This window comes from Puma concolor, chromosome B3, assembly GCF_028749965.1.
Source record: "Puma concolor isolate L17-30 chromosome B3, mPumCon1.1.hap2, whole genome shotgun sequence".
Lineage (NCBI taxonomy): Eukaryota > Metazoa > Chordata > Mammalia > Carnivora > Felidae > Puma > Puma concolor.
Window position 1 is genome coordinate 103946654 of NC_141672.1, and position 144179 is coordinate 104090832.

The following is a 144179-nucleotide window of genomic DNA, read 5'->3' on the forward strand; positions in this document are numbered from 1 at the left end:
GGTGCCCCTTAGTGTCTTCATGCTTCTGACCTACCAGCTATACATTGGAGGTTCCAGTGACCCCCTTCTTGGGTTCAGTTAATCTGCTAGAGCAGCACACAGAACTCAGAGAAGCATTTTATTTACTAGATTATCAGTTATAAAAGGCTATAACTCAGGAACAGCCAGATGGAAGAGATGCATGGGGCAAGGGGCACCTGGATGGCTCAGTTGGCTGAGTGTCTGACTTTGGCTCAGGTCATTAACTCATGGTTCATGGGTTCGAGTCCTGCGTCGAGCTCTGTGCTGACAGCTCAGGGCCTGAAACCTGCTTTGGATTCTGTGTCTCTCTCTCTTCCCCTCCCCTGTTGATTCTCGCACGCGTGCGCTCTCTCTCTCTCTCTCTCTCTCTCTCTCTCTCTCTATCTCTCTCAAAAATAAATAAACATTAAAATAAAAAAGAGAGAAGTTCAGGTGCAGGGCCAAGGCCTGGTGGATGATGGGCGGTGGGAATTCAGAGTACAGCACTGGCACACTGTGCCTGGGTCCAGTGGGGAAGGTGCTGGAAGTAAACAGCAGCAACTACAATAGCAACAGTAACAACCAAACCAAAAAGCTAATTATTTTGGTTAAGCCTAGTTTAACACTGCGGGGCACAAAAGTGAAGGAAGCAATTGTTTTCCCTGGGAGGTATCTTCAAGGTAGTCTCAGGGTGTCAGCAGGACCAGATACGTGGGCGTGTGCCCTTTACCGACACACAAGGGCCTTCACTTGGTTTAATGCTCTCCATTACCATCTTGAAATTCTTAATTTGTTGACAAGGGGCTTTGCATTTTAATGTTGCCCTGGACAAATTATGAAGCCAGTCCTGGGTGTCGATGAGGGATCCTAAGAGAGGGTTCCTGGCACTTGTCGCCACTTCATCTGTCAGCAGGAGCTAACGTGAGCTGTCCTGGTGGAACATGGGAGGCTTTAGCTGATGGTGTCGCCACAGGGTCCCCTGACAGTGCTGGTTCAGCATGGTCTAGCTCAGCACCACTGACTCATCTGTGGCTTTAATAAGCATAAGTAACTTCAGGGAGAGTGGGTGGCAGGGTCTTGACATGGTCAACAATGCCATGAGCAGCAAACACCAGCTACAGTGACAGCTGGAGTTTCTCAGGAAGCTCTTTACTAGCCAGTGGACAGTCCAAAAGAGCAGTTCAGGAAAGGAGAATATGGCATCCTAGTGAGCACAGGAACACTGTGGTGATGTCTTTGTTATTTTTTTAACATTTCATTTTTTTAAGTTTATTTATTTTGAGAGGGGTGGAGAAGGGCGGAGAGAGAAGGAGAGAGAGAGAATCCTAAGCAGGCTCTGTGCTGTCAGCATGGAGCCCAGTGAGGGGCTCAAACTCACAAACCGCAAGATCATGACCTGAGTCGAAATCAAGAGTTGGACACCTAACTGACTGGGCTACCCAGGCTCCCTTAAGATTTTATTTTTGAGTAATCTCTACACCCAACGTGGGGCTCGAACTTACAGCCTCAAGATCAAGAGTCACATGCTTTTCCAAATGAGGCAGCCAGGTGCCCCTCTGGTGATATCTTTAAAGGAGAGAGAGAGAGATGGTCCTGGTGCATAAAGCTCGTAAGGTGTGGAGGCAGAGATAGACTTCTAAAATTTTTACTTTTCCCTCAAGATTGGTGCAGCCTGGGGACACGTGGATTCTACATGAATAGCATAGATGCAATACAGATCTGTTCACCATATTCTGTGACTGAGGTAAAAACCCCAGAAAAAATGAACCCTAAAGCCCAGTTCCTATATTTGTACTGGGGATAAACACAGGTCTAGACTCTGGGCCAGCACTAATGATGAGTAATGACAGTAATGGTACCAATTTATGTTAACCTGCCACTATTGTTTCACATATTTTGACTTAAGTGAGCAAGAGGACAAACCTATGAGATGGGTCAGGGAGGAATTCTCCCTACTTGACAGAAGAAAAAATAGACTGAAGATCTCAACCAACCTGCGTTCTGGAACACTGCAGGTGGATATGTGTTCTGGCCTCTCCAGACCCCTCGCGGAAGTGCTTGCTTTATTCTGGAACCTGGAACCCAGGATAGAAACCTGGAGCACAAAGAACGCATTTAAAATCCTTGCTAATTTTACTGAACCCAACGTGAAATGACATTTAGAATCCGGTATGTAATTTTCTGGTTGAGGCATCACAATACAGAGAACTCTCATGCTTCGTGGTTGTTGGGGAGTGAGATCCTATTAGGGAAAACTATCCAAAACTTCAAAATGAGGCAATGAGAGAGCGACATGTCCTTTTAAAATCCTATCAGACACTTAGAGCATTGTCTAACACCTGCTAAGTCCTCTGATTCAAAGACATGGGATCATAGCCTATTATTTACCGTTGATTAGGGCTCAGACTCCATAAAATTAATGCTATTTGTGGATTTTTGTTCAGAATAGATGCAAATGATTTCTATTAGAAAAGATAACCTGGAAGCTTATATTTTATTTATCTTGTAAAACGTGAGCCAGAAGGTCTATTTCTGTATTCTTTTTATCGACTGATTATATGTTTGCCACATTCTCCTATCCTTGGAGACAGCTCTATCCTGCTGTTAAATACATCTTTAACACAGACTTGCTGTGAAATTATGAGAATGAGAACTGTTTCAAACTCTTGACATGTATAGTTTGATAGTTCAAACCTGTGTCAATAAAATTTCACTTAGAGTAATTTGTATTTTGGATTAAAAAAGCAAGTACCATAAAAATAAAATCTGTTACTAATATATTCTATGGTATATCTGATTGAATACTCCCAAGAAACAGTCTTTGAGGATTGTAATCGTATTAGTATTGCATCAATAACATTGTGTGTCATTTTTTCATAGTAAATGTAAAAGCCTTTTAAAAACCTTCATTATGAAGGATTTTAAGTATACACAAAAGTAGAGCATTAAAATGAACCTCCATGAACCGTTTATACAGCTTCAATAATTGTCAATCCATTTGCCAGTCCTGCTCTGTCCGCACTTCCACTCACTATTAATTTGAAGCGTTTCCAGATAGTCTATCATCTTACTGTAAATATTTTTTTTTAAGTTTTAAAAATGTTTATTTTTGAGAGAGAGTGCAAACAGGGGTATGGCAGAGAGAGAGAGAGAGAGAGGGAGGGAGACACAGAATCCAAAGCAGGCTCCAGGCTCTGAGCTGTTGGCACAGAACCGGATGTGGGGCTTGAACCCACAAACCGTGAGATCATGACCTGAGCTGAAGTCGGATGCTTAACTGACTGAGCCACCCAGGAGCCCTGGGAAGCACATTCTTAAGTTAAGACACATAAGCAAAACACCAAGTTCTTTTTGTAAAAAAAAAAAAAATTTTAATTGAAGTATACTTGAGACACTTACATTCATTTCAGGTGTATAGCATACTGATTTGACAATTCTATGCATTATGCTGTGCTCTCTGCCCGTGTAGTTACAATCTGTTCCCATACAACCCTGTAACATTATCGTTGACTATATTCCCTAGGCTTCACCTTGCAGTCTCACAACTTGTTCTGTAACTGGAAGCCACTCCCCTTCACTCATTTTGTCCATCCCCCCATCTCCCTCCCCTCTGGCAACCATTGGTTTGTTCTCTGTATTTGTGGGTCTGTTTCTGCTTCTTGTTTATTTTTTTTAGGTTCCACATACAAGTGAAATCCTAAGGTATTTGTCTTTTCTGACTTACTTCACGTAGCATAACACCCTGTAAGTCCATCCATGTGGTCACAGTGGCACGATCTCATTGCTTTTTATAGCCTATAATATTCCATTATTATACATACACCATGTCTTCCTTATTCATTCGTCTATCAATGGACGCTTAGGTTGATTCCATATTGTGGCTATTGTAATTAGAGCTGCAATAAACATAGAGATGCACATATTTTTTCAAATTAGTGTTTTTGTGTCCTTTGGGTAAATATCCATTAGTGGAATTACTGGATCATATGATATTTCTGTTTTATTTTTTAAAAATATTTATTTTTGAGAGAGAGAGAGAGAGAGGAAGGGAGGGGGAGGGGCAGAGAGACAGGGAGACAGAGAACCTGAAGCCGGCTCTGAGCCAACAGCAGAGGGCCTGATGTGGGGCTCAAACTCATGAACTGTGAGATCGTGACCTGAGCCAAAGTCAGATCCTTACCTGACTGAGCCACTCAGGCGTCCCTGTTGTAATTTTTTGAGGCCCCTCCATACTGGTTTCCAGAGTGGCTGCACCAAGTTAAATTCCCCCCAGCAGCACACAAAGGTTCCCTTTTCTCCACATTGTTACTAACACTTGTTATTTGACTGTTTTTGATTTTAGCCATTCTGACAAGTGTAAGGTGATATCTCATTGTAGTTTCAGTTTTCATTTCCTTGATGATGATTGATGTTGAGCATCTTTTCATGTGTTCTTTGGCCATCTTTGGCCAAAGAAGACATCTTTGGCAAAAAGTCTATTCAGGTTCTCTGCCCGTTTGTAATGAGATTATTTCGAAGGTGTGTGTGTGTTGAGTTGTAGAAGTATTTTTAAAATATATTTTGGAGGGCTCCCTCAGTGGCTCCGTTGGTTAAGCATCTGATGTGTGGTTTTGGCTCAGGTCATAATCTCATAGTTTTGTGAATTCGAGCCATATATGTATGCATATGTGTGTATACATATACGTATATACATATAAATATGTGTATATATATATATATATATTTTGGATATTAGCCCCTTATCATAGATGTCATCTGCAAATATCTTCTCCCATTTAATAGGTTGCCTTTTCATTTTGTTGATGGTTTCCTTCACTATGCAAAAGTTTTATTTTGGTATAGTCCCACCTGCATGGGGTCAAGTCCTGATTTTACCACTAACTAGCTGTGGAACCCTCCACTTCTCTGTCCTTATCCATAAAACAGGGAAAGTGCTAATCCTCATAACAACCCCTTATGGTAGGTAGTAAGTAACATTTCTAAAGCCCTTAGTACAGAGCTTGGCACATTGTGCACCAAGTAAATATCAGTAACAAAAGGGGATGATGCTCATTTTTTCAGGTCCTCTTTCAGACCTTACCCAGATGCATGCAATTTATATTCTCATAATTATAGTGTGCAAACAATTTTGTAACATTTTTTTTCTACCTATAATCAGTCTTTATTATCTAATTACCCTCATAGATACTTCTCTATGAGTCTAATTACCTCTCATGATGATCGTTTTGAGCTCTTTAATATTTCATGATGATGTAGGCTACTTTATCAACCTCTTCCTCTAATGCAGGCATTTAGATTATTTCCAGCGTTGTGCTACTGTAGAAAGGCTACATCTTACATGGGAATGACCAAAGAAAGGGGAAGTTCCAGGAACGTGTCAGGGAGCCAAAGGGAAGGAAGGGGTATTGCTGGGGAAGATGGTAAAAGCACATGTAAGCTCCCTACACTGCCCCCAATAAAACAGAAAAAGCAGGGGCTCTTTATATGGGAACAGAGGTTGAAAGAGCTAAAGGGACCTTAGAGGTCAAAGCCACTGAATCTGGAATCTGGAAAGATCTCTGAGTGTGGGCACCCAGCCCACCAGGAGTGTGGTATTTCGGCACTCTGCACCTTGGTGCCCTTGCCATAGCCCGTGGGTCCTGGCCTTTTCCATGGAAGTATTGAACTTGGAGAACAGAGAAAACACAGAGCTCTCCGATGTTCTGCTTGCCTAAACACAGGGGAAGTTCTGCTTGCCTAGACTTCCACAGAGATGAGGTTGATAAATCAGCTCACGGAAAATTTCACCTTTCCCGGGAGAAGTGGGTAGACAGGAGAGAGAGTGTTTGTGAAACCCATGGAAGAATCTAGAACTGAAGCAGTGAGGCAAATAGTTGGCTGCTCTGACCCTCAATGCCTAGAAGCCAAGCTCTGTGGCTTTGCCTGAGGCTGGCCAGGACCTGGTGGTCCAACTCCATCTACAAAACTGCCTTCGGCATAAATCCTAGAGATGGCAAATCACTGCTGCAGAAGCTTTCGTTCTAGTCCTCTGCTCTGTGTACTGGCCTCAGTCACGTGTCTTGTGTGCTGTCCTATCAGGGGAGCAAGGTTGGACAACCCTGGGTTTCTGCAGCCCAGGCAAAAGAAGCCCTCGCTGGTGACTCGATTTGTTCCAGCAGTGAAGGGTTTTATAAAAATTCACGCATAGTTCATTTGCACTCCATAATTTGTTTTTCTCTTTCTATATACATTAACCCTGGTATCATCAAGTCACACTCCCGTGTGGCTTCATGTATCCCCTGGCCTGCTACGACACCCCACACCCCCGTGCCTCAGTGAAAGAGACATTGGGGGCGGTGGTGGAAAAGAAGTGGAGGGGCTGTCTCCATTCCGTGTCATTTCCCTCCTGTTTCTCTCTCCTCTGGTCTTTCCTCTTCGTATAATACTTAACTGGATTTTAAAGTCTTTTTCTTTTTTGACAAAAATTACTTTCAGACTGCTTTTATTTATTTATTTATTTTTTAAAAAAGGTACGTTCAGACTAACAGAAAACATAGGGTTGCATATGTCTTTTTCAAACGAGTGTTTTTGTTTTCTTTGTAAATACCCAGAAGTGCAATGAGTAGACCCTGTGGTACTTTTTTTTTTTAGGTTTTTGAGGAAACTCCCTACTGTTTGCCAGAGTGCCTGCACCAATTTACACTCTCACCAACAGTGCAAGACGGTGCCTTTTTCTCTACGTTCTCACAAACACTTGTTATTTATCCTTTTGATTTGAGCCATCTGAAGGGTATAAGGTGAGAATTCATTGTGATTCCGATTTGCATTTCCCTGGCGATTAGTGATGTTGAGCATCTTTTCATGTGTCTGTTGGCCAGCCATGTGTTGTCCTTGGCAAAATGTCTATTCAGTTTCTCTGCCTGTGTTTGGCCCGGATTGTTTGTTTGGCATTGAGCTGTATGTTTTTTTAAATCTATATTTTGGATATTAACCCCTTATCAGATTTATCATTTGCAAATAGCTTCTCCCATTCAGTAGGTTGCCTTTTCTTTTTGTGTATGTTTTCCTTTGCCGTACAAAATCTTTTCGTTTGGTATAGTCCTAATTGTTTCTGCTTTTGTTCCTCTTAACTGAGGAGACCTATTCAGAAAAATGTTGCTAAGGCCCATGTCCACAAGTTTGCTCCCTATGTTTTTTTAGGAGTTTTATAGTTTAAAGTCTTACACTTGGTCTTTAATCCATTTTGAGTTTGTGTATAGGGAAAGAAAGTGTTCCATTCTTTGGCATACAGCTGTCCACTTTCCCCAATACCATACCTTGAAGAGACTTTTTCCTCATTGTATGTTCTTGCCTCCTTTGTCAGAGATTAATTGACCATATAAGTGTGAGTTTATTTCTGGGCTCTCTCTCCTGTTCCATAGATCTCTGTGTCTTTTTTTGTGCCCATTCCATAATGTTTTGATTACTGTAACTTTGTATTATCGTTTGAAACCTGGGATCTTGATTCCTCTAGCTTTGTTCTTCTTTCTCATGATTGCTTTGGCTATTCAGAGTCTCTTGAGGTTCCTTACAAATTTTAGGATTATTTTTCCTAGGTGTGTGAAAAAGAGTATTTGAATAGGGATTACATTAAATCTGTGAATTGCTTTGAGTAGTATGGACATTTTAACAATATTCTTCAAATCCATGAACATAGAGTATCTTTGTGGTTGTTAATGTTGTCTTCACTTTCTTTCATCAATGTCTTACAGTTTTCAGAGTACAGGTTTTCACCTCCTTAATTAAATTTATTCCTAGATATTTTGTTCTTTCTCATGCAATCGTATTAGAATCGCTTTCTACGTTTCTATTTTGTTCTTAGTGTACAGAAATGCAACAGATTTCTATATATTAATTTTGTATCCTGCAACTTTACTGAATTCACTTATTCTGATAGTTTTTTTTTTTTTTTTTTTGGTGGAGTCTTTAGGGTTTTCTATAGATAGTATCATGTCATTTGCAAACTGACAGTTTTACTTACCCCTCAGATGCCTTTTTTTTCTTCTTCTTGTCTGATTGCTGTGGCTAAAACTTCCAGCACTGTGTTGCTTAGCGGTGGTGAGAGTGGACATTCTTGCCTTGTTTCTGATCTTAGAGGAAAAGCTTGCAGGTTTTCACCATTAAGTATGATGTTAGCAGTGTATTTGTCATATATTTCCTGATTATATTGAGGGGTATTCCTTCTATACCCACTTTTTTGAAAGTTTTAATCATGAATGGATGTTGAGTTTTGTCATGCTTTTTCTGCATCTATTGAAATGATCAGATGATTTTTATCCTTCATTTTACTGATGTGGTGTATCATGTATCGTTGGGTAAAGGTTTATTAATTTGGTGTATCTGTTCAAAGAACCAGTTCTCAGCTTCATTGATTTTTGCTAATATTTTTAAGTCGCTCTTACGTGTGATCTTTAGTATTTGCTTCCATCTACCAGTTTTGGGCTTTGTTCTTCTTTTTCTATTCCTTTTAGGTGGAAGGCTAGATTGAGTTTTGTACTGTTTCTTAAGGTGGGCCTGGATCTATAAACATCTCTCTTAGAACTGCTTTTGCTGTATCCCAAAGATTTTGAAATGTAGTGTTTGCATTCTCATTTGTCTCCAGGTATTTATTTCTTCTTTCATTTCTTTTTTGACCCATTTGCTGCTAAGTAGCATCGTCTTTAGTCTCCATGTGTCTTTCCTCCAGTTCCTTTCTTGTAATTGATTTCTAGTTTTGTATTATTGTGGTCAGGAATGATGCTTGATGTGATGTCAGTTTTCTTAAATTTCTTCAAACTTGTTTTGTGGCCTAATGTGATTTATCTTGGAAAATCTTCCATGTGCAGGTGAAAAAAATTTGTATTCTGCTGTTTTGGGGATGAAATGTTCTGAATATATTTGCTAAGCCCATCTGGTCTAATGTGTCAATCAAAGCCACTGTTTCTCTATGGATTTTTCTGTCTAGATGAACTATCCATGGATGTAAATGGGGTGTTAAAGTCCCCTGCTCTTTTTGCATTACTGTCAACTTCTCCATTTATGTCTTAATATTTGCTTTACGTATTTAGGTGCTCCTATGTGGGTGCATATTTACAACTGTTAGGTACTCTTGTTGAATTGATCTCTTTATCATTATGTAATGCTCCTTATTGTTTATACAGCCTTTGTTTTAAAGTCTGTTTTGTCTGATAGAAGTACTGCCTCCTCAGCTTTTGTTTTGTTTTTTTTTTCCTTTGTGTGGAATATCTTTTTCCATCCCTTCGGTTTTCATCTATATGTGTCTAGGTGTGAAGTGAGTCTTTGTAAGTAGCATATAGATGGGTTTTTAAAAAGTTCATTCTGCCACACTATATCTTTTGATTGGAGCATTTAAGCTGTGTTTAAAGTAGTTATTGATATGTATACTGCCATTGTGTTAATTGTTTCCTGGCTGTTCTTGGAGTTCTCCTCTCCTCCTTCTTGTTCTCTTTCCTTGGGATTGGCTTTCTTTAGTGTTCAGCTTGACTCTCTTTCTCTCCATTTTTTGTGCATCTCTTTAACATCCTTTATATATGGCAGTTGATACTAAGGTGATGATCGCTTAAGTTCAAACACATTCTACAATAACTACTTTAAACATTTTTTTTAAATGTTTTTATTTATTTTTGAGACAGAGAGAGACAGAGCATGAGCAGGGGAGGGGCAGAGAGAGAGGGAGACACAGAATCCGAAGCAGGCTCCAGGCTCTGAGCTGTCAGCACAGAGACTGATGCGGGGCTCGAACTCACCGAGTGTGAGATCAGGACCTGAGTTGAAGTCAGACGCCCAACTGACTGAGCCACCCAGGCACCCCTACAATAACTACTTTTTAAACTCTTCCCTCCACATTTTGTGTATATGATGTCATATTTTACATCTCTTTATTTTGTACATCCTTTGACTAATTTTTGTAGATGTAAATGATTATACTACTTTTATGTGTAACCTTCGTACGAGCTTTATAAGTGATCTAAGTGATCTACTAAGTGATTTTCCTGCTGTATGTTTTTCCTTTCATACGCTTCTTCCAGTGATGACCTTTTCTTTCCACTTGAAGAAGTCCCTTTAACATTTCTTGTAGGACTGGTTTAGTGGTGACAAACTCCTTTAACTTTTGTTTGGGAAACTATTTCTTCTTCAGTTCTGGATGATAAACTTGCTGGAGAGAATATTCTTGCTTTATGATTTTTCTTTCAACACTTTGAAAATCTCATGCCATTCCCTTCTGGCCTGACAGTCAGTTTCTGCTGAAAAATCATTCTGTGGCCTTATGACGATTTCCTTGTACATAGGTGTTTGCTTTCTCTTGTTACTTTTAAGATTTTATTTTTGGCCACTTTAATTATTTATGTCTTGTTGTGGGCTGTTTTGAATTTATCTTGTTTGGTACTCTCTATGCTTCCTTGACCTTGATGTCTCTTTCTTTCCCAAATTCGGAATGTTTTTAGCTATTATTCGTTCAAGTAAGTTTTTTGCCCCTTTATTTATCTTTGCCTTCTCCTTCTGGGACCCCTAGTATGCAAATGTCTTGAAGTTGTCACAGAAGTCACCCTATTCTCATGTTTAAAAAATATTTTTTCTTTTTGCTGCTCAGCTTGATTGTTTTCCATTACCTTGTCTTCCAGCTCATTGACTCATTCTCTGCCCCCTCTAATCTTCTATGGATTTCCTCCAGTGTATTTTTCACTTCAGTCATTGTATTCTTCAGAACTGTCATACCAGTTCCAACTGGTAACTTTTTATATTTTCTATCTTTGTTGAAGTTCTCAGTGGATTCACTCTTCTCTTAAGTCCAGTGAGTATCTTTAATTCCATTACTTTGAACTCCTTTTTAACAAAATTTTTAATGTTTATTTATATTTGAGAGAGAGAGGGAGAGAGACAGTGCGTGAGCAGGGGAGGGACAGAGAGAGAGACAGAGACAGAACCTGACATAGGCTACAGGCTCTGAGCTGTCAGCATAAGACCAGCACGGGGCTCACACTCACCACCTGTGAGATCATGACCTGAGCCCAAGTCAGATGCTCAACCGACTGAACCACCCAGACGTCCCTCCGTTACTTTGAACTCTCTATCAGGTAGAGTTTTTCCTTCGGTTTTGTTTAACTCTTTTAATGTAGCTTTATCTTGTTTCACTTAGAAAGTATCCCTCTGTCTCCTCATTTTGTCTGATTCTCTTTGCCTCTGTATATTGGGTTAGGTCATCTATGCCTCTGGGTCTTGAAAGTAGGGGCCTTATGGAGAAGGCACCCTGTGGTGGTTTGTAGTGAAATCTCCCCCGGTCACCAGAATCAGGCACTGTGGGCATGTCCCCTGTGTGGGCTGCGTTTCTGTTGTGCCTTCCTGTTGAGCATTAGCCACAACTGCTGCTGGCACTCTTATGGGCAGGGCTTATCTCCCATGTGGCTGGGCTCAGCCCTACTGCAGTCACTGTGCCTGTGCTTGCGGGTGGGGCCAGCCCTCAACCTGGCTGTGTGCAATGATTGGTCACAACCACTACAGATGCACCGGTGAGGAGGGCCTGCCCCAGGCATGGCTAGGTGAGAGGCCTGGCCGTAGCTACTTTGGGCAACACTGGTGGTCGGGTTAGCTCCCCACCTCCCTAGGGCAGGTGCTGCTTTTGGAGGGGCATCAGTCCTGGCTGGGGCTGCCCACTGTGTCTTGTGGGGCAATAGTCACTTTGGAGAAATTCTGGTCTCAACTGAGGGTGCCTGCCAGGGGTGGCAGGGTGGGAACAAGCTGGGGTGGGGAGATTGTATGAGATGGGTTTGCAGGGGAATGCTGGGGTGGGGCAAACAGTGCTGCCAAGGGAGATGGAGAGTGTCAAAAGTGGCTTCTGCAGGCATCTGGGTATCTAGGTGAAAGGAGGCCATGTGTCAGCACTTCTGTTTCTGGAAAAATCTTCTATAGATCCTTGTCTCTCTGGCACATATCCTAAGATTGCCAATAAATCTCATTCACACGTAACCCTGGTGCTTTTCAAGCTTCTATTCCTGTGCTGGGTCTCCTGCCGTTGCCAGCTCTTTAAAAGCAGGGACTTGGTTTCTCATAGCCCTGTGCCCTCCTGGAGTTAAGCCCCACCGATTTTCAAAGTCAGGCACTGATTTCCAGAATCAGTGTGTGCTGCTTACCCGTCTGGGGTCTGGTCCCCTTGCTCCTCTGTGGTTGTGGTCTCCCTCCTACTTGTTAGCAGCCATACCTGTGGTCTGGTTCCCTTCCTGCCTTTCCCGGTGTGGCCTTGTCTTTACGACTTCAGCTGTGGAGAACTTTTCCTGCCTGCCTTCAGATCATCTTCAGAGCGAGGTACGATACCTGCAGGGGTCGCCTCTGTGTGTGGGAAGCGGTACATCCCGGATCCTTCTACTCTGCCGTCTTTTCTCTCTCCTCAATTTCTTATTCTCCTTTCTTTAGTATAAAGAAGAGTTAGCATGCTTTTTTTCACTTGACTGTATATCCTAGAATGCGTTCCACCTCCGTAGGGAGGTCTTCCTCGGTCCTTTTGACAGCAGCAACGGATCCATTTTGTTGCTGAACCATAGTGCAAACCTCTCCCTTTGGCCATTTACGTAGTTTAAAGTATGTTGCACTCATCAATAATACCGCGCTGACTAAACGTGCACATTTTTTGGAATTGATGGGTACGTACCTCCAGTGCCAATTCCCACGAGAGTTGTTGGATCAGAGCATAAATGTATATGTAGTTTTATTAGATATCTCCTGATTTCCCTCCACAGAGGTTATGCCATTTTGCTGTCCCTCTAGAAGTGTTTGAGAGCACCTGTTTCCCCACACCTCACCAATATATGTATTATCAAGGTTTGGAATTATTAATTAGCATTGTTCTTATTATCAGTGAAGTGAAATACCTTTTCGCCTATTTAAGAGCCTTTTTTATGTCTTTTTATGATTTTTCTATTCATAACTTTTGCATATTTTCTATTCAATTTTGGTCCTTTATTCCTCTATTTTAAAACGATTCGTTTATTCATATTGATCCTTGAGTTGTGACATATGTGGGAAATATTTTCTTTCCATGTCATTTACCCTTTTGCTCTGCTTTTGGTCTGATTTTCCTATGCAATGCATTTTATACTTATGTATTTAAATATATCAGTCTTTTTTTTTTTATGGCATCCAGACTTTGAGTCTTTATTAGAAAGTCTTTTTCTATGCCCAGATTATCTAGGAATTCATCCGTGTTGTCTTCTACCATGGTATAGTTTTCTTTTGTTAAAGTGGATCTCATGTTTAAAAAATATTTCTACTAAGGTATAATTTATATATAACGAACTGCTCAGTTCTTCAGTGTATTATTCTCTCAGCTCTGATGAATGCAATCAAGGCATAGAACATGTCCATCACCCTCCCTTTTCAAAAATGTCAGAATTGCTTTGTGATCTGAAGTCTCTCCCTGCCTATGCCTATTTTTGCCCTCTCCCCTTTCCGGGCATTCCCCCCAATAAAGCTCTTGTATGTTTAATTTTGTTTCTGTGTTTTGGAGGACTAAAATGGACACAGGTGGTAACAGAAGTGGAACGTGGAAACAGGTGCCTGGGGACCCATGGGGGGACATTGCATTTCTCTTCCCTCAGCCATGGGTTCTGCAGGGCTAAAGGTCCTGTTCCCACTGGGGATGTGCTCTTGCCAGGACACAAAGCTGATCACCTGCCTCTGTCACTAGGACACTTTGAGCTGCTCACATCCTAATCCTTCTCCTAGTGAGAAGCGGAGCCCTCATCTTAGCAGGAATATTGACCCCAGTCATCAGAAGATCTCAGAGCTGCTTTCACAAAATAGGGGCAGGGAGGAATATGTGTGGAAACTCTTTTTTTTTTAATGTTTATTTTTGAGAGAGAGGGGAGAGAGAGAGACAGAGAGACAGAGACAAAGGGAGACACAGAATCTGAAGGAGGCTCCAAGCTCTGAGCTGTCATCACACTGCCCGATGTGGGGCTCGACTTCACTAACTCACGAGCCATGAGATCATAACCTGAGCTGAAGTTGGATGCTTAATTGACGACAGACTCACTCTTCGTGCCTACTACGGGATTTGTCTAATAGGCAGCTTTGACTTGGGGACTTGTTACCATGCTGGTCAGAAGTTTGTGGACTGGTGCTCTTCCTACATAACCCTTCCTTCCCTCTTCCTGTTGACAAGTGTTGGACCTAAATGGCTGTCTGAAAGCACCTGCTGACTTCTGGTCACTCTCCCTTTATCCCTCATAGGTGCTTTCCCCAGTCATCACCTTGTATGCTCAACCCTGAGTCTGCAGCTCAGAGGACCTGACCTGGCACTTTGAGGTCACTGGAATTGACCACCTGATTCTCCTCTGTATTTAAAATTGCCCCTCCCATAGGGCCTGGAGGCAATGTCATTTTTTACTCTTTCATTCCTAAGCATAACTGTCCCTGTCTCCAACTTCCATGAGGATAATTAGCCTCCCTCCCCAGGCTCCTCAGTGATTCAGACAGACAGCTGACCAATCCCTAACACCAGATGGGTCAGCACCCCAGAGTAAATACAGTGCGAGCTCATACCGAGGCCCCAAATGAAGAAGCCATGTTGCACCATTCGTGGAGAGCTTTGCCCAGAGGGCTCAGTTACTCAGCAGAAGGCTAATGCTCTCTTACAGAAATTGCAAAAAAGCTCAGAGAAGCTATTTCCTAGAAATCAGGGTTCCTACATTATTCTTTCAGGAATCTGTGCAATTATGCCAAGTTAGGGGCCTACCCCAGGCCGATATACTTTTAATTACAAATATACAAAGGGTTTATATTCTTGAAGAGTATTGTATATATACAATACTATATACATATACACACACACACACTTATATACACACTCATATACCTATAAACACATATATGTAATTGTTACACATGTAATTCATGTATGCATAATTTACATAATTGCATAGAAAATACCCCATATACAATATAGAATGACTGCTTTATAGAAATTTTACAAACATCCCCTTTCTTTTGTTCTCTTCATATCCTAACAGAAGAATATCAGACACTTCACAAGGGCGATAATCCGGTCTGACTACTCAATCTGCAACCAGAAGGATAAAATGTATCTTCTTTCAACACTCCGCCCAGACACATTCTCAGAATATATAGAGAAGGTATCGGACTTAAAACGTAGTCACATTTTTGTGTTACAAATTTGAAAGCTTTGACTTTCAAATTTGCAAGACTCAAGGCTTTACTCTAACCAAATTATGCCCCTTTTGGAAAGCAGCGAACACAGAGAAGGAACTAAAGCTGCTTTGCATAATACAGCTAGCTATTGGCCATATTGTGAGAGGGAGGTAACTTGGAAAGTGTGAGACAATTGGGAGACACATTCTCTTTCTCCTTTGAGATTTACACTATATTGTCTCAGAACTATTATTTCTCTGTGTTCTGTGCTGAACTGTTGACAGAAGAGAGCGGGGTGTCTGAAAATTACAACTGCAGAGTCTATCCCTGAAGGATTGGGGGTGAAAATGGGTTATCCCCCGAATATCCTGCCAAACCACATGCTCCAGCATTTCCACCTCATGCTCTCCGAGGTATGATTCCGGATCAGACTGTGGAAAGTGTGCCCCAAGTACAGGGCAGGGGGTTCTGGAGTCAGATCAATCCCTACTAGTAGAAGGCCTTAGTATTTTGGATGGAAGGCAGAGGGGATAGGAGGTGAATAGGAGATCTAAATTAGGAGTTGGGGGCGGGGGCCTTCATAAGGAGTTTAATTTCCTGGGCACAGAGTTTTAATCATACCCCTTCTACACTGAATTCCTTTGGGTTTCTTCCAAATCCTTCCGTGTAGTCTGATCTACCTGGAGGATATTGTGGGGTGGTTTCTTGGCGGACGACGAGGTCAACCTTCCCCCGGTGCCTGAGGAGAGGGAAGTGGAGCTGTAGGCAGTGGCTGGGGGTGGGGGTGAGGAGGGATGCCCCCCAGGACAGTCAGGGACAGGGCTGAAGATCTCCTCACAGGAGAGTTAGCAGATAGAAACTCTGACTTCCTGGGGCGCCTGGGTGGCGCAGTCGGTTAAGCGTCCGACTTCAGCCAGGTCACGATCTCGCGGTCCGTGAGTTCACGCCCCGCGTCAGGCTCTGGGCTGATGGCTCAGAGCCTGGAGCCTGTTTCCGATTCTGTGTCTCCCTCTCTCTCTGCCCCTCCCCCGTTCATGCTCTGTCTCTCTCTGTCCCAAAAATAAATAAACGTTGAAAAAAAAAAATTTAGAAACTCTGACTTCCTGATATTTATCAGGAAACAAGAGAACCGAGTCTGGAGGCTGTCAGTAGTGGTCTGCACAGGGTGAGGAACACCAGTAGGAGACCGTGAGCCAAAGAACGGAGCTGTTGACTATAGTACTCTGCACGATTGTCCTATGACACTAAGCAGGTCTGCCTGTGCCATGTTTTGCTGTGGGACAAAAAGAGGCCCAGAATGTTACAATATTCTGAGATTGCTTTATAAGAACTGCCTCCCTGGAAGGAAGGAGAGAACACCTCCAACGGTCGGGCGGTCCCACAGACAGAGTGTCTTACCACATCAAAACATAGAACTTCTTTTCTTAATGATTATGACCTTAGATCCCTTCAGAGTGTCCCCTGGTTTCAGCAGAGGAGAAAGATAACACTGAGATAAAGCAAACAGACGCTATGCTACCCCGTAAGGAAAAGGTGGCCCCTGTAATTCTAAGTCAGCAAACTTGAAAGGGCTCTTTGAAAAAGCAATTAACATGTCTTTGAAAAAGCTTACGCTGTTAGCCAAGTAAGTCACTAGGGATCTATTTTATTTCTAGCCGTTTATCTCTTTCTGTAACCACTCACTACTCTTATCTACTCAAACTGCTGCTATATTATTTTAGAGGGGCCAATTTCTTCCTCTCAAGTAGCAATCTCTTTCTATAGCTCCTAGACGAGTGTTAAGTGTGAGTAGCAGGGACACTATGAAGAATTGTCTGTATTAATTTGAGGATATTTATGAAAAAATAATAGAATGCATATGATGTAGTATTAAGCCGCAGATTAAAAGCAGAAACATGTCGCCACCTTTACCTATCTGGAAGCTGTCAACTGTTTGTGGTACTGAATTAGGAAATGGTCAAAATTTTACGTAAAAAGAAGCTGATAGTGTAAAATTTACTTCGGGCAGTGTTAACAATTCTTTATTTTTTATTTGACCAATATGAATGAAATGCACAGCGGAATCAAGGGGCTGGGCCTCTTCTTGTAGGAGTATTTGAAATAGATGGGGGTCAACAGTTCTTTTCACATAAGATGTATTAGCTGTCAGCACAGAGCCCAACAAGGGGCTCGAACTCACAGACCATGAGGTCATGACCTGAGCCAAAGTCACACGCTTAACAACTAAGCCACCCAGGTGCCCCTAATTATTGTAGTTTTAAAAATCCTATTTTATCGGGGAGCCAGGGTGACTCAGTTGGCTAAGCATCCAACTCTTGATTTCAATTTAGGTCATGATCCCAGAGTCATGGAATTGAGTCCCTGGGTGTGGAGCCTGCTTCAGATTCTCTCTCTCCCCCTCTCTCTCTGCCCATCTTACATACTTGTGCTTTCGTGCTCGCCCTCTGGAAAAAAAAAAAAAAAGTCATGGGGAGCTTGGGTGGCTCAGTCAGTTGAGTGCCTAACTTCAGCTCAAGGTCATCATCTCACAGTTGGTGAGTTTCAGCCCTGAACTGGGCTCTGTGCTGATGGCTCAGAGCCTGGAGCCTGCTTCAGATTCTGTGTCTCTTCTCTCTCTCTCTCTCTCTGTTCCTGCCCTGCTTGTGTTCTCTCTCTGTCTCTCTCAAAAATAAATAAATAAACTTAAAACAATGAAAAGAATCCTATTTCATCAATTCTGTTTTTAAGTGGCAGAGCCTGATGTGGGGCTCGAACTCATGGACTGTGAGATCATGACCTCAGCCATCTGAAACCGAGACTCAGATGCTTAACCTACTGAGCCACCCGGCGTTCCCATATATTTCATCAGTTCTAAGATACATGTTTTTTCCCAGTTTAAGACCTCTTTGCATCAACAGTATTCATTGATCCCTGTTGACCTCCTACAACCTGCTGTAGCTAGCATGTACAGGACATGCAGGTAAACCTGGGCATCACTATTCACATTGTCTCTTCAACAGAGTTAGGTACGTTGTTGGAAAGATACATATTGAGTTTAGTAAATTTACCATTGTAACCACTTTTAACTGTACAGTTCAGTGGCATTAGTTGCATTTGTATTGTTGTATAACCCTCACCACCATCCATCTCCAGGACTTTTTCATCATGCCGAACTGAAATGCTCTCCATTAAGCACTAATCCCGTTTTCATCTCCTTCCCATCCTGGTAAGCACTGTCCACCTCCTTTCTGAATTTTGACTCATCTAGGTAACTCATCTAAGTGGCTTCATACAGTATTGGTCCTTTTGTGACTGGCTTATTTCACTTAGCATAATGTCTTAAGATTAATCCATGATAGGGGCGCCTGGGTGGCGCAGTCGGTTAAGCGTCCGACTTCAGCCAGGTCACGATCTCGCGGTCCGTGAGTTCGAGCCCCGCGTCAGGCTCTGGGCTGATGGCTCGGAGCCTGGAGCCTGTTTCCGATTCTGTGTCTCCCTCTCTCTCTGCCCCTCCCCCGTTCATGCTCTGTCTCTCTCTGTCCCAAAAATAAATAAACGTTGAAAAAAAAAAAAAGATTAATCCATGTTACAGCATTTGTCACAAGTTCCTCCCTTTCTAAGGCTGAATGAAATTCCATTATATGTATATATCACATTTTGTTTATCCATTCATCCCCTGGTGATTTACAATGCTTCTTAAAAAGCAGCTTGACTGAGATATGATTGACATACAGTAAACTCAGCACGTTTCAAGTATACTCTTTCTCTTCCTCTGCACACATACGTACATCCATAAAGTCATCACCACTGTATGGCTTTACAAAAAGGTACAAGGGCATAGATCACATATTAGAGAAGCAAATGTTCATCGTTGGAGGAATGACCAAAATCTGATATTTTCTTGCCAGGCACCAACAAAATATTTTATTTTTTTTTTATAGAATCTTTTTTTTTTTTTTTTACTGTTTATTTAATTTTATTTTTTTTAATTTTTTTTCAACGTTTTTATTTATTTTTGGGACAGAGAGAGACAGAGCATGAACGGGGTGGGGGGGGGGGGGCAGAGAGAGAGGGAGACACAGAATCGGAAACAGGCTCCAGGCTCCGAGCCATCAGCCCAGAGCCTGACACGGGGCTCGAACTCACGGACCGCGAGATCGTGACCTGGCTGAAGCCGGACGCTTAACCGACTGCGCCACCCAGGCGCCCCTACTGTTTATTTTTAAGAGTGAGCATGAGTAGGGGAGGGGCAGAGATGGAGGGTACAGACGAGCTGTAGTGGGCTCCATGCTGAGAGCAGCAAGCTCAGTGCGGGGCTCCAACTCATGAACTGTGAGATCATGACCTGAGCCAAAGTCAGATGTTCAACCGACTGAGCCACCCAGGTGCCCCATGTGAGAGATTAGAAAGAGGATTAGCTATAAGGCCATAACAACTTGTTACAGACACTTTCCTAGGCCGAGCACTGTACCCAAAAGCAGGAAGAATTGCCCAATTCTTCAGAACAAGTTTCTTTTTTTTTTTTTTCATTTTTTTTTTTCAACGTTTATTTATTTTTGGGACAGAGAGAGACAGAGCATGAACGGGGGAGGGGCAGAGAGAGAGGGAGACACAGAATCGGAAACAGGCTCCAGACTCTGAGCCATCAGCCCAGAGCCCGACGCGGGGCTCGAACTCACGGACCGCGAGATCGTGACCTGGCTGAAGTCGGACGCTTAACCGACTGCGCCACCCAGGTGCCCCCAGAACAAGTTTCAAAGCAGTGACTTGTGTGACTGATTCATGCATCATTATTGAGCCGTCATTAAGGAGTTGATCAGTCATCTTTTAGGAGCTTCCTATGGATTTTGAACAGAAGTTGCTCAATTTCCAGAGACAAGTGATTGAGTTGGGCCCCAAACTAAAACTACAAATGTAGTCACCTACGAAATGCTACCTAAACCCTGCAGTTCTTCAACAGCCTCAAAAATTATACTGTCAGTGTTAACGGTTCCAGGGAAGGCAAGACGCTGAGCACTGGCATTTGAGCCTAAGTAAGTGTGAAGGAGCTCTTTAAGCAAAAACATTCTAAATGACCAGAAAGCTCTGTCTGGCTTTCATGGCACCCTTTGTTCTTCCTCGGTGGGTCATCAAATAACAAGAGATCCTATGACCAACAGTATCTTCGATTCAAAGAAATGTGGCAATTAGGAAAAGACATGAAAAGTAGCTTCAAGCTTCTAAGTGAGACATTTCTGGTGGTCATCTCCTTCTTGGGATGCATGGGTCTCCTTAGCCCTCAGTCTCCGGAGAACACAGGCAGAGCCAATGCGGGATGATGGGATTGCACCTGGTCTAAAGGTCCACCTGTTCCACCACACCTACATTAGTCCTATTTACATAGTACTACTAGTCCAAGCTGATATATTTAAATACATTTTTTAAAATGTTTACTTTTGAGAGGGGGAGAGAGACAGCGTGTGAGTGGGGGAGGGGCAGAGAGAGAGAGGAAGACACAGAATCTGAAGCAGGCTCCAGGTTCTGAGCTGTCAGCACAGAGCCCAATACGGGGGCTCAAACGCCAACAGCGAGACGACGACCTAAGCAGAAGTCGTCCACTTAACCCGACTGAGCCACCCAGGCGCCCCATACGTTTAAATAAATTTAAATGATCGCTTCAGACTTGACTTGAATTTCCCGTGGTCTTAATCCGTTCCTTTTCACGGGGCTTTTTCGCCTGCCTTGTCTAGGCAGAGGAAAACAGTGGTTCACCAGAAATGATCAGGGCGCTTGTGACAGAAACTTCCATGTTTATTTTGCACAGGTACAAATAAGCATTGCCTGAGAACTGGATTTGGCACATTGTGTGAAGTAAGAGAGTGAAGTTAAACAACCGGCTCTTCATACCTTGCAGCTACTGAATAAAAGAGCTCAGTCTCTCTCACACACCAGTGTATGCTTATTGCCTCCCTTCTCATTACCGGGTTTTATGCATAGCGCTCGAGAAAGGTGGAAGGTGTGTAGTTCTATTGAACCCTTCTCCATTCTGTGACAACTGTGCCATAGAGAGTGCGAAGCAGCAAATTGCCTGCAGAAAAGTGGTCTTGATAAGATCAGTTCAGCGAAGAAAAAGAAAATACGTGATTGAACTTATCAGATTCTACTTTTTGAGAATAATCCACACTGCGTTTCATTGATTGAGCCTCTATGACTGTGAAGACATTGGGCCTTGTTAATATGCAAAACTCTAGGAAATAGTTGGTTTGTTTTTTTATCCTTTCCCACCCTCTCCTCCCCTACACCGCCACTCTGGAGACCAGGAAACTAAGCCTCAGAGGAGTTAAGCAACTTGTCCAGGATCTCACAGCTGTGAAGTGGGGACTGGGTGGTGATTGATGGTTGTTTTATTGCCATAAAGTAGACATATAACATTATATTAGTTTCAGGTGTACAGCATGATGATTGAAACTTGCATATATTGTGAAATTGTCACCAGAATAAGCCTAGCAAACTCCTGCCACCTCACATAGTTACAATTCGTTTCCCCAGTGGTTAGAACTTTTAAGAACTCCCCTCTTAGCAGCTTTCAAATATACAGTACAATATTATTAACTCCAGTCCCCAGGCTGTATATTACATCCCTTTGACTTATAACAGGAAGTTTGTACCTGTGGACCACCCTCACGCCTTTCTCCCACCCCACACCTCTTGCCTGTGGCAACCACCAATCTATTCTTTGTACTCAAGAGTTAGTTGTTTTTTTTTGTTTGTTTATTCAAATTCCACATATAAGTGAGATCATACAGTGTTTTTCTCTGACTTATTTAGCTTAATATAATGCCCTCAGGTTCCATCTGTGTTTTTACAAATAGCAAGATTTCCTTTTTTATGGCTGAATGATCTTACGTTGTAGATAGATAGATAGGTGTTTTTCTTTTTTCTTTTTAAAATTGAAGTATAATTGACATACAATGTTATGTTTCAGGTGTAGGACATAGCGATTTGGCAATTCTATATATTACACAGTGCTCACCCTAAGCGCAGTTACCACCTGTCACTATACAAAGTTACTACAATATTGGGGCGCCTGGGTGGCTCGGTCAGTTAAGCGTCCGACTGCAGCTCAGGTCACGATGTCGCGATCCGTGAGTTCGAGCCCCGCGTCAGGCTCTGGGCTGATGGCTCAGAGCCTGGAGCCTATTTCCGATTCTGTGTCTCCCTCTCTCTCTGCCCCTCCCTCGTTCACATGCTCTGTCTCTCTCTGTCTCAAAAATAAATAAACGTTAAAAAAAGTAAAAAAAAAAAGTTACTACAATATTATTAACTGTATTCCCCATGCTGTACTTTACATCCCTGTGACTGACTTAATTTTATAACTGGACATTTATACCTCTTAATCCCTTTCATCTATTTTGCCATTCCCACAACCCTCTGGAAACCAATAGTTTATTCACTACGCTTAGGAAACTGTTTCTGGCGTGTGTGTGTGTGTGTGTGTGTGTGTGTGTGTGTGTGTGTGTGTGTTATAGGTTCCACATATAAGTGTAATCGTGTGGTATTTGTCTTTTTTGTGTGTCTGATTTATTTCACTTAGCATAATACCTTCTAGTGCATCCATGTTGTCACAAATGGCAAGGTCTCATTTTTTTTACAGTTGAGTAATATTCCATTGTGTGTATAGATACTATATTTTCCTTATTCATTCATCTATTGATGGACGTTTAGGTTGCTTCCATATATCAGCTATTTTAATTAGTGCTGCAGTAAACATAGGGATATATATATATATATATATATATATATATATATATACATACATACATACATACATATACATATATATCTTTTTGAATTAGTGTTTACGTTTTCTTTGGGTAAATTCCCAGCAGTGGAATTATTGGATCATATGGCATTTTCATTTTTGTTTTGTTTTGTTTTTTTTAAGGAACCTCGATACGGTCTCCCAGTGGCTACATCAGTTTACATTCCCACCAACATAACATGAAGATTTCCCTTTCACTGCATCCTTGTTAACTCTTATTTTTTCTGGTCTTTCTTTTTATTATTATTTTAGGGAGAGAGCATGTACATGAGCTGGGGAGAGGCAAAGGGGGAGAGGCAGAATGTGAGGCGTGCTTCACGCTCAGTGCGGAGTCTGACCTGGAGCTTGATTCCATGACCGTGGGATCATGACCTGAGCCAGAGAGTTGGACACTCAACCAGCTGAGCCACCCAGATGTCCCTCCTGTCTTTTTGGTATTAGCCATTCTGACATGTGTGGGGTGATATCTCATTGTGGTTTTGATTAACATTTCCCGTTGATTAAAGATGTTGAACATCTTTTCATGTGTCTGTTGGCCATCTCTATGTCTTCTATAGAAAAACGTCTATTCAGGACCTCAGCCTCTTTTTTAATCAGATTGTTTTTTCGTGTTGAATTATAGTACTTGTTTACATGTTTTGGATATTAACCCTTGTTAGATATATCATTTGCAAATAGCTTCTCCCATTCAGCAGATTGTCTTTTCATTTTGTTGATGGTTTCTTTCATTGTGCAAAAGCTTTTTATCTTGGTATAGTTGTAGTAGTTTCTTTTGCTTTAGTTTCCCTTGCCTGAGGTGACATATCTAGAAAAATGTTGTTAGGCCGATGTCCAAGAGATCACTCCCTATGTTTTTTCCGAGGAGTTTCATGATTTCAAGCCTCACATTTAGGTCTTGATTCCACCTTCTGTTTGTGTGTAGTGTAAGAAAACGGTCCAGTCTTATTCTTTTCTAACTGTCCAATTTTCCCAGCACCATTTTTTGAAGCGACGATCTTTTCCCCAGTGTATATTCTTGCCTCTCTTGTCATAGATTAATTGACCATATAAGTGTGAGTTTATTTCTGGGCACTGTCTTCTGTTCCATTGATCTATGTGTCTGGTTTTGTGCTAGTACTACAGTGTTTTGATGACTATAGCTTTGTAGTATACCTTGAAATCTGGGATTGTGGTGCTTCAAGCTTTGTTTTTCTTTCTCAAGCTTACTTTGGCTTTCATGGTTCTATACAACTTTAGGATTATTTATTCTAGTTCTGTTAAAAATACTACTGGTATTTTGATAGGAATTGCATTAAATATATAGATTGCTTTGGGTAGTATGTACATTATAACAATATCAATTCTTTTTTTTTTTTTTTTTAATTTTTTTTTTCAACATTTATTTATTTTTGGGACAGAGAGAGACAGAGCATGAACGGGGGAGGGGCAGAGAGAGAGGGAGACACAGAATCCGAAACAGGCTCCAGGCTCTGAGCTGTCAGCCCAGAGCCCGACGCGGGGCTCGAACTCACGGACCGTGAGATCGTGACCTGGCTGAAGTCGGACGCTTAACTGACTGTGCCACCCAGGCGCCCCACAATATCAATTCTTTAAGTCCATGAGCATGGTATATCTTTCCATTTATTTGTGTTGTTTTCAATTTCTGTCATCAGTGTCTTAATTTTTTTTAATATTTTTAACGTTTTTTATTTATTAGTGAGAGACAGAGACACAGACTGTGAGCAGGGGAGGGGCAGAGAGAGGGGGACACACAGAATCTGAAGCAGGCTCCACGCTCTGAGCTGTCAGCACAGAGCCTGATGCAGGGCTTGAACTCACCAACTGTGAGATCATGACCTGAGCTGAAGTCGGTCGCTTAACCAACTGAGCCACCCAGGCACCCCAGTGTCTTATAGTTTTAAGAATAGAGTTCTTTCACCTCCCTGGCTAAATTTATTTCTAGGTATTTATTATTTTTCATCCAATTATAAATGGGATTATTTTTTATTTTTTAAAAGTTTGAGAGAGAGAGAGAGTGTATGCGCAAGTTGGGGGGGTGGGGCAGAGAGAATACCAAGCAGGCTTTTAGCTGTCAGCATGGAGCCTAATGCAGGGTTCAGTCTCACAAACCATGAGATCAGGACCTGAGCTGAAACCAGGAGTTGGACGCTTAACCAACTAAGCAACCCAGGCACCTCTATAAATGGGATTATTTTTAAAATTTGTCTCTCTGCTACTTTGTTATTAGTGTGTGGAAATGCAACCAATTTCTATATATTAACCCTGAAAGTTTGCTAAATTCATTTGTTAGTTCTAATAGTTTTTTGGTGGAATCTTTAGGATTTTCTATATATAGTATCATGTCATCTGCAAATAGAGAATACTGCATCCTTACCAATTTAGATGCCTTTCTTGTTTTCTTGCTTAATTGCTCTGGCCAGGACTTTGAATACTACGTTGAACACAAGTGATAAGAGTGTAAATTCTTATCTTGTTCCTGATGTCAGAGGAAAAGCTTTTAGCTTTTCACTATTGACTATGTTGGCTGTGGGTTTGTCATATATGGCTTTAATTATGTTGCAGTATATTCCTCTAAACCCACTTTGTTGGGAATTCTTTTTTTGAATGTATATCTCATTTGGTTTATTCATCTCTTTTGGGGGTGCTCTTTTTTATTTTATTTTTTATTTTTTAAAATGTACATCCAAATTAGTTGGCATACAGTGCAACAATGATTTCAGGAGTGGATTCCCTAGTGCCCCTTATCCATTTAGCCCATTCTCCCTCCCACAACCCCTCCAAGTAGCCCTCAGTTTGTTCTCCATATTTATGAGTCTCTTCTTTTGTCACCCTCCCTGTTTTTATATGATTTTTGTTTCCCTTCCCCTTATGTTCATCTGTTTTGTCGCTTAAAGTCCTCATATGAGTGAAGGCATATGATTTTTGTCTTTCTCTGACTAATTTCACCTAGCATAATACCTTCCAGTTCCATCCACTTAGTTACAAATGGCAAGATTTCATTCTTTTTGATTGCCAAGTAATACTCCATTGTATGTATGTATGTATGTATGTATATATATATACATATATATATATATATACATACCACATCTTCTTTATCCATTCATCCATTGTTGAACATTTGGGCTCTTTCCATATTTTGGCTATTGTTGATAGTGCTACTATAAACATGGGGATGCATGTGTCCCTTCAAAACAGCACACCTGTATCCCGTGGATAAATGCCTGGTAGTGCAATTGCTGAGTCATAGAGTAGTTCTATTGTTAGTTTTTTGAGGAACCTCCATACTGTTTTCCAGAGTGGCTGCACCAGCTTGCATTCCCACCGACAATGCAAAAGAGATCCTCTTTCTCCGCATCCTGGCCAACATCTGTTGTTGCTTGAGTTGTTAATGTTAGCCATTCTGACAGGTGTAAGGTGGTATCTCATTGTGGTTTTGATTTGTATTTCCCTGATGATGAGTGATGTGGAGCATTTTTTCATGTGTCGGTTGGCCATCTGGATGTCTTCTTTGGAGAAGTGTCTATTCATATCTTTTGCCCATTTCTTCACTGGATTATTTGTTTTTTGGGTGTTGAGTTTGATAAGTTCTCTGTAGATTTTGGATATTAACCCTTTATCTGATATGTCATTTGCAAATATCTTCTCCCATTCTGTCGGTTCCCTTTTAGTTTTGCTGATTGTTTCCTTCGCTGTGCAGAAGCTTTTTATTTTGATGAGGTCCCAGTAGTTCATTTTTGCTTTTATTTCCCTTGCCTCCAGAGGTGTTGAGTAAGAAGTTGCTGTGGCCAAGATCAAAGAGGTTTTTGCCTGCTTTCTCCTCGAGGAGTTTGATGGCTTCCTGTCTTACATTGAGGTCTTTCATCCATGTTGGGAATTTTTATCAGAAAAGTTGAATTTTATCAAATACTTTTTTGGTATCTATTGAGATGATCTATGATATTTATCCTTCATTTTGTTATTTGGTGTATCAAAGTGATTGATTTGCAGATACTGAATCATTTTTGTATCCCTGGAACTTGATCGTGTAATGTGATTCTCTTAAAGTATTGTTGAATTTTGTTTGCTAGTATTTTGTTGAGGATTTTTGCATCTGTGTTCATCATGGATATTGGCCTATAACTTCTTCTTGTAATGTCCTTGTCTCATTTTAATGTCACAGTAATGCTGGACTCATAAATGAATTTGGAAGTGTTTCCTGCTCTTCTAACTTTGGGATAGTGTGAGAAAAAAAGGTATTCTTCAAATGCTGAGTAGAATTCATCAGGGAAACCATCTAGTCCTGGACTTTTGTTTCTTGGGAAGCGTTTGATCACTGATTCAGTCTCCTCACTAGTAATTGGTCTGTTCAGATTTTCTATTTCTTCCTAATTCAGTCTTAGTGGGTTTTATTTTTCTTGGAATTTATTCATTCCTTCTGGGTTGTTTAAATTGTTCATGTATAATTGTTCATAGTACTTATCAGATATTAGCTGAATTTGTTTACCAATATTTGCTTGCCAAATAGCTTGCCTCACAACTGCATGAAGATATTCAGTAATTTAAAGTATATATTATTTCCAGTTTGTTCCATTTTATCCATTCTATTCCACCCACATTATTGGCTACAAATACAAGTCACAATCATAGATACTGGAGATACATAATGAGTAAGATACAGTCTTTATTTGCAAGAAGATGGCAGGCCAAACGAGCAAGGTTGCGGGGTATAAGTTCAGAGATTAAATGACTATCTAGACCACATTGTGACAGGTGCTAAAAGAGGTTGAAATTTTACACTTGATCTTAGCCAAAAGGCCGAGAAGCGATGAGAGGTTGAAATTTTAAATTGGACAATCGTGGTTTTAAGCCTTTTCCTTATAAAACAAAAAGAAAAATTAATAGACACAAATATCAGGTCTCAGCCTAGATATTACCTCTTTCAGGGGCCTTCTCTGACCCACATATTTGCAACCAAAGAACCTATCAAAGCACCTTACACAAATCTAATACCTGCTTGTATTCTCCACTTGTCTTAAATTCCTTGAGGTAAAGGCCTACATTCGGTTCACCAAGAATATCCTTGCATCCACCACAGGTTGAATGAACGACAAATGTCAGCTTTGTGAGGATATCATTTTAAAAATATAGCACCTGGGGGCACCTGGGTGGCTCAGTCAGTTGGGCGTCTGACTTCGGCTCAGGTCACGATCTCACGGCCTGTGAGTTCGAGCCCCACGTCGGGCTCTGTGCTGACCGCTCAGAGCCTGGAGCCTGTTTCAGATTCTGTGTCTCCCTCTCTCTCTGCCCCTCCCCTGCTCATGCTCTGTCTCTCTCTGTCTCAAAAACAAATAAATGTTAAAAAAATTTTAAAAAAATGAATTTAAAAATATAGCACCTGTTTCCCTTGAATATCTTTTCCCCCCAAAGAACTTATTACTTTAAATTTAGATTTTTAAATGTTTGGAAGTAGCAAAACTCATTTTTAAAATGAAAAACCGGGGCGCCTGGGTGGCGCAGTCGGTTAAGCGTCCGACTTCAGCCAGGTCACGATCTCGCGGTCCGGGAGTTCGAGCCCCGTGTCGGGCTCTGGGCTGATGGCTCAGAGCCTGGAGCCTGTTTCCGATTCTGTGTCTCCCTCTCTCTCTGCCCCTCCCCTGTTCATGCTCTGTCTCTCTCTGTCCCAAAAATAAATAAATGTTGAAAAAAAAAATTTAAAATGAAAAACCTATTAAAAATGTCACAGGGGTGCCTGGGTGGCTCGCTCAATTAAGTGTCTGACTTCGGCTCAGGTCACAATCTCATGGTTCGTGAGTTCAAGCCCCATAACAGGCTTTCTGCTGTCAGCACAGAGCCCACTTCAGATCCTCAGTTCCCAACCCGCCCCCCCCCCCCCGCCCCCCCGCCCGTCCGTCCTCTGCCCCTCCCCCACTGGTTCTTTTTTTTCCCTCTCCCTCTCTCACAAAGTAAATAATAAAATTAAAAAAAAAAACTTGCAGCTTAAAAAAAAAAAAAAAACATGTTCTGACGACACGCTGTAGATGATCATAATTTGTTTTCTGACATTAGGAATATTTATTTTGGGGCCGGTAAATATTTATCTAGCATGACAGACATAGTGGTTGGGTGCTTTTATGATACCTGCAGATGAGGGAGTTGAAAAAATGAGCTGCCCTCTGTCCTGGGAGTAGTGAATGGTGCTTTCCAAGGCAGTATCTTTGAATCAAGAAAACCTGGGAGTTAAGTCTGAAGGAGCCTGATGGCTGAGTGAAGGTGACTGGATTTTATTCTCTAAGCCCATGCAAAGGGAAGTTCCTGGGGATTTGTTTTTAGCAGGGAGTTACATGGGGCAGAGTTGTGCTTCAGGGAGAGGATCTGAAGGCAGGCGAAGCTGTACCCGGGGCAGAGGAATAAGAGGCTGTGGCTGCAGAGAGCCTGACTCACGGTAAGAAAGGACAAGGACGGAGAGCTAATCAAGGAGGAATCCAAGGGCCTTGGCAATCCGCTGAAAGACAGTTTTGCTCACTGTTGTCTCTGTGCTCAGCGCCCAGCAATAATCAGTAATTGCTCCGGACGTGCTTTACTGAACGCGTCAATTCATGTAGGTGGGAAGGAAAGAGGAAGAGCCTGAGATGTAATTGAAAAGCCTGGCCTGGGTGCCTCAGGGGACAGTGGTGTTGGCAGAGGTTTGGAACTAGAGGGCTGGAGCAGGAACGGGAGGGAAGGTGGTGGATTCGGAGGGGGGCGACTGGTGTGGCCGTCGGCCCTCTCTCCTCCTTGTGCTGTCCTTCCTGTGACCTGTACGTCTGTCACTTCTGTCTGCTTCCCCAAGTTCTATCATAGCATCTTTTTTGTGTTTGGGGGGGAGGGTTTTGTTTAAGAAATGTATGGGTCCTTTCATGCTCCCTGGAAAAATCCTATCATCTTTGGACAGAAACTACCTTGGGAGCTCAAGAAGACCAGATGCTCAGTAAATGGGGAGAGGCGTTCTGTTCAAGTGATTTTTTTTTCTCATGTTCCTCAGGTTAAGGAGAAAACTTTAAAAAAATTCTTGGGTGAAATACTTGTAAAAAGAACTCTACCTTCCTTTGAAAGCAGATGGTTGACGTTACTGGTAATATAAATTACTTAAAACGTGTGAATAAGAAAAAACAATGGGCAACATACTCTCGCGATGATGACAGAGTCCTCTGAGGGCATTCTTTAACAAGACCATCCACGGGTGATTGTCTAGGGCAGAGCTTCTCACCCTTTACACTGTTGATATTTGGGGCAGGATAATTTCTTATTTCGGAGTCTGTCCTGTGCCCTTTAGGGCCTCGACTCGCAAGATGCTAACCACCCCCCCCCCCCCCACCCAGCTCCCAGAGTTGCTGAGTTGTGACCAAAAAAGGTCTCCACATAATACCAAATGTCCCCTGGAAGGCAAAAGCTCTCCTGGTTGAGAACCACTAATTTAGAAAAACAAGTATTTGTTTGGCTTCCCTATTTCCTATTAGTTAAGGTCTCAGACTCCGTGAATTTCCCTGGTATTTCCAGGTCTTTTCTGTAGAGAGGCAAATAATTTCTGTTCACTAAATGATCCTAGGGCTGCCTGGGTGGTTCAGTTGGTTAAGCGTCTGACTTTGGCTCAGGTCATGATCTCAGGGTTCGTGGGTTCAAGCCCCACCTCGGGCTTTGTGCTGACAGCTCAGAGCCTGCAGCCTGCTTCAGATTCTGTGTCTCCCTCTCTCTGTGCCTCCTCCACTCGTGCTCTGTGTGTCTGTCTGTCTCTCTCTCAAAAATAAATAATAAAACATGAAAAAAATTAAAATTAAAATTAAAAAAAAGAGAGATCCCAAATGTTATGATTTTTGTATCACTTTGGAGTGTTGACCAGATTTGTATCTAAACTAGAAACTTTATTCTAACATTGCTTTATAAATGTCTACAAATCGTTTCTCAAGATGCTCTTTGAGCCAGATGTACCTTCTTCCTTCTCCTCTGTCTTAGATTATCTAATTGAGTAAGATTTTGGTGCCTGTTCAGTGTATACTTGTGGAGAGTCATATTTTTAACTTTTATGAAAGTTATTCAAAGTTTTCAAGTTTTGTGAAAGCGATCGACTTTTCCTTTCCTGGCTGGTGTGACCTGGGGTCACCATCGTGAACTTCAGGTCCGAAGGCTGCTAGTTTTCAGATTTGGTTTTCAAGTCTCCTCAGATCTATCTCTGTGATACTTTAAAATTTTTCCTGTCTCTGTCTATTCTGTCTTCTTATCCCCATTGTCACCGACATGGCTAGGCCCTTTTCATTTGCACATGGACTTCTCTTCCCAGAATCCTCCCAGCTGGCCCCTCACTTCTAGTCCTTTCCTCCTTCCTTCCTCCTTTGGGGAGCTCTGCTGTCAGATAAGGATTCTTGAACCATCCGGGCATGCTGCTCCCAAGACAAAGAGGCCAGGGAGCAGGATCAGAGAAGTTCTGTGTTGAAAGAGCTGGTCTTCCAGATTCAGGGGTACGGGTTTAGGGTTCAGGCTTAGGGTTAGAGTTTCAACACAGTGAGGAAACTGAGGCCTAGAGAAGCCAAGTAGCTGTAAAGTCACACAGTGAGGGAGAGGAATATTTTGTTACAGAGGTTGGTAATCAGTTTGAATGCGCCCTGGACAGTCCCTGGAAGTTGACTTGATGCATAAACCCCGGATATCACCCTGTTCCCCATTTGTTTCCATTGGAAAGGACAGAGCAGAAAATGGTTCCATTAATGGGTATGGAGAATGGGGTGCCAATTAATCCAAGCTTTTCTGGCCTCCATCACCATCTTCTATGTATGTGTTTATTTGGGGATTAGTCCCCTGTCTGCTTTAACCCCACAAAGGCCTGCCTTCCTTATTCTGCCACTCATCTAACTGTATAGCAGGTTCTTCCTGATGCTTCCGCACTGGGCTCCGTTTGCCTGTCACTGTGTGTTTCTGCCAGCCCTCTGGACTCGCCAGGTACTTCTGTCTCCCTTCACAAATACCAGCTTCTAACCTCTCCTGCTTTTTGGCTTTTTCACAGAACCAACACGTGAGTAAGTCCCTTAGTTAAAAAAATTTTTCCCACGAGTATAAGTGGATCAGGTTGGTTGTTAGACCCGCTCTATCTCTGCATGATGGCACGGATGACCCGGAGGTATGGCATTGTGGATGGGAGCTTGACCAGAGCGCATGAGAATACACGCTTCCCCCACGGCCTGAAGGTAGGGTGTGCCCATGGACGCTTTCATAAGCCACACGGTAAAGGGGAAGAGTATCCCCTGCTTTCCCAAAGTTTCTGTGAAGCCACTTCGCTTTTTGGAAAGACCTACGTTAGTAGAGTAGCAGCTTTTTATTTTTTTAATTAATTTTTTTAGCAAAAGCGAAACTCCCCTTTGGATTTAACGGATGCTAACGTCAGTCTTTTGTGAAAGTGAAGTGAGTGTAGTCTGAGGGAAGCAGGGGATCCCTGCATCTTACTTAAATAGCACCTGAAGTGTATGGATTCTGCCACTCAGAACATGGCCAAGATAACTGTGCGGTCCTAGCATAATCATTGCCTCCCCTACATCAAAATATATCCCCGATGGCTCCAAAATTTAAATGTAAAAAGCCCCTAAAAATTATTAAACGCAAATGTGAGTGAATATTTGTATGACCCTGGAGTAGAAATGGGCTTTCTATTCCATTCATTACTTGAATCTCCGAAGGCAAAAGGAAAAAATAGAGAAGTTTGACCGTATCAAATAATCGTGAGTTTCTGTGTATCGAGTGTTAAGCCTAGGAAAGAGCCCCATAAAACCTAGTCAAACAACGCACTGGGATGACACAGCCACAGAAACTGAACGAAGAGTACATAACTGATAAATTCAGAGCTATGTTTTTTTAAGTTTATTTACTTTTGGGAGAGAGAGAGAGAGTATGCAAGAGAGCAGGGTAGGTGCAGAGAGAGAATCCCAAGGAGGTTCTGAGCTGCCAGCCCAGGGTCCGATGCAGGGCTTGAACTCACAAACCGAGAGATCATGACCTGAGCCGAAATCACCAGTTGGACGCCTAAACCACCTAAGCCACCCAGGTGCCCCTAAATTCAGAGCTCTTACAAATTAATAATAAGTAGTAAATAGTGTAACATAAAAATGGACAGAAAAACATTAGTGGGAAAGAAATTGAAGAATAAATGCAAGTGGCCACAAATATATGAAAAGGGGCTCAAGTTTACTACTAATAAAAGAAATACAGATGAAAACCATAGTGGGATATCACTTTTCATCTATCAGTTGTGGAAAAGACAAAAACCAAAGATAATGCCAGGTGATGGTAACGGAGAAAAAAGTATTTTTGTGGTAAATGAAGAAAATCCTGTGGGTGGTGCCAATTAAATATTTAATTTATTTTTAAATGTTTATTTTGAGAGAGAGCACATACATGCACAGGAGGAGCAGAGAGAGAGAGAAAATCACAAGCAGGCTCTTCACTGTCAGCTCAGAGCTCAACGTGAGATTCGATCTCATGAACTACGAGATCATGTCCTGAGCTGTAATCAAGAGTTGGACACTTAGCCAACTGAGCCACCCAGGCACCCCAAGAGAGTAGTGTTTGTTTTGTTTCCCAAGATGATTCTAAAATAGCTTTTAAAAATTCTAAAAATCCATAATACATGTGAGTTCTCGATAAATTGGAAAACTGATGAGACGAACAGATAAAGAAGATGTGGTGTGTATACACAATGGAATATTACTCAGCCATAAAAACGAAAGCTTGACATTTGCAATGATGTGGATGGAGCTAGAGAGTATAATGCTAAGTGAAATAAGTCAGAGAAAGGCCCTATGATTTCACTCCTATGTGGAATTTAAGAAACAAAACAGATGAACATGGGAAAAGAAGCAAGCCAAGAAAACAAGGTCATAAGTATAGAGAATAATCTGATGGGTGTGGTGGGTGTTAGAGGTGTTTGGAATTAGGGAGTGCATGCGTTGTGGTAAGCACCAGGTATTGTATGGAATTACTGAATCACTGTATTATATACCTGAAACTAATATTACATGGTGTGTTGACTAACTGGAATTTAGATGAAAACTTCGGGGGAGGGAGGCGGGGAACCAAAACTGACGAAACAAAAAAGAGAAACTGAAAACCGGCAGTGATCACACAACCAAGAATACTGTGGTTAATGTTGGGTGCATTCTTTTCCAGACTTCTCACCTGAACTGTGTTTTTCATGAGAAACAAGAGATGCTGTGATAGTGTGGGGATGAGGGAGGCGGTGGTAGGATGGGATTTAGAGCTCCTGTATACTCTACAGCCTTCAGACTACCTTCTCTTGACTCCCCTGAAACAGGTGACTTTTTCATACCTATGATTTGAAATGTCCCTCAATTAAGAAACAGCTTCTGTGTGGGTTAGGAATTTGTGAATGACGGCTCATATCAGACCTGAAAAAGTAGTGAGTAAAGAAGGTATCTCTCTTGCTTTTATTAATGAAACCTAGAAGTAGGCAGTCAGTCCAGAACTGGTGAAATGGCTCCGTGGTATTACTTTCACCTCATGGCTTCCCCTTGCAATGTTGCCTCAAGATCCTAGATAGCTGCTGAAGCCCCAGCCATTAAATCTGCATTCATGAGTTCCCAAAGAAGGAAAGAAGGTCTTAGCCTCTCCTTTTTAAGGAGCTTTCCCATAAGTCCCATTTCTTACTTCAAATGATAGTTTTGTTTATGGTTTCCATATAGTTAAATCTGTTTTTTTTTTTTTAATAATTTTCTGTTCTTGATATAATACTAAAAAGAAATTCCCAACTTAGGTATCATACATTTCCTGGATCTTTTGGAACTGTTTTTTTCTTTTTAGATATAAATCTGAAATGTATGTTTATAGTGTTGGGGTTGTGATCTCCCTTTCTTTTTCCAAATGGCTGTTCTAAGGAGACATTTCCTTTAACCCATATTTGTTCATCCTATGGCCACTGCCACTAGCCAAGACCCTTCTCTAGACAGTGCAGGAGGCAGCCACACAAATTCTTACTCTTTTTTTTTCTTCTAGATTTCATTAAGACCCACACTTAATTGTTTGTGCCTGTATTTCTGACCATTCCCTTTTTTTGTTTCAACCTCTGGGCCTCTTTTAAAGCCAGCGTATATTCCTGCTTGTATTCCTACGTGGCATTACCATCTGTTTTCACATATTTCTCCCACATGAGACTATGAGCACCTTGAAAGTAGAGACCGTCTTAATCAACTTTGTAACTCTAGCATCTAAAACTTAGCCTCCTCCATCAACAACTGTTACGTGGGGTGAATGGATGAAGCACTGCCATGTCACTTACCATTTATTATTGGTTCCGTTTAGGTTACTTCCTAATGACACAATGGAAGGCATCTTTTTGTTTTTTTAACGTTTGTTTATTTTGAGAGAGTGAGTGAGAGTGAGTGGGGGAGGGGCAGAGAGAGGGAGAGAATCCCAAGCAGGCTCCTCACTGTCAGCACAGAGCCCAACACAGGGCTCTATTCCATGATCCGTGAGATCATGACCTGAGTGGAAATCAAGAGTCAGGCACCCAACTGACCGAGCCACCCAGGCACCCTGGGAGGGCACCTTAATCTCATTATTAAGTTGCTTCCAACTCTCTTTTTTGGTAGGCTATTTCTGAGAAAGTTTCCTAAGCAAAATTAATCCCTTTAAAAAAACAAAAACAAAAACATTGTTTTTTTTTTTTTTAACATTTATTCATTTTCAAGAGACAGAGTGTGAGTGGGGGAGGGGTAGAGAGAAAGGGAGACATAGAATCTGAAGCAGGCTCCAGGCTCTGAGCTGTCAGCCTAGAGCCTGACACGGGACCCAAACTCCTGGACTGCGAGATCATGACCTGAGCTGAAGTTGGACTCTTTTTTTTTTTTTTTTTAATTTTTTTTTTAACGTTTATTCATTTTTTTGGGACAGAGAGAGACAGAGCATGAACGGGGGAGGGGCAGAGAGAGAGGGAGACACAGAATCGGAAACAGGCTCCAGGCTCTGAGCCATCAGCCCAGAGCCCGACGCGGGGCTCGAACTCACGGACCGCGAGATCGTGACCTGGCTGAAGTCGGACGCTTAACCGACTGCACCACCCAGGCGCCCCATTTGGACTCTTAACCAACTGAACCACTCAGGCGTCCCAAAGTTAATCCCTTAAATGCTGTTTGGATTTCAGTTAGTTTCAGCTTGGTGGCATTACGTTTTGGGGCATAGAGACAGGGAGTCTCTACCTGTTAATTCCAAGAACTACAATTGACGCTCGGACAATACAGGGAGTTAGAGGTGCTATCTCTCCCCATCACCCAGTCAAAAATCCATGTAAAACTTCTGACTCCCCCAAAACTTAATAGCCTGTTGTCGACCAGAAGCCTTACCAATAACATAAGTCAATTAACGCATATTTTATATGTTCGCTGTACTGGATTCTCATAATAAAGTAAGCTAGAGAAAAAAAAATGTTACTGAGAAAATCATAAGGAGAAAATACAAATACTGTACTGTAAAAAAAAAAAAATCCACATATAAGTGCGCCCGCTTAGTTCCAAACTGTCTCGTTCGAGGGTCAGCTGCACCTGTAAACTCTAGTTCTAAGACACCGGTACTAAGAGGACCTTCCCTGGGACACCGAGGCAGTTATTCATTCGGGAAACATTTACAGTGAACCTGTCATCTTCAGGTTGTCATGCTAACTGCTGAGGCAGAGCTGAGTCATTCGTGGTCCCTGCCCTCAGAAGCTCATGACACCACAGTGAGGGCCAGTGCATTTGGACAGGCTTATGAGGTGAGGGAAGAGAAAACATGGGTGGCTGGCCTCTGGGTCTGTGGTACTGAGGAGCGGGTAGTCTGGCTTTGGTAGAAAGGGGGCTCCACTCAACGTTGGGGGGCTGAAGGGGAGAGTAAGCAAATAAGGCCTCCTGTACAATTCAGCAGATGATCTGCCTTGGGAATGTGAGCAGGAGGGAGCAAGCGGGATTGTATCTACTTGAGAAGATACCCTTCTTTCCTGCTTTGAGAATTTTCCGCTGCATTTAGTGAACAGATACATAGTGAATTCTATGGGGGAGGGGGGGCGGTGTTCTTTTTTCTTTCTTGAATCTCTTTTCCCTTTTGCTCCAGTTCATGGGGAGTGTCCGCTGAGTGTGGGTTTCATCGAACAACCCTGAGTCGAGACAGAGTTGATTGTGTTGGGTCTTTTAACCACTTGTGTGTGGCCAGCTGTCGTAGCCCCATCTTCCCCAAGATCCCACTGACCTAGAACATACAATAGAAGCTCGAAGAACCTCCACCCCTTCTTCCTCAGAACCTTTAATTCCTTTCAAACCCCAGCTCCAGCCCATCAAGTAATACATTAACCGGCTTAATGCCTGTGTATCTGTTTTCACTTTCTGCCCCCTCTGAGTCATATTCTCTTCTCCTTTATTAGTCAGTGGGGTTGCCCTTGCTGTCTCTCTGCGGATAGCATTTCTCTTCTGAGCAGCCTTAGAATTCTAACATCTACCATGCTGGGTGCTGAGAGAGAAAGCACATGACTTCCTGGAGCTACCAGCCTAATGAAGACAAAGCAGATACTTCCCAGAGGTAAACATCACTATATAAAATAAGTAAAAGGGTGCATTTGCCAATTTGTTAATCCAGCTTAAAATGGTTGGATTCCTGATGCTTGGGGCCTCCTCTGACTTTATTTTCGGGGCTGGAGGGTCCCCAGAACGTCCCCTGAAGTTAATAATAAACTCCACTGGATTCTTCCAGATTCACTCTGATGAGCCTAGCTTAGTTTCTCTGTTCCCTATTGGTAGAACTTCTAGACCTTCCCACAAACATATAAAGATTTATAATCTAAAACTCAGGGGATGCAAGCCAAGCTATTTGCCCAGTGGGGAAGCTAAAGTTAGGAGGAGAGGAGTAAAGGGTTGAGGGCGGGAAGAGTTTGCTGCTTCAGGAACAGTAAAATAGGTATGGTTATTGTGGGAACTCAGACCTGTGTTGGACGCTTTTATACTTAGTGTCTGGTTTCATGTTGCTTTTAATTTTTGATAGCTGAGGGAGTGGCTTCATCATTTTCAGGGTTAAATACCTGGCTGTACTCCTGAACTCTAGGATACATTTGCGTCCAGGCCCATCTGGCTCTGCCTTTACGTCTCAGAAGGGGTAAAAGAAACCTTAATGAAGGGCCTTGTCCTCCAGGTCCGGGTTCCTGCCTTGTGAACTGCCTGGTTCCCAGGCACGGGGGGCCCGGGCCCTTCCCCTCCCCCGTGCTCTACCTTCTCTTCATGACCCGCACGGATTTAAAGTATGGAACCCGCCACCATCCCGAGTGCCTGAGAGATCTCTGCAGGTTGCCTGGCTTACGATTGTCCCGTACCTCCAGCCATCCTGTCCCTCATCTGCACTTTCCCAGTATCAGCTATAGGTCATTCCTCATCTCTGTGGTGCCAATACTGACCATGTCCAACTGAGCCTCTTCCAGGGCACAAAGGGACAGTTTCAGGTCTTTCCCCTGGACTACCCATCTGGCCACATTACTACATCAACACTCCAGAGTTCAAGAATGCTATTTGTACCCTTCTTGAGCTATTTCTTGTGTAAAACAGGCCTTTGTGGGCTGGACCCGGAGCCTGCATAACCTTCATCAAGGGGCTGCATATGTCAGCTTCTAAGTCAAGTTTTAAATACGTGTTACCTTGTTTAATCCTCACCACCATTCTATAAAATAGGTATTGGTGTTAGTCCCCCTTATACAAAGGAAGTCACTAAAGGGGCGCCTGGGGGGCTCAGTTGGTTGAGTGTCCAACTCCGGCTCAGATCATGGTCTCACACTCTTGTGAGTTTGAGCCCCATGTCGGGCTCTGTGCTGACAGCTCAGAGCCTGGAGCCTGCTTCAGATTCTGTGTCTCCCTCTCTCTCTGCCCCTCCCTCACTCACACTCTTTCTCTCAAAAATAAAACATTAAATTAAAAAAAACTAAATAAACTCGCTAAAGCGTAGAGGAATTACAGAATTTGCCCATGACTGCACAGCTAGAAAGTGGCGGAGCCAGGGTTCAGACCTAGCTCTGACTTGGCAAAACCCAGGTGTATCTGCGGCTACCACATATTTCGTATTACTAATGTGTAAATTATCTCAACAAACTGTATCTCCAGTTTGTCGATGTCATACTAGCATATACTTAGCAAATGAGAGTGGATCCCTATTTTGATTACCTTAAAAATCAAATATTCAGAATATTTTCTTTTGTTGAAAGAAATCTATATCTGTGGTATAACTTTTATGGGAAAGAAGGCAGGACTTTGAGCAGGCCATCCAAGATAAGTCCTGAATAAAGAAATAGGAGGGTGGGGCACCTGGGTGGCTTGGTCAGCTGAGCGTCTGACTCTTGATTTCAGCTCAGGTCATGATCTCAAAGTTCATGAGTTTGAGGCCTGCAGGGGACTCTGCACTGACAGCGTGGAGCCGCTTGGGATTCATTCTCATTCTCTCTCCCTCCCTCCCTCCCTGTCTCAAAAAAAAAAAAAAAATAACAACAACAAAAAGAAATAGAGATGTTTGTAGAGATGTTTGTAGATACCAGAACAAGAGTTTATCATTTAATCATGTTTGCCTCAGAAATGTTACAGCTCAAAACAGAGCCACACAGACTCTGAATGATGGAAGGTGACAGAAGACAGAGCCAGTGGAGTGGGGCCATAAAAATGGGAGCACAGATGACCCTCTACGGCTCTTTTGCTATTGGCCTGTCTCCATCTATAGTCAGAAACAGGCAGAAGATGTCCCCCCAAAAGAAAAGACCTAAGTTCCCTAGGCTGTACTGGGGGCTCTGTAAACACTTCTTGGAGGAAGAAGGCAACTCTGACAGATCTTGCTTATGATGTTGTTGTTTTCAGATGAAGCCCATTTTTGGCATTGGCTAGGATTTCTGCTTTGCCTCTTCTGCTCCCTATTAAGCTCAGCCGACAGGGGGCGCCAGAGGGAGCCAATGAGGCCGGAGGCGGGATTTCCTGCTTGCTTCCGGTCTACTTCCTGCTTCTGTGAGCATCACCATGTCAACGCCTGTTAACTACTGGGCGGGGGCAGTCTCTTTATGTAACTGCACTGAATGCAGTTACGGTAATGGTGGACAAATACCTCAGCCGCCTCAGGAGAGGTTGAGATCTCAGCCTGGGGGCCTCTTCTGAGGTCAGAGACCCCAGCGCCTACTGAGCGGGTGGTGCTCTTCCCATCTCCGAGGTCTGAGTTTTAGCTTGTTGGCACTCTTCTTCCCAAATTTTAAATGAAAAAATTCCCAGATCTTCATTCCTCCAGCCTAGGAGTAGTAGCTACTTTCAGCAATTGCCACTTCCTAATTTAGGGTGGCCTGACACCCCTCTCTGTCCCCTACAGTTCTCTACTTAACTTTATATCTAGTTAAGTTCTTTATATTAAATTGGCTCTTTCAAGTATTTGGCCAGGCATGCTGCTTTTGTAGGGTGGGGGGTGTGGGGAGGGAAGGGGACGTTGGGTACAGGAGAGAAACCGTGGCAATGCCAGCAGCTTCGAAGAAGGTGGTTTGCATGCTATATTACCCAAACCAGCCAGGGGGGCTCTCAATGAAGTCCAACCACCCATAGCGTTTCCATTCCTTAGACTGCCAAGACGCTAGACTCAGACATGAGTGAGTGAGGTCTACAGTCTGAAACCCTGTGGGTGTCTCTACAACTCACAGATTATTTATAATGGGATGACAGGCAGAAGGATTTTTTTTTTTTTTTGAGCAGTTTCTATTTGAAGAACAAACTTTTTTTTTTTTTATAGAACTCTTTTTAAAGAAAAAAAAAGTATTTTATTGTTTTAGTCTTGTAATGTTCACGGAACGAAAGAGAAGTGATATTTGGATTCCAGGCCAAAATAAGGCAGGGGCCTACCGGTGTTTCTATGGTTCCTTGCTAAAGGGGGTGGGGGTGGGTGGGGAGCTTTCAAGTTCTTGTGCCAGCGTTGACAGGTTTCTATGAATGGTTTTGTGGCAGGAGAGCATGGTTACAAACTGGACTATTCTGGTTGAAATACCTGCTTGCCTTCTCAGATATTGCCAGCATTTTTTTTTTCCTGCCTTGTTCACCTCCTTGAATGCCTAGTGTTTGAGAATATGCTCCTGAATGATATATGTGAGCTAGCTCTCCCATCTGAGAGCAGGAAGCTGGAAGGTGACTGATAGAGCCACCTGCTGCTCTCTACTTTGCAGAGACCGAGGAGGAGCCTGAGACTGTTCCTGGACATCCTGTGAACATCAGAAAATATTTTGTGGAGGCATTAAAAGAAGGGGATATGGTGTTCACATTTCCTTCCATGGATTCCAACCAATCTTCCTTGGAAACAAACACATCTTGACAAGTGATCTTTCCTAAGCAAGGACAAAGGTATTAAAAAGGTGAGAATTTTCTTCATGTTTCATTTTTTCTTCCTCTTAGATTCCCATGAAAGTTATGACCAGGCAGGACACAATCTTATGCTTACAAAGAGGACACAACAAGGGAAAACAGTCATTGTTGAGAGGGTTTGTCACATTTTGTTTCTCTCCTTTTAGAGTTTTTCCCCCCTAGATCATCTGGTTTTCTTCGATGGTACTCAGTACCCTGTACTGTATTATTTAAAAGATGGTTGTGGTTTGGAGGAAGAAGCATTAAGGCTTGTGGACAATAACAAAACAAAATGAACAAACAAAAAAACTGGGGGAAAGGCGAGTGGGGAAGAGTCCCATATTTGCTTCTTAAAGCATATGTGACATTTGGCAAGTTATTTAGCTTTTATCTTCCTATTTAAAAAAGAGGCCTAATACTACTACAGCTCAGGTATGTTGTGAAGATGACCTGGGGCAATGTAAAAAAAAATATTTGTGGCCCACAGAAAGCACTCGTTAAATATTGTATATGCGTAGCTTTGTGTGCCTCTGTGTGTATATGTATTTTAAATTTGGATAGACTGAATTATCTACATGAATGATTACAATGCATTTGTTGGATCATATCCAATTTTTTTTGTACTTGTTTAAGAACATTTTTTAAAAAGGGGGTGGCTAGATACCAAATCTAACCAATGAATTGTATGTAGTAAAAGTATCCTAATATGTAAATTGCCAAACAAGACCAAGAAGTGTACTTTTAAAAGGATTGAAATCTTTGGATTTCTAGAACAGACACTGAGAGTCTGAATTTCAGGGATTGTCTCTCTACACTGATTAGAAATTCTAGGCCCCAGATAAGAGCCCCATTTAGGAACAGGGTGGTCAAGGGTGGGGGAAGACTGAGGAATGAAGGGTGGGTGCAGATTTCCTCTTACTAATTAAACCTCAACGTCAACAGGTGCTCAGTTCTGCTTCCCTTTCTTTTTCTCTTGGAGGGGGGGTGGAGCCAGGCTGATCCCAGCACACATGGCCAGTTAGTCCAGTCAGGCTCTAGACCCCCGCCAACAGGCCAGGTGTAAGAGATTCCTAGGCCGGTCTTTACTGAGGTTATTTGTCTAGTAAAGGAATGTATTTTTGCCATCACTTTGGAGTTGCACTTTTGATGTTCCTGTGAATACATTCAGGGTTAGTGTGTAATTGAAGGCGTTTTGTTCTGTCCAAGGATTCCATCCTCCTCCTCCGTCCTTGTGCCCAAACTCTACTGGTTTCTCATTCCGTGAGGATGATTTGGTGGAAGAAGATACAGTGGCAGCAGCGTTACCTGTGGGCCCTGGGCTGCTATATGCTGCTGGCCATTGTTGCTCTGAGGCTTTGTCTCAGATTGAAATGTGACTTTGATTCCCTGGATCTGAAGTCCAGAGATTTTCAGAGCCGGCACTGTAGAGACATCTTGTACAAGTCCCTGAAACTGCCAGCAAAGAGATCCATCAACTGTTCTCGGATCATCCAAGGGGACCAGCAGGCAGTGATCGAGGCTGTGCTGGACAACCTGGAGATCAAGAACAAGCGGAAGCCTTTCACAGACACTGACTACCTTAACATGACCAGAGACTGTGAGCACTTTAAGGCTGAAAGGAAGTTCATACGGTTCCCTCTGAGCCAAGAAGAGTCAGACTTCCCTATTGCCTACTCAATGGTGGTCCATGAGAAAATAGAAAACTTTGAAAGATTGCTCCGAGCTGTGTATGCCCCTCAGAACATATACTGCATCCACGTGGATGAGAAATCCCCAGAAACTTTCAAAGAGGCAGTCAAGGCAATTATTTCATGCTTCCCAAATGTCTTCATGGCCAGTAAGTTGGTTCGGGTAGTTTATGCCTCCTGGTCCAGGGTGCAGGCTGACCTGAACTGTATGGAAGACTTGCTCCAGAGCCCAGTGCCATGGAAATACTTACTAAATACATGTGGGACAGACTTTCCTATAAAGACCAATGCCGAGATGGTCCTGGCCCTCAAGATGTTGAATGGGAAGAACAGTATGGAGTCAGAAATACCTACTGAGTACAAAAAGACTCGCTGGAAATATCACTATGAGACAAAAGACACATTGTACGTAACCAACAAGATGAAGGATCCTCCCCCTGATAACATACCTATGTTCACAGGGAATGCCTATATTGTAGCTTCCCGAGACTTTGTCCGACATGTCTTAGAGAACCCCAAGTCCCGACAACTGATTGAATGGGTAAAAGACACCTATAGCCCCGATGAGCATCTATGGGCCACGCTTCAGCGTGCACCATGGATGCCTGGCTCTATTCCCTACCACTCCAAGTTTCACGTCTCAGATATGGCAGCCATTGCCAGGCTGGTCAAGTGGCAGGGCCATGAGGGAAACATCAGTATGGGGGCACCTTATGCACCTTGCTCTGGAATCCACCAGCGGTCTATCTGTATTTACGGGACTGGAGACCTGCATTGGATTCTTCAAAACCATCACCTCTTGGCCAACAAGTTCGACCCAAAGGTGGATGACAATGTTCTTCAGTGTTTAGAAGAGTACTTACGTCATAAGGCCATCTATGGGACTGAACTCTGAGATAAACTATAAGAGGATTGCTACCTGTGGGGCAAGAACATGTGGATACATACTTCAGATGGGCTGGGACAATGTGGGGTGGGAGACCAGGGCTCTGCAATCTGTGGCATCCCCAAGTTAGGGGGCTGCTATCGGAGTGTGGGTAAGTAGATCTGCCTTGCAACTTGCTGTCCTGGGTGAACACTCCTGGTGAGCATTCACCCACCCCACTCCTAAGAGCTCTCCCACTGACTTTGTCACAGAGTCAAAATAAGAAGCCGTTATTTGGGAGAGTAAGGGAGGGAAGTGTGGCAGGGGACCCTGGATTTCAGTTGAGTGCTTGCTGTCTGCTTTTCTACTCTATGCTGGTTCTAATAAATTCTAGGCTTGGTAGTGGGGGCGGGGTGGGACTTTAATGAAAAGAGGGCCTTTTGTACTATTAACTTAAAAATAAATAGCTCTTTATTCAAAGCCCTACCTCTACTTTCATCTAATAAGCCAGAAAAAAAAAGATACAAGTGTGAGACTTTTTCTCATAACTATTTGTGACATTTAAAATCCCTGGTGGCTGGCAAGAGAATCTCCATTATTCCAAAGTTGATCATGGCCGAGTGTGTAAATAGCAGATTCAAAAGAATGTACAGGAACAGAGTGGATTCTTTGATTATTCAAAGCCCTCCTCATTTTGTTTACATTGCCAGATTCATGACTTCTCTGTAAGGGAAAAAGGGCGATCTGACCAGTGTGGTCACTCATATACTTACGGGACAATTACAGCACTAATTTTGCCAGCTTCACAGCCAAAGCTTAATGTTCCATAGCAAAGACAGCGTTTTAGGTAAGGCCCTCATATAATTTCTTGGCCAAACTGGAACACATTTTAGTGGGGGAGGGGTTGAGAGGGGCACCTGCTTGGCTCAGTCAGTTAAGCATCTGACTCTTGATCTCAGCTCAGGTCTTGATCTCAGGGTGGCGAGTTCAAGCCCTGTGTTAAGCTCCACGCTGCAAGTGAAGCCTACTTAAAAAAAAAAAAAAAAATTGTGTTGGGAAACCAGAATGAACTAGGACTGTCTAGCTAAATCAGGAAGTCTGGGTATTCCAAGTTTAGGCCTCTTTAGTCAAAACTCTTATTTAGGTATGTGAATGGAAGGGTCACTATTTGTGGCTCTGTGGTTTATACATTTCTTTACAGGAAAACAATTGTGTATTCTCCCACACCTGCAGTAAATGTTACCCAATGAAAGATTCCTTTCTGAAGCTCCAGAGAGAGGTGACAGGCAATTGGAAGGCAACTGGCTATTAGTCATAATCTTCTGTGATGGGAAAGGGATATTATATAAAAAGATAGGCATGTCTTATGGTCTTCTGTGTACAATATGCTCTGGAAAAGGGATTTAGACACCAACTGGTGTAATGTGAATGATCCGATTAATGCGTGATGTCACTACTGTGTTTCTTCTTGGTTATGATTCGTTTAATCAAGTTTTCTCTCACAGTCAACCTTCCCTGCAACCCATGTACTCTGACATAGTTATCATTGTGTCTAACACAGTGAATTTTCTATTGGTAAGTTGTTATTTCTTGTAAGGGCCTACTCCTCTGGTGATGGGCATTGCCACCCCTCCTTACCTGTACTGTGATACTGAGTCCTCCTCAGCCTTGCTCTCAGCCCCACCACAGAGGTGACTGATGAATAGTTATGTACTTGGCAGATGAGCCCTGTGACGTCTGTTCCCAGCAGTGGTGACCATGGACCTCTCCACCTGCTACCCTTTGGGACTGTCCTTGTTCCTCCTCTGAGGGGGCTTGAAGGGGGGACCTGCTGCTGTGGGAAGTGGGCAGAAAATCTCCCATGTGTGCATGGGTTCTGAGAAAAGAATTCAGGTCTTTGGCCTCACAGTCAACTTCCTCTGTAAGTTTTCATGTGAAATAAATTGAAAAAGTTTAATATAAATTAAAAAGATAAAAGTGTGAACTTGTCATTTTGGGGGAAATAAGTTGTTGGACTTTTCCAAGCCCTGAAATTTTCTCTAGAAATATATTCAGGTGAATAGGAAGTGCTCTTTATTTAATAACATGCGGTCTTCACATCAGAAGGGTCAAAATTTGCCCTCATTTATTGAGTGTATTTTAGAAATCATATGATTAAACCAACATATCTGTTGGTTTTTTCCTTCCTTCTGAGTCCTATCTGTTTCTTTAACCTTTCTTGGGACAAGAAAAATCATAAGTGAGTTGTGCAACAATGTTTGTATTACCTCTCAAGGTTTGAATATTTCCTCTTTTTGATTTGGTAAGCATTGTTTAATCACTATATTTTTATTGCACGCTCTGCCTATTGTAATCTTTGCTCTTGATTGAGGGAAAATTTAAGAAAGGAAGAAAAGGCAGTTGGTAACATTGTTTGGGAATAGCTGACCTGATTTGTTCAGGGGAGAGCAAGTATTTGCATTAAAAATGAAAAGGACAATTGAATGCATTGCCTTCAGTAAGTACCTTCATTAAACTGAAGATCCGTTCTTCTTTCTTCCATTTAGTCAGTCATTTATTACAAAGATAGTTAAGATGTGGTTCCCATCTCTTTGAGGCTTGAGTGTGTGACAGGGACTGACATAACTCCTATGTTCGTTCCGCAAATAGTAACTAAACTCTTACTATTTACTAGGCATTGTTCTTGACACCGGGGATATAGCAGTCAACAAGACAGAAATCCTCATGCTCCTGTTGTTACATACTAGCAGGAAACCGACAGCAGACAGATAAGTAATACATATGTGTATCAGAAGGAGATGGTGCTAGAGAGAAATTAAAGGAAGTGATAGAGACTGTAGGAGAGTGGGGTGGAGAGGGAGAGGGCTTAACACTGGTAAATACTGTGGTCAGGGAGGCCCTTAATGAAAAAGTGACATTTGAGTCCAGATCTGAAGAAGATGAAGGGATGATCCATGAGGATAAATGGGGGAAGAGCATTCTAGGCCAAGAGGAAAGAGTTGCAAGGCCTTGAAGCAGAAGCTCATCTTCCATGTTTGAGGAGCAGCAAGGAGGCTAGTGTCAATGGAGCAGAGGAAAGGTGGGGACAAAGAAGAGGTAACAGTACAAGGGAGAAGGGGTATGCTGTGAATGCCCTTGTAACCCGTCACACGGAAATTGTCTTTGCGTGAAATAGGTAGGACATGGAAGGTTTCGAGCAGAGGACTGACTTGATCTGGCCAGTGTTTCAATGGTGCACCAAGACCAGACTGGTTGGGAGGGAGGGGAAGCAGGAAGGCCAGTTAGGAGGTTCTGGCAATAATCCTGGCACTAGCAATAGTGGCTTAGGCCAGGGTTACAGAAGTAGAAATGGTGAGAGTGGTCCGATTCTAGAAATGCTTTGGCGGTTCTGTTTGAGGACCTGCTGACAGACTGAGTTTGTTTAGGAGAGAAATGGTGGAGTCAAGAATGTCTCCGAGGGTTTTGTCCTGGTGAGGAGTCAGAAGGATAGAGTTTCCGTTAACCAAGACGGGAAACCTGTGAAAGAGTGGGTTTTTAGGGGCAGATCCGGAGTTTGATGTTGCACATAGAAAATTGGAGATGCCTGTTAGACATTTAGGTAGAAACGCTGGGAGACAGATGTGTCAGGAGCCTGAGTTCAGGAGAGAGGTCTGGGCTGGAGACATTTCGTTGGTGTTCCTCCACTTACGCAGTGTGTGCACGATGCTGCATATGAGCCCCAGAGGAGAAAACATGGATGGACACTAAGCCCCTGGATGAACTCTGGGGATCTCCAAAATGAGAGGCCAGAGATGTAAAGAGGAACCATATAAGAAAGTTGGAAAGGAGCAGCTAGTAGTGTGGTAGAGGGCAACGTGGGTGCTCAGTATTCTGGAAGCCTGAAGGAGAAAGTGATCTGGGAAAGAGGGAGTTGATGATTAAGCCTAAAAACGGCGGAAAATCACGGAAGACGGCGGTGAAGAAGTGGCTACCGGGCTGAACAATGTGGAGGTGACCTGGATGAGAAGATCTGTGTTTGTGGAGAGTGGAGGTGAGAACATGACTGGAGTGGTTCAAAGAGGGTATTAGAACAAATCGGCATTCAGCGCATATAATCATTTGAGTTTTGCTCTAGCCCAAGAGAAGGGGAAAAAACTACAGCAACCGAAGGTTGAGAAGGTTGTCTTAGACAGTAGAAAAGTGATAGTATGTCTGTAGGTTGATGGGAAAAATCTAGTCGAGAGAAAAGGTGTGGGAATGAGATGGGAGACCTGCCAGAGTGGCATTCTTAGGAAGAGAGGGGGTAATTCTGTAGGGCACAGGAGGCAAAGCCTATCTTTGATGGAACACCCACAGTAACAGGAGTGAAGGCCAGTGAAGGGGCTCAGATGCACGTGGACAGTTCCATGAAGCAGTGGGAGCTTGTGGAGTTCGGTTTCTCTCTTCTTTCATTAACATTGCACCTGAGGTATAATACACACACAGGAAAGTATGTGTTACTAGGATCCAGGTCAGGAAACAGAACATTACCAGCAATCCAGAATGCCCCTCTATCCCTTTCCAGTTACCACCGAAGCTACTGTAAAGAAAACTATGGTCCTAACACCATACGTGATTTTGCCTGATTTTTACCTTTCTTGTAAGTATTATATTCTCTTTTGCTTATGACTCCTTCAACTCGCTATTATGAGTTTTATCTGTGTTGCTTTGTAATACTCCATTATATAACTATACCATAGTTTATCCATTCTCTTGTTGATGAATATTTGGGTTGTTTCCAGCATTTCTCTGAGTTATGCTCCTGTGAACCTTCTGGAACCTGTTTTATAGAAAGCACATATACGTTGGGTACACATCTAGGGGAGAAACTCGAGCGGCCATGAGCATACATGTGTTTGACTTAAGAATGTGATGTAGTTTTACAACATGATGAGTTTTACAACTCAGCTTCCACTAGCAAGGTGTGAGAGTTTCATCTGCTTCCTTGTGACTTTGGGCATACCTTGTTTTATTGAGTTTCACTGAATTGTGCTTCTCTTTTTCACACCTGGAAGGTTTGTGGCAATCCTATGTTGAGGGAGTCTTTGGGTGCCATTTTTCCAGTAGGATTTGTTCACTGTGTCCTTGTCATGTTTTGGTAATTCTTGAGGTGCTTCAAACTTTTTCATTATTATTGTATTTGTTATGGTGATGAGTGGTTTCTCGAGATGGAATCGACTGGTGAAGGTGCTGTGAAGATTGTTGAAATGACAACAAAGTGTTGAATACATAAATTTAGTTGACAAAGCAGCAGCCAGAGGATTGACTCCTTTTGGAAGAAGTTTTCTGGGTAAAATGCTATCCAACAGCATCACAGGCTACAGAGAAATTGTGAAAGGAAGAGTGAATGATGTGGCCAACTTCATTGTTGTCTTATTTTAAGAAACTGCCACAGACATCCTAGCAACCACCACCCTGGTCACGCAGCAGCCATCAACATCGAGGCAAGACCCTCCACCAGTCAAACCTGACAACTTGCTGAAAGCCCAGATGATGGTTAGCATTTATTCTTAATGATAAAGTATTTTCAAATTAAGCTCTGTATTTTTTTTTAAGGCATAATGCTATTGCACACACCATAGACCACAGTGTAGCATAATTTTAACTTTTATATGCACTGGGCGACCAAAAAATTAATTTGACTTGTTTTTTTGTGATAGCTGTTTCATTGCAGTGGTCTGGAGCCCGAGCCACAAAATGTCTGAGGAATGCCTGTATTTCTACTGTCAGTTTAACTGTTCTGGTGAGTGGTAGTGGTACCAGGTTGTACAGTTTTAATTTGCATGTGTCGTAGCTTTTCATATGTTTATTAGTCATTTAGATGTCTTGGAAGTTTTCTTATTACCTTTATTTAATTCAGTGAAATATCAAGCAAGATGACTTTATCAGATGAGGATGGAGGCGATTTTGGAGGTGTTTGGAAAGAGGAAAAGGTATAATTGTTTCAAATTGGAAACTGGAAAAGAAGCCAGACCAAGGGGAAAAAAACTGCCAGGCAGCACTAAGGTTCCAGTGACATAAAGGAGGGTGAGTCTAAAAAGAAATCAGCTATTCATCCACATTCAGCTGCTAGAGGACAGGCATACAGAGTAGGATTTACTCGGGTGTGTGATCTACCCAAGCAAGTATGAGAGGGGGCAAAGGAGCTTATGTTATGTGCGAGAGAGTGATCATAATGATGACCATGGAACTGAATCTGAGTAAGGTGGAAGGGGAGGGGGGAGTCCTGGAATAGGGAAAAGGGGCATAGTGGAGTGTCAAGTTCTTGATGTGTTGGGATTGCTTTGAAGTGAGGGGTTTGTTCTATTTCAAGGAGTCTATTAAAGGTTTACAGAAACGGTAACATTTGAACTCTCTTAAATCTTTAATTATAAATTTCCCCTTCCTCCTTTTTGGTCTTTTTGGCAATTTGTTGAACAAGGTAGGTCTTTTCCCTCTACATTTTCCCTCACATTGTGGATTCTGCTTATAGGATCCTATCAGTTCTTTCATTTAACATATTTCTCTCCCCAATATTTCTTATAAACTGGTATTTGGATCTGGGGGAGCCTGATCCACTTTTGAAATTTTGCCAAGAAAATGTCATGGTTGGTATTTTGTATTTCCTGTTGTATCCCAGCAGGAGGTACATAACATCGTTTTGTGTGTGTGTGTGTGTGTGTGTGTGTGTGTGTGTGTGTGTGTTTAAAATGATGGGACTGAACTGTGGGGTTTGGACGTTGTCAGCATGATTATAAATTCCCCATAACCTTTCGACCTAATCGTTTTAGCAGTCATTGATGATCGTTGATACTATTTCATAATGAATTGTAAAATGGAAACCTCTTAATTCTACAAATCCTTCACATTTTTATAAAGCACAAATTTTTCATAACTCTATTATTCCAGTGAGGTACAGTTATTTCCCATTATCAGCTTTTAGAACACTGAACAGTTTAGCTAGCAGCAAATTTACATACATAGGGAAGGTGTTGGTATCATTTTGAACCTGTGGTTTAAAAACATACTTTATATGCTGTGATGCACTTCAATTATTTTGATGCTTGAAATGCTCCATTTTTGGCTAGTGTATTATTTTCCTGTGGCTCCTGTACCAAATTGTCACAAATTTGGTGGCTGTAAATAACAGAAATTTTGTTGTTTCACAGTCCTGGAGGCCAGAAACCCAAAATCAATTTCACTGGGTTAAAATCCAGGTGTTGGCAAGGCTGTGATCCCTGTGAAGGCTGTAGGGGTGAAGGTGGTCCTTGCCTCTTCTACCTTCTGGTACCTGCCAGCCATCCTTGGCTTGTAGCCACATTACTCCAACCTCAACCTCTGTGGTCATATGGCTTTCTCTTCTGTGTCTCAAATCTTCTTATGCATCCCTCTCATAAAAGAGATGTATGACTGCATTTAGGACACACCCTGACTATCCCGTGTTCTCTCCATTTCAAAATCCTTAGTCACATTTGCAAAATTTTTGCAGTATAAGGAAACACATCTTTCAAAGATTAGGACCTGATATCATTGGTGGCCATTATGCAGCCTGCTAAAGCTAGTGAGAGCCCTTTAAAGTTAGGCTTTAAAATCCCCAAAGCTCTGTGTCTTTTTGACTTGACTCCAGGAATTTCTGATAACTGCCTTATTTTCTGAAACAAGAAGCCTTTCCGAGTTCTCTATATTTCTCATCCCTTACCTTTAATTAGCCATTCTCCAAGGAGGTGGGTTTTGTTGTTGTTGTTTTAAAAGTGTGAATGGTATTTATAAACTACAATTTGGGCATTAGGAATGCTCTTTGCTAGTGAGTTGTCCACTGAATCAAAGGATCCAGGAATCAAGCAGGGCTTGGGGAATAGGAAGAATGACTCTTCTCAATAATACATCTAATAACCCCACTCACAGAATTTTGGCTTCTGTACTTGAAACTTTGGGATCTGCTGGTTGAGTCCCAAGGGAGGAATGTGTCCATTAGGAAACCAATAGTGCTCTCCATGAACTTGAAAGTGTGACTTGCACTTGGGCATTTAGGGTGCTTGTGCCACTGAACCAAGGGGAAAAGTAAGGGGTTACTGTATTGACTGGGGTGCTTGGTCTCAATTGTCAAGGGAAATATGGCTGTTGCTAAGCAATGGAGGGCACTCTCTGGAGTGCTTCCGTAGTGCTTCTACGTTCAGCTGTTCAAAGTTAATAGAAGGCTACAGTAACTCACCGAAGGAAGAATCAGTAAGGACTTAGATACTTCAGGAATGAAGGGTAGGATCTCCTCACTAGGTAAAAAACCCCAGCCAGCTAAGATGCTGACTGAGGGCAACAAGAAAATGATCTGGGCTGTGAAAACAAGATGAGAGATGGCCATATGATTTATAACAGTGAGGACAATGCCAGCTGTTGCTTTCCTACATATTTTCACTTGTTAATCACTTTCCCTCTCTCTTCTGTTAAATATAAAAGTTTTGGTGGTGACTGATTTATAGTTGAGACTCAAGATGATAAAATATCCTCCAGGGGGATTGTCTCAACTAAAATTCTCATCATCCAGATGTTCATAGTGACTGGTGGGATGTTTTGTCTTTCTTTGGGGGGAGAGATTAAGTGTACTTTGTACAAGAAAAGTTTGTTGTGTATAAATCTCAGAAGAGGCAAGAGGATGGGTGTACAGGCAGAGTAGTTAAAGGAGGGTGCTGGATATTGTCTGTTCCTTCAGCTCTCTATATATTTATGCTTTGAGAGAGAGAGAGAACAGAAGCAGGGGCAGAGAGAGAGGGAGATACAGAATCTGAAGCAGGCTCCAGGCTCTGAGCTGTCAGCACAGAGCCTGATGCAGGGTTCGGGCTCACGAACCACGAGATCATGACCTGAGCCAAAGTTGGAAGCTTAACCAACTGAGCCACCTGGGTACCCCTCCTCCAGCTCCATATTAACTCTTCTATATTTTTTCCTCTTTACTGTTGTGGCAGGAGATCCACAAGCTACATTTCCCTAGACTCTGCAGCTGGATTTCTCGAAGTCTGACCTGTGAGAGGCACTACTGGGATACTGGGGGAAAGAACCCATCTTCCAGTGGTGTCACAAGCAATGGTACTGGCTGCGGTACTCCAGCTGCAGAAGCTGGAGTGCATCAGCACAGTGGCAGCTGTGGCTGATGAGAGTAGGCTCTTGGCTGCTTGGTTCCACAGTAGCAGCCTCAGCGATAGTGACTGTGGGTCTTAGGATTTTCCTTTTTGCTTCTTCCAGCCATAGGAATAGTAGCTGTTTCCTTAGTATTCTTTAGATACACTTATTCCTCCTTTGCTCCTCCAGCCCTTTGAAGACCTTTGTAACAAACTCCCTATATTACATTTCTTGTGTTTGAAACACTTTCTAAGGGGTGCCTGGGTGGCTCAGTCGGTTGAGCATCCGACTTCAGCTCAGGTCACGATCTCGCGGTCCGTGGGTTCGAGCCCCGCGTCGGGCTCTGGGCTGATGGCTCAGAGCCTGGAGCCTGCTTCTGATTCTGTGTCTCCCTCTCTCTCTGCCCCCCTCCCCCCATTCATGCTCTGTCTCTCTCTGTCTCAAAAATAAATAAATGTTAAAAAAAATTTTTTTTTTAATTAAAAAAAAAACACTTTGTAAAAAAAATTTAAAAAATAACTTGTTTTTGAGAGAGGGAATGTGCATGAATGGGGGACGGTCAGAGAGAGAGGAAGACAGAGGCTCCGTGGTGACAGTAGAGAGCCCTACATGGGGCTCAGATTCACAAAAGGTAAGATCATGACCTGAGCCATAGTGGGATGCTTAACCGACTAAGCCACTCAGGTGCTCCTAAATTTTTTCTGAAGCTTATTTTTATTTGAGAGAGATACAGAGAACAAGTGGGGGAGGGGCAGAGAGAGGGAGCAAGACATAAGAGCCGAAGCAAGCTCCATGCTATCACCGAAGAGCCCCACACAGGGCTTGAATTCCCAAACCATGAGATCATGACCTGAGCTGAAATCAAGAGTTGGATGCTCAACTGACTGAGCCACCCACACACCGTTTGAAATACTTAATGTGGTTTCTGTTTCACTGATTAGACACTGACTGATACACTTCCTCTATGACAGGTATTATCAGGGCCCCCAAGACAAGCTGAAGACATAGTTCTTTTCCTCAGGGGTCCTACAGCTTGTCAAGACAAGAAGATAATTCAGTACTAAGTAGGGTGGTACAGGAATTCGGAGACATGGGAAATGGAAAGATGAGGAAAAGCTTCTCAGATGTGGTGGGGCTCAACTAGAACAGACAGCTCTGGGGAAGGCAGGGAGAAGACACATAGCAGGTTTTCTCCTAAGCATTATTTTTTTAAAGGCTAAAAAAACCCACAACCTGTTGGCAAAATATACCTAACATTAAGTTGACCATCTCAGCCATTGTAAAGTGTACAATTCATTATGGTTCATGTTGTTTTGCAACCAATCTCCCAGAACTTTTTTCGTCTTGCAAAAAAAACTCTGTACCCGTTAAACAACTAAATCCTCCCAACCCCAACCCCTGGCAGCCACCATTCTGTCTAAGTTTGACTGTTGTAGGTCCCTCATGTAAGTGGGACCATAGGGTATAGGTGCTTATCTTTCACTTAGCATAATATCCTCAAATTTCATCCATGTTGTAGCATGTGTGAGACTTTTTTAAAGGCTGAATGATATTGCATTGTATGTGTATGTAACATTTTGTTTATCCATTCGTTCATCAATAGGCACTTGTGTTGCTTCAACCTTTTGACTCTTACGAATAATGCTGTTGTGAACACTGGTGTACAAATATTTCTTTCGGTCTCTGCTTTCATTTAGTTTTGGTATATACCCAGAAGTAGGAAGGCTGGATCATAGAGTAATTCTAGTTGAAAATTTTTGAGGGACTGCCATGTTTTCCATAGTAGCTGTACCATTTTATAGTCAGTTGTACACAAGGGCTGCAATTTCTCTACATCCTTACCAACACTTGTATTTTGTTAGTTTTGTTTTGATAGTAGGCATCGTAATGGGTGTGAGGTGGTCCTCAACACTTAAGGTTTTGTTTTGAGCTACATGGTTTTTAAGAAGTCGGTGGAATTTGTTATCTGTTTCTGTGGTAATAAGGTGTTTTTTACCCTATTTAAAGAATGTCTTTTGCTGTTTTTCGGCAGTTAGATTATGGAGTGCATCATTATCCTGTTTGGAGTTTATCAAACTTCTTCACTCTGTCAATTTAGGGCTTTCCTCAAATCTGAAAAAAATTGGCCATTATTTGTTCATTTTTCTATGTGACAAAAAGAAAATGCTGTATTCTGGATAGATTTTATTGCTAGGTCTTCAATTTCACTGAACTTTTCTTTTGCAGTGTCTAATCTGTTAATTTATCCAATATTTCACTGCATATATAGTTATTTTTTATTTCTATCCCACTTTGGTTATTTAAAAATATTTTAAATTTTTTTCATGTTTTTAATACTTGTACAAAATTAGCTGTCTTAACATCCTTGTCTGCTGGCTTTCATCACTGCCATGTCTGGGTCTTTTCCTATAGACTACTCTTTCTTTTAGTTATGGGTCACATTTTTCTGCTTCTTAATTCTTTATTTAGAGAGGTGTCTACTAATTCTTTAATTAGAGAGGTGCAGGACATTATGACTGTTACACCATTAAGGAACTGGGTTTTGTTTACTTAGCAGTGTCAGGCTTTGTTTTAGCAATTATTTGTGGATCAGTTTGATCCCTTTGAATCTTGTATTTAAAGCATCTTTGCTAGGGTGGGTCTAAGCTAAAGTGGCCTTCACTCCAGGGGATATATTTTTTTTAATATATTTTTTTAAGTTTTATTTATTTATTTTGAGAGACACAGAGACAGTATGAGTGGGTAGGGGCAGAGAGAGAGGAGAGAGAATCTCAAGCAGGCTCAGCACTGTCAGCTAAGAGCCTGATGCGGGGCTCGAACTCATGAAACCACAAGATCATGACCTGAGCTGAAACTGAGTTGGACGCTTAACCAGCTGAGCCACCCAGGCGCCCCTTACTCCAGGGATATTTTATGGTCACTACAAAAGGCATGATCCCCCTCTACTTAATACCCTGGGTGATTACTGAGGACTCTTCACTCTCTGTGAGCTCTGGGAATTGCTGTTTGCAACTAACCTCGTAACCTAAGTCACTTCTTGCTTGATCCTGTAGAGTGTCATTCTACCTATATGCAGCCAAGTACTCAGTGAAGACACTGTATTGATTCCTTTCTGGAATTCTGCTTACTTCCAATTACCTCACTGTCCCTAAACTCTGCTCTACTTTCCATCACCACACAGTTACACATGTATTTTCTCGTGATAAGAACTTTTATGATTTTTCTCTTAGCAACTTTCAAATATGTAATACATATATGGTCACCATCTGGGACATTACATCCCTAGGACTTACTTATAACTGGAAGTTTGTACCTTTTGACCATCTTCAACCATTTTGTCCACCCAACTCTACTCCCTGCCCCTGGCAAACACTGATCTATTCTCTGTATCAAATTTTTTTTTTTTTTTTAAGATTCCACATAAAAGTGAGATCATACAGAATGTGCTTTCTTTTTCACTTAGTATAACTCTCAAGATGTATCTATCTATCTTGTCACAAATGGCAGAATTTCCTTCTTTTTTATGCCTGAATAATATTCCATTGTGTATGTATTTATATATATCACATTGTCTTCATCTAATGACACAGGTCATTTCAATGTCTCAGTTATTATAAATAATGCTGCAAGAACATAGGCATGCAGATATCTTTTCAAGATAGTGACTTTGTTTCCTTTGGAGAAATAGCCAGAAGTGGAATTGCTGGATCGTATGGTAGTTCTATTTTTAATGTTTTGAGGAATTTTCATATGGTTTTCCATAGTGGCTCTACCAATTTATATGATCACCACTGGTGCACACGAGTTCTCCACATCCTAACACTTAATTCCTGTCTTGCTGATACCAGCCATTCTAACAGGTTTGAGGTATTGTATCTCATTGTGGTTTTGATTTGCATTTCCCTGATATTAGTGATAGCGAGCTCCTTTTCATGTACCTGCTAGCATTTGTATGTCTTCTTTGGAAAAATATCTATTTGAAATCCTTATTTTTTAATTAGACTGCTTTCTATTGAGTTGTAGGAGTTGGTAATATATTTTGAGTGTTAACATCTAATCAGATATATGATTTGCAAATATTTTCTCCCATTCAGTAGGTTGCCTTTTCATTTCATTGATGGTTTCCTTTGCTGTGCAGGTTTTTTTGGTTTGTACAGGGCTACTTGTTTGTTTTTGCTTTTGTTGCCTTTGAAGTTAGATCCAAAAAAAAATCATGAAGACTGATGCCAAGGAGCTTACCACCTGTGTTCTTCTAGGAGTTTCATGGTTTCAGGTCTTACATTCAAGTCTTTAATCCATTTTGAGCCTTTTTTTTTTTTTTTTTTTAAGATTTAAGTATTTCCTACACCCAACGTGGGACCTGAATTCATAACCCTGAGATCAAGAGTTGCACACTGTACCAACTGAGCCAGCCAGGCACCCCTGAGCTCATTTTCGTGTATGGTAGAAGATAGTGGTTGAGTTTCATTCTTTTGCTGAAGCTGTTCAGTTTTCTCAACACGAGTTATTAAAGAGACTGTCTTTTCCCCATGGGTATATTCTTGGCTCTTTGGTCATGAATTAGTTGGGACATATATGTGTGGGTTTATTTCTGGGCTCTCTGTTCCACTGATCCATGTGTCTCTTCCTATGCCAATACCATACTGTTTTGATTATTATAGCTTTGTTAATATCATTTGAAGTCAGGGAACATAATGCCTCTAGCTCTTCGTTCTCAAGATTGTTTTGGCTATTTGGGTGTTTGGTGGCACTTCATCTTGGAAAATAGAATGTATAAAAATCATAGGGAGAAAAACATAGAGCATGTGTGTCCACTCCCTTAACTTAGACAAAGGTTTGGTACTTACCCATGCATTCTAAAAGTGTAAAGAATAATCTCCAATCTCTGCCTAGGGGCAAAGGAACCAATTTTGAAGCCAATTTCTCCTGGAACAGAACTTTAAGGGTTCACATAGTCTTTCTTCACAGTGCTCTTGAGCTAATCCTACTAAATTCTTTACTGCATGTTGACACATTCCTATACCTATTATAAAGTGAAATGCCTTGCCCTAAACCCCGTGGAAAGTCTATCTACCTATGTACTAGGAAAATAAGGTTCTAGTATTACCACAGCATTAAAAAAAACAAAACAAAACTGGATGAGTTTTCACCAAATTAGAGGGCATTTTCAGAATGGATTGACAAAGTCTTTAAAATCTACTGGAGGGTCCTGAAAGTCTCCAGAAAAAAATGGCAATCATTGTATTAAGCAACTGAAACTGAGTTATGAGACAGCTATGTGGGTCCCATATGCCATGATAGTAAGATAATGTGGACAGAGAAAACCATAGTAAAAAAACAAGCCCTAAATATATTTTAGGACAAATGCCACACATTACAGGCATTAAGATAAAAACCCAAGAACGCTTTTAAGAAATCTTCTAACATATATTCAAACAGTGAGGTGAGTATCATGAATCCCATTTACCTATTACTAAACTTAATTTTGTTAGGGTCTCTCCTCTTCTCCCAGCCCCTGATCACTTCCCTCCTTAGTTTTTGCATTGCCAGGCATCATAGAGTTTCATTCGAAAGTATTTTAGTAGCAGGCATGGATTATGATTTACTGCGTTCTCACTTGGACAGCTCCATGTATTGTGCTCTTACATGTGTAGTTGTGAGGACTTAAAGCAATGCTATGAAGGACCGCTTGTATTTTCATTTAGTTTTACAGCTTTGGGGCTTTATACTCCCCCTTCAGGCTTTTTGGTCTTGGAGAAGTGGACCCCTATCTGGATCTTGACTTTCTGGTGCACTGGATGAGGATAGGTTTATTGGTTGATCTTGAAGTTTCCATCACGTTTGAAATCTCTGATCTGTGAACCTCATCACGGGACCAAGGGTGGGCATCTTGGCCAGCAGGTCAAGAGATGTCCATGTATTTAATACCCTGAACTCCCAGCTCCATTGACTTTTTTTCAGTGAAATTTCTCTGGTCTGGGGCTCTGTCATTCCCACAATTAATCTTCTAGGCTAAATTTTAACTCCTGCCAGGATACTTGTCTATCTTCCCTGCATTATTTCAGCTTTGTTTCATATGTCTCCCCCCACCCAAAGCCCATTAAAGGTGCTGTATTTCCTTGCTATGGGAATGCAAGCTGGTGTAGCCACTCTGGAAAACAGTGTGGAGGTTCCTCAAAAAACTAAAAATAGAACTACCCTACCACCCAGCAATTGCACTACTAGGTATTTATCCAAGGGATACAGGTGTGCTGTTTCGAAGGGACACATGCACCCCCATGTTTATAGCAGCACTAGCAACAATAGCTAAAATATGGAAAGAACCCAAATGTCCATTGGTGGATGAGTGGATAAAGAAGATGTGGTATATATATATATATACAATGGAGTATTACTTGGCAATCAAAAAGAACAAAATCTTGCCATTTCCAACTACTGGAGGGTATATGGAACTGGAGGGTATTGGAGGGTATTATGCTAAGTGAAATTAGAGAAAGACAAAAATCATATGACTTCACTCATATGAGGACTTTAATATAAAAACAGGGAGGGGGACAAACAGAAGAGACTCATAAATATGGAGAACAAACTGAGGGCTACTTAGAGGGGTTGTGGGAGGGGGGATGGGCTAAATGGGTAAGGGGCACTAAGGAATCTACTCCAGAAATCATTGTTGCACTATATGCTAATTTGGATGTAAATTAAAAAAAATAAAATAATAAATTAAATAAATAATTTGCTCAGCTTTCAAGACCTCTGGTATTCTGCTCGCAGTCTACCATGTCAACTGTATCTTCCACTTTCCCTTACCATGTGCTGTTTTGTTAAGTCCAAATTTTGTAACTATGCTACAAATAATGGCTTCCCATCTTATATATATATATATATATATATATTCCCATCTTATATAGGTATGTGTATATATATATATATACACACATATTCAAATACGTGTACATCAACTTTCAAAATTTTACCCTTAGTAGCATTTAATTATCCACTCAAAACTGAAGGCAACCTACTTTCACACTGTGATTGATGTCTACCAAGAGATACTCACTTTTCCAAAATTAGCTGTAGATAGATCACAACAAACCAGCCAAACAGCAACCAATCTGGCAGTAAATGCAGAGAGGGTACTCTTTCCTATTAGGGTGTTAAAATAGCATTTAGTACTGCATCTATAGTGGACTGATTTTACATTATTACAAAAGCCCAGCTTTTCGTCCTAGTAGTAGAAAAACTAATGGATTTTTTTCTTCTTTCACATTGACAGACAAGCTTACTATCACTGGAGCCCATGGCCAGCTGGGAAAGGACAAAGGGGCTTGAGTTCTTGCTGTGACCCTTTAGTAATTCCAGTAAAGTCTGAGTACCACTATGGGAGCATTAGAACACCTACACTGCAATAAAAGAATCAACTGTGTGATGTGTATGCAAGTAACCAGAACTGACAGGACATGTGACCTAGGACTACTGATCTCCTGCCTGGGCAAAGCAGAGGTGCGTATGGTGACTATAACTGAAGTACAAGAACTGACTTAAACTGGGGGGAATGAAATCTGAACCCCAGGCGTTCCATACCAGTTACCTGGATTGAGTACAGAAATGGACCACGTTCTTCCTGTGTCTTACGTCTTTTCATGTCTTTAAAGGGCTCCTTTGTAAGAGGAGATCAGTATGGGCTATATACTCAGAGACACAACTGGGTTTAAGTTTTGAAGGATGGGTAGGATTTTGATTTTTAAAAGGAAAGCCATGAAAAATGGAGGAAACAACGTAAGGAAACTTGACTGGAGCAGACTATGATGGTTGGTAGGGAAGGTTCGGAAGGGAATGCTGGAATAGATTACTAGAATAGGGTGTGAAAATAAAAGTTAGTGTCCATGTGAGAGCAAGGCTTACACTGACATGCTGAGGTCATCCGGCAGAAGCACCCAGAGGGTGCAAGTTATTGTTGCTCCAGTTAGTAGGTCAGGCCAGTCAACAGTATCTTACAACAAACTCCTCACCCAGGGTGCATATGCTGCTTCTCTTATTTCTTGGATATCTATTGATATCATTTACAGAATTTTGAATTCCCAAACAGGTACAGCACTCTAGCCCTATATTTCTTTCTGTAACATCTCAGTGACTATTACTAACAAAAAAAAACTTTTTTAATCATGACTTACTCCTTAAGAACTAGAAATTTCTGGGCCCCTGGGGGGCTCAGTCATTAGGCATCTGACTTCGCCTCAGGTCATGATCTCATGGTTTGTGAGTTCGAGTCCCACATTGGGTGAGCTGGGGTCCTGCTTCTCTCTCTCTCCCCCACTCCCCCCTGCCCCACCCCTCCTGGGAATTCTGTCTCTAGCTCACTTGTGCCCTCTCTCTCTCAAAAAAGAACTCGAAATTTCTACAACCACTGTTTACTATCAACATACTTGTCCCCTAACCATTATGTGTAACCTCCAAAGTAAAAAGGTTTGGTTTTGATTAACTGCAATTAAGAAAAATCCTAATTCCGTTAACTTTTGGTAATTTAGAGAGGTTGAGTTTCAATTTGTTAATGTGTAAAAAAGGAACAGAGGTCTTCTGGGGTTGGTGTGAAGATCATCCAGTGGAATATATGTAACAGAGCACTTGGTCTCACCCATAATAAAGTTAGTTATGTTATAGTTATTATTTTACAAACAAAAGTCTTTGCTGCTAAATAGATCAGACTTGAGCACTGGTTGCTTAATGACACCTGTTACATAATGTGCTTCTACAAATGAATAAAGAGAACTATGTGTAATACAAAGACCTATTTAACATTTTAATAGGTTTATAAAAAGCTATTTTGCTGAAGATCACTGCCAACTCTATTATCTCTCAGCAGCTTTATCTTTTAGAGAAGAAGATAATTTTTCATCCCAGGGTAGCTTCATTTCCACCTTTAAACTAAGGTGGAAATGCAGCTGACCACAGGATGAGGCTGGCAAGAGCCTACCCTCCCTAAATGATAAAGTGTCAGATCGTTATTAAAAATAGTTGGTCTTGATTCATCTATACTCAGCTACTAAATTTCGGTTACTTAACTACCCAGTGCCTGACCTTCTCCCTCTGATATTTTGGAAAAGTCATATTCTTATTATACATGCCTAGCTTGACAAACAGGAGAACTCTGTGTACTTGAAAGAAAAAAGATATGGCAGGTATTCTGTAGGACTTTGTATTGAAAAATCTATTGTTAAGATGTAGATGATTTTAAAATGTATGAAGTATGACCAATATGGCCAGTTTAAGAAATAATTTAATGTCCTGTAAAGACTTATTTTATGTAGTTAGGTTTTTTAGTTTGGTTTTGGTTATGGAAGCTAAAGATGAAGTTTTCCAGGGTGCCTGGGTCGCTCAGTTAAGCATCTGACTTTAGCTCAGGTCATGATCTGGCAGTTTGTAGGATCGAGCCCTGCGCATTGGGCTCTGTGCTGACAGCTCAGAGCCTGGAGCCTGCTTCAGATTCTGTGTCTCCCTCCCTCTCTGCTCCTCTCCTGCTCGTGCTCTATCAAAAATAAAATAAACATTAAACAAAAAATGGAGCAAAATGAAATTCCAATCCAGAATTTGGTTTTACCCCTGCTAAAGTTACTACTGATGAAAAGTAACTTCACTTTACTGAAATGAATGCATTTCCTTTATAGAAAAGGAAAGAGCAAATGCTTTCAAACACTTATCTAATATCTTCATATTGCTAGCTTAATAGTTCTACCAGTTATTACTCACATTGAGTTTTAAAATGAGTTTATTAAAGAATGTTTTTAGGAAGGCAACAATGTTATTAAAAAAAACGTCTGTTTCTTCATGCTGAAAAGGTAAGAGGCTATAGTTACAAGCTTCTTTCTATTGGAATTCTGATAGTATAGCACAGTGTAGTCATTTCTGCGATGCTAGAATAAATAAAAAAAGTCTCTTCTATGCTTCTCCTCAAAAAAGCGATGAATAGTAACAGAAGATGGCATAAAAAAGCCATTTTTTTTCCCATTCATTCTGTAGTATTGGAGCCAGTATCTAGGAAACAGGAGAAGAAGAATAAATTGAAAGAGCAACTTAATTTTAAATATTGAGAATATCTTTAAAACAGGAAATAACAGTGGCACTGCTGTTGAGGGGTGGGGAGAAAAAGAAGGCAAGATTGGGGGAAGCTGATTAAGGAAATGTCTTGAGAACTTTAACTTGCTTTTTAAGGCACAGGTAAAGAAGATAATTCTTAGCTCTCCCTATTTATGCTAGAGAAAAACCAAATTAATATTACTTGGTTCATTATCTAAGTTATACCAATTTGGTTCATATAGTTGCCATAGGATGATTTTTTTTCTAGGTCCTCTACTGTCCCCAAATTTTAAACCACAAAGAACCGTAACATATAATGAGGAGAAAATTGTATTTTAATTTCTGATGAGAAACCAAAATTCCAGCCACTGTCACTGTTCCTATTTCAGAAAGCTTTTAGGAAAAAAAGGGCTTATCCATTTATCTGGTCATTAAGGAATGACATTTTCTTAATCATTTATATTTTAATTTTGGAAAGAAAAAATTCTAAGATTGTATTCTTTTCTGCTGACAGAACACATGCAACACAACCTAAACTTTTCTGGAGTACTTAACAGTTCTCTGATGATCAGTTAATACACTCCTCAGAAGCTACTGCAGTAGGTAAGGCTGATTTTACTATTCATCCACTGAATTCTGAAAAAAACAGATAATCTTGCATCTAAGCAAGAGTAATACACTCTAAGGACTACCAGACAGGAGCTTCTGTGAGGAAAACACACGTTTACGTGGATTCTTTGATATTAGTAATTTGCTCAGGGGTCTTCACCGCCCCCCCCTCCCCCCAGGGGTCTTCTTTAACTGACTTTTTGATTCTTAGCTATGTTTCTTGCTTGCTTGCTTTTTTTTTTTTTGGTGGTTCCACTGGTGAGGGTTCTTAGCTATGTTTCAAACAACTGAAACAGACAATCTACGAGTCTACATCTGTGCTGTCCAACAGGGTGGCCACCGGGAAGCCATGTGTGGTTATTTAAATTAGTTAACTGATAAACAGTAAATTTCTCAGTTGCCCTAACACATTTCAAATGCTTAATAGCCCTATGTGGCTACTGGAAAAGTACAGATGGAGAACATTTCCATAGGTACGAAAGTTTTACTGAATAGTACTGGTCTACATCATTAACTTATTTTGATAGAGGTGCAGGAGTTATAAATTCATGTCCCAATTCCCCAGTCTAACAAAAACTTAAAAGTCTCAGGGTTATGCTGATGCTATTAGCCTTAATTATAAGGAAAATATGAAAAAAAGTATAATCTGACCTACAAAAATGTCATAATCCAGGAACTATAAAATAACATAGATTTTTTTCTGTCATTAAGCAAGGAAACAGTATTTGATTGGATAATATTAAAAAGCCATCTTTATTCCCACATAACCTTTTGAAAAGCGCAAGTCATTGTAGTGTTGCTACTTTCAGAGACTTGCTGGTATCTGGAAAAGACTTCATTCTTTAAAAAAAGGGCCAAAGGCATTTATGCAGCCATGAAAAATGATGTTTCTGCAAATGTATGTATACATTTATTACTGTAAAAAGGGACACACGAGACTAGAGAGTTATGCAGTAAGATATTAAGTGACGTTCGCTCCAGATGGTGTTACATATTAGGCTTTTCTTCTGTCTTCTCTACATTTTTCAGTAATTAGCTTATTTCTTTTGGAACCCAAAATGTACAAAATAACCTGAGAAATTTAGGGTATTAAATTTCTACATTTTCTTTTGCTTTTCCAAATTCCCTTCTTAGCGAGTAACAGTATTCTCTATTTAATTTCAGGAACAGCTGTTTGAAACACAAATGGTTCAGATCATAAAGTAAAAGTAAGTATATGTTTAAAATATAATTAGCAAAAAGGAAATGATCATGGAAGAGAAAGCAGATACATATAGTTTTTGAAACATTTAAGGACTTGAACAAGGTCCTAGGTCTGCTGTGGAAAATATATCTGCACAGATATAACAGAGAGGGGAATGGATATTTATCATTATAACTGATAAGAGTCTTAGGGCTTTTCAAAATCTTTTACACGATTACTTTTAAATATAAAACGTATAAGCATCCCGCAACACAGAAATCATAGGATAAACTGTCAAAACTAAACACTTCAAATGTGCAACTGAAAAAACTTAATTTGCTTATTTTTACTCACACAGATTGAATTTGTGTGGGTTAGTCTACATGTCCTATGAAATGTTCATCCCTAAAGTCATTAAGAGGACTGGCTGAGACCTGGAATTCAGAATCTAGCTGAGACAGAAGCCAGATCTCTTAGCCATTTCCCCCCTTAATTCCAGATGAAGATGTTCTAAAGACTCACAAAAAACAAGATTTCAAGTAGTTTTGCTTTCACAGTAATGAGGTAAACACTTACTTTTACCATCACAGGCTACAATTTTCACTTTATCCACTTTAATAAGTTCTGTCACCTCTCTGAATTCAACATCATTCAATACGAAAGTCCACACATTATCGCAGAATCTGTACGTATTTAGAGAGCCCTTTAAAACAAAACATTTAGACATATCATGAAGTCATTTTTCCCCCAAGGCAATGTAAGAACTCAGTTACCAAGAATGTAATCTTTAAAACAATATGATGATTTAATACTTACCTTAAGATTTTCCTTAATTTTCATCCTGTCATTTGGGAAAAAACAAACCAAAAACACCACCCTAGATAAATTTGCTAGTAGTTACATGCTGTAGTTAGCAGACTATTTTCAGCTCTCCAAGAGTCTGCCAATTACTTACCTGAACCATGTAAAAAAAGCTGGAAGGAAATTTGAATTTGTACTGCTCTCTTGTGGCAACACGATGAAAGTTCACTTGAATTTTTATGTAAAACACCACTCCTGCAGTAGGAAATCCATACAAACTTTGATTCCACCCCAATTTAACTAATAAGTCTCACTGATAACAGAGTTAACACATTTTGCACATTATATGCATTATATTCTGTATTACAAAAGTAAGCTCCAGCATAGAAAATGTTACTAAGAGAATCATGAGAAATATTGAGAAAATACGTATATGAAAGTGGATCCACACAGTTCAAACCCATGTTTTTCAACCACATTTTATTGTATGTGTTAATTCTCTGAGCTTGTACAAAAGCAGGGACTACCCAGAAACACTAAATTTTAACCCTGTGTCTTGGATGAATTACTGTGCTATATATAGCCAATGGAACTACATTATTGTCCTGTGCAACTGATAAGAAGTATTTTGGTTTTTTTTAGGAGCAGGAATATGTGCTTAAATAAAAAGGAAATTCTCAAAGAATGCGGTAAAAGTGCAAGGAAAGACACAAGCTGAATGCTATCAAAACAGACACATACACATGGAATCTTCACAAATGAAATTTAGCATTTGGTAAGAGATTTATAAACCCCAAACCTTCAATTCAGAAAAACATTCTCTGCAGTGTTACTTGTAATAGTGAAAACTGGATTCTACCTAAATGTTCTATCAAGTGAGAATGATTAGGGAAACTATGATGGTTGTGAATGACTTCATGAAATTTTAAAAAGATCAATAATTATCACTTGTTGGACTACGCTAGGCTCTGAGGATACAAATATGATCCCTGCCATCAATGAGCATACGGTAGCAGGGGAGATCATTAAAACAAGAAAGCATACAGTATAGCAATACTATGAAAGAGAAGTAAGCTAGGGGCACCCAAGGGTATGGAAGACACGGGGCACAGAAGGCTTCCCCTCACAAAGTGAAGTTGAAGTTGAGTCCTGAAAAGCGAGTACAAGTCAAGGAGAGGTGGGACAATAGAAAGTAAAACACATATTTGGAATGGGATAGTTAAATGTGTCGAGCTCCCAAGGTGGAGGACATCCTGGAGAACCTTGGAAAGATTTGCTGCATCCTAAACCTATTATTAGGTCAGTGAAGGATTTTGAGAAGAATAACATGATCAGATTTGCATTTCTGGTGATAACATTAATTGATTGGGGGTGGGGGGGGAGGCGGTTCTGATGGAGGCCGAAGACTTTGATGCCTACAAGAGAGGTGAGAGTGGCTTTACTGTAGCAGCAAGGAAATGGAAGTGGAGAGATACCTGGTAACAATGCGCTATGGTAGGGAGACAAAATCTGTTCATCCCCAAGTTTCTGTCTCCAATAACAGTGCAATCATAGGAAAAGCCAGTTTGATTTGGAACTTGTTGACTTTGAGACCTAAGTCACCATGTGCAGAAAGCTGCTAGAGTGTGGAAGAAAGCCTGGGAGCATGAGCCTATCAACTTTAGAGACACAGGGTTGGATGAGATCATTCAAGGAGAATAGGTGGAGCCCTAGATAACCCTAAGGAATACCAACAATGAAACAAAAAAGGGTCTGAGAGACAGTGGGGTCAGAGAATAGAAGCTGGGATAGTAGGGTTTCAAGGGAAGTATGGGTTTCAACAGAATGTAATGTCACAAATTACGCATTAGGTTTAGCCATAAATAATGTGGTAAGAAAAGTTTTAGTGGAGTGGTGAGATTATGGCATGGAAAACCTTCAGGACATAGTGTTAACTGAAAAAAAAAGATCTCTTCAGTTACATTCTGAGCCTTTGGAAGGCTACACAGCTAAATGCCAATTTTAATGTTCATTTCTAGCACCCCTGAATGCGAACTATCCAGTTGGTGACAGCTATGCCAATAATCTGAACAAGGCATGTTACTAGGATATTTTCAAATACATGTTGAAATTCTGTTAGTTGTAACATAAATGTATATACTTCCCTTATTTTATTGTGAAATTGCTATAAAACTTGCCCGAAAACTATTTTATGTTCAATGCTAACATTTAGAGTAAAACAGACAACTTTTGAGCCAACAAAGGCTTAATAGAATGTAAACACAAGAAGAGATTAATGATAGAATCTTTTTAGAATTGTTTAGTGAGCTAGAATTCCTAATATAAAATACTATATTTAATTTATAGTATCTTCGTCCAAGTCCTAATCTAATTATCTCAAGTATAAGGACTCGAGAATAGAAAATTTTATTTAAAAAAATGTATACAAAGGGGTGCCTGGGTAGCTCAGTCAGTTCGGCTCAGGTCATGATCTCCCAGTTGATGAGTTCAAGCCTCACATCAGGCTCTGTGCTAACGGCTTAGAGCCTGCTTTGAATTCTGTCTCCCTCTGTCTCAAAAACATTACAAACAATGTATTTAAGGAACTTTTCGAATACTAAGATATTTGACTTTGGTCAAGTAACTGATTTAAACCGTAATTAATTTGGCCAAACTATGTCTTCAATGCACCTTTACATATATCTGTATCTGGGCAACATTCTTAAAATATCTTAATACATGTTCTTGGTAGAAACAGACCAGATAGGGAAAAGGAAACTGTCAGTGTTTTTAGAAGGGTGATTTTTCTTGACCATTAAATCTTTTAATGCCTAATTACTACTTCAAGTTTAACATTACTCTCACCTGCTAGCATACTTTTTTTCTAAAGCACACATTGACTTTTTAAAGGACTAGTTCAATATGAATTTTCTCCCTAAAAATTAGTTCAAGGTCCTTGGTGAATATATACATTGACCTTTTTAACATGTAATGGGCCCCCAGGCTAGTAAAAATTATTACAAATAATATAGACTTAAATGTGACCAAGCAAAATAGGTTATTTGCAAACACTCTGAACAAGTTTGCTGTAACGGGAGAGATAGGTAATGAAAGCCCGAGCTATGACAGAGTAGTTATTACTAGCTATTGGAAAACAGGCAAACTTATAAAACGCTATGCAAAAGATGCAAATGTCAAATTGTGTTTAATTTTTTTTTAATGTTGTATTTATTTTAGAGAGAGGGAGACACAGAATCCAAAGCAGGCTCTGAGCTGTCAGCACTGAGCCCGACGTGGGGCTGAGAGCCCATGAACCGTGAGATCGTGACCTGACCTGAAGTTGGACACTTAACCAGACTGAGCCACACAGGTGTCCATGTTTAACTTTACCTAACTAGACCCAAACTGGAAACCTACAATACCACTAGAAGATAAGTAGTCAAATTGTCTATATAGGCAAAAATGTATGTATTAACTTAGAATTAAAGCATCAGGTTCTGAATGACAAACCTGGCAGGTTTGTACATCCGGTTCTACAAAACAGCAAACTAATTTTGCCAGTAAAATTCAAGAACCTACTGACAAAATTTTATAAAGATACATTTTACTCCGGATAACTATTACGCATGTGAAACTGATAAGATTTATTACATAAAATACATGCAGACTTTATCCCTTCATTAAAATTATTCTCTGTATACCCAAGATCCACAATGCCTGGTATGTAATAGACACATATTGAAGAAAGGATTTTAAATACAAAGTTTTTTAATTAAAAAAACCCCAAACTCTATACTTCTCTTAAATCAATTGACCTCTATGTTCTTTTCATATACTGTAATCTTTTAATTTCTACTTTATGGTATCCCTTAACAACATGAGCACAAATATTAAATATAACCAAATTATGACTCTATTAATATCAACGTGGTAAGATTATTTCTATTTACCATGATGCTTGCAATGGGCTTCAGTCTGATTTACCATCCAGTTTAGAAAGATAGCTTTGTTCACTTTGGGCTTACTGTTCAAAGTCTAAATGAGTTAAATGAGATCAAGCTACCAGAACAGATCATTATCTACCACCAGTTCAGGTCTTCATTAGAGTAGGTGGGAGGCAACATGAATGTACTTCCCTGGAATGAGGGAAGGTCAGAGTTTGAAAAACATAAGCAAACCTGAGAGCTCTCATTTACCTTCAATTCTGCAGAGAAGGATTTGGGCATTTGAGACCTCAGTGACTCTGGAGGGAAGGCAACTAAACATACATAGGCTGATTTGTGAAACAATGGAACAAAAATCTTAAAAACAACTCTGTATCTCACGTTAGGTGGATAGAGCTGGTATACGGAATTTAAAAGTAAAGCGTAATTTGGGGCGCCTGGGTGGCTCAGTCGGTTAAGTGTCTGACTTTCTCAGGATTTGTTGAGTTCCAGCCCCACATCAGGCTCAGAGCTGACAGTGTGGTGCCTAGTTGGGATTCTCCCTCTGCCCCTCCCTTGCTGGCACACTCTCTTTCAAAATAAATAAAGTTTAAAAAACAGTTAAAAGTATAGTTATTATAAAACAAGTTCCAAAATTCGATTAAGCCATCTCTTCCTTTTATATTAATAATTATGTACGGATCCTAAAAAGCACTGTTGTAACAACCACTGGTATAAGCTGCAAAATTTTAGGAAAATATCCTTACCCTGAAGTTGACTCTGTTCCTGACCCTCTGGGCCAATGCTGAATTTATAGCCTTATCAAACTGAAGGAGAACTTGGAGAGCAAGTTGGGGGGTGATCTGTTGAGACTGAGAAAAAGTAAAGGTCGTAAATCCTTTTAGGGAAGGACATTAAAGACAACATACATATGAGTTATCATCTAAAATTTAACCAAGGTTAACCAGAGCCTCTTAAACTAGAATCTCTTACTCTCTTGTGCCATAAATGACAATTAGGAAGTAAAGCCTCACTGTATTTTCCTGCACTGTCCTGACTCAAACAGAATTGTGAAAAGAAAACATGCAGTGATGTTACACTGCCAGGACAAAACTCTATCACTCCTTTATAGTGTCTGGAAAGAGGCATTCAGTAAATTGAAGGAACCAAGTTTCTTTTAAATAAAAACCACAGGACTCAATATACTAAAAAAACCCTCATCTCATTAAAGCTCATAAAATGTATGAAAGCAAATGGAAATAATATTAAAACGTTCTTAGAGAAGTTTAATTTAAAGGTTAATTCTCCTAAAATTGAAATATAAATTCAAATTTAAATCTCAAAAGACTATGAAATTTTCCAAAATTATCTTAAAGCTACACAGACTATGCCTTTCTTATAAGAGAAAACCAATACTCTCAATTTTTATGTTTAACAATAATCTTTGAAAAATTAGGCATGTTCAACCATGTCATCAGAATGGTATAATGTACAAGAACTTGCAGTTATTCATCTGAATACTGACTTGCTGGGTCAGAGAGTCTAAGATCTCTAATGTCCTATCTCTGCCTGAGACAAAGGATATAACAAAAACTATTATAGATCCATCTAAATAAAAACTGATGTTTAGTCTCCCACCTGTATGAGCTCATCCAGGCTCTCCTGGAGACTGTTTCCCAAAGTGGTATTTCTGTATAACTGATATGCCATGGCTTAGGAGGAAGAAACTGTTTTTCTTATTCAGGCTTGCATTGATGTCCTAAAAATTTAATATGAAAGTATTAAACATTATAAACCATGTATGTAATATAGTCTACTTCATATACTAATATATGCTATCCGAACCCTTAATAATTGCAAATTGCCTTATAACTAAGAATTACAAAGAACAGTTAAAAATGACTTCTTCTTTTCTGTTATTTTGACATAGGCATTTATTCTCCTTTACACAAAGTACAGGTATACTCATTTACAGATATAGGTATATTTTTGCTATTTCTTTTAAAAGTCTGCCTTTTAACTTAATCTAGAATGAATTTATCACGTATTACCATTCCTTTCTCCTTACTGTCAAGTCACTAATCCAGACAGTCTTCAGCTTCCACGTACATGCCTTTGCTTCATTTCCTTTTTTCCTTAACATTTGATATTTACAGAGTGCCTATCAAGAAGATTGCACTATCATAAGCAGCAGGGACAGGAAGATAAGTAAGGATATACTCCTGATTCTAAAAAACGTATACTCTAGACAGGGTAACAGAAATACAAAAATAGGATTTAACTCAATAGAGAAGAGTAACTATGATAGATCTATAGAGTATATGATGCAGGCTACCTGTGGACTGAGTAGGCTGGTTACCAAAATCTTCCTGATTCTTCAAGCTAGACTTCAGCCAAGCAAAAGAAGAAGAATAGAACGAGTAAAGCCAAAGGAGTATGAAATGATACAGTTTAAGGAGGATGAATAGGCAGTGGTAGGAAACGGAGCTGAGAAAGAGGACACGATGGATTTGTTCCACCAGGAGAAACACCAGGGTTTTACAGGGAAGATGACGGGAACCACTGAAGCATTCCAGGAAAGGTCAAACGGGCAGCAATCTGAAGAACATACTTGAAGGAAATGAGGGCTCAAATAGGGTGGCAGTAGTACAGTTTCAACACATTTTGAGCTGCTGCTACATGTCATACACAAGACCACTGACCTCATGGCACTTTCAGCTTTAGAGATGGACAGGAGACTTTATCAAGTAAAGCTCGGCAAAAATAATGGTTAGTTATCAATCTTCACGTTATACGCCCATGGAATTTGATACAGGAGATCACGTCTACCTTCTTGAAACCTTTTCTTTGGCTTCTGGGATGCCACACTCCATTCTCTCCTCCCAACTCACTGGATATTACTATTGTTTTCTTTGCCTGGTTCCTCCTCAGCAACCTGACCTCTACTGGAGGGCCTTAAGGCTTCTTAGGTCTTCTCTATGTTTTACTCCCTTAGTTAGCTCATTCAGACTTATGGCTTTTACTACTATCTGCTGATGACTTCCAAAAGTATATCCCCCGTCCTTGTCCCCTTGTTGCCATATATAAAATTGCCTCAACACTCCCTGAAAGTATCAGAAGGGTAGCTCAAATGAAATGTGACAAAAACCAAATTCCTGACACTGTCCCTCCCAAACCTTTTCTGCCCTCAGCTTGCTCACTCTAGTAAATAGTAAATCTAGTCTCGTGTAAATAGGACACCCCCAAAATTTTACATTCAACCTTAGCTTCTCTCTCACTCTGCATCCAACCTGTCAGCCAATCCTTTGAGCTCTTCCTTCTAAGTATAGCCAGGAGCTGACCACTTTTGCCATCTCCAGTGCTACCATTAAGTCCTCATCATCTGCCACCAAGATTACTTGATAGCCCTGTAAGAGCTCTCCCTGTTTCTACAATTGCCTATAACACCCCTGCCCCTAGAGCAGCCACACTGAGCCTTTTAAAACATAAATGAAGCCACATCACTCATTTATTGCAAACGTTCAACAGCAGCATCCTACCTCAGAATAAAGTCCTCCTAATGGTTTGCAAGGCCGACATCCTCTGGGTCCCTTACTACCTCACTGAACTTACCTTCTTCCACTTACTCCTTCATTCACTCTGATGCAGCCATACTGGTACCTTGCTGCTCTTCAATATGGCAAGATATTCTTGCTTTGGGGCTTCTGCACTGTCATTTTTGCTTCAAGTGTTCTTCCCAACTACCTCCATGGTTCACTCCCTGATTTAATTCACATCTCTGCTCAAATGTCACTTCATTAGAAAGGACTTCTGTGACCAACCTATAAACAAAGAACTACCTCCCTTCCCCCTTACACTGTTTTAACTTTCATTCATACCATTAACTGTAGCTGACACACATATGCTTACTGTCTCCATCCACTAAAATAGATGTTCCATAAGAGTGGGTTTTGTTCACAGTTAAAAAATTTACCATCTAGAACAATGACTAGTATGTATTCAATAAGTATTAGTGAACAAATAACTTGGTGGTTATGTCAAAATGCTAATATCAAATATTAAAAATTTCTGATAGTGTGATACAAAGTTTTCTTCGTTACTTAGGAAAATGAAACAATGAAACTTCCAGACTCGCAAGATGGTACCAAACCACCTACCAACATCTACATGCACATATTTTGCCTCCCTGCCTGTCACTGTGCCAAACCATCCATGCTGTTATTCAAATACAATCTTTCAACCTGTGCATCAAGCCTATCCCTCTAGTACACTCAAGAATATTATTCCAACAACTGAATTAGTCCTTCTCCCCCTTACCTTCAAATTTCCCATCTCTAAGGATCATTGCCATCAGCAAATAAATAAGGTGGCTACTTCTCTTATCTTCAGGAAGAAAAAAAAAAAAAGTCCTGGGGCGCCTGGCTGGCTCAGTTGGTACAGCATGTGACTCTTGATTTTGGCTCAGGTCATGATCCCTGGGTCCTGGGATCAAGCCCTTGATCAAGCCCTCGGCTGGGCTCTGAGCTGAACATGGAGCTTGCTTGAGATTCTCTCTCTCCCTCTGCCCCTCTCCCAGGCTCATGCGTGCTCTCGCTCTCGAAAATAAAATAAAAAGTCTCAACTCCCTTTCCTCATAGCTGCACTCTGTTTCTCTGTTCCTCTGTAAGGAACACTCCCAAGAGTTACCCGCACTCACCATCTCTCATTTCTCCTTTCCCATTTTCTCTTACACTCACTCCTCACAGGCTTTGCTTCCAGCACTCAAATGAAACAGATGGTGAACCAACGGCATTGGTGAAGCTAATCCAGATTTCTTAGTCCTCTTCAGACTTAATCATTTGACACAGCTGATGACTCTCCCTTTTGATATAGGACCTTGGCTTAGCTTCTGGGACCTCACACGTTTTTTCTTTTTTTTTTTTATGTTTATTTATTTTTGAGAGACAGTGAGCAAGTGTGAGAGGTGGAGGGGACAGAGAGAGGAGATACAGAATCCAAAGCAGGCTTCAGGGTCTGAGCTGTCAGCAGAGGGTCTGACAAAGGGCTCAAACTCACAGACCGTGAGATCATGACCTGAGCCGAAGTCAGATGCTTAACCGACTGAGCCACCAAGTGCCCCTGGGTTGTTCTCTTCAACTCCCTGGTTTATCCTTCCCTATATCATTTGTTAGTTTACCCTGTTCTTTCTGATTTCTGTAAGTCACAAATCACTGTCTGTGGTCTTTTGATGTCTACACTCATTCCTCAGGATAATCCTTGCTGATGATTCCTAAATTCATATGCTAGCATATACCTTGCCCTTGAAGGCACTACTGGATCCAACTGCCTACTCAACATTTTACTTTTTGTTTTTCCCTTTTCAGTTGATGTAACTCCATACTTCTATGGGTTTACACAAAAACCTTTGAAGTTATCCTCCACTCCCCTCATCTCACCTCCACATCTAATCCCTAGCAAATCCTGTAAACTCTATCTTCAAAGTGCATTCAGAATCCATCCATTTCTCACCATTTCCAATGTTACTCCACCATGTGTTATCACCCTGGTCTGTGCTGTGATCATCTGCCACTGGATTACTGAACTAGCTTCCTAACTGGTTTCCCTGCTTCCACACTGCCCCTACACTTTAATCCCAATTTGGCAGCCAGGTGATCTGTTAAAACTTAGGTTAGAACATACCTCTTTTCTGTTCCAAACCTTCCATTTCACTCAGTCCTTACAAGAATTTGGTTGCCTATGATCTCTCCAACCAGACCTACCATCTCTCCCTTGCTCTCACCCAGTATGTCTACAGACACAATGCCTTCCATGTTATTCTTAGAACATGACAGGGAAGTACCTGCCTATGTAAGCCTTTGAAAAGGCTGTTCTTTCTACCTGGAATACTCTCCCCCCAGATACCTACTTGATTCTCTCAATTCCTTCAAGTACACCTTGTACTTAATGAGCCTTAAACGGATGGTCATACTTAAAGTACCAACTTGTACCTCCACTTTGGACCTTCCCAATCCCCCTTTTCCTGCTATGTGTTTTTGATGGCACTACCACCTTCTAACATGTTATGTAATTATGTTTATTTTTTTCATCTTCCAATAGGGGCTTTTATCTGTTTTGTTCACGGAAGTAAACCAATTGTCTAGAACAAACAGCAACTAACTCATAATGGAAGCCAAATAAGTATCTGCTTAGTAAATTAAGGCAAAAAATCTACGTGGGTGGATGGGGGAGGGGTTAAAAAGGGCAACAAGAGGTCCCAATAGAGAGAGAAACTTGACAAAGTAGGAGTACCAACTCTTAGGTCATGCCCACTTGACAACATTCTAAGAGTTATCCAGAAAATGAGAGGCCTGAGAAAACTGAAACTTAAAAGCTTAAGTTACGGGAAACTGAAACCTAACCAAGCCTAACCAGCTTGTTCCGCTTCTGTACAATTGCTTGGCGCACCCGTGTATTCCTGATCAATCATTGTTGGTTGGCACATCCGTGTATTCCTGATCAATCATTGTGATACCCGTACCCCCGGTTGTGGTCTGACCTAAAGGCAGGAACCAATCGAATACTGCTAAGTGTCCAACTTTAAACACCAACCAATCGCAGCTCTGTAACTGTGGAAAATTCCTGATTTCCCCATGACTTGTTTGTACCTGTCTATAAAAGGGGTGTAAAAACCTCTCTCGGGGCCTCTTAGCGTCACCGGCAACGAGTGCACAGAGGTCCAGGTTCGAACCTGCAATAAATGACCCTTGCTGCTTAGCTTTGACTCTGGACTCTGGTGGTTCGTTTTTGGGGGTCTCTTAGACTCTGGGCGTTTCAAAAATAATTATAACAATGAACTATCAGGGAAATAAAAAAAAAAAAACAACTCATTGGCTCTACAGGCTGATAGAATGGAGCCAGCTTGGGATTCTCTAATCTCTCTGCCCACTGCTCCTGCTCCCAGCACGCTCTGTCTCTCAAAATTAACAAACTTTAAAAAAGAAAAAAAAAAAAACAACCCACAATCTCATTTACAATTGCATCAAAAAGAATAAAATAAAAATAAATTTAAACAAGGTGAAAGTCCTCTACACTGAAAATGTAAGATACTGGTGAACGAAATTAAAGACAACAAAAATAAATGGGAAGATATTCCATGCTCTTGGACTGGAAGAGTATTGTTAAAATCTCCATACAATCTATGTAAAGCAATTTACAAGTTCAATGCAATCCATATCAAAATTCCAATGGCATTTTTCACAGAACTACAGCAAAGCCTAAAATTTATACAGAACAACAAAAACCCACGTAGCCAAAGCAATCTGGACAAAGAAGAACAAAGCTGGAGGCAACATGCTTCCCGAGCTCAAACTACATTGCGAAGTTATAGTAATTAAAACGTTATGGTTTGGCATAAAAACAGACATATCAATCAATGGAACAAAACAGACAGCCCAGAAATAAAAACCACATTTATATGGCTAATTAACCTATCACAAAGGAGGCAAGAATATACTATGGGAAAAAGACAGCCTCTTCAATAAATGGTACTGGGGAAAACTGGGCCACTTTCTGACACCAAACACAAACACCATACACAAAATAAACAGAAAATGGATTAAAGACCTAAATGGGAGACCTGCAACCATGAAACTCCTAGAAGAAAACATAGGCAGTAATCTTTTGGACACTGCCCTTAGCAACTTATTTATGCATACGTCTCCTCAGGCATGGGAAACAAAAGCAAAAATTAAGCTATTGGGACTACACCAAAATAAATAGCTTTTGCACAGCAAAGGAAACCATCAATCAAACAAAAGGCAATCTTGTGAGTGGGATAGAATATCTGCAAATGACGTATTTGATAAGTGGTTGATATCCGAGGTATATAAAAAACTTCTACAACCCAACACGAAAAAAACAAATAATCTCGTTAAAAAATAGGGAGAAGCCCTGATTGGACATCTTTCCAAAGAAGACGTACAAGTGGCCAAGAGACACCTGAAAAGATTCTCAACATCATTAATCATCAGGGAAATGTAAATGAAAACCACGATATCACCTCATATCTATCAGAATGGCTAGTACCAAAAACACACAATATGTCAAGTGTTGGTGAGGATGTGGAGAAAAGGGAACCCTCCTATACTGTTGGAGGGAAAGTAAATTGGTGAAGCCAGTGTGGAAAACAGTGCCTCAAAACAAAACAAAGCCATATAATCCAGTAATTACACTAGTGTGTATTTACCTAAAGAAAATAAACACTAATCTGAAAAAAATATATGCACCCCTATGTCTACTGCAGCATTATTTACAATAGCCAAGATACTGAAGCAACCCATGTGTCCATCAGTAGAGAAATGGAAAAGGAAAATGTGGTATGCCTGTGTATATATCTACATCTATATCTATATCCACACACACACACACACACACACACACACACACACACACACACACACACACACATATATTAACAGACTATTACTCAGCCATAAAAAAGAATGAGATTGTGCGTTTTGAGACAACATGGATAGACCTAGAGGGTATTATGCTAAGTGAAATAAGTCAGACTAAGAAAGGCAAATACCATGATTCTACGCATCAGTGGAACCAAAACAAACAAAACCCACAACCAAACAAATGAATAAACAAACAAAAACCAGAATCAGACTGATAAATACAGAGAACTATTGCCAGAGGGAAGAGGGGTGAGGGGTTGGATAAAATAGGTGAAGGGGAGACGGAGATACAGTCCTCCAGTTATGGAGTAAGTCAAATAAAAGGCGTAACATAAGGAATACAGTCAACACATTTTAATAGCAATGTAATAGGACAGATGGTAGCTACACTTGTGGTGAACATAGCATCATGTATAAACATGTCAACCCACTAAATTGTACACCTGAAAGTAATGTAACATTGTGTGCTAACTATACTAAAAGAAAAAAAAAAGTGTATATATGCAAAGAAATACTATGCAGTCATAAAAAAGAGTATCTTGCCATTTGTGGCAACATGAATGAACCTAGAGGGTATTATGCTAAATGAAATAAGTCAGAGAAAGACAAGTACCATATGATTTCCCATATAGGTGGATTCTAAAAAAAAAACAAAAACAAAACAGACCACTTTTAAATACAGAGAACTGATGGTTGTCCGAAGGGAGGCAGGTGGGAGGAATGGGCAAAATAAAAGAGATTAAACAGTAGAAACTTCTGGTTATAAAAGAAGTCACAGGGATGAAAAGTACATAGGGAATACAATTAATAATATTGTAATAACACTGTATGGTGACAGATACCATGGTGAACACTGAGTAATGTATAAAACTGTCAAAGCAATATGTTGTATGCCTGAAACTAACACAGACATAAGTTATTATATATAAGCCTTTTGGTAATCACAGAGCAAATCTCTACAGCAAACACACAAAAGATAAACGGAAAGAATATCAGAATACCACTAAAGAAAGTCATCAAACCACAAAGGAAGAGAGAAAGAAGGAAGAGAACTACAAAAACAGCCAGTAAACAATTAACAAAATGGCAGTAAGTACATAGCTATCAATAATTACTATAACTGTAAATGCACTACATTCTCCAATCAAAAGACAGAGTGGCTGAATGTATGTGTGTGTGTGTGTATATATTATATATATACATATATATATACATATATATAAACAAAAGACCCATCTATATGCTACCTGCACAAGATGCCTACATTTTAGAACATGTAAAATGGAAAGTGAAGAGACGGAAAAAGATATTCCATGCAAATGGAAACCAAAAGAAAGGTGATGTAGCTATACTTCTATCAGAAAAATAAACTTTAGGGGCACCTGGCTGGCTCAGTCGGTTGAGCACTGACACTTGATTTCAGGTCAGGTCATGATCTCGGGGTTCATGGGATTGAGACCCACACTGGGCTCTGCACTTACTGCACAGAACCTGCTTGGGATCGTCTCTCTCCCTCTCTCTCTGCTCCTCCCCTGCTTGCACACACACTCTCTCAAAATAAATAAACGTTTAAAAAAATGAGAGAAAAGAAACTTTAAAACACAAAGACTGCAATAAGTGATAAGATGAGTGTCACATAATGATACAGGGGTCAGTCCAACAACAGAATAGAACATTTGGAAATACTTGTGTAGCCAACATAGAAGTATCTAAACATATTAAGCAAGGAGTAACAGACCTACAGGGAGAAAGACAGCAATACAATAATAGGAGATTTCAATATTTTTAGTCAAACAGAAAATTAATAAGGAAATGCTGGTCTTAGAACATGTTAGGCCAGACTTAAATTATACATACAGAACATTCCTTCCAAAAGCAATATATATTTTTCTGAAGTGCACATGGAACATTCTCCAAGACAGATGATATGTCAGGCCACAAAACAAGCCAATAAATTTAGGTGGAATGAAATCATATCAAACATGTTTTATGATTATAATGATATGAAACCAGAAATTATACAAAGAAACCTAGAAAATTCACAATGTGTGATTATACAATATGTTACTGAATAACCAATAGATCAAAGGAGAGATCAAAAAAGAAATAAAAAAATGTCCTGAGACAAAGAAAATGGACATACAACATACCAAAATTTGTTGGATACATCAAAAGCAGTTGTAAGAAAGAAGTTCATAGTGATAAAGGCTTACCTGGAGAAGTCTCACAAACAACCTAACTTTACACCTCAAGGAACTAAAACACACACACACACACACACACACACACACACACACACACAGCAGAAGGAAGAAAATAAAGATAGAAATGATATAGAGATTTAAAAGCCTTAGAGAGTATCAATGAAAAAAAGAGCTGGCTCTTTGAAAAGATAAACAAAACTGACAAGCCTTTAGTTAAATTCATAAATACACCTAGAAAAAACAATTCAAATAAAATCAGACACGGAAGAGATGTTACAAATGACACCACAGAAATAGAAAGGATCTTAAGAGACTGCTATGAACAATTATATGCCAAGAAATTGGACAACCTAGAAGAAATTAATTCCTAAAAACACAGAACCAAATGATGATGAAATAGAAAACATGAACACACCAATCAATGATAAGGAAATTTACTCAGTAATCAAAAACTTCTCAACAAACAGAAGCCCAGGATCAGACGCCTTCACTGATAAACTCTACCTAACATTCAAAACAGAATTAATACCAATCCTCAAATTCTTTCAATAGAGAAGATGAACAAACTCTTCCAAACTCATTTAAGAGTCCAGTATTACTCTGAAACCAAAACCAGACAAGGATCCTACAAGAAACAAAACAACCCCCCCCCCCAAAAAAAAACAAAAACCTGCAGGCCAATATCCCTGATAAACATAGATGCAAAAATCCTCAATAAATATTAGCAAACTGAATTCAACAATACATTAAAAGGATCATACACCATGATCAAGGGGGATTTATTCGAGGGATGTAAGCATGGCCCAAGAACCTCAAATCTGCCAATGTAATACACCATAATAACCAAGTGAACGATAAAAATCTTATGATCATTTCAATACATGCATAAAAAGTGTATGACAAAATTCAACATCCATTTATGATAACTTTCAACAAAGCAGATTTAGAGGAAACATACCTCAACATAATAAAGGCCGTATAGCACAAGCCCATAGTTAAAACCACACTCAACAATGATAAACAGAAAGCCTGGGTGGCTCAGTACGTTAAGCATTCGACTTCAGCTCAGGTCATGATCTCAGGGTTCATGAGTTCCAGTCCCGTGTCTGGAGCCTGCTTAGGATTCTGTATCTCTATCTCTCTCTGCCCCTCCCTGACTTGTGCTCTGTCTCTATTTCAATAAACGAATAAACATTAAAAAAGAATTAAAAAAAAAAAAAAGAATTTTTTTTTAAAAAAGAAAGTCTTTTCCTCTAAGATCACGAAGAAGACACGACTCTTGTCCTATTATATGTGACAAAGTACTACAAGTCCTTCCAGAGCAATTAGGCAAGATATAGAAACAAAAAGCATCCAAATTGAGAAGGAGAAAGTAAAACTGTCACTATTTGTAGACAACATGTTATATACAGAAAACACTAAAGACTCCATCAAAAACTGTCAGAATAAATTAACAAACTGAGTAAAGTCACAGGATACAAAATCAATACACAAAAATCTACTGAGTTTCTATACACTAATAACTATCAGAGAAATAAAACAATCATATTTGCAATTGCATCAAAAGGAACAAAATACCTAGGAACAAATTTAACTAAGAGGGTAAAAGACCTATATGTTGAAAACTACAAGACATTATTCAGTTTATTCAGTGAGATAAATTGAAAAAAGGCACAAATAGAGGGAAAGACATTCCATGCTCATGGAGTAGAAGAAGCAATATTATTAATATGTCCTTCCTTAGTACCCAAAGTAATTTACAGATTCAGTGCAATCCTTATCAAAATTCCAATGGCATTTTTCAAAGACACACAACAATCCTAAAATTTGTATGGAACCCCCAAACCGCCAAAGCAATCTTGAGAGTGAAGACCAAAGCTGGAGGAATCACACTCCCAGATTTTACACAATATTACAAAGCCACGGTAATCACATATATCAACAGAACATAACAGCCGAGAAATGAACTCAGGCATACATATTCAATGAATTTATAGTAAAGAAGCCAAGAATAATGGGGAAAGGGAAGTATCTTCAAAAAATGATGTTGAGAAGACTGCACAAACACATGTAAAAGAATGAAAATGGACCACTAATTTACACACTATACCCACAATAATCAACTCAAAGCAGATGAAAGACTTGAATGTAAGACCCGAAACTGTAAAACTCCTAGAAGAAAACACAGGCTACAGTTAAGTTCCTTGACACTGGTGCTATGATATTTTAAACTGGACACCAGAAGCAAAATCACAAAAAGCAAAAATATATAAGTAGGATTACATCATACTAAAAAGTTTCTGTACAGCAAAGGAAAGTGTCAACAAAATAAACAGGCAACCTACTGAGTGGGAGAAAATATCTGCAAATCATCTATCTGATAAGAAATTAATATCCAAATTATATAAAGAATTCATACAACGAACAGCAAAATAACAACCCAATTTAAAAACTGGCAGAAGATCTGAAAAGACATTTTTCTTTTTTTTAAATGTTTTTAATGTTTATTTATTTTGTGCAAGCAGGGGAGGGGCAGAAAGAGAGGGAGAAAGATTCACAAGCAAGCTCCACACTGTCAGCACAGAGCCCAACCTGGGGCTCCATCTTACAAACTGTGAGATCATGACCTGAGCTGAAATCAAGAGTCAGACGCCTAACCGACTGACTCACTCAGGCGTCCCATGAACAGACATTTTTCTAAATTAGACATACAAATAAATGGCCAACAGACACACAAAAAGAAGCTCAACATCACTAATCATCAGGGAAATGCAAATTAAAACCACAATGAGATATGACCTCATGCCTGTTAGAACGGCCACTATCAGGAAGACAAGAAATAACAAGTATTGGTGACGATGGAGAAAAGGGAACTCTCTTGCACTATTGGGGGGAATGTAAATTGGTGCAGCCACTATGGAAAACAGTATGGAAGTTCTTCAGAAAGTTACAAATATTAACTATCATAGGATACAGCAATTCCACTTCTGGGTATTTATCCCCCCCAAATGAAAACACTATCTTGAAAAGATATATGCACTCCATGTTCACTGCAACATTATTTACAATAGCCAAGCGATCAGAGCAACCTAGGTGTCCATCAATGGATGAATGGATAAAGGCATCATGGTGAATATATTATAACGGAATATTATTCAGCCATAAAAAGAATGAAATCTTGCCAATTACAGCAGGGATAGACCTCAAGGGCATTACCATTTTATTTATTTTGAGAGCTAGAGAGAGCGAGGGAGGGTCAGAGGAGCGGGGGTAGAGACTCTGTGCTGTCAGTGCACAGCCTGACACGCGGCTCAGTCCCACGAACCATGAGATCATGACCTGAGCCGAAATCAAGTCAGATGCTCAACTGACTGAGCCACCCAGGCGCCCCATCATGGGCATTATCATTAAGTGAAGTGAGACAGACAAGGCAAACACCGTATGATATCGGATACAGGTGGAATCTAAAACCAAAAAAGGAAAAAACCCAAGCGCCTAGTTTCAGAGAACAGATTGGTAGTTGAGGGGGTGGGATATGGTAGAGAGGGAGTCAATGGAAAACAGACACTGAAAGTTTGAATCAATCAAAAGATTGACTTTTACATGTTTATATATATGCTAAATACATACATAAGAGTTACATTTTAAAGTCAGAGGACAAGTGAACTGGAATGTTGAGCACAATGCATACACCCAAAAAAGTAAAGAGGTTTGAAGGGATAATATATAAATATATACATAAAAAACAGAAACAAAAAGCAACGTACTGAATAGGAGAAACAATTTGCAAATCATAAAAAAGAATTCATACAACAGCAAACAAACAACCTGATTAATAAATGGGCAAAATATCTGAACATTTTTCTAAAGAACCCCTACAGATGATCAACAAACACATGAACAGATGCTCAATACCACTAATCATCAGGCTAATGCAAATCAAAACCACCATGAAATATCACCTTACACACGTGATAATGGCAATTCTCAAGGAGACAAGAAATAAGTGTTGGCGAGAAAGTAGAGAAAACGGGACCCTTGTGCACTGTTGGCAGGAATGCAAACTGCTGCAGCCACTATGGAAAACAGCATGGAAGTTCTGCAAAAGATTAAAAATAGAACTACCAAATGATCCAGAAATTCCGCTTCTAGTATCTGTCTGAAGGAAAGGAAAACACTAATTAACCTGAAACTAATGTTATGTGGCAATTATACCTCAATAGATACTAATTTAAAAAAATAGCTTTAAGTTATTTAAACATTTGTTAGTTACTTTAATTATTTTAGATTCTTAAAAATCCCTTGTGAAATGTTCAAATCTGTTAGATCTGGTATCCCTCACATCCATTTCGTGCTCCTTCACTTCGCAATTTAGAAAATTAATTAGAAGGGCTCCACATTCGGAACTAACTCAGTAGTCCTCGTCCTTCCTGATCAAATCATCCAGTTTAAATTCGTTACCCTGTGGGAGCCCGCTTGAACTTTAAGGCAGATTTCAAATAAGCGAAGCAGCCCAGGAATGAGACACTTACGGAATGCGCTCCTCTGATATTCGGCAAAAACAAAACGAAACAACACAACAACTCGGGATGCGTAAAGACATTCACCTGGCTAACAATAAGGTGCTGGGCTGAAGACCTCCCCCAGGACCGTTCAGCTGGCGCCCTGTGGACCACAAACCTCCCGCCGCAGGGCGCAACCTCCTCCCGCCGACTCCCGCACTTTTCGTTCGCGGGTACCGGTCGCCTGGCCATCCTGGCAGCGAAGTCAGTAACGGGCCCACCCCGGGCCCCTGCCCTCCGCGCCGCCCTCGAAGACCCAGCCGACCGCAACCCCACCTCTGGGGTACGGCAAGGAGTGCGGGTGCGGCTCACCCAGTACCTGTGGGGAAGGCGCTTCCCGCCGCGGAGCGGACAGAAGCGGAGCAGCCAGCAGCCCAGCAGGAAGCACCTACTACCCGACCACCTCTTCGGCCGTCGCAGAAGCCGCAGAGCTGAGCCGACGACCCGGAAGTGCTCGCCGAACCTGGAAGTGACAGCACGCGGGTGGGCCGGGAGGCCCCGCCCAGCCCCTCCTCCCACACGCCACTCAAGCCTTGCCACCGTAGGGTGTGGTGCGGAGGGAGGAAGGGCGTGGGGCCCGCAGCTTTCAAGCCCTACCCGTGGACGAGCTTCCTTTTTGAGTAATTCACCAGGTTTACCAAATCGTTCATAATAAGCTTATCCACTGTTAGATACACAATTAGGAATGTTAGGGCAGTCACATTTTATGCCTGAAGTGTGTTCAGGGTAATACTGTTGAAGATCCTGTAATACTAAATTGAAGACCAATTCTGGAAAGATTAGAGCAGGTATCACTTTATGATTCAAAATACGGCTGCAATTCAGTTAGCCCAACAAGCTCTTGTTGAGTTCTGAAGAATTTTAATGTGGGAGAACTTGTATTTAAAATTTGTACCTAATGCAAGACAAATACTGCAATATATATTGAGTTTACATAAACCCAAATGGCATATCCTAAGTGGACTAAAGGCAGCATGATGTGTACAGCTGTTTGCCATTAAGTAGGTGAACAGTGATTAAGGAGTAAATACATAAACAAGTGCTATCAAATGGAATCTCTGAGCAGTTTTGTTAGCTAAACATTCTCATTTAAGCCATGTTTTCAGCCACTTATTGAACTGATTTTATTGTTGGATTCCCCATTACCAAAATGATTCTAAACTATGAGATACAAAGTTTGATAGTTTCGACAATGTTTAAAATGAAAGCAGGATGAACACTTCACCCCTTTGAAGAATAGCAAGTAGTGCCCAGACTACATAAAGAGAAACAAAAGTTCTGTAACTACTGAAAGGCTTACAAGATAAAAACTCAGTGTAACAATTTAGTAACATAATGTAAGACAAAATATGTGATAAAAATGAGTCAAAAACAAACTTTACAATTAATTTATTTAAATTCATTAACGTTGCAAAAGTATCATGTGCAACAAATCAGGACACAAGTTATTGTATTCCTAATAAGTCAGAGAAAAATAAAATATTACATCTCCTTAGTAAATCAAGACCAACTCTTTCCTTTCTTACAGGGATCACATCAACATCTTCCACACACAGTCATCAGAACTAAATTTCTCACACTGTAAAATGACAGCACCAGCCTAGGCAACATATTTTGAATAGTGAAACGATCACAGCACATTGTGTCTACATGGCAACAACGTGAACTTACATTAAGAAAAATATTTGAATTTTTGGAATTCGTATCAAAGTGTGTAGGTGACTAACTCTAAATTGTGTTCCACGTGAACAGTGTCCAATCAGCTGTGCAAGACAGTAGCCCTGAACACCTCCAATATTTACTAGTTAGGTTTACGTAAATGAACAGTTTAAGGGGCATAACTTAAAAAGTCTGTATACAAAAAGTGCAGTGGAGCAGCAGAGTAGTATTATTTTCCAAGTTCCTCCTTAGCCATACTGATTATGAAAACACACAGATTTCAAAATGTAAATGTTTTAACCTCTTATATGAGGTCACATAAGACTCAGACAGCTATCCGAAGCAAACAGTTTAATATTGTTCTTTATCAATCTGAAAGCATTAAACCTTTCATTTTCATTACGTGTTTAAGTGCTTTATGTGAACTTTTCATAGAGTTTTTAAAGGAAATCTCAAAACATAAGAAATTAAGTAGATCTAGCATACATAGTTGAAACAAAATAACAGTTCTGTTCGAATTTTAGAGTCACTCCTGGTGTTTATTAACACATTATCTTATTTTCAAGTACTATTTAGAACTTTGAAGGAAAGTTACATTACAGGGACTCACCTCTGATCTAACTCTAATTCATTCAGAATCCTGGGTGGCGGAAGAGGAAGTGAAAGGCTCCCCAGGTAATTCTTCAGTACTATTAGAACACTGCATAGATGGTCTCCACTGCCCTTACCAGCTGACCTTCTCATGTGAATGTAAATTCATAATGCTTTCTCCCAGCAACTCAACTCCTCCAATTCCTGGTCCCTGCGACAAGAGAAACTCTAACGGAACAGGTGGTCTAATTAATAAGCACATTAACTCCTCTATTCCTTTCTTTTGAGGTTTGTGATCCAGTTCTCAAATATCTAAATAGGATGGGGAAAAAATAAGCATGAAAACAAGATGGGACGGATTAGCAAATCTATTTTCAGCCTATCTTCTCCCTTCTGATTGAGCAACGTTACTAATTTTCCATATATAACATGGGGAAAAGGAGGACAAAGCAACTGTCACCTTATATATACCTTTACCAATCTCATCAGGAAACTGGCCCATTCTATCCGATAATATCCTAATGCTAATTTACCTGTCAATTGAAGAAATCTAAAAAAGCCACTTCCGCACTAAATCAAACACTTCGAGATTCCCTGAGCACTCACATAAAAACAGCCAAATAGTGGTGCTATATAGTCCTCTACAAGAAGTCTCTATCAAAAAGCAGATCCCTTACCTTTTTAAATTCTGAAATTGCAGTCGAACAAATTCTAGCTACTGACATCTACTCGTCAATCAGCAAATTTCAGTACTCACTGCAAGCTACTAAATAGCGATGTCCACTTTCAAAGACTACATTAACGTTTACCAATCTTAGAAAACATAAAAAATAACCTAGTCCTAAACTTTAATCTGAGCACTGTTACTGCTGACCCTCTCTGTTCAAACTTGTTTCTGTATGAAGAGGCAAAGCAGAGGAAAATATAAATTCTCATTATAGGTGTTACCAGTCTTTGCCTCCTTCACTTCCAGTCTTCTTACTCACATGTTCCGTGTGAAGCCTGCAGGTTTTCCTGTTGGATGCAAGAAAGCCTACGGCATGGTGCCAAGAGCTGCCACACACACTATTTCCCTTTACAGACACATTCAGTGACATCTGAGAGAACCCCTTTATAGTTTTCTTTCTCTTCCTTCCTTGTTTTGTTATTTTCCTTTCAAACTACCCTGCTAGGGCTTACCTAGAATCATATTCCACCACCAAGCTCCACCCAAGGTAAAGGCTATTAAGCTTAAACTGTGAGGTCAATATACCATCTTTCCTTGGTGCTACCTAGGAATATGATCCAGCAGAACACAACCAAATTACTTTACACAAAAAATTTTTGACTAAGAGGCATTCAGAGCCCAAGTACAACAAAATATACTGACAAAAATCAAATTAAACCAGTTAAGTTAGATCCATGACCTTAGGAGAAACATGAAATATTACAATTATATGTACTTTCACTTCAATCAGTAATGGAAAATTAAAATTGAATGATATGGGGGAAAGGTCACACAAAGACAAACGATTAACAACAAACTTGGTAAATGCTTCTCCTCCAACCTACCAGTTATGATCTTAAGCCTTAGGGTTATGAGACATTTATTATGGGGCACATCTCTATACCAGATTCCATTAAGGTGCAGGTTAGAGCAAGTGTGTTCTACTCTAGCGATTCACGGCACATCCCTTTCGTTATATCCCAAGTATTAACACTGTTCCCTCTGAATTTTAATGTTCTAATGGGTGACGGGCTAGTTGTACTTCAAAAAATATTTAAGAAAATGCACCACTTTTGCAACAAGCTGTATCTGTAGTTAGGAACAATGCTTGCAAAAGCAAAAGTGAACAAACACAATAAACTGTTGAAACTGAAAAAGTGTTAATGTGGAGGAAAACCACCTATTTACAAAGCTCAGCAAATTGTGAGCAGGATAAAGACTTTTATAGATGAAAGACTACTTAAAGAGCTCTACAAATATATACGCTAATCACAATTAAATTCTACAATCGTTTATTCATAATTCTCATATGGTTAAATTCAGGAGGAATGGCTAAGTTGTTACTGTTAGTTTGCTTTTTCAACACAAGCCGTTCCTAAGGTTTGAGCAAGCAATAATGGTTTTGGCTTTACTTGCCAGAATGACGTTAGTTTAGGATCTGCCTACAGCTGCTGGATCCAAGTTAAGTCAGAAGGCTGCCGAGGAACATCTCATCCTGGGAATCCTCCAGGATTACACTTAGGTTTAGCATGTCAAGTTTATAACTGAGGACAAAAAGTAAAGGAAAATTCTCTTTGTAATACAAACTTTATAATAAAAATGGCAATGGTGAAAGCCACATGTATGTTCAGTCTGAAAGAATAAAGCCTAAAAGCTTAGCCCTCCTTTGCTCCAATTTTGCTACTCTAGGACACTCTTTAATAAAATGCCTTACAGGAAGGCCCAGAGTGTGGCAGTACCCTCAAATTTGGAGGATACCAAGTTTTCCAAATGAGTCACACAAGTATATGACACAGTATTAGACCAACCTACTGTTTTAGGATGATTCTGCGGGCAATTAAGTTCTGTTCGAGCACCTAAGGACAATGTATTTTAATATAGTGTCAAGGTACTTACCAAATTAAACAAAAAGTTAATATAAATGTGTCATCCAAAACAGCATAATGCAGTGATGCTCTAAGACTTACAAAATAACTTAGTTTTACAGTACTGTCAACATGATTCAAAAGAAAATGTGAATACACACAATATCTGACTAGGTCAAACACTTACTATCAAGTTTAAATAACTGATAAAGTATTTTGGTAAAGTGCCCACATCGAGAGCAGTTAAAAAAGCAGCCCCTATTTTCTACAGAAAAATAGTGACAGTGAAGAACTCATCACATTCTCTGAATACTACACTGCACTCACAAATTCTGGAGAGTGATACCCTGGACACACAGCTTATTTCACATTAGTGAACAAATCTAAAATTTTTATAATAAAATTCTGACTTTGGGCCAGAAGATAAAATGTCCCATATATACATATATTACAAATCCCAATTCTTAGCCTCTGAAGTTTAGTTCTAAAAATGGCTTTTTGACTTGTCTTTAAAGTTTAAAAAGGAAACAGTGTGCAATACATTTGTATTTGCGCTTCTGAATTAAACGGTATTTATTAAATGAGAAAAAAGCCTAGGATAGTATACATCTACTTAGATTATGAACATGACCTTTGGGTGTTCATGAGAACCAGTTTAACTGTCCCTCATCTTATGAGCAACTTTATTCTGTAAGTTACCCAGGAAATGTATCTAACCATCTACAAAAACAGAAATTCGAACATGCACTTTACAAATCATGATCTCATTTACCTGCACATTCTTCCACAAGACAGGTATACATTAAAAAATATTGCTCAGAAACATAAAAATATATATTATCTCTTTCCTTTACCATTTAGGCATATAAATATTTTACTGAAGAAGATGTATCATTCAACAAACAAATGCAAAAACTGCTTTATATAAAGTGTGGTTCTCTGCTATTTAGCAATATAAAATATAAAATGAGTACAATATAATTAGCTAATAAAGAGCTAAATTCAAGAGATTTGCAAACCAATACAGCAGTGAACAGTCCCTTATACAAAAGTCCATTAAGGAATAATCAAGTCAATTTTGTAACAGGTTACATAAAAATCAGGGCCAATAAATGCATTATAAATGCAAAAAAGAGCACTGCTTCATCAGCACATTCTTCAGTCTTGTCTGGACTAGATGCCAAACTTACTGTTCACTTTTCGGTTCATCCTGTTTTCCATTAAGCTCTTGATCAACTCTGGTTAATGAAAAACAATATAGATAATAAGACACTAGCAAGTGAACAGTTTTCTTTTAAAAATTGTGACTACTTTTAGCATAGAATATTATTCTGTTAAAAACAAAGCTTTGCAAAGAAGCAGACACAGTAAAAAGGTTACCAGACATTTCCCCAACCATGAAAGGTAATTTTTAAAGACAAGAGGACACTGGCAAGAAATGTGACTGTTGTTTCCTCAAAGACTATAATATACTTTACGTACAAATGCCCATAAACTTTACTATAAGTTCAAACTATAACAAGTATACTAAAATCTTGGAGCCATAGCATGGCTGAGGCAGGGATGTAAGTGATGAGAAAGTGGTAGGAAAAACTGCCTCAAAAATGATTCTGTTAACCGAAATATTAAAATGATACCAATCCCACCAATTGATCAATGTTTTTAAATTCAGTGATAAAAATGCACATTTATAGAAATCAGAATTATTGTTTAAAATTTACTAGTACACTTAGAATATAAATGCCTTTCACTTATTTTGATAGTAAGAAGCCATCAAATTTAATAATCAGAAATATCCAGAGGTGGTTAAAAATCTGCCTCGATTAGTAGTGTGTTGCACAGAGATCATATCAAAATTTAGGCAAGTGGAGATTAGAATTATGTAATTACCACACAATTATAAACAACCCTTTAAAGAAGATAATGTATCATAGTCTATTATATTTGTACTAGTTGGAATTACTGATGGAGGGGAGTTTAAAACAATTTGATATATAAAGATACTTTTCATTACTATGTTTACATTACTATGATCATCACCACTCATTACTAGGATCACCTGAACATTAGTAAATGAGCCCGAAAAGTCTTGGTCTGTGGTAAAGCCAGATTAACAACATTTAAAAACATTTTGTTTTTTTTTAATATGCTGGTACCAAAAATTTGAAAGGTACATATTCTTGGTAAGGCTTGCAGTATACAACCAATCTTTTCAAAATCTGAAATATCCTTAAGAACGAATTTCACAATTACTTCACTTTTAAACTACATTCAAACATGTTAACAACTGTTATCTCTCCCTGGCCATACTTGGCACTGAGGAACTGTTTGGAAGAAACATCTACAACATTTAAAATTCCTATACTTCCACACTCAGTTTTGAAACCCCATTATTACCAGTACTCATCATAGGGATTTCACCTTAAGTAAGCTCCTCCTCATACAGCCTCTGTGAAATGTCTTAAAATATGCTCCTTTATCTTTAAAACTTTAATGTTACCATTTTCTTTTTTTTATAAATTTTTTTTTCAACGTTTATTTATTTTTGGGACAGAGAGAGACAGAGCATGAACGGGGGAGGGGCAGAGAGAGAGGGAGACACAGAATCGGAAACAGGCTCCAGGCTCGGAGCCATCAGCCCAGAGCCTGACGCGGGGCTCGAACTCACGGACCGCGAGATCGTGACCTGGCTGAAGTCGGACGCTCAACCGACTGCGCCACCCAGGCGCCCCTAATGTTACCATTTTCAAGCTGACAAGAATTTATTATTTTTTAAGAGTAAAAAAACTTTGTACAAAAAAATAAGGAAGTGCCTGAAAGATACATGTAATGATTCTATCAAGGTTAAACAGAAGTTTTTAAAAGAGAAAACAAACAAACAAACAAACAAACAAAAAACAAGATAAAATAGTACTGGTAGGTTATCAAAAAATACATTTAAATAAAAAGTATAGTTCTACTATTTTTCTGATGCCTAAATTCTAGGTAACTGAATACTAAGAACTTTGTAAAAAGGCCCAGCAGATTTTATCAACAAAGGTAATTCATTTTGAAATCCATGAAGCAACTGGCTTCAGTATACAATTACAGATTATATTTTTAATTTCAGTTATCTGTCTGGCAAATGTACACTAGTGCCTAGAAAAAAAAATTAGCAAGATCTAAAATTACTGTTCACACCTCTATGTTCAAATGTTTGTTAAACTGTTAAGTGTCATATAAAAATGTAAAGCTAGGCGCCTGGGTGGCGCAGTCGGTTAAGCGTCCGACTTCAGCCAGGTCACGATCTCACAGTCCGTGAGTTCGAGCCCCGCGTCAGGCTCTGGGCTGATGGCTCAGAGCCTAGAGCCTGTTTCCGATTCTGTGTCTCCCTCTCTCTCTGCCCCCTCCCCCGTTCATGCTCTGTCTCTCTCTGTCCCAAAAAAAAATAAATAAACGTTGAAAAAAAAATTTTTTTTTAAAAATGTAAAGCTATGATTCCGTCACAAGGTCAACGGAATTCTTGCTCATCAACAGAGTCAAAATGTCCTCAAAGTTAAGAATGTTTCAGTTCCTTATAACTGGTTCCTTAGAATGGTCAAAGTGATAACTACATACAAATTTCTCACCCTAACTCTTAAGACACTTAGTATTAAGACAGTTTTGCTAATATGTCATTATTTTTTAAAAATCCATTAACACGTTACCTCCAAATTCTACACTGTTCTAAATTAGTATATAAAATGGTAATTATTTTATACCCTTGCCTTTCATGTTCTATGCCAAGATATTAAGAGCTAATAGTTTGTTATGCTCAAAGCAGAAGTATTCAAAATTAAAGATGGAAAGCAGAGTATTTAACTATTAAATGGTATACTGAATTTTAGGTATTTTATTGTATGTAGGATTTGACTGGTTAGCAGGCCATTTATAAGCATACAGGGAAATCAATGTTGGTTAGCCAAAGAATATGTACACTGCAAATATAATCATAAACCCCAGGGAAATAAATTGATTCCTTAAATAAATATATATATTTATCAAAACCACTAGACATGTAAAGAATATGGTGAAACAGATAAAGTCTTAGAGGTAATTGGTTTTTCAAATAGTATTCTTAGCAATTTCTCTGGTTTTGTCACCAGTATACGTATACCAAAAAGGAGTGAAGAGGGGCTGTGGCCTTTAATTCCTAATTGGCATTATACATGGTGTTAAAACAGGGTGAATCCAAGCCATATTCAGCATCAGGAATTTTAGATTCACTCTGTATTTGGATTCTGGGGTATGTTTATATTTACAGATGCTATTATCTTTGTCTACAAGCTAACCAACCAATAAGGAAGAGTTAGTCTGTGCAATGCAAATGGACTAGTCTAGATGCAACCCAGTCAAGGTGTGCATATACCTTTTTTGTTTCTTTTTTAACTTTTCTTCTTCATACCTTGGTAGGGAAGAGTTATTTTAGTAAATATACATGTTATGAAGAGGAACAAAAACTCGAAAAAAAGGCACTGACAATAAACTCATATAAAACTGCAGGCAAAACCAAAAATACTTAATACACTGTGGAGAAAGTCAAAACTGACCTAAGAAATCTGGCTTTGACACATTAAATGGACTAAACCTCAGATTAGCAAAACAAAAAACTTTTTTCTACATGACAGCAGTGTGATACCCAGGTATTTATGTTAATAGCCTTCTACCAAATCCTTATAAAAGTTATAGAGAAGTGAATGTGGTAAACAGAATATATTCCAGCCACTGGAATGTACCAAGGTTAGGCTGATAAAAACAATACTGTATTTCTCCAGTGACAGGATTATTCAATGCCACGATGAATTTACTCAAATTTGGACAGCAGCATGTTCCAAGTCTGCAGAACGTTCTTTAGTACTGACCAGTGAAGAAATCAACTCTTAAGATTGCAAAGTCTTTAAAAATGAGAATTAATCACAACCAGAAAAATACTTCCTACTTCTTCAACTGACAGCCTGAAGAAAATGGTGACTAATGGAGGTGTTGGAAAATGGCTTCTTTCCCTTTTCCTTCTTTACAAAAACAAGAGCAGTTACAAAATATTTATAATACAGGAAAAAAGAGTGTGTACTGAAAAATATTTACCTGTTGCATATCAAAATATAAAAATCCAATATAATTAAAGAAATAAAACAAAACATACTGTTTTATGCATTCTGGTATGCCAACATATTCCATGGGGACAAGTTCCGCTAGTTCTGCCAAATTAAAGACGTATCTAATTTTTTGGCTGAATTTTGAGCTATGGAAGAAAATAAAAATAATTACCTCAATATTCTGACCAACAGAACTGACAAATTCATGCAAGGAGTTTGTGTTTTTGTTTCTAGTTTTGTTTTTTTTTTTAAGGTCAATGGCTCTCAGAAAATTACCTAATAAAGGGTCTTGTAACAGCTAGAAGTGTTCTGATAAACCATGAGGGATGTACAATGATTAGTGATTTTAGATTTTTCCGTAACCTGGAGTTAAAAAAAAAAAGAAAAAGAAATAAAAATTTAAAAGCTCTACAAATTCTACTGCTGGAAGAAAAGGTAAGACATCAGTAAGTATGTACAACTTTATACAAAAAAAACCCCTCATCCATAAGTTCATTTAGATGGGATATTCTTAAAGACAAGAAAATGCACTCTTGAATTCTGATGGTCACTCCTACTACTGAGATGAACTTTACTCCACTTGGCTAAATTTATGTCCATCCACAGTATAGCCTGTCATTAAATGTCTCCTAGATATATTCACTTTAGGATTGTGTCAACCAGGGGTAGAGGTCAATATGGAATACAGAGGTAAACTGTTTTCATTTTTCAGGAGAGGAGGGAACTGTTACTCATTTCTTTGACACTATGAAAGGCACTGTGCAAGCAGAAAGCTGGACGTGAAGATCACCATAGGAACAGGAAATGTAAATAAGATCTAACACATTCTTATGGGGTGTAAAACTCCCCCCTAAGAATTAAAGGCATTATCCTGGATGACTTATAATGACCAAATAAAACCTGTTTTATTAATGCATATTTCACACTTAAATAAAGTGATCATTAGCATTTTTTTTTTATCATAAAAACTAGCTCCTGCCATGTTTAGGTATTTAGAGAAACCTATTAATGAGTCTGAGTTCATTAAATTAGTTCAAATTAGCTATAGTCAAATCAAACCAATTGTAGAATCAAAGTTCCTTCCATTTACATGGATAACTAACTCCTAGGAGAACACACTTCTGGAGCTCACTCCAGAGGAAGATTATAGGTGAGCTTCTTCAAAACCATAAAACATGCTAAGCACTATGAGTTAAACGAAATTCACAATATATTAAAATAGGAAATGTACTAAGTTTTCCATCCTTTCCCAAAATGTAAATTACAGGAAAATGTTCAGTGTGGTATAAATAAGGAGAAATAAAGAACTATTTTATAAGTTTGTTTTAAGGAATTATTCTTTGTAAAACAGATCAAAACTCATTTCCTTCAGGATATTCTAAGATACTACATTGAGAAAATAGAAATGTGTTATGAAATTAACCAATGTAATTTATGGTGTCTTTAAGTGGCAATAGGAAATAAAATTTAACCTAATAAATCTAATCTAAAAATTATTCAGACTAGCTTTCAATGTGTATTTACAATACCTTCTATCAATTTGCTGATAGCATTTCCTGAGCCATCCCAGACTGGGCATTTTTCTTCGAGTTGTAGCACCATTTAAATAAACTATCATGTAGTTTTCTGCTACTAACAGCTCCAAAGTGCCAATAACATACCTATAAAAACAAATTAAGTTTAAGCCTTAAATATTGCTTTACACTACCAAACTCAATTATCCAAATTATAGAATGTCCTTCCCTTCTCTTAAATGACAGCAAAGCCAATTAAAATTCTAAAACTCCATTGGTTGGGGGGGGGGTGCCAGGGTGGCTCAGTTGGTTGGGGATCCCACTCAGGCCAGGATCCCAGGGTCATGGGATTGCCCTGCATCAGAGGAACCTGCTTGAGATTCTCTCTCTCTCTCTCTCTCTCTCTCTCTCTTTCTCTCTCTCATTCTCTCTGTGCCCCCCTTACAGAAGCACACTTCCTCTCTCTCTCTCTCTCTTAAAAACAAAACAAAAAAAGTTTTAAAATTGCACTAGTCGGTGTTATGATTATATACAAAAAAGAGTTATCTTTTAGAAATACATATTTAAGTGTTTATAGATGAAATGACATGATTTCTGGGATTTGCTCCAAAGTTATACAATGGGGAGAGCATAAATTTTGGGGAGGTATAAACTGTTAACTATGGAACTGGGTGATTCATACACAAAGATTCAATATACTTCTTTCTGCCTTTGTATATGTTTGAAATTTTCCACAATAAGTTTTTTAAGTTCATATAGTTTGAGAGAGAGTGTGTGTGTGCACAAGAGAGAGGGACACAGAGGGAGAAAGAGAATCCTAAGGAGGCTCCACGCTGTCAGCGCAGAGCCTGAAGCAGGGCTTAATCTCACAGTTCACGAGATCAAGACCTGAGCTGAGATCAAGAGTCGGACACTTGACCAACTGAGCCACTCCGGCACCCCTCCACAGTAAGAGTTTTAAAAACAGCACTAACTTAAGAAACAAAACGATTCTGGAGAAATATAACAGAACTTAGTTCAGTTACATTTGCCTTCTTGGGAATAAATGCAGTTTAGTCATATGATTTTGAGATCAAAGCAATTTCTTTACACTTAATGTATCCTCAAATATAAATAATAAAGAAGCTGGAACAGATCATTTGAAATATCCCCACCGGTTTTAAACTGACAATTTTTCTGCTGAGTTGGAAAACAAATAGTTGCATAATGCCAAAGAATAAGGACTTAACCAGGATGGGGATATTTATAATCTTTTTCCAGTTAAAGTTCACCTTCTTGAAATGGAGATCTAATTAACCCAATATTCTTCCAAATATTTTTGTGAAGATACACTTACTTAAAGAGATTGTCCATCAGGTATCGATAGTTGGGTTGACCACTTTCAGGCATAAAACATACAGCAAACACAACAATGGCATTTAATCCATCGCCATAATATCCTGGAAAAGAAATCAAAGAAAATCGCTAGCATGATTTTACTTTTTCAGAGGAAATCTGTACAGTTGACAGGTTATAGTGATTCACTTTCCACAAGTTTTTGGATCAAAAATCCTGGTTTCTTATTTAATCTTAAATAGTCTTAGAAAGATGTTTAAATCCCCTCTTCTCAAAACAAGTGCAATAAAATCTCAAGAGGAAAGGGTGGGCATAAAACCAGAAACCCAATTAAAATAGCATAATCAGAAAGCCAGACTTATTTTAGTAAATAGACAAATGTGATATAATCCAAGCAGACATAATACAAAAACATCTGCAATAAAACAATCTTAAGCAATTTATGGTTAAAGTGGGTGCTTCTCAAAAAATAGTTTCACAGTCAACAATACCTAGCATTTTGTGGATTTTAGAGAGGATTAAAAACTAAGAAAAGATTACATCTCTGACAATTCTAACAGAAGAAAAAGTGTTAAAATGTGTATGTTTATTAAAATGTGTATGTTTATTATAATCTCTAGATATTAAGCTGTATCCAGTAACAAACAGTTTTGCTTTAACTTTCATTTCTATTGTTTACAAACACACGCTGAAAAGGTTTAAACATTTCAAGTACCTTAGCATCTTCAATATCTTTCTTAATCTCAGCCACAAAACACATTGTGATAATTCAGTAGGATAAAATGGCCCTAATTATTTTCCCCTAATCCAAATAAAGCACTATTTCTGAAAGATAATAGGTTTAAACCATAAGGCAGGTCTCACAACTTGTTTCCCATGAACCAGCTGAATTAATGCAAGTCTGTGGACTTCCTGATCCAGATTATCCTGTTTTCTTCATCTGAATAAGATTAAATTAGGTGGAATAATGTAACTGCAAATATTCAAGTGATTTGTTTTCAGATGAATGAAGACTATAGAAATAAGGAAGGGAATGCATTTGGTAGAGAGTAAATTAAGTAGAAATGACTACATAAAAAAACCCAATCTGCTTAACCTGTGTGGTCCCTTTCCTGCATTAGGATTTCAGGTAATATGACATGTTCCAGAGAGTGACTTGCATTTTTTTTTTTAATGTTTATTTTTGAGAGAGAGAGAGAGAGAGAGAGAGAGAGAGAGAGACAGAGCACAAGCAGGGGTGGGCAGAGAGAAAGGGAGACACAGAATCCGAAGCAGGCGCCAGCTTCTGAGCTGTCAGCACAGGGCACGACATGGGGCTCAAACTCATGAACCGTGAGATCATGACCTGAACCAAAGTCAGATGCTCAACAGACTGAGCCACACAGATGCCCCAGGAATGAATTGCATTTTGACTACCATTAACATTCTGGCACTATTTACAGCGTGTAAGTAAACTTCTGTACATGGCACAGATGGATAGAAGTTATAATTGTACTTCCAAAGCTTTTCCTATTTGACTTGTGATTTCTTAAGGATCAAAGCCTTATATTTTTGGATATTCCACAAATATGCAAAGTTGGTGCTCCGTAAGAATGTGGAATGAATTAGTTCTGTACTTTATGGTAAAGCTACAGGATTTGTTTAGGGCTTTAAGTAACACCAGGTTTTACTTACACAACAAAAAGACTAGTACAAGAATGTTCACAGCAGTTTTAATCATAATAGCCCCAACTGGAAACAACTCACATAGCCATCAAAGGAAAAGTGAATAAGCCAATTGTGGTCAAACCACACAATGAATAGCACACAATTGGCAATAACAAGGAATGAACAATAGACACGTGCAACAATATGGACGAATCTCCAAAATATGCTGAGCAAAAGAAGCAGACACAAGAGTGTATACTGTATGATTCTAGTTACATGAAATTCTAGAACAGGAAATGTCATGGGGACAGACATTAGAATAGTGGTTACTGGGGAGGGGGTATTCATTGGGAAGGAGTATGAGAGAATTTTGGGGGCAATGAGAAGTTCTATCTGTCTAGAGGTGTAGGTGATATGGGGATACATGGTTACATGGGCATTTGTCAAAACTCACTGAATCTTACATTTCAGATTAGAGCACTTTTAAGTGAAAAAGTCAGAAAGAAGAAAAACAAATACTGTATGATATCACTTATATGTGGAATCTAAAAAAGCCAAACTTAGAGACTAGAATGGTGGTTACCAGGGACTAGGGGGAAAGAGGAGATGTTGGTCAAAGGGTACACACTTCCAGTAATATGATGAATAAGTTCTAGGGATCTAACGTGCAGCATAGTGACTACAGTTAATAATACCCTATTATGTACTCGGAAGTTGCTAAGAGAGCAGATCATAAATGTTCTCACCACAAAAAAGAAATGGTAATCACTATGCAATATGTATTGTATCAGATCAACACATTTTACACCTTAAACTTACACGATGTTATGTGTCAATTATAGATATCTCATGAAGCTGAGACCAAAAAAAAAAAAGAAATTTGCAAATGCTACAAAAAAGGATTACGGCATTTCACTGTATACAAATTACAAACAGATAAAAAGATGAGAAAGTCTCAATTTTGGGGGGGTGTCTAGGAAGAGAGTGGGAGGAAAACAGTTTTTGCTGAACACTCTTGTACCTTTTGAACATACTGTGTGCGTCTACTAATGATTTTTAAATGGGGTTTTATCCTTCTACTTCAAACCTGTTCTATTTCTCAAATGACATAAAAATTACCAGTTACAATTTTTAACTCAAGGGAGAGCTTCTTTAAGCTTTTACATTTCTGATATCGCACTAAAAAATATGAACAATCTTTGATCGCTCTTACCTCCGTGGCTGATAACTTTTTTATAGGGTTCAATTGCCTTCATATCAACCCTGTGGTCCTGTTCTCCAATTCTGAACATACGCCAGCGTCGTCCATCTTCTTTTTCCTCTGCTGCTGTGTATTCGGTAATTGAGCCTTTCCTAATAATTTCAGTAGTTTTGGGCTTTGGAAGATCATCTGTCAAAATAAAAGGTTTTTGAATCACAAATTGTTACTTATAAATAACAAATAAAAATAAAATTGCATGTTAACCACTTTACTATCTAATTAGACTGTTCAGAGAATTTTTCATTATACCTTCTATGGAATTTTTAAGTGTTTCTTCTATAATAGAGGAAAAGGCTTCTTGCTCTTCGTATGAGGCCATTTTATGCTTTTGGAAAACATGGTTAACTCTTTTTGTATTGCTTAATTCAGAAAGCATCTAATCACAGTGCAGTGTATATTCATGAGTCCAAAAAAGATAATTCACACAACCATCAAAATCTTAGCATACTGGCCTTACAATACTGTTCTAGATTCTATTTACAACATTGTTCTTGGTAGTTACCACTATAGGTTATTTACAGTAACTATCTGAGAGCAAACTGGTTTTTGTTACTGAGCACATAAATTACTCCCCAAACATTGTAATACCAGATAGAAAGTGGTTAACTAGTCAATGATTATTTCTCATTTGATCAATTTTATTAAGCATATATTTACTGAAAAAATTCTGACGTGTACATGCAAAAGTCTATTTTGAATTGACATTAGCCAAAGCAGAAGCACCAATGATTAGGTGTAATTTATATTTCAAGATTGCATTTGAGTGGATTTTAAATGAAGAAATGATTTTCAAAATTTTAGTATCATAGTCCTTACCAAAAGATGGGGGAGGGGGAACCTACTGCATGTTAGTTGTTTGTTTCCAAGATAAAGCTGTTAACGGAAAATATCCTTCCAGGAAATGACTACAGCAGCATTAAAGAAAGAAGAGACAAAACACATAGGCAGAAAACTATTTCAGTATCTTTTAAAAAAAACTGCTATAACTGGACTGCTTAGTGAACCAGTAAAACAGGGAAGAAAAAAGGAACAAAGATACAGCATATCAAGGATCTTACTCTTCACTTCAGATAAGACACATAGTGCCGAACACTGCTTTGAAATGAAAATCATTCTAAGGATGAAACCCACAAACAGCTATATAAAGATACTGTACACAGCAATTATGTCATTAAAGAAAGCATCCAAAGCAACAGACATGCCAACTCCTTTGAATTCTAAATAACTAATAATCAGGAATATAAAGTTTGCAAGACTAAGAGTATACATAATTCAAGCTGGTTGTTTATACAGTGTAGGCAAACCTAATTAAAAAAAACTCCCTTCAAAGCTCCCTCTCTGCAAATCCTTAATTACTTGTAGCATATTCCTTAAATTACATGTCTCTTCAAAGCTTTTCTTGCTTAGATTATTGACTGAATAAAAGAACATGCCATAATTATCAAGCGATATTTTGGAAGCAACATGAGAAAACATAACTTTACAATACTGGGCAATTAAGAAAAAAAAATTAAGCCACCTGTGTAATCTACTAAAAACAGTTTTGAAACATAAGAATATTCAGCGTTAGCAGTACTTCACATCTTAGTAACAAATACAGTAGGAACTTTAAAGAATAACATATTTCAACAAAATCCCTTCGTCATTGATTTTGGGTTCATGCTCAAGTTTTAAGTTTTTCCAATTATCCTAATACGAAACTGCTACTCAAAAAACACATATGCATACAGAGACAAACATTTATTAATAAAAGTTAGATAAAAACAATGAAGCATTTACCTTCCCACTCAAATTCATTACTGTTCTCTGATGGCGTGTCTAAGCCATCTAAGTCAATCTCTCCACTTTCATCCAAATCATCTGACAGCACAGAGCCATCACTAGGATCCAGGGTCAGACTAATGTCTGGGGCCATGAGTTTCTTTCTCACCTTATTTCCATTAAGTTCTAGTGAGCATGGAACGGGTAAAAGAAAAAAAAAGGTGAAAAATAGATTAGAAGGATTGTTTACATGCTCAAGTTGAGTAAGAGAAAAATTTTAATCACTTCATTCTTGAGGAAAATTAACATTAATCAGACACAATCCCAAAGCATTAATTTACGAACTTTGGATTTTGATCATTATTGTTTCTACATCATGGCAAGATGACATACTCCAACAAGGATATATCTTTTTAAATAACAGAGGCAGATCTTACAACCAACTCTTACTACTAAAAATGAACTCCTCTCAACTTTTTATTGTAGAAATTTCCAAAAACCAAGGGTAGGTCTTTGGAAAGTTATAATTTCCAGAGCATTCCAAACACGCTTTCTTAAACATTCAACTCATTCTTTGGCTCCCTATAATAGAACAAAAAGTGAGTATATATATATATTTTTTTTGCTTGACAAAGAAATGTGTTAAAAAATAGCACAAAGCCTATCATTTCATTGAAACCAAAATGTCAAGTTCTTACCAGGCTGGCTCTCTGGTCCAGTTACAGCTAATATATCTGCTTCCATACTATCATCCTCTGGTAAAGGTCTAGAAGACACAGACATAATTTTTATTTCACAAATTAAAAATATTTTTTGAAGTTAAAAGAACTATTAAAAATATAGAACCAATTATGTGGAAAACTGAATAGAGTGGTTTCTTAAGCTTCAGTAATTTACAAACCACTTTTAAAGAAAATTTCAGACTGTTGGAGATGACTTACATATTTAAATAAATAATACATAAAAGTAGATACAAATTCCTTATCTAATTCCTCTTGAATACAACTATAAAACAATTCTAAAAATTATAAACAACCTAAAAAATATATAATTCAAATGCAGGAATTTAATGTGACATATGATACAATGGGTAATGAAGGTAAATTGTCCCTCACATGGGAGGATGGTGATGATGGCTACAATTCTTTTGAGCTTAGTATTTCTACATTACTATTATCCCCATGTGTTATGCAATGTCTTGGTATTCCCACCAGCTGTCCTTATTCCCACTGCTAAGGGGAATTTCTATGCACTGGGATGGTCTTCTAACCAGGAAGGTATGGAAGCATCATTTACATAGAAGATCTGCCTCTGCCCTTTTTCTCTTAACCCAGCTGGTGTCAATACCATTGTAAACACAAATGCAAACATATCAAGGTAGCTAGCTAGATGATCTAAAAAAAAACAAACAAACCTTATTTATTTAATAAATTTTTTCTTAAAATAGAAACACAAAATTTAATAATTCTTACAGACATTTAAAGACTCCCTTCTCCCAGGAACCCCTTAGACTCTAAGAAATACCACATTAAAGCATTTTTTTTATAATAACAAAAATTTTGACATTTAAATCTTGAAAACAAAAATGAAAGATTATAGAAAATCACATATATTTAGTTGGAATATAAGATACAAGAGAATTCATCTAACTGTTGGACGGGAACTCTCATTTTCTAGTATCAAATGAATACCTTTCAATACTGGGCTGTTTCTTCTTCTTTTTTTTTTTTTTTAAATGTGTATTTAGTTTTGAGAGAGAGAGAGAGAGAGAGAGAGACAGAGAGAGAGAGAACACGAGCATGAAATGTGGAGGGGCAGAGAGAGAGGGAGACACAGAATCTGAAGCAGGCTCCAGGCTCTTAGCTGTCAGCACAGAGCATGACACAGGGCTCGAACCCATGAACTGCAAGGTTATGATCTGAGCCAAAGTCGGATACTTAATCGACTGAGCCACCCAGGTGCCCCTCAATACTGGGCTTCTTTAAGAAACTCAATATTCATTTAGTAAGTGACATGTCAATAAAGAGATTTTGAAGTTTTGTTTTAAATTTTCTTTTAAAAGTATTGCTCACATTGGAAAATCTTCATCTTGCCATTCTTCCTTAAGTTCCACACCTTCCATCCTCAGCTTAGATTCAATATCAACTACAAGCTCCTGATAATCCAGAGAGCCAATGTCCTGTGAAAAGAGAAAAATTTATAACAACATATCTTCCATTTTATTTTTTAACCGCTTAAAAGGCATAATAATCTTGTACCTTAGTTCACACCTCCACCCTGGTTGTAAAATCAATTTACTGGGTTTCAACTACCATTAAAAAAAAAAAAAAAAAAAAGAATGAGAATGAAGAACGGTGTGTGTGTGTATATATATCCACACACATATATACATATATATATATATATACATATGTATACACATATGTATATGTATACACATATACACATATACACATATACATATATACATATATATGTGTGTGGACATATATACATATATATATATATATATTCTTGCAAAGTAAGTGCTATTTGTAGTAAGGGTATTGTGCAGTGAAAATATTCGTTTTCAGTTACATATATGCATGTGTATCCCAGGCTGTGATTTAAAATTTATTAAATATTTTGACCTATGCAGAAAAATTATGCAATTTTAGGGGGAAGGCACAATGAATAAAAAGTAAATATATTCTCTACTCTAGACCCATAATTTTCTGTCATGTGGATGGAGGTTGATTCTAGAAATCGACAGTAAATCGCATTTACATTCATGATGGCACTAAAGCCAAGTGATATGTGTGCTGTATTTTTTTTTAACTGAGGTATAATTAACATTTTTGAATTGAAGTACAATAAACATGTGTGCTGTTTTCTATATTTCCTCCCGTATAGTTTCAATGCCATAATTCCGGAGGTATTTAAAGAAGGCTATTCAGTAATTATCCAGTAAATTAATTTTGATTTGCCTCATGTCTACACTAAACTTTTCTCATACAGTTCAGCATAAGTTTTCAGACACTTCGTGAATATTTCTATTGATGCATCTACATGTGTTAACCTAGGCCATTAAATTTTAGTTTGTCTGAGGAAGGGTGTGGGGCCAACATCCTTATTTTACAAAGTGAAGAACCTAGAGATTGGTTTGGTTGATGGAATAAGAAACAGATGTTTAAGTATATTATTTAAGAAGTCATAAAGATCAAATGGTTAATGAGTGCAACAAAAAACTGACAACTTTAGGGGGAAGAGGTATAAATGAGTATTCAGTTGAATTACATTAGACCAAGTCAACAGATGACTAAAGGTATTTTTTGAAAAAGTAATAAAACATGTATTTCTTAAGAGATAGAAGTATCACTAGAAGTATTAAAAACAAAGCAAAAAGCGGTTGGCCCCAGTAGAAGAAAGAGGGTGAGATGGGGAGAATGACTGATGCATTTCATAGTAAATCCTAAACTATTTGACTTTTAAAATCATGTATATATAACTTTTAAAAATACTTATCAAATAAAACAAAAGGTGACAGTCATTCACATTCACTTCAATTAGTCTTCTAAAACAACATGGAAGGATCTCAAGGATATAATGCTAAGTAAAGTGTCAGTCAGAGAAAGACACATACGTGGACAAATACATCATATGTGGAATTTAAGAAACAAAACAAATGAACGAAGTAAAAAGAGAGAAACAAAAAACTCCGAGTCTTAAAAATAGAGAACTGGTGGGGAGGTGGGTGAGGGATGGGTGAAAGAGGTGAAGGGGATTAAGGGTACACTCATCATGATGAGCACTGAGTCATGTACAGATTTGTTCAATCACTCTACTATACAACTGAAACTGATATAATTCCAGTTAATTATACTGGAATAAATAAAGAAAGAAAGAAATAAAACAAAGACATGGTTATGGTTTATGGTTGCTTCATGTGCTGTCATTACAACAGTCAAAAGATGTACAAAGCTGGGGGCGCCTGGGTGGCTCAGTCAGTTAAGCGGCCAACTTCGGCTCAGGTCATGATCTCGCGGTCCGTGAGTTCAAGCCCCGCGTCGGGCTCTGTGCTGACAGCTCAGAGCCCGGAGCCTGTTTCAGATTCTGTATCTCCCTCTCTCTCTGCCCCTCCCCCGTTCAAGCTCTGTCTCTCTCTGTCTCAAAAATAAATAAACGTTAAAAAAAAAAAAAAAAAAGATGTACAAAGCCGTACAGAAAAAGCACTGTGTTCCAGAACAACAATAAAATTAGGCAATTTTCTGAACTGTTAGATTTCACATGGCAAACTAAATTTATATCTCTGCCAAGTTTGAATTCCTACCTCTGCTCAAAGAAAGGTTTCACACATTCTCAAAAGGTTTAAATTTTCGAGGACACGCTTTCAAGTACAGAAAAAATGGCAAATGCTATCTTTTCCTCACTAACATATTTGCTTGGAAAACTCAGTATTTATATATAGGAGTAAGGGATTTTTAACTCTTTGGGAAAACAATGAGCGAGGCAATGTTGAGTAGAGAAGAAAATAAACAGGAAAGGGATACCTCCCTTACCAATCTCTTCTATGTAAGACACAGAACTAGTGTAAAAGACCCCAAAATTATGGTCAACAAGCCCAAATACTTAATGCTTATTGCCCTAGAAACTGATGCTCAAGAAGACTGAAACACTCTGTTAATACAGGTTTAAAACTGTCTCTTTCAAATTCTTAATTTTTTAAATTAATTTTTTTTAATTTACGTCCAAATTAGTTAGCATATAGCTCAAATTTTTAATTTTTAAAATTTTAATTTACTCCTCAATGTTTTCTCAAGTCTTTTATAATCACATTAAAGTGAACTAATATACTTCCTAAATTCAATAATCAGAAAAAGTTTCCATTATTTTGTCTCGCCTTTTTGCCAGGTGTTGCAAAAATACCAGGATGTTCTTGGTGTCTCTTTCAAATATCCCACATACTCAGAAAAATATTTAATATCTCAAAAACAAAAGCAGAGACTGAAAGTGCTATCACTATATTCCCAACACCTAGCACAATGCCTGGCACATAAGCCTGTAAATATCAGTTACATGAATAAATATTAATTGTAGGTATGACACTGGATAGCAAGCCTTTGTGTTGCTCTACCCCTTAGGCTTATTTTTCTTATTAAACTATGTAAGTAGGCTTTCTGTTGTTTTACTCCCCAAAAAGTGTAGTGAAAATATTTAGGGCAATCCACATCCATGCAATTATCAATTTCTGTTGGTAAAATTATTCCTCATTTGTAAGAGAAAATATGTAACCAGTGAAATTCGATAAGACAAACCCTGTCCTTTCGAGCCTCTACCACAGGAACCAGTCTATCACTTGAAAAGAACTTCTCTACCCAATATAGAGCCTGAGTCCTTCAGATATCTCAGCTGATTCATTCAATTTGTACTTCAAAATCATGAAGTACATGATGTTAATACACACAGCACATGGACATGGATATTTAGTTTGGGGATAATTATTTAAGCTAGTTAAACAGAACCTAGGAGGAGAGATAAAGATAGATTCACTCTTGACCATTCCATCACGAATTTTAGGGAGAAAATACACTAGGTAGATAAAAAGTTTAAACAATTGAGAGAATATTGTTCTTGGAAGCACTTAATCATCAGCAGCTGTAAGAACAGGAAACAAACAAGAAAGGAGCAATATAAGCACAACCACTTTGAAGGAAATCAGGACATTGCTGACTCACAAGTTAACTGTGCCTGTTTCCCACTTTTTGTTCATAGATTTAGCAAATTAGAATGGGGAAATAACACTTTAAGATGCCATGTGTTAAAATAACCTAATGCAACAGGAATAACTTGATTTCTCAACAGACTTGTGGTACCGGGAGGACATCATAACTTGTGCCAGTTATCAGTGGAAGTCATAGAGATAAATTCACAACAGTTGCTGACCTCAATGAGGTTAAAAATCAAGGAGAATGTATTTCCTCCTGACAGTCTCTGGAGGGAGGTGTGGTGGTAAATTCAACCAAAATGAAGAAGGGGTTTCCCTATGCAACTCAAGACTGAAAACATTAAAAGCAAAAATTAAGTATTAAGGGGCGCCTGGGTAGCTCAGTCGGTTAAACGTCCGACTTCAGCTCAGGTCACGATCTCACGGTCTGTGAGTTCGAGCCCCGGGTCGGGCTCTGTGCTGTCAGTTCACAGCCTGGAGCCTGCTTCAGATTCTGTTGTGTCCCCCTATCTCTGCCCCTCCCCCACTCACGCTCTGTCTCTCAAAAAATGAATAAACATTAAAAAAACTAAAAAAAAAAAAAATTAAGTATTAGAATCATATTTACAACCATCTTGGGTTATAAATTACAATCTTACATGACAACTTTACTATTATGTAGTGTAACAGTTCTGCTGGAATAGGTGCTAGTAACCACCATCTACAGTTGCAGAAGGAAATGCCCAGGCAAGCCTTTCACTTCCCCATTTAAACGAAAGGGCTTCATTCTAAATATTTATGTTCACTTTGCCCTGTAAGGTTGGCAACACTGGTGGCACTATAGGAAAACACTTTAGGCCAACTTATATGTTTACAAAGATCACCAAAACACCTACAGAAAAATCTTATATGCTTGTCACTACTTGAGAGCAGGATCATGCAGGGGTTTTTAAGAATGAAATGACACCATGATCTGTCACCTTACACCTATTAGAATGGCCATTCTCGACTGAACAAGAAATAGCAAGTGCTGGCAAGGGTGTGGAGAAAAAGAAGCCCTTGTGCACTGCTGGTAGGAATGTGAATTGGTGCAGCCACTGTGGAAAACAGTATGGAGGTTCCTCAAAAAATTAAAAATAGAAACACCATATGACCCAGAAATTCCACTTCTGGGTATCTATCTGAAGGAAACAAAACCACCATCTCAAAAAGATACATGCAGTCTCATGTTCACTGCAGCATTATTTACAATAGTGAAAGTAGAGAGGCAACCTATGTTTTCATCCATGAATGAATGGCAAAGAAACTGTGGCATATATATAGAATGGAATATTATTCAGCCATAAAAAGAACAAAATCTTGCCAGTTGGGACAAATGGATAGACCTTGAGGGTATTATGCTATGTAAGATAAGTCAGACAGAGAAAGACAAACACTATATGGTCTCACTTAACTTATATGTGGAATCTTAAGACACACATACACTTATATGTGGAATCTTAAAACACACATAAAACGCACACACACACACACACACACACACACACACACACACACCAAGTTCTTAGATGCACAGAACATTGGTTGCCAGAAGGGAGGAGGGTTGAAGGAGTGGGCAAAATGGGTGAAGGGGGTCAAAAGGTACAAACTTCCAGTTATAAAATAAATCCTACGGATGTAACGTGCAGCAAGGTGTATTATAGATCTGAAAGATGCTAAGAAAATAATTCTTAAAAGTTTTTATCACAAGATAAAAATTTTTAACAATATGTGGCAATGAATGTTAAATACTCATTGTGGTGATCATTTCCCAATATATAAAAATATCAAACCATTATTGTATGTACACCTCAAGCCAATATGATGTTATATGCCAACTGTACCTCAATTTAAAAAAAGTAAAATGAGATACTCTGTCAAAAATGTTAACATAAAATTCAAGAAAAATTACAATGGTCTGACTCTTCTCAAAATTGTGAAAATAAAGCAAAGAATAATTATGTCACCTATAAACAGTACTTTAAAAAAAAAAGTTCTTAATGTTCATTTATTTCAGAGAGAGAGACGGAGCGTGAGCAGGGGAGGGGTGGAAAGAGACACAGAATCCGAAGAGAGCTCCAGGATCTGAGCTGTCAGCACAAAGCCTGACATGGGGCTTGAACTCATGAGCCGTGAGATCATGACCTGAGCTGAAGTCAGAGGCTTAACCGACTGAGTCACCAACCAGGCGCCCCTAAACAGTACTTTTATTATCAGTATGCAGAACATACTGGTTTACAAAGATTTTACAAAGATTAAAGTATAATACTGATCTCCTTATTGTAGTTATAAATATATTTTTAACATTTTTTTAATTATTTATTTTTGAGAGAGAGAGAGAGAGAGAGAGAGCATGCGCGAGGGAGGGGCAGAAAGAGGGGGAGACAGAGAATCTCAAGCAGGCTCTGCACTGTCAGGTCAGAGCCCGACAAGGGGCCGGAACCCACGAGTTGTGAGATCATGACCTGAACCAAAACCAAGAGTCAGACGCTTAATCGCTTAATCGACTGAGCCATCCAGGAGCCCCTGTAGTTACAAATATTGGTTGTAATATAAAATTATAATTTTGAGGGCCGCCTAGGTGGCTCAGTCGGTTCAGTGGCCAACTCTTGATTTCGGCTCAGGTCATGATCTCCAGGTTCAGAAGACTGAGCACAGTATCAGCGTGGAGCCCTCTTGGGATTCTCTCTCCCTCTCTCTCTGTCCCTCCCCCACTTGCAGTTTCCCTCTCTCAAAATAAATAAACCTTAAAAAAAGATAATTTTGGAATATTACTATCATCACATTATACTAGTAATCTGCTTTACACCATGTAGGCTTAATAAGACATCTTTCCATCCACTGTTAGCCAAGGTTAATTTTTCAGAACTGGCTATATATACTTCCTTTTTTAGATGCCTTCCTGCATCCCTGATCTTACCAGCATTTCTCCAGATGGAATCTGGAGAACTACTTGCCTTTTCACATTTACTAACCACTTGCACATTCATCATCCCATATGTTCCAATCAACAACTTCTGCGAAGAATAAAACATTGGTGTTATTATCACCATTTTCTTCTTATATGTGAGGCAAACGACACTACATCCCGGTTCCCAGATTAACCCGTAGACTATTACAGCACACTGTCTCCAGTTCACCATCAACTTTATACAGAATAAGCCTGCAATGCCAGATCTGGTTACATTTAACCTCAAAGGTCCTCTAACGCTTAAAGACTACAACAGCACTGACTTATGATGGTCTAGTTCAAGTTTCATGTTTGCAGAAGTGGACCTGTCATACTTCCTGTATAAGCCCAACAACGTTAGGTGGCAACTGAGATTAGAAAGATTTAAGAAGAGTGTGGAGAAAATGTAAAATGACAAGAACTAAGTAAAAGATGTACAAGATCATCAAGAAGATAGTACAAAAGGTAACTAAATTGGGTAACTTCAGTTACCAACCTTATCCATTTACAAGTTGCAGAAATTCTTACACAATTTTAGAGAAAGGATGTTTAATTGAAAAAAAAGTTAAGTAATTATGCATTAAGACAAACAGAGATCCTAATCAAAAAAGGTGAGGACGAAAAAAGCAACACTAAAATGCAACCACACACTTCAGCGAACTATAAGGCACTATGATTACCAGGATGAACAGGGCAAAAGCTGTGCTCTCAAAGAGCTCCAGGAACAGGCAGACAAGGTAAGTTTCAAAGCAACATAACAGACCCAAATAAATTCCTGATTTAACGTGAGCAGATCTAGTTGATCTCAAGGTGCATCAGCTACACCCAGGAAACCCAAACCATTAAGCAAAAGGCAAAGTCTGAATTCACGCAGGAATTCGTCTTTTCACAGAGGAAGGTCTACTAAAGCTTTCATTACAAATGCCGCTTCCGCGTCTACTCCCCGAGAGTATGAGGCACATCAGAAGTCCAAGTTTCTTTGTTCTGCACCAGGACTGACGCTGATCCTAAATACGGGACCAAAGGGGCCAGGTCACCGCACCCCGACTAGGGTGTGTGCAGGGGGAGCGGAAAAGGGGCAAGTTCTCTCCTGAGAACAACAGCACAAACGGCAGACGGGTGGCGGGGGGCGAGCAAGGATGGCAAAGGCAAGCAGGAGCCGAGCCAAGGGCGGGGGCCTAAGCTGGGTGGGGATCCGGGAAGCGCCTCCCGGGCAGGTTCCAAGGCGCCCCCTACACCGGATAACTCTCTGGGCTTCCTCTCTCGGGCTGTCCAGGGGACACGCGCCCCTCAGACATCCGCCCCAGGCCTGCTTCCAGCCCAGGCCCGCCGTGCCTAGTCTTCCCGGGCCGCACTCACCCCGGAGGAAGCCTTGGCCCCCTCGTCTTCTTCGCCCCTCCAGGCCGGCGACGCGGGGCTGACGGCCAGGTCGCAAGAGGTAGCGCCGAGAGGAGCCCGCTCCCCTCGGACGGCAGCGGAGACCCTGGCCCAGTCCCCTGGCTACAGCTGCAGCGGCAGCAGCTGACCCGGATGCAGAGAGCTGCCCCGGCGGAAGTGGTAGTATCCTGACCTTCTTCAGGCGAAGGCGTGGCGTCTTCTCTAAGCCGAGCAGGCCTTGCCCCCACCCCCTCGGCCGTCGCGGACGAACGCCTGCGCAGGCGTCCGCCGGGAGCCCTGTATTCCAGCAGATGTGGCGGCGCTTACTCGCGTGATGGAGACACTGGGTGCTCGAGTCGCAGAGAGCCCTTTTTACACTCTTTATTTTGGCTTTATTGATCATTACAATACATTTGTAGCATAAAATGGAGGAAAATAGGGGAGGAAAAGTACCCGAGGCCTCATTTTGGGGAACTAAACTTCAGAAAAACCCTTGGCAAAATTCTCGAGGCTGAATAAAACAGTGCTGCCCCGAACACAGGGAGCGATCAGATGAGTGTTTTGGATTAACAGTTAGTTGTGGACCATGCTCTAGTAAGATAAAACAAAAATATTAGACACATTTTATTATTAGAGTCAACAGCCATACAATTACTTGTAAAATTACTATAAAGTTTTCCAAACGCTTACTCTAAATTTCTGCACCTGTCTCACCGTGGATCGTAACAATCAGATCTCTGAAGGGCCCAGCTCTCTATAGCTTCAAGGAACTAAGATTATTTGGAGAATATAATAATCTCTCTCAAGAAATTTCATCCAGTAAATCCCTACAAAGGCTCAACGGTCAACTACTGGGCAGTGTATTTGTGAATGGGGGGAGGGTGGTTGAGGGGAACAGAAAGCTCAAAAATTTGAATCATTGACCCAACATGCAGCTCCCGGGTTTACACTGTTTTGGCAACATTTACTGACCGTTGGCAGGTGGTTAAACTCTGTGTCCCATCTATAAAAATAAGGAAAAAACCACTTCATAGGATTTTTGTAAGATAAAGTCATATTTATTAGAATAGTGCTTGACATACTGTAATCATGTATGTTAGGTATTATTCCCCCTAAATAGCTGGCAGAGAAAACAAAACTTACCAACTGGTACACAGAGCTTTAAACAACGTCTTGGATCATGCTTATGTATGTGATTCCATCTTCAGTTACAGATTTTTCACAGTTCCATAGTTTGCTTATTTCAGTCCCGCAATGAGTGGCATTCCTCACAGGGTGGCAGCAAATCATTTGAAATCATATACAGTTAATGTGATTTGGTAGTTGTTGTTTTGTTTTGCAATCTTCAGTTTCTATTTCATTTCAGTAACTTCACTGTTTAATAAGCTTGGTTAGTGTTTCCTTTAGTTTTGAATAATCCATTCTACGAGTTATCTTTTTATCCCCATCTCATGAATTATCCATACTTATTGCTGAAACATTAGAAACTATAAATAAGGCAAAAAAGATAGTCACTGCTAATACCTTTATGCATATCCTTTCAGATTTTTGTATACATATACCTATATAAATAGCACATACATGTTTTTATAAAAAATGAGATAATGTACCTAATAGTTTATAAATTTTTTTTTTCATTTAAAAATATATCCTGAACTCCTCTTCAGGTTGGTAAGTATATTTCAACACCATCGTTTCTGTTTTGGGTAATTTACATATTAACAATTCCTTATTGAACATTTAGGTTACTCCATTTTTTTTTTTTTGATAATGAAAAACCACACTTCACAGAATGTACAAAAACATAAAAAACATAAGACTAACTGATTTTCAAACAAGATACTAGTTATATTTTCAAATAATACGCTCAGTATATTTTCCTTCAACTTTTAGGTGACATACCTTTAAGCAATGGATCCAACTGTTAGCCTGAAAAAAAGTATAATTAAGACTCAGTTTTCCTTGTGTTTGGAGATTTTTTTGGACAATCTTTAGTATATTTTTACAATCACTTGTTGTCTAGTATGGGTGTCCTTACAAGTAGTTAATAATTGTTTATAGTTTCATCTTTTTAAAAAATACAAACATTAAATTCAATAGGAATTTTGTAATATATGCTTATGATATGAGGTAGGAAATCTGATTTTTCCCACACTGACAAACTAGTTCACTTAACATCATTTATTGAATAATCTGTTAATTCCTGAACTTGACTAGGACTCATTCAAATGAAAGTTTACCTTCAAAGATGTCATCTTAGGTTACCCACTTCATTCAAGTGTCCATTCACAAACCTTTCGCCAGACCTTTGTATACATTCACAAACTGTCACTGAACAAACTTTCATTGAACAATATTATGAGTCAATACTGTCGGTCCCTAAGGGTACAGGTAATAAAGACACAGTGTCTGTCTTCAAGGAGCTCAGCGACTAGTCAGGGAGAGGGGCAAAGGAACCCAGTAAAACAACTTGGTGGATTGAGGTGATATTGGTACTTCCAAAGGACAGCTAAATAGAAGGGAACTAAACAGATGGCTGGAGAGGAGTAGGAGGTGGGGTCAGTAAAGAAGACTTTTGGAAGGAGGTGCTCTCGAGCTTAGTAGTAAAAGGAGAATCTTCTGAGCAGAGGTAATGGCATGTGCAAATGCACGGAGGCTTCTAGGAACCGCACATCGTTCTTCACGACTGGAGCCCAAGCTGTGGGAGGATGAGTGGGTGTGAAAGGCCAGTAACAAAAATAAGCCATCAAAGGCCAGATGAAAGGGGAGGTTTTTTTGATGCTAAGTATTTGTTCAGAGCCAATATAATGAGCAACGTGGAAAAGCAATCAATTATTACTTTATAACTGTGCTCCCAAAGAAGAGATTGAAACATGTCCCTTGCAATGACAGCATTATTAAGTTCTGAGAGAACCACTTTGAAAGCGGCAATATTCATTTGAAAATATACTTCAGTACGTGTGTTAAGATCATTCATGTTACTTTGTCATACTTCATCTATCAAAACAAAAGCACTTAGCCAAAAATAGGCTTGCAGAGTGCTGAGTCTATACCTGCTTCTCGCCCTCACTGCAACCTGGGATCAGAGGTAGGATGTGAGATGACGAAGAAGACATTTCAGACAATGCTAGGAAAATGCTTGTGTAAATTCAAATTTTAGAAGGCAGAATGTACATTAAACAAAACTCTTGAACAATACTGCCCTCCCCACTGTATAATTTTACAGGCAGATTGTTTTTCTTGCTTATGAACGTATAAACTCAGTGATGTTCGGCAGCTCACTCATAATTTTTGAAAAAAATGTGAAGTCTCCTTTTCACGTGGGCTGAAGATGTCTTTGCTGGTTGAGCTTGAGGGTAAAACTGGATACAATTATGTATTCATTTAATTATTCATAACTTGAGACTGCGATGCAAGTATATATATTTTTTTCACTTATTCACTTTATAAAATTCTAAACTAAACCCAGCAGCAGTTTTGTCTTTGGCATGGTGACAAGTTTCTTTTTGACAATGAACCAGTAAAAGAAATAATTCCAGAGAGAATTGATGCTTCCCTATTTCTGAAAATGAAATCGGACGGCACACATATATTACACATCACTGTTGCGAGATGTTTCCACATTTCACAGAGCCCAGCACATGTTTTTAAGAAATGTTTCCATATGCAGAATTAGACTATGGCCATTTAGGAGGAAAACGAGGTTAATTTGCCAGAGAATTTTAGTCCACAGGACTTTAAGTATTCATCTCATTCAGGGAAATAGGTTATGGATTGAAGTCATGTGAGAGCAAGAGCTCAGATCTGGAGTAAGTCATGTTTGTTGAAGATGAGACAGGATATGCATTTCATTCAACGTACGTAAGAAAAGTCTAGTGCTACTTTCGAATGCTCATCAAAACTAATACTGTGAACAAATCTTAGAGTCCACATTCAAGTCCTCTGTGAAACTGTTTCTGCAAGGTCATGAAAGAAATAACAAATAGGAGTTTACAGGTATCTGAGGATATACATTTTATGATCTAAAAGAACAAAATCTGGACAAATCATACCAACAACTAAACTGGACATCATGGTTGACATTTGGAAAGAATGTCACCTACCCTGAACAGGGGTCATTACGAAAAACCACTCCCCTTATTAATTAATGCTCTTGCAAAAGTACTGAGACATAGTATCCCCGTGCTTGGTTTATTAATTACTAAAGTAAAGAGTAGCTTTGAAGAGAGCAGGAGATTTGACTCTTCTTTGTCTCAGTGTGGCATCTATATTTGGAAACATGCAAATAAGTGATAGCTTCCAATTAGAAAAAAGCAGTTTGATTGACTGATGATGATGATGATTTTTACCAGTGATAATGCTTTTCCAATTCTTCCTGGGCTGGGCAAATAAAAGTGAGAATTTTCTAAGGTCATCCAGACTAATACAAAATTAGATATAACACTGTCATTCACCAATGCGTTTATCATTTATTCTGCATCTTTAGAGTCAAAATGCAGTCTTATTTGCTTTAACAAAACAAGTGTATTTCAAAATGCACAAAGCATTGTTGGGCCAATTGGGAATTACATGCTACTTAACAAAGCAAAGTGCTAACATGGCTCTATGTAAGGCAAATGCACTTTTATTTAATTTCATACAAATATAAACATTAAAAGGTGATATCATCTAGTTCACTATTGCAATAGGCTGTATGTCCTACAAATGTATTTCCAAAAATACTTCACTTCCTAAGAGTAACTACCTCAACTGAGAGAATCTAGATCATTATGTATATTTTAAAACAGTGCAGGTAAAATGTACTAACTCAATTCTTTTTAATGAATGTCAGTACAATGAGGAGAAAATATTAATATTGTAACATTATTTTTCATTACATGGTTCCCTTAGGATACTTAAAGCAATACTTTTTTTCCCTATATAATTGCTAAAGCACCAAACAGTACTCACTGAGAAAAAGTAGGACACTTTCCAGTTTCAGGTATGTATATTTGGAATGGGGAGACATGAAAGACAGAAGGTTACCATGAATTATCAGCTTTAAAAGATCCTTAGTCTCTACAATTCTAGATTTTTTTTGAATGGAATACTAATTTTTCAGCAGGTCACTCATTAATGTGAGGGACTTTTCCTATACATAGATGGGAGATGCTATTCCATTACACAATGCCCTTACTCAAGCACTATTTACAAAAATTGTATCCAGTAATCTTGGTGTGCAGTTTGGGATATGACAGAGTGTGGGGCGAATTTAAATCAATAAGATGACTAATGCCTGAAATTACATTATTAGTCTTTCTTAATTAGCTTATGACACTGATTCATGTTAAAATGCAATTATTTTTCATAGAGGGTTTAACACATAAACTTTACGTTAAAATGGAAGGCCAGGGACTGGACGGGGATTAGGAGAGGCATTCTAGTCCTTATTCTGCTACAGTCTCTGTGACCTTGGGAAAGTTCTCTGTCTTCTGCAGATCTTCAATTTCCTTGTCAGTAACTAATGGGGTATCCAAGACTCACTTTGCCTCATTTTTATTATTTTGCTGAAAGCCAAGCTTATCGTTTCCTTAAATTTTAGAAATTCACTCAAATGTTATATGGGTGCTTAAGTACAAATACCTGAAAATTACACACCCTTCATATTATTGTCTGCCTTAGAAAAAAATGGCATTAAAAAACCCCAATCCAAGTGCATACATAAAACCCATGCCAGATAATAGGAAAGACACTTTAAAGAATCTGAATATTTACCAGGGATATTGGTATTTACAGTTTGCAGGTTTGCACAATACAGTAGATAAAGCCCTGAACTCAGAATAAGCAGATTTCCTTTAAAATTCCAGCCAGACCATTGAAGATCTCCCCCACACTCCATATGCAGTATGTATCCTCTAAGACTAGGAAACAGGCAACGGCAAATGAAGAAAAAGACGGTAGTCTCAGGGAGTCTCAGGCACTGACTTGAAGTGATCACTTTTGTTTAAGGACCATTCTGACAATAAGGAGTTCCTTCAAAGTTTAGTTTATGAGACTGTCTCTTATAATAGTTTTTGCTTTCGTTCTTTAAAGAAATTTTTTTAATGTTTATTTTTTGAGAGAGGGAGAGACAGCATGAGCAGAGGAGGGACAGAGAGAGAGGGAGACACAGAATCTGAAGCACGCTCCAGGCTCCGGGTTGTCAGTACAGAGCCCGCCATGGGGCTCGAACCCACGAACTGCGAGATCATGACCTGAGCCAAAGTGGGTCACTGAACTGACTGAGCCACACGGTCAGTTCTTTAGTCCTTTATCTGACGTGAAGGGACAGAGGACACATGCTGAAATGAAATCACTTGAAACCTGTCCCTCTTTTTCATTTTAATAATTCCTTTTGTGATTTGACTATTAAAAAAGACATTCTCTAGCAGGCCAATTTCTTGGCACAGCTATATATTTTTTAAAGTATTAATAGGAATGTATATAGTTTTCGGTTCTTAGAGTATATTTTCTAAAGGTGTCCCGGGAGCCTTGGAAATAAGGGGTCTTTTTGTTAAATTAGTAAATCTAGCAAAAAAAACCCAAAAATCTCATTTCAATTTATTTCAGAACAAAAAGTCACAGGTCGTGGTCTTCACTGCCCACCTTCCCCCACATCCTCATAAATTGATTAATTTTTGATCTAGGAAAGAATAATTCATTTGTATCTTCATTTAATTTTAATAGTCAAGGAGTAGTCTATAGAGATTGAATAAATTTAATCCTTCTGCAATTAGTGTCAAATGAATTCTTCCTGGATGTGGATAAGTAAAGAAATACAGACCCTCCCACACACTGACAGAAACCTTTATCAGGTTTAATGTTTCATGTCAATGATCCTACTTGAAAGGAAGCTTGTCTTGTTTTCTCTCCTCCCTTTCTGTCCTAGTTAATTGTTTGTTTTTAAACCTAAACTTTCTCTCAGCTTCTCTGAGAACTGTAGTCTTCACTGGATCAACCACATGATCCCACAAGGATAACATTCTGCCCCTGACTTGTCTCTTTTGGGTAGAGGAATTAAATTTTTCCCCTAATCCATTTTACAACCACATAACTTCTGTGGGATGCTCCAGTGAGGATGATAGGGTCAGACCTCACGAGAAAGGTCTGGATATGTTCTGTGCACAGCAAGCGGATAGGATTATTGTAAGTAACCAGTGGCTGCACACGACACGATCCATTTGGATCATCTCAGATTTGTCACCCAGAGTGCCTTTTCCGAGCAGGAATGTTTTCCTTCCTATGGGGGAAGCCCAGACACAAAAAGCCACCAAGCACATCAGCATCCAAAACATCTTAAATACCCTTTCTTCTTTCTTGCCTTTAAAATCAACATTTGAGTTTATAGGATTGACATCTATATAGGTTTTATAATTAACCATCTTAATACATGAAGAATATAACAACCTAATACACCTCCTTTAATTTCTAGTGGAGTTATAAAAGCATATGGGCTATTACTAAACATGACTCATCAGGATTTTTTTAAAAAGATAATTTAGTTATCTCTTGTCAAGTCACTATTTAATGTTACTTTCTATATTTGCTGTGATAAGCATTAAAATCTGTATATTGGTTGATAAATCATTGTTTAGGAGTGTCTAAAGGGTTCAGTAAATTGTATGAAATTGCCATACTGTAATAAATGGTTATTTGATAATGAATGAAATTGTTTGAAAATACTGTTAAAATGTCAAGTTTAAACATATAGATCATCACTCAAAAGGAAGGCAAACATGGAAACCACAGTGACATCATAAATATACGGCAATAAACACATTTATTTATATCGGGCAAGTTGTAGGTACTTTGTATAAATGTGTACAAATTGATATATGAAGTTAATTTCAATCTGTAAAAGTAATTGCATTGGTTTAACTTATTTAACTCTCCTTACAATAATATTTATTGCAGAAAAAGAAGGTAAAGAAATAAATGATGATAAATAGATAAAATACATAGGAAATGGGAATTGTTTTACAACTTAATTACACTGTCACATAAAATTATCACACAAATACACCAACCAGACAGCAGAAATACATTAAAACTCTATTATCCAAGGCAGAGAACAGTTTTTTGTTGGCCTTTATTTCATTTGCACATTTAAAATATTTTTTATTTTTTTCTACCAGCATAAAATGCAAAATAATGTTGAAAGCAAAAAGAGTAAGTCAGGAACAAAATTTTTCTAAAAGAAATGTTCTGTTTTATACAACACTGTGGAAAATTGACATAAAATCTAAGAAAAGTGCAGCAAAAGCATTCCCAATTCCCCACAATAGCTCTAGTGAAGAAATGTAAATTCGGAACTCAATAGAAAACGAAACTAATTGATTTGTTTTTAAAGATTTTAGTTTTTAATTTTTTAAAGTAATCTCTACCTGCACTGTGGGGCTCAAACTCACCACCCAATGGTGGAAGAGTCACAGCCCTACCGAGTGAGCCAGCCAGGTGCCCCATTAGCTAATGGCTTGGTGAGACTGGTGCAGAAATCATAAGATGAGCACATAATTTAGTAACTGTACATCTTTAATGGCAAAACATTTTATTCTGGGCTAAGTAAATATTTATGGCAAAGATTCACTGGTTTTTAAAAGTCAACTCAAATTCCCTAATACTTAGTAGGGATGTGCTAGATACTGGGGGTGTTACTTTGGCTTTGTCCAGGAAAGGCTGATCATCTAATAGGGGAGATGAGACATGTCCAGAAGAAATAAGGCATATTTGTTGATCTGTATATATGCTTACTTTGCTGTTAGTTTCTCAACCATAAATTGGGACCAGAGTATAGTGTCACAAAACTTTCCAGTAAAATTCTTAAAATTTGGTATCGATCGCCATCTTTGATATCTAATCCTAAAAATTCTGCAACACATTTCATATCTACTCTTGTAACATATTTAGGTTATTAGGGCAAAAATAATTTCATTTATTCTATGGAAATTTTAAATTTATAATGAAAAGTACACAGTTTAGTTTGGGAAAAGTGAACATGATAATTAAACTAGTCAAAGAGAAACAGTCATTGAAGGGTTGGATGAGAATTAAAAATAATTACGAGAGTGAAAAGCTTAAAGGTTTAATGCACTTAGTAACAGAAAGTGATTCAAAAGCATATCATGCAATTTCTTTATGAGGGTCAAATATTTAACCATGGATAATAAACTAACTTTTTAGATGATATTTAGTTTTTATGAAACAAAGCCATATTTCTTTCTCAAATCTCATTTTTCTCAATATCCATTCAAATAGAAGGCAAATGTGTGGGTCTTTCACAGTCTGGAGGTTAAATAGGACCCTGTAAACACAATGCTTGGATCATAACAATTGAATTTATTCTTCCAATTTGTTATAAAATGCCAAATGGGGAAGCATAAATAATGAAGGACCAATTGACCAGACAAGGCTTATCTGAAATTATGCCCTTCCCTAAATTTGAAAAAAAAATCTCTGATAAATTCCTAATCACTGGTGTTTGAAACATCTCTAATATTGGGGCGCCTGGGTGGTGCAGTCGGTTAAGCGTCCGACTTCAGCCAGGTCACGATCTCACGGTCCGTTGAGTTCGAGCCCCGCGTCAGGCTCTGGGCTGATGGCTCGGAGCCTGGAGCCTGTTTCCGATTCTGTGTCTCCCTCTCTCTCTGCCCCTCCCCTGTTCATGCTCTGTCTCTGTCCCATAAATAAATAAAAATGTTGAAAAAAATTTTTTTTTAAAAAAAGAAACATCTCTAATACTATAGGTCTTACAGAGCCATTTTACAGTTTTATCTGTTGATATGCATATGTACATATTTTCATTTTATATACATTTATGTATATGTTCTGTTACATGTACATTTCCAGTGGGCAAATTTTTTTCCTAATAAGGAGAGGAAATTATGGAAATACAGTTGTAACAGCAGTCAAATTGTTTCAAAATTTTTAAATGATAAAATAAGAATAGCCCAGGGGCGCCTGGGTGGCTCAGTCGGTTGAGTGGCCAACATGGGCTCAGGTCATGATCTCGCGATCTGTGAGTTTGAGCCCCGCGTCGGGCTCTGTGCTGACAGCTTGGAGCCTGGAGCCTGTTTCGGATTCTGTGTCTTCCTCTCTCTGACCCTCCCCCGTTCATGCTCTGTCTCTCTCTGTCTCAAAAATAAATGTAAAAAAAAAAAAAAATTAAAAAAAATAAGAATAGCCCATTTTTAGTATGCTAAAAATCTAGTATTCCATTTTTATTGCTGTGAAAAGACTATTTTTAATAAGTCAAATTTAATGATGGGAAAAATGTCAACGTAATTCTTATCAGAGAGAGCTAGATCTGATTGTTCTTAGTGGCATGATATATGGTAATTAAAGAGTATTCTAAATCTTAAGGGTTTCTAGGCTCATTTTGACTTCAACTGGTGAATTCATTTATAAAAGAAAAGAAGTAGACATTGAAATAGGTAAAATACAATAATAAAAGTAATTCAAACATGACAGTTGAAAATGGAGGTGTTTAAAAGGAAAATTTAGAGTATCAGATATTGATGAGAGTACAATCATAAAATGTTATTCCTAGAACGATTTTCATCTTCCTATAAATTAAATAAATTGACTCACTTCTGAATGTTAGAGTCTTCAAAATGATATGTATATACTGAAAATATGATCTTTTTTATTGGCTATTGCTACAGAAAGGGTCATAAGTAATGCCAGCCATTAGTAGAATTTAGAAGATATCATTTATTATACTTCAGAATGGCCTGTTATAGACAATCGTTATTTAAGAAAATATTGAACATGGGATGTAGTTAATTTTTAACATATTGGAAATATTGTTAATTTTAAATTCAAGTTCCTCTATTCTCAGAGGGAGCAGTGTATAATCTTTTAAAAACATTTATATCCGTCTTAAGACAAAACTCAAGAAAGACAACCAACGTAGCAAAACAGAAATGCCTGCCTCTCTCTGAACATATTAGATGCTATCGTACTGAAATAGAACTCTTTTGCTTTCATTATTTTTTAAAAGATTTTATTTTTAGGTAGTCTCTACACTCAACCTGAAGCTCATACTCACCACCCTGAGATCAAGAGTCACATGCTCTACTGACTGAGCCAGCCAGGTGCCACTGCTTTCATTTCTAACATCCTCTTAGCATTAATGCTTTTGCTGATGCTGTTGTTCCTTCCTGCCCTACCATGACACCTATTTCTCATTTGACATGCTTTCCTACACTACGTCATTTGGGTGCCTGGAGAAATTTTGTGTGTTTGCGTATGACATTTTAAGAAGAGAATAGGGTAAATCCTTCTTTTCTTTAAGATTAGAGATGGGCCTTAGAATAATCCACGCGCTCTGTTTATACAGAAACGACATTCAAGTCAGGTCATATAAAAACAGGAAATTCCCAGTTGGGTCCACGTTTACACCAGTAGAAGTATGAATGTGGGAAGTGCCGCCTGGGCCTTCCTAAGACTTGACCTGCCATAGATGCCTGTGAATGCCTATGGGTAGAGACCCAAGATATGGACAGTAGGGATAACACTGCCCATGGGCCTGTGTTTGGAGTGGTTCTAAACGTTTTCAGAGTTCAAGCAGCTGTTGCTATATGGCACCAGGGAGAGGAGAAGAGCGAGGAATGCTACCAGTTGGTGCTAAAAACAGACTGGAAGCCCTGGTCCACATTTGCAGAAATACACTGCCTGGACTTGGCAGGCCCTCCTTGCTTTCAGACCTCTTTCTCTTCTTGAACATGGGCAGTTGAAATATTTTCTTCCCTTCTTTTCCTCTTTAGTACAACAATTGTTGTTTTGGTCAGATTTTTATGCACAAATAAGTTATTTTACTTAATACATATATACTTCTTGCTGAAGTTGGGGGGTAGGAGTTCAGAGAAGGACGATAATACATCCTGTGCTTTGCCGCCAGCCTTAAAAAGCTCTAAAGATCTGGACAGGGGCCTATTTCACTAGACAGATAATGAAGCTACTATGGAGTGCTTGTTGGTGTACTGTAATTTTTGTTTTCTTTTTTTCCTTAAGCCAGACTTATCAAGTATAATTTACATATATTAAATTTCACCCCATTTAGATGTATAGTTCTATGAATTTTGAAAAATGTATATAGACTTGTAACCACCTTCACAGAAAAGATACAGAATATTTGTATTATCCCGAGAAGTTCCCTTTTACCGGCCCTTACCGTAGCTGTTGGCCTTAACCCAGCACTGATTTATTCCTTGTCCCTAGAGTTTTGACACTTGAGAATGTCATATAAGTGGGGTCATAGAGTATGTAGTTTTAGTTTGGCTTGTTTCTCTTAGCATGATGCTTTTTGAGATTTATCCGTGTTGTTGCATAGACCCGTAGTTGGTTCTGTTTTATTGCTGAGTAGTATTCCATTGTATAGATATACTATAATTTATCCTTCAATTGATGGATACTGGAGTTGTTTATACTTTTTGATGATTTTGAATAAAGCTGCTAGAACCATTTAAGTACAGGGCTTTGTGTGTATATGTCTTTATTTGGGGGGGGGGGGGAGCTAAATACCCAAGACTGGTTTCTGGGTTGTAAGGTAAGTCTATTTTTTTTTTTAATGTTTTTATTTATTTTTGAGACAGAGAGAGACAGAGCGCGAGTGGGGGAGGGGCAGAGAGCGAGGGAGACACAGAATCTGAAACAGGCTCCAGGCTCTGAGCTGTCAGCACAGAGCCCAACGCGGCGCTCGAACTCACAGACCGTGAGCTCATGACCGGAGCTGAAGTCGGACGCTCAACCGACTGAGCCACCCAGGCGCCCTGGTAAGTCTATTTTTAACTTTATAAGAAACTGACAAACTGTTGTCCAAAGTAGCTATCTTGTTTTTCATTCCACCTGCAATGCATGTCAGTTACAGTGGCTCTTCCTTCTTCTTGGCACTTGACATTGTCAGTTTGTTCTGATTTGAGCCAGTCTAACAGTTAGTGAAGTGCCTTGTAATTTAATTACATCATTTCATGTCTATAACATTTGATCCCACGGTTCAATTCCGTGAAGTTTAAATGATTCTTTCCACACGGAGTTTGTCTTTTAGTTGAGAACCTAATACAAACATACACAAAATCCAACGCAGTATTTCAACAATTGTCCAACTTAGTAGCAAGAAAGCTATCAGATGAAGTTCATGATTGATTTCCAGTGAGTAGTTCAGTTGACCATTGCTACAGCATTTAACTATCCCTGAATGGTTTTGTGGACACCAAGTCTAATGGATTCTTCCTTCACAATCTGTTACTAGTTTTTTGTTGTGGATTTTTTTATTGTCGACACTTCAGGCCTTTATCATCTCATCATAGATTACTACAGCACTTTCTAACTGGTCTTGTGCCATCTAGATTCTTTCTACTATAATCAGACCTAAACACAGGCATTAAACTTCTCTACCTAAAATGGTATTCTGCTGTTGTGTAACAAATTACCACAGACTTAGCGGCTTAAAACAATGCTATTATTTGTCCACAGCTCTGTGGGGCAGAAGTCTAGACGCAGTGTTACTGGGCTCTGTGCTTAGTGTTCACAAAGCTAAAACCAAGGTGTTGGCCGAGCTGCTTTCTCATCTGGACCCGGGGCCCTCTTCTGAGCTTACGTGGCAGAGTTCAATTCATTGTAGTGGTAGGACTCGGGTTCCCATTTCTTACTGGCTGTCAACTGGGAGATACTCTCAGTTCCTCGAGCCCACTCTCATTCCTTGACAGGTGACCTTTTTATCTTCAAACACTGGGATAGAAGTTCTCCCTCTCATCAAATCCTTCTTATGCCTCAAATCTTTCTTTCTAAACAGAGCCTAATCCCATTTAAGGGCTTACCAGATTAGGTCATGTCCACCCAGGATGATTTTACTTTTCTTACAGCGAACCATTTCATAAAACATAGCCTATTTATGATTGTCATGTCCCATCTACGCTCAAGCGTAGGAATTAGACGAGGTGTATACGGCAGGGAAGGGGAATATTAATAAAAGGCAATGTTGGATCAGATCTAGGTCAAGAAATTATGTCTGTGTCCTTTCTCCTCCCCAGAGTCTCATTTCCCTATCAATTATATCCCTGGGCCAAAGGGTCCTTGAGCTTGAGTGGAGGAGCGCCACCCCAGTCACGGCTTCAAACAGTGAGAAGGGTTCTGGATCATTCTGGGTTGGGAGTGATAAAGTGACCCCTTGGCATTGATGGTGGAGGAATAATTTAATCTAGACCCAGCCAAAGCTTCTGTTTCTGAACATTCAGTGCCATGTGCTTGCCTGCATCAGTCTGTGCTCAGCACTTCCGGGGGGGGGGGGGGGGGGCTCTTTTCTGTGTGATACCCCTCGTTTAATCCTGTTACCTTGGCAGTTAGCCTTGGCATCCGTAGCGCCCATGAGAAATCAAAGGATAATTCAGATTCATAACCAAAGTGTCATTTAGGGCATGTCTCTGTGCATAGAAAGTGAAATCAAATGTTGAGGCAATTATGAGAATTATTCAGGCAAAGACATTTCTTCTTCCCTTATATGGATATTTCATGAAAAATTTCTAGGCCTGTCATTAACTAGCTCATTACTTTAATTAACCACTTCATTATGTAAGTGTAGACACAGCCTCAAAATTATTTGTACTGTTTTTTCCTGTGTGTAAATAACAGCGGAGTAAAAAAATATTAATTTATGAATGTAATTGTGTAGGTGATCACTCCACATTTACTCAGCACTAGCAATTAGTGCATGCAAATCAGCTAAGACAAAAGTCTCTCTGATCCTATTCGGAATACAGGAAGAGTTAATTTGCAAGAATGCCTGTTTCTGGCCCATCTGATTCTCTAAAGTCACGTTCTTGCCTCTGAAAATCAGAAACTGACCACATTTGTTGTGTGCTTTCTGATCACTGTTAATGCCCTTGCAAACACAGGAAATAAAATGCTAACAAATCATCATCCATTACCTAATTATATTTACCTAGACAGATAAAGTTGGGGGGAGGGGGAAGAGTGGATCATATTTTTTTTTAAAAAAAGGCATTTCTCATTTGGCAAACAAAGATGAAATTTATAGCTTAATTATTCCTCATAGTGCCATACATAGAGCCTTTTCTGTTAAACATATCCAAGTCCTGAGATTTTTCTCCCAAAGAGGTGTAAAATGTGTGTTGATTCCCAATTAAATCAGTTCCCCCTCCAGTGGGGATAGTGCTAATGGGATTTAAACGTTCTTGAGGCTTCACTAGGGCACACATTAGGAAAAATCCTGACGTGGATGGAATATTGCTCCTTCAGCAACACAAATATCAACTAATAGAGAACTGTACAACTACCTCTGACATCCTGCGTTGTGGAAGCTGCTTGAATTAGTCATTTTCATTAAAAATCATGCTTGTGGATGAATAGCAGCAGTTGATTTGTCTTGATCCTTGGACAATATTTGGACATTTATTTCTAGGTTGTTTATTTAAAAATGCACAATGCTGAAGTTTTATGAGATACACCCACAGGTCTGTGTAAACTGAGCTACATCCGCTGGCCACTGTGACCACATATAGTATTAACTCTTTGTGTGCCATGGGAAGCACTCAGGTACCAGTCTCCCGAAGTTGAGAGCTGCTTTGAACAGTCATGGACTGCAGTGGTTTCCCGGAGATGAAGGTAGGTATCTAAATCCGCTTATTTAAAGTCAGAGAGAGACAGATACCACATGTTTTCACTCATATGTGGATCTTGAGAAACTTAACAGAAGACTATGGGGGAAGGGAAAGGGAGGAAAAAGTTACAGAGAGGGAGGGAGGCAAACCATGAGACTCTTGGATACTGAGAACAAACTGAGGGTTGATGGGAGGTGGGGAAGGGGGGAAAGTGGGTGACTGACATTGAGGAGGGTACCGGTTGGGATGAGCACTGGATGTTGTATGGAAACCAATTTGGCAATAAATTATAAAATCAATCAATCAATCAATCAATCAATCCACTTACTTAATCAGGGAGGGGCTCGGTTCAATTTTTCTTCTCCCATTTGTTGCAATTCCGGGGTATCTCCACCAGAGGGAGCACGGTTAATGTTTGGAGAAAAAAAGCAAGTAGCCTTAAGCCTTACACCCTTACTACTCACGAAGGTGGTAGATAGCTTTTCTATCAGAGGCTGATATCTAAGTGCTAGCCACATACTACGTTTTTACAGCATTATTTTGTTATTTTTAATCCCTTCAGTTTAAATTACATTATTTATTTTTTAAATAAAAAAGTCATAAGTTTCAAAATTTCTACAGTACAAAAGTATACAGTGAAAACTCTCCCCGCTACATTTGTGCCCCAGCCTCTCAGCTACCCTCCCACATGCAACTAATGTTACCAGCTTTTTTGTGATGTGTCATTTCACAGGTATTTAATGGTATCGGTTTGTTTAGAGCTAAGTTATGCATATAAATGTAAATGAATACTTTCTTTCCTACCCTTTTAAAGATTCTAGGGTACTATACGCACAGTTCTGCATTTAGTATCTTAGAGATTGTTGCCTATGAATGCAAAAAAAGATCTTCTCCAATCCTTTTAATGATGTCATCGTACACATGTACTGTAATTTACCCTATCAGTTCCTTACTGGGGGACAGTTAGGTTGTTTAAAAACTTCTGTGATTCCAACAATGCTACAATGACTAAGCCTATAAAAACATTACTTCTTAAGAATGCAAGTTTACACGGGCATCCAGGTGGCTCACAGTTGGTTAAGCATCCGACTTCAGCTCGGATCACGATCTTATGGTTCGTGAGTTCGAGCCCCATGTCAGGCTCTTTGCTGTCAGCACAGAGCCTGCTTTGGATCCTCTGTCCCCTTCCCTCTCTGCCCCCTCCCCTGCTCTCTCTCAAAAATAAACATTAAAACATTAAAAAAAATTTTTTTTTAACATTTATTTATTTTTGAGACAGAGAGAGACAGAGCATGAACGGGGGAGGATCAGAGAGAGGGAGACACAGAATCTGAAACAGGCTCCAGGCTCTGAGCTTTCAGCACAGAGCCCGACGCGGGGCTCAAACCCATGGACCGTGAGATCATGACCTGAGCCGAAGTCGGCCGCTTAACCGACTGAGCCACCCAGGCGCCCCACAACATTTTTTTTTAAATGCAACTTTACCTGTAGGATAAATTCTGAGAACTGGAGGACCTGGGTCAAAGAGTATATGTATGTATAGGTTATTTCTGATCATGGCACCATTTTACACACAAGGGCTCAGAGAAGTGGAGTGACTCACCCAAGCACACACAGTTATTAAACACTGAAATAGGATTCACACACATATATAATTTAAAGACAAACAATAGAGGGGCACCTGGGTGGCTCAATCAGTTGAGCATCCAACTTCAGCTCAGGTCATGATCTCGTGGTTCATGAGTTCAAGCCCCACATTAGGCTCAGCCTTGTTGCTGTCAGTCTGTCAGCTCAGATCCCGCTTTCAGATCCTCTGTCCCCCTCTCTCTACCCCTCCCCTACCTGCACCCTCACAAAAATAAATATTAAAAAAATTTAAGACAATGGATATGAATATTTAAACAAAAGAAATTATCTATTTAATGAGAATATATGCACATTAAACCAACTTTTAATCATTTAAAAATAATACAATGGTATTATAGGGAGAAGCATTGAAAAGAAAAGGAACATTCCTAATTCTATTACCCAGAGATAAACTATTAATTTGGGGGTACATATCCCTCCATTGTTCTTATTTACAAAATAGGATCCTATTTTAAATATTGCTTTATAATCTATTTTTTCTCTTATTAATATTTAATAACTAGCTTCTCAGATCATTAAATATTTTGCCTTAACATCATTTTCATAGCTTCCGTGTTTTCTATTATATAAAATGAACCATAATTTAACTAAATCCCTTATTGTCAGAAAATGTTCTCATGCCTCTCCCCACTTTAAGTATGATACGCAATACTGAGAGGAACATGCTTGGACTGGATTTGATTTTATTTTTTTTGCAATCTATTGCCCTGGGGCAGCACTCTACCCCTCCTTCAGTCCCCTTCAGCCTCTGGATCACCCTTTTGGGGGAATTCAACATTGTAGTTAGTCTTTGCAAAGTGGCAATGCCCAGTGCTCACTCCCCTTCTCCCCCATTTCTGCACATGAACAGAAAATAAGGGGACCTGGTTATTCCTCAGCTCACTTTGTGGTAGTGTCGTGGTCTGCTCAACCGATCAGACATTTGCTCCCAGGGCTTTGGATCCCACGACAATGGAGGCACAAAAGGAATCTTGGAGGTCAAGGTCATTCTTATGGGACTGGTGGTGAAGGGCCACTGCTCCTGTGGGGTGACCTTGGTTTATCTGGCCCCCTTGTATCCTAGATCTCAAGCATGATTCTCTAGCCTTCCATTGATTTAGTGGGCTCCCAAGATCCTTGCAAAATGGTCTCTTTGCTTAAGATAGCCAGAATTGGTCTTGATTGCTCGCAACTCAACACCGTCATGAATGCAATGGTAATTGTAAGCCTGATCCATGATCATTTTTTTAGGTAAAGAAATCATTTACGAAAGAAGGGAAAAAAGGGTTGCTTTACATAACAAATTCTCTCATGCATTTTAGAAAATCATGGATCAAGTAAGGTACACCTGAATAATTTAAAAATTGTTTACTGGCCAGCTTGTCAATAATCTTTTGGCACCTTATTAACATAGATTTGTCTATGTAGATTTGTCAAGAAGGCCCTCTGAGGGGTGTCTGGGTGGCTCAGTCAGTTAAGCGTCTGACTCGATCTCAGCTCAGGTCTTGATCTCATGGTTGTGAGTTCAAGGCCCACGTTGGGCTCCAGGCTGCAGGTAAAGCCTACTTAAAAAAAAGAAAAGAGGGGCGCCTGGGTGGCTCAGTCGGTTAGACATCTCACTTCTGCTGAGATCATGATCTCACAGTTCTTGAGTTCAAACCCCACAGCAGGCTCTCTGCTGTGAGCGCAGAGCCCCTTTGGATCCTCTGTCTTCCTCTCTGCCTCTCTCCTGCTAGCACACACACACACTCTCTCTCAAAAATAAAAGTAAACATTTAAAAAAAAAAAAAAAAAGGAAAGAAAAAGAAAGCCCCTTGATACTTGTGAGGTGATAATTATATAAAAAAATTAGTTGTATCTGGCTTTAGACAAACTCAATGTGTATAAATTTAGATCTATTATTCATATAAACAGGGAGGGAAGAGGGGCTCATTAGAAGACTGAAATACAAAACCTAGAGTCTGTCACCTCCTAGCACTTTTACCTTGGGCAAGTCACTTGACCTCGTGGAATTGCTTCTTGATCAGCAAAATTGGGGTAGTAACAAGCCCTATATTACAACGTTGCTGCTTAGAGTCTAAATGTCAGGACATATGAGATGCATGTGAAAGTATGTTATAATCTGTAAGATGTGAAATAGCATTTATTTTATAATTGCAGGAAAGGACCATTTCTGGTCTTTGTAGAGCTTGTTCATTATTTTATACCAGACAGGTTTACATCAAACCACCCTTAGAGTATTCAAGTCGATTCCATTTACAAAACTTCGGCTTACTTAATTACTTTAATTAGTAAAAGCTATTTCTGGGGCACCTGGGTGACTCAGCTGCTTAAGAGTTATGACCTTACTGTCATGAGGCTGATCCCCATGTTGGATTCCATGCTGGGGTGTGGAGCTTGCTTAAGATTCTCTCTCCCCCTCTCCCTCTGTCCCTGTCCTGCTTGTGCGTGCGCTCTCTCTCTCTTAAAAAAATAATAAATAAATAAAAGCTATTTCCTTTCCTTTCCTCCTTTCTTCTTTCATCTTTCCATTCATATATGGTTAGTATCTAGGACATTAGAGTGAAAACAAAGGTGATAGTTATGTGTAGTTCAATTAAAACAACTTGATTCAATACTTCTTCCAAAAACCTATACTGTGGATTGAAAACTGAAAAATTTAATCAATTACTTAGCTTCCACAGTGCCCAGCCATTGTGTTTTATAACTGGTTCTCCTGGTATGACATGAGTTCTTGAAGTCAGTGACCTGAGGCTACACTCTACCAGTTACCTTATAGAAAAATAATTGGGAAGTGGTAAAGAAGTGTCCCTCAAAGGGAACCAGCCCCACAGAAGCAGATCATTCCCGGCATCTACGGTTTTCCCTTCATATCATCTCAAGGGCCATGTGGAAGTCAAGGGAAGTCCTGGGGACACCATTCTAGGGATGATGGACACGGAAAGCAGAAGGGGTGAGGATGTAGGTCTTGAGGTCATGAAAACTATAACTTGCTCATATTTGTTTTTCTTGTTATCCTGGTAATGTTACCGTTTTTCTATTGAATTGATTTCTTTCCTGTCCATGTGACAAGCTGGATTCTTGTCATGTCTTCCTGTGTTGTTATCCTGGTCTCTTAACCGGCCTTCCTGCTCCCATCTCTCCTCCCTTTCAATTCAGTTTTTACACAGCTTCCATACACAGGGGAGAGAATGTCAGTTTTTATCAAGTGCAGCATAATAGGTCATTACTAATTAATTTGTTTATTGACGATCTCCTATCCGCCCTAGAACATCAGCATGGACTTGGTATTGCACATTTCTGTATCTCTAACCCCTAGTACCATGCTCGGCACATGACAGGAGCTCAGTAAACATTTGTTGAGTGAATGGATGAATGAATGAATGAATGAGTGAACACCTTTCTGTGGGATGACCAATTCCTTTCTTCCATCATGTACTGAAATCAGACTTGTTCTTCAAGGCATAGCTGACCTTCTCTAATTGTTCGTCTTTCCCTGTACTTTTATTCATGTCATAACATGCATCAAGTTCTTCTTTGTATTAAATTAGATCTGTACCCCACTGCTTGTAATTACCTCACATGCAGACTCTGTGTCCTGCTCACCTCTGGCTCCCCTACAATGTCTAGCACATTGCAGATGGGAGTAATCAATTAGCATTAAGCTAGTGAGTATTCTTAACTTCTTCAGCAGGTGACTCTCTACAATCATCCTAACTGGTCAATTCCAGTGACCTAATTTAGACTGGCAGAGATTTCAATCGACATGCATAGCGAACATTCACATCCTACAGTTAAAATCTATGGGGGACACAGAAGGAATCTAAGGCATGCTGTTGGTCCTTAAGGGGCTTACTGCTTAATTAGGAATACAAGATGATTCCATTGACCACAGCATTAGAGCCACTTTAGGATTCTTGTTAAAAATGTCGCCTGACAGAAGACCTCCTGAATCAGAATTTCTAAGGAGGTGGCTGAAAATCTGCATAAAATCTTCATAAGCTCCCCAGATAACTTATATTCTCAGCAAACTTTGAATTAATGAAAACCCCAATTGGCCTCATTCCTCCTTTCATTCCCAAATGGTGCATCTGATCCCTAATTATAGATGCAATCGGTCCCCAGTTCCTAAGAATAATACTAGGTTCCAGATCAACATAAATTGGCTTAGTATCAATTCACCTCTGCTACAAGTCTGGTATCTATCTCATTCATTCAGTCATCAAAATTCATTCATTTATCTCAAAATTTACTTAGAACCTGCTGGGTTTATAGTATTACCCCTGAGGCGTAGGTCTCATTTGTAGATTTCTACCTTGGTCCTGATTCACAAGTCCTCATCTATTAACCTCCTATTAGAGAAGTTCCCCTTTGGACTGAAGCCTCATCCTGTCCTTGGTCTTCCTCCCCTCAGAGACTGGCGCTCTGTTCTGAGCTGTAGGTCAGTGGCTGAGGCCCAGCTATTTGTTGACAGTGTTTCCAGAGACTGAATGCTTACCTGTCTAGTCTCTGGCTTTCTGGAGTGCCAGATCTAGGGCCTCCCCACTGTCTGTGCTCATTTTAAGTAAATGGACACAGTCTTTATATGGAGAGTAAGGCTTGAAAGATATACGAATAAGTGGCTTTTCTAACTCTAAGTGTTACACAAGTGCTAGTTATCATCATAAAAAATAGGAGCCATGTATAAATGCAGGATGTTATCAGCACAGAAGTACTGGAATACACCTATCTCTGGTCAGCCCTTGGAAACTGTGAAGTTAAGTAAAAACAAGGTCTCATAAATGCACCATATTCACAAGCACATGAATTGCAACTGACAGGTTTACTTATACTTGAAGCTATATAAAATGTCCAAATATTTTTTAAAAAGTAAAGAAAAGAAAAAGCAAGACTTTGGCCAGGACACTCAGGATAGTAGACCCTATTGGTTGTCCACTCAACAGCCTTTCCATCTTCTTGTATTTCTTTCTTGCTGGGAAAGCTGATTCTCATTTCAGAGGCTGAAATGTCCGAAAGGTACTTTCCAGGTTCCTTCTGGCTAGGGCATTGGCACGTGATCCAATAAGTCTTGGTCAAGGGACCCAAGTGGAAAGTCTGCTGGTGAAGTTCTGTGAAGTGATTTTCCCTGATGAAAAGAACAACACTGCCCTTTCTGCTTTCAGACATAGTTGCCAACTTGATGTGTGGGGCGGTAGCAGCCACCTTGCTACAATGAGGGGATAAGCCTGAGGATGACAGCTAATACACTGAAGATCAATGAGCATTAAGACAGAAAGAGCCTGGGTCACTGATGTCACTGTTGAGGTATGGAATTAACCTTGCCTGCAGCCCCTCTAAAGTTACTACCTTAGTAAATGATCTTTGTTTGTGCCATTTTCAGTTAGGTTTTCTGTATGTGTAGCTAAAATAATCCTAAACTTAGATGCAATCTTTAAATTAACTATCTAATTTGTTACTATCCTGGGTGTTTGTAAGGACAGTTTTATTCGCCTTGCGTCTTTCTCTGATTGAGACTGAGGAGTAGCTACAGTAAAAGTAAAAGTAGCTGCAGTTTGGTGGGGTATGAGGTTATATATGTTATATGATTTAATTTTTTTTTTAATTTTAGAGATAGAGAGAGGCAGAGGGAGAGAGAGATAGAGAGAATCCCAAGCAGGCTCCACGTTCAGCACAGAGCCTGACACAGGGTTTGATCCCACAACCTGGGGATCATGACCTGAGCTGAAATCAAGAGTCAGATGTTTAACCAACTGAGCCACCCAGGTGTCCCTAATTTAATTTTTATAGGCCGAGCTCAAATGGTTCTGCCACTGCACAAAGTAATATTGACTCTGAATTATAGATGTGGTAAGTAAGGTAGTGTGTGGTGTAGAGACCTATGCAGGAGGGGTGTTAAAGTTGATATTAGAATTCTGTGTCTCTGACTTGGGTTTGCCGTTAACATGTCTGGATTCATGATATAACATTCTGACTGGCATAGTTAAAAATACCTGCCAAACCACAAGAAACTCTTAAACACAGAGAACAAACTGAGGGTGGGCGGGAGGGAGTGAGCGTGAGGGGAAAGTGGGTGATGGGCATTGAGGAGGGGACTTGTTGGGATGAGCACTGGGTGTTGTTTGGAATCCAACTTGACAATAAATTACATTCGTAAAAAAAATCATCTTCACTCCCCCCCAAAAATAAAATAAAATAAAATAAAATAAAATAAAATAAAATAAAATAAATGAAAACACCTGCCAGGGGTGCCTGGGTGGCTCAGTCAGTTAAGCGTCCAACTTTGGCTCAGGTCATGATCTCGCGGTTCGTGAGTTCAAGCCCCGCCTCAGGCTCTGTGCTGATGGCTCAGAGCCTGGAGCCTGTTTCAGATTCTGTGTCTCCCTCTCTCTCTGACCCTCCCCCGTTCATGCTCTGTCTCTCTCTGTCTCAAAAATAAAAACGTTAAAAAAAAATTAAAAAAAAAAAAAAAAGAAAATACCTGCCAAAACACTATGACGTGATTAAAAATATCCTTTTTGCTGGAAACATCTGGGATTTCTTGTTTCAGTTAATTGGAGATGTATGTGTACATCCAGGTGTGAACAGACCACAAAGGCCCACTATTCATTTTCTTTTCAGTTAAACTGACCCAGGGGATGTTTTTCAAAGTTTTCATGCAAAAAAGTACACCCTGTACGTTTTCAATGCTGTGTTCTATAAATTAAGTGAACAATGTCCATAAGTACAAATTTACCCACTGGAATCTAATAAAGAATCTAACTTTATGGACAGAATTTGAAATTCATTTTGAAGGTTCTTGCTCTGAGAGTCCAGGCCAATATATAAGTGTTTTGCCTTTGCAAGTGATAAGAATGCTGAATACATTTCATTTCAATTAGTATAATTTAACAAGAATCACAAATTGTTTTAGTATGAGTTTGCTAAATAACAGATATTGTGTACTATGGCAACACTACTAATTATTCAGTCTAGTTAGTATTTCTAATTATTCTTTAAAATGAAGTTTATAATCATAACATGATCCCAAGTGAATTAAGAAAAGCAATAAAAAGATGCTGAAACTCACAACAGCTAAAGACAGTTACTTCAGTATTTTTTATATCCAGATAAGTAGTAATTAGCAGAGCTAATTGATTTTTAAATTTGTATTGTAATAATGAGAAAAGCAGTGATTCAATTACAGTAAGATTATTTTTCAGGACTATGATCAATGAGCAACAAGTAATAAAGAGAAAAGATAAATAACGTTTCCAAAATATGACTATTTTCCACACTTTAGAAATGGAAGGCAATCTTGCAATGACTTGCAAGTATATTATATATTGTAGAGGTTAATTGAATTATAGATGAAGCAATTATGCCTTGTAATGTAATCTTTCCTGTTTAAGGCTGGAAACTACCGAAGTGCATGAATACAAGTTAAAAAACAAAAATAAATTTTTGCATTGCAAAGAGAATACATATTAATTAACAATTAGAAAATATAGATGAACAAAAACATCAATAAAAAATTTAAGCAAACAAGTCCCATTACTCAAGAGATAACCATATTTTTTTGTACATTTTGATGTATATTGTCTGACCTTTCTATGTATCATGTATATTATGATACACAGCTTCTACAAAATAGAATCATAGTTATTGTTTTATACCCACATTTTTTTATTTTGAAATGCTTTACAACATAGGGAAATTGTGGAAGTACAGAACAAAGAACTCCCTAAACCCATCATCCAAGGATCCCACTTAAGTACCAATAAATATTCTTTACACAAAAAGATCCAATCCAGAAACAGATGTTGCTCTTTTCATGTCTTTGTAGTCTCCATTCTGAGACAACTCCAGTCCTAACTTGACTTTGATGATCTTGATGCGTTTGAAGATTACAGTTGTTAATGTTATTATTATTAAAAAATTTTTTTAAACATATTTATTTTTAAGAGAGACAGAGAACAAGTGGGGTAGGCCAGAGAGAGAAGGAGACACAGAATCTGAAGCAGGCTCCTGGCTCTGGGCTGTCAGCACAGAGCCCAATCAAACTCACAAACCATGAAACCATGACCTGAGCTGAAGTTGGACGCCTAACTGATTGAGGCATCCAGGTGCCCTGTTAACCTTATTATTAGTTATGATTATTAGCTGTTTTGTCAACTGTCCCTTGATTTGGCTTCGTCTGATGTTTCCTCACGATTTAGATTCAGCTTATGAGTCTTTGGCAGGCATATCTCAAAGGGCTGTTGGGCTCTTTAGCATCTTATAAGACGGCACACAAGTTGTCAACTAGTGGTGGTGTTGACTTTTGTTACTTGAGTAAGATGGTATTTGCCAGGTTTTTCCACTAGGGAATTCTTATTTTTCCTTTGTAATTCATAAATATTTTAGGTGGAGATACTCTGAGAATGGGTGTATATATCCCATTCATCAACCAATTCTCTTTTATTAGTTTCTTAATTAAATGTATTATTACTATGATAGTTACCAAATGGTGATTTTCTAAGTCTGTTATTTTTTCTACATTTGTTAGTTGACATTCTACTGTAAGGAAGAGACTTTTCTTCTTTTGTGTGTTCATTCATTTATTTATATCAGAGTGGATCCATGGATTTCTACTGTTTTATTTCTTTTAAAGTAAAGTTTATTTATTTATTTTGAGAGAGAGAGAGAGAGAGAACCAGTGGGGCAGGGGCAGAGAGAGAGGGGACAAAGGATCATAAGAGGGCTCTGTACTGACAGCCGAGAGCCTGATGGGGGCTCAGACTCACAAACTGTGAGATAATGACCTGAGCCAAAGTCCAAAGCTTAACCGACTGAGCTACTCAGGCACCCCAGGATTTCTACTGTTTTCAATGGGGGTATAATCTATTACTATTATTAATCATTCTGACAATTATATTATCCCAAATTTAGCCAGTGGGAGCTCCTACAAGCTAACTTACATGTCCTAACATGTTCCCATTGTTCTTTGAGCACTGTCTTCCTTTCTGGAACAAGATATTCCAGGCTTCTTGTGTATTTTCCTTCCTCCAGCCTTGGGATTAGCCATTTCTCCAAGGAGCCCTGGTTCTTTTTAATGGAGAGTGGTATAGACACACCAAGATCTCAGCAGTTGTGTGCTTACTGTAACCAGAATGTTGATACTCTTTTACTAGAAAGTTGATGTGCCCAGGCACCCTCCTTTTTTTTAAGAGTGGACAAAGTCATGGGGCGCCTGGGTGGCGCAGTCGGTTAAGTGTCCGACTTCAGCCAGGTCATGATCTCATGGTCCGTGAGTTCGAGCCCCGCGTCAGGCTCTGGGCTGATGGCTCAGAGCCTGGAGCCTGTTTCCGATTCTGTGTCTCCCTCTCTCTCTGACCCTCCCCCGTTCATGCTCTGTCTCTCTCTGTCCCAAAAATAAATAAACGCTGAAAATAAATAAATAAATAAATAAATAAATAAAAATAAAAAAAAGAGTGGACAAAGTCAGTAAATATACATATATACATATATAATACATATATATTTGATTTTGTATTTATGCATACAGAATACCATGTGTCTACATCAGAATCTCCAATTTCAGTATAACACTGCAGGGTTAATTCTAACCTTCTCTCTTTTTATATTTGTAACTCTTCTCTGACAGCAAGAAACCTGGTTCCTTTAATCCACTGCTTAAACTGCCTCTATGTAGCCAATCTCTCAACCCCTGCTGGGTCACCCTTGGGTTAAAAAAGAAAAGAAAATTAAATAATATATAATTATTATCTTTCCAAGACACAAATAGTTATCTATAACACTTTTTTAAAAAAAATGTTTATTTATTTGTTTTGAGAGGGAGAAAGCATAAGCAGGTCAGGGGCAGAGAGAGGGAGACAGAGAATCCCAAGCAGGCTCTGCACACTATCAGCACAGAGCCCAATGTGGGGCTCAAACACACACCGTGAGATCATGACCTGAGCTAAGCTCAAGAGTGGGACACTTAACCAACTTAGCCACCCAGGCGTCCATATAAGGCTATTTTTAAAAGCTTAAATATTACTCCACCAAACGTATATGTGGACATTTAGGTTGCTTCCAAGTTCTTTTATCAGAATTTTACACAATTCATTATGATTTACTATTCCTAGAAGGGCATACTGGGTGAAAGGCAAGAGTATTTTTAAGACTCTTAATTTTTAGTGCCACATTCTATTTTATTTTTTAAAATATTTATTTTTGGGGGACGGGAGAGACTGAGAGAGAGAAAGAGAACAAGTTGGGGAGGGCCAGAGAAAGAGGGAGAGAGAGAATCCCAAGCAGGCTCCACAATGAATGTGGGGCTCGATCCCATGAACTGTGAGCTCATGACCTGAACCGAAATCAAGAGCCACCCAGGTGTCCCTTTAGTGCCTCATTTTAAAGTCAAATAAAACTATATGACTTTGGATCCCACGTGTATGGGATTTATAATCACTCTTTCATGGATTGGACTAAAACTGAACTTTGCACTGGCTAAAGTGGCAATTATCCTGTAAAATGAAAAAATACAGAAAGAGATATTTACTCAAGAGAGCAAATCATTTTCCAATCCCTTACATGCACATTCATCTACTCAGCAGCTAGTTCCTGACTGTCACCCTTGTTCAAGACAGCCTGCCGAGCACTGCAAGTGACATAAGGTTGCGTTAGATGCCAATTCCTTCCTCAAGGAAGCCATTAAATTAATGAATTAAAAATCCTTAATTTATTCATCAAAGGAAGGCCCTCTAGGACTTCTGTTTGGCAGGACTTCATTAAGGATTAATTTTCATTATTTAAAAAATATTTTTAAAGGGCATTTTAAAAAAAGTCTATAGTTGAGACTAATTCAGAATGGCCTTTCCTTTATATCCTATGGTACATTTTTACTGGAACACCATACAGCACATTTTTGTTATTCAAAAGAACTTGGGCTTGCAGAATACTTGTGAATCAAAATATTAAAAATTGATTTTTTTTTCAAATTCTGGAACAGTCTAGTCACTTTCTTTTCTTTTCTTTTTTTTTTTTTTAGGGAACACAAACTTAGTATAAATACATACTTTGGCCTAGATGCAGAGACAGGCCTTTTTAAGGTAGACTATGCTTAGAAATCCAGATGGCAGCCTTATTTAGGGCTTTTCTTTGAAAGGCAGGTACTAAAGGATGAGTTCATGGGTTTTACTAAACTGGGTGTCTGTGTCTCCTGAGACCTTGAGCTACATGAGCAACACCCTACCCTCAAGAAAACAGAGAACACTGGGGCGCCTGGGTGGTTCAGTCAGTTAAGCATGTGACTTTGGCTCAGGTTGTGATCTCGCAGTTCATGAGTTCAAGCCCCGTGTCAGGCTCTGTGCTAACAACCTCCCCCACTTGTGCTCTTCTATCTCTGTCTCCCAAAAATAAATAAATGTTAAAACAATAATAATAATAATAATAATAAAGAAAGTGGACAACAAGAAGGTTAACAAAGACCTACTCTCAGGAAATTAAGAAAATGAGAACTTCATTCATTTTTTTTCATTTCCAAGCAAGCTCTCAGTCGTAACGTCCGAGGAAGGCAGTGTGATAAACAACGTGGTAGGCCGGGGAGCTGAGGCAAGTCCCTCGTCTGCAGCAGATCCTACAGGGCGGAAGTCACTGTGAGTGGGTTGTGTATCTGCCACAACACAAGCATGGAGTCCGTCCGAGGTTAACATCCTAATACTTCTTTCCCTTTTCTGCCTTCAAACTTTCTAAGAGTTTCTAAAGAAGATGGGCTCTGACGGGCTCTTGTAGGCACAGTGACTCGGGTCTAGAAGTCTCACTGACTCTTGGCCCTGGGGTAAGACGGTCCAATCCTTTGAAAAAGTTTTCTCACTTCTCCAGCAAATAGCACAGTGTCCCGTTTCTGCTGGGCCTCATTTATCATTCCCAAGAAAATCTTTTGCAGACAAACAGACTGTCTCTGAAGGACCCCATCATATTCTGTTTAGCACAGGCTCTCGTACGGGAGCTGCCCTCTGATTGCCCTTCAGGAGACTCTTAGAAGACTCACTATATTTCTTTCAATGTTTGGAGGCAGACTGCCAGATTTTAAAGAGTTAGTGAGAGGGTGGCAAACTCGTGTTAACCTGAGTGTCTGAAACACTGGGTTAAGATTGAGATTCATCTGGGCTCAGTGGTAAAACAGTACTCTGACTGACTGCTAATGTTTGATAGGTTTGGAAGGGGGTGGCTACCCTTGTGCCACATGATGCTGCCTCCGACCCTTTTTTGGACTAAAGATAGGGCATAAATAACTCACTATAACAGCCAGTGTTTCTTTAAATCTGTATCTTATTCCTGTGTCACTCTGACCACAGTAGGGTAGTGCTATGGTATGTACATTCGGTTCCCCAGAGAGCTCCTTCAAATAAACTCGGTCTTTAAAGTTCAACCTTAGTAAATCTCCCAGATTGTACCTGAGGTCCCTTTTCTGCACGTGGACTTCACACGGGGGGGCTGAGGAGCAGGGAGCAGAGGATATCTACTTTCATATGATCTGCGCCATGCATTAACAGAGGAAAAATGTCCCATCACTGTCAATGGGATGAATATTCTATCAAAATGGCCCTCTCATTCTCCAGTATTGAGATTAACTTTACCTGCTAAACATGGTAAAATTTATTTCGGTGGCCTATGACCACCATCTATCAGCATCCGACCCCTATCTATATAAAACAATAAGCATGATCTTAAGGCACTCTTAGGGGCTGTCTAAGAGATGTATATTTGCTGACATACAACCTGACTGAAGCCAAACACCATTACCCCTGTGACTGATTGGAGGGCGGCCGTAACTGAACAGTTTTATTTCCCTCCAGCAGCTGAGCTCCCTGACCACGCGAGCTGAGCTGACACGGCGTTTCAAGTCCTGTTACCAGCTCAATGGTTCTCTTGTAAAAAAAAAAAAAAAAAAAAAAGCACCTCTTCATTTAGCCTCTCCATCTTGATCATTGCTGATGGGCTATCAATAATTTCAAGTTGGTTGAGCAGTTGGCTGAAGGTTAAATAAATTCTGCTGGCTGTTTGCATGATTGTACCAGAGCGGAAGGATTCCAATTTAAAGCAGTTTTCTCACAAGTGCTCCTTGGAAATGTTTCTACAGTAAAAAAGTTATGAAATTCAGTTTTGAAGGTCCAGGTGCACTTGAAATGGTACCATCGTCAGGCGCCACAAGAACCCTGACATTAACAAAAATGGGAGTTTTCTCTAACTTCAGATTCTCCCCAGAGTAATTTAGAACCCAAACAACACACGGAATTAATTATTAGCAGGGGAAATTCTCAATATGCTATGGCCCTATTTTGGATATTGGTATTTGTTTTCTAAAAATGATCCAAATTATATTTCAAAAATTCATCCATTAGCAATAAGAGCAGGAATGTGTGTCACAAGCTGTAGTTATACAGGTTTCCCTTGCTACATGAAAGTAGAACAGTCCTATGAAACCTTTTGTAAGCCAAAATGGCATAAAGAGGCAATTAGCATTAACTTATATGGAAAAACTTTTAAGCATTGTCAGATCCCCCAAATGACCTCTTCTAGGTTTTTCTGATATGTTAGGACACCTCTTGCTAACAGATGCACAAAATAAATCGAGATAAGGCACATGGTTTTGACACGGGTGAAAATCATGGCGGCCTAATGCAGAGACGCTGAGTGTAGTTCCCAAGAAAGGCGCTGGGTGGCACCACTCTTGCTGCTTCGAGTGCACCCGTAAAGGCTGGGGGCAAAGCAAGCACAGAACGCTATTTTCGCTTTCCTCCTTGTTTCGTAAAAGTGAAATCCTGTCTGGATTCCTTTTCATTAGTGAACGCAGGTCCTAATGTAGGTCCTGCAAAAACGTGAAGTGGTGTGGTGTGGATTTTTGAAAAGCAGGGGATACCTGGATCGTATGAAGGTTTCAATTGCTAAATAGCCAACTTTTACCGTACTTTATGCACATTCAGGAGGTGGTTTTCTTTTTTAAAGTAAATTTTGTTTTTTCCCCCATTGTACGAAAATGATATGCACGGGTTATAGAATATGAGCAAAGTACCGGTAAGCAAAAAGAAAAGAAAAAAACACCCATCAGTTAACTATTTTCACCATTTTGTCATACATCTTCCTAGTTTTTTCCACATACATCTATTTATAATATTTTCTTTGGCTAAGATGTGAGTTTTACTGAATGTGAAATATTGCATCTGTAAAAACTAAGCACACAGATACTCTTCCAGATATTTTTTGAGCTTCCTGAAATTATTTAAGCTGTATTCGGTGTGAGTTGATGTTGTCACATCCTTAGGATGGGTTTCCCACGAAGCGCTCAGATTCTCAAGTCTTTTTCGTGATACTGTGTTTTTTGAACTGTAATTTTCGAATCTCTGATTCTGACAATAAAAGCGTATCTGGTTTGCCTGGGTCGTAGCTAACTGATTTGGTATACGCTTATTCAGATTTTCAAAGATTTTTTAAAGTTTACAATGTTTTTGGCCTTGTTTTGCAAACAATAAAACCCTTAGCTTCCTTTTGAGGAGGTAGAGAGGCCGATTGCAGATGTCTCATGAGGCTTACGCCTGTGTGGCCTGCTTCACCCTTCAGCCGACGCTGTACTGCCCCTTCTGCTTTTCACACAGGAGGAAGCTCTATACACATGTGAGCTTCACCATTTGCAATTCACTGGT

At 39.4% G+C, this 144179-nt stretch overlaps 3 protein-coding genes and 1 non-coding gene across 11 annotated transcripts; 2 read left to right on the forward strand and 2 right to left on the reverse strand.

The window, feature by feature from the left end:
• The first annotated feature begins 30510 nt into the window (after positions 1–30510).
• TRNAQ-UUG (transfer RNA glutamine (anticodon UUG)) lies at positions 30511–30595 on the forward strand. Its single transcript has one exon. It is a non-coding gene; the product is annotated as a tRNA-Gln (tRNA).
• Positions 30596–37366: 6771 nt separating this feature from the next.
• Positions 37367–45009, forward strand: GCNT3 (glucosaminyl (N-acetyl) transferase 3, mucin type). Of its 2 annotated transcripts, none has more exons than XM_086710820.1 (3): positions 37367–37501; positions 41139–41324; positions 42520–45009. In XM_086710820.1, exon 3 carries the CDS (start codon positions 42580–42582, stop codon positions 43894–43896), a length of 1317 nt encoding a protein of 438 aa, XP_086566946.1. In that variant the 5' UTR covers positions 37367–37501; positions 41139–41324; positions 42520–42579; the 3' UTR covers positions 43897–45009. The 2 variants fall into 2 exon arrangements, with proteins under 2 accessions (XP_086566946.1, XP_025775602.1); XM_025919817.2 differs by lacking the exon at positions 37367–37501 and adding an exon at positions 39959–40147.
• A 1341-nt stretch (positions 45010–46350) lies between these two features.
• On the reverse strand, positions 46351–85227 carry GTF2A2 (general transcription factor IIA subunit 2). Of its 3 annotated transcripts, none has more exons than XR_015252679.1 (6): positions 85070–85227; positions 71185–71305; positions 70314–70418; positions 65420–65546; positions 48848–49202; positions 46351–48308 (listed from the first exon to the last, which is right to left on the reverse strand). XR_015252679.1 is itself a non-coding variant. In XM_086710826.1 (6 exons), exons 3-6 carry the CDS (start codon positions 71254–71256, stop codon positions 62984–62986), a joined length of 330 nt encoding a protein of 109 aa, XP_086566952.1. In that variant the 5' UTR covers positions 71257–71305; positions 84151–84287; positions 85070–85222; the 3' UTR covers positions 62726–62983. The 3 variants fall into 3 exon arrangements, 2 of the variants coding, with proteins under 2 accessions (XP_086566952.1, XP_025775656.1); XM_086710826.1 differs by lacking the exons at positions 46351–48308; positions 48848–49202 and adding exons at positions 62726–63009; positions 84151–84287 and having other exon boundaries at positions 85070–85222; XM_025919871.2 differs by lacking the exons at positions 46351–48308; positions 48848–49202 and adding an exon at positions 62726–63009.
• Positions 85228–86124: 897 nt separating this feature from the next.
• Positions 86125–112427, reverse strand: BNIP2 (BCL2 interacting protein 2). 5 transcript variants are annotated; one of them, XM_086710821.1, is made up of 11 exons: positions 112235–112426; positions 104276–104382; positions 102902–102969; positions 102222–102389; positions 100395–100571; positions 97536–97638; positions 96215–96346; positions 94962–95048; positions 94733–94831; positions 93959–93994; positions 86125–90809 (listed from the first exon to the last, which is right to left on the reverse strand). In XM_086710821.1, the coding sequence occupies exons 2-11, from the start codon at positions 104323–104325 to the stop codon at positions 90758–90760; spliced, it is 972 nt and encodes a 323-aa protein (XP_086566947.1). In that variant the 5' UTR covers positions 104326–104382; positions 112235–112426; the 3' UTR covers positions 86125–90757. The 5 variants fall into 5 exon arrangements, with proteins under 5 accessions (XP_086566947.1, XP_086566949.1, XP_086566948.1 ...); XM_086710823.1 differs by lacking the exon at positions 94962–95048 and having other exon boundaries at positions 112235–112427; XM_086710822.1 differs by lacking the exon at positions 93959–93994 and having other exon boundaries at positions 112235–112425.
• Positions 112428–144179: the final 31752 nt, after the last annotated feature.

Bases quoted from the DNA above. Each gene is read 5' to 3' on its own strand.
- GTF2A2 (XM_025919871.2), bottom strand. From the start codon at position 71,256: ATGGCATATCAGTTATACAGAAATACCACTTTGGGAAACAGTCTCCAG. The intron at 65,547-70,313 runs GTAAGGATATTT...TTTGTTTTAAAG, and splicing joins GGAACAGAGTCAACTTCAGG to GGCTCTCTAAATACGTACAG. The intron at 63,010-65,419 runs GTAAGTGTTTAC...CCTGTTTCCTAG, and splicing joins TGTAGCCTGTGATGGTAAAA to ATACTGGCTCCAATACTACA.
- BNIP2 (XM_086710821.1), bottom strand. From the start codon at position 104,325: ATGGAAGGTGTGGAACTTAAGGAAGAATGGCAAGATGAAGATTTTCCA. The intron at 100,572-102,221 runs GTAAATGCTTCA...TTATTTTGACAG, and splicing joins TAATGAATTTGAGTGGGAAG to ATGATCTTCCAAAGCCCAAA. The intron at 95,049-96,214 runs GTATTGTAAATA...TTTTAACTCCAG, and splicing joins TATCAGCAAATTGATAGAAG to GTTACGGAAAAATCTAAAAT.
- GCNT3 (XM_086710820.1), top strand. From the start codon at position 42,580: ATGATTTGGTGGAAGAAGATACAGTGGCAGCAGCGTTACCTGTGGGCC.